Raw genomic sequence first — 144,179 nt, forward strand, 5'->3', positions numbered from 1 at the left:
ACTGGAACCAAAGCTGACACCCCCCCATCCAAGTGATCCCCCACAGCGGTCCACGCAACTGACGGAGCTGCAGGCAAAAGTGCAGCAGCCTCCCTGTCCCTGCGAGCCACCTCATCCCTAAAGCTCAAAAGCAGCGTTTGCAACGCATTGGTGAACAAAACCTCAGTGCCAGTGGCCTAAGCTGACAACTCACCAGAAGACCTAACACCAACACTACCCCCCACAGCCAGACCCCCCCCCCCAGGCAACCCAGCACCCGCGGACAGCAAAGCAGGAGAAAAGACAGGCAACAGTAGAGACACAGGATCACAAAGAGTAGGAGACTTACCTGGCTGTCCCAAAGCATCCTGCCGTACAGCTGCTGATCTGGATCCCAGATGGGTCGGGGCCCCAGCCGGCAACCTGTTCACATCAGGGGCCACCTCACCTTCCTCCGACTGTGACAGCTCCCCTTCTGATAGTTCTTCCTCCAGTCCTGCAGCCGCATCCACCGAGGAGTTAAGCAGAGAAGGGAGCAGGGGGATGACATCAGCAGCAGCAGCCACTCTTTTCACAGACACCACGAGGCTCCCTCACATGCTGGGCACTCTGCAGTCCTGATCTACCTGATGCCGGCCGTTGCTCACCCCCACGCTGAGCACTCTGCAAGGCAGATCTCCCTGCAGATGCTGTACGGGGCTCTCTCCCATGCTGGGCACTCTGCAAACTGGACCTCCCTGCAGACGCTGGACGAGGCTCTCTCCCACGCTGGGCACTCTGCAGTCCGGACCTTCCTGCAGCTGCCGAACACCAGTCCTGGATGGGTAAGTCCTCCAAACTCGCAGGGTCCTTCCCACAGCAGTAAGCCCGGCTGCTCCAGGTGACAGGCTGACACCCGCAGCTGTCACTTTCCCACGCCGGGCTGCACCAGAGTGGGGCACAGCACCCCCCTGGCCAGCCGAATGCTCCAGAGGGCTAGTAGACAGGGTGCGAGAGCGAGTGGTAGGGGCCACGCTCCTGCTCAGGTCCCGCCGAGGATGGGGATTCCTCCCAGCCCCCCCAGAAGAAGCAGAAGACTGCCGCTTCGCTGACGGAGCTGGATTGGATTCCCATGGCGGCAGCGGCAAACCCGAGGTGTCAAATCTGGGCTGAGGTGCACTGCCTAGCGCATGAGGAACTACAAGCAGGCATAACAGGCACCTGACCCCTGCAGCAGGCTAGGCAGCTAGGCCCGTAGCCATTGATGCCCATTAGCCTCCCCTGCTGCCCTGATTTGCGCTAAAAGCTGCTCAAGGTCTCCCATTTTTTCAAACAGGTGGAAAACAACTCCAGGAAACCTGAGAAGCTCCTCCAATGCTGCCCGTGCTGGGAATGGTGATATAAGGAAGACCACCTCCCACAAAACCCCTCTCCAGCCTGGTTTGACCCCTCCCCACCACACCCCATGATCCTCCAATAAGGTAAGGATGTCAATATTCAAACACGACCTCACTTAACCTTTTATCACCCACAGCCCTGCATCAGCAAACCCAGTCATGCAGGCCTTTCACTAATGCTGTGCATAAGTTACTAGCCTGATGCTTTCCGATCATTTGACCACTGTGACAGTTATATCCGTGTAGTATCTGAAATCAAAGAAAACAAATGGGGATGGAGTCTCTTTAAGATTCACAATCTCTACTTTGCTGTTTTAAAAATCTAATTCATACATTTCAAAGAAAACTAAAATGTGAAAGAAAAAAATAAATAAACTAAGCTGGCATAAATGGTTTACTTCTCAAATATCAAAATGTATTTGTTTCAGTGGGTGTTCAGCTACAAAATGGATCACTGCTTTGGTGCCTTGCATTCTCATGATCATTTTCATTTACCAAATGGGTATCATAAAAGCCCTTGAGAACACCAAACAACATCATTCCAGCACTCTATTCGAAAACGTACTGCAAACATTGATTTAATTGTTTTATATTATAATATCACCTGGACTACAGTATAAATAAAGCATTTGAGAAATATTAAATACAATTTATGTTTTTGCTAGAGAATAAAGAGAAAATAAGATCACAGCATCTACAAATGCATGCAGTCCACTTAAACTCAATGAACTTGCCTGAAAACACTGTACTTATTAATTTTTTTTCTATATCAATATTTAAGTGCTCAATAAAAAAAAAACCTTGACACTTGTTTAGCTTTGTGCACTGCCAGTATAAGCTGGGAAATGAAAGGTAAATTATTATTTCAGCAGTCAGTCTGTATGGTAGGGTTGCAAAGGGACTTCTTTACAGGCTTGATGTTGTACTAACAGCCTGCAGTTATTCTGAAATGAGAAGCTGATGATTAAGAGGTCAGTTGTTACTAACAGCAGCAGATGTTGTTGGTGTTTGCCTCAGTAAGGTGCTCACTGTCTACAAAAACAAAGTTTCTATTAAGAAAAAAAAAATCTAAGTGCATCTTCCCCCAGAGGATTATATTGCCATTTAATTTTTAGCTTGGCCTGTTGCCAGCATAATTCAAGTTCTTCAAGCAAAGTGATGCTATTTATGCATTTTTTTTGCTCTCTAGTTTCGCTTGACTTGTTTGTTTTTATTTTTCTGTGCATGTTAAAACTATTGAATTCCTAAGCCTTTTATAAAGAGTTTGAAAGGAGATTAGACCGTGATGCTTTCACAATTTAACTGAGTTTAAGTTGCCAACTGTCCATAATAAACTATAGAATTGTGTTTAGCTTGCAATAGTTAAATACAATACTTGTTGTTAATTATATATTGGGCAACCTTTAAGTCTTAAACTACTCTAAAATGGATAAATAAATATGTGACATTTTATTGCTTTGATTGGTAACTAATTTGTGACTAATAATTTTAAAACAAACGCTGACTTAGATAGCATTCAATTCAAGAGATTTGAGAGAAATGTATGAATGTATGTTGTGTTGGTTAACCTCTTCCCTTACGCCCATTGTGCACACCCGGAGCACGGTGATCGGTGTGTCGCCTGGACATAGCGGATCACATTACCGTTGTGTTAAGGTGGTCACGTGATGTTATACCATGTTACTGCTGTGACCAATCACAGCATTCACATTGTAAACAATGAAACTGAAAGCACATATTGCCTGAAGGCTGCTTGTACACTCACACACTGCAGTTTCAGCCACCTTAGTGCCCCAGTTTAATGCCCCTGTGTGCCTGATCACTGTCTCACAATATTAATAATAAATAATGCAGGGAGGCCCTAGCAACCGTCCCAGTGCACACAAAACACCCCCATACACCATACCAATGTCCTGATCACCTCCATACCAGTGTCCTGATCACCACCATACCCCAAACCATCACCCTGATCACTGCCATATGCTATACCAGTACCCTGATTACCTCCATACCCCATACCAGCATCCTGATTACCACCATACCCCATACCAACATCCTGATCACTCCATATGCCATACCGGGGTCCTGAACACCGCCATACCCCATACCAGCGTCCTGAACACCATAATACCCCATACCATCACCCTGATCACCATCATACCACATACCAGTTTTTTTTATCACTGCCATACCCTATACCAGCTTCCTGATCCCAGCCATACCCCACACCAGCATCCTGGTCACCCCCATACCCCATAACAGCATCCTGGCTACTGCCATATGCCATACCAGCGTCCCATACCTTATGCTAATGTCCTGATCTCTGCCATACCCCATACCAGCATCCTGATCACTGCCATATGCCATACCAGTATTTGGCATTTTAGGATCTCAATTGATCAATTTTCAAATATATATCCCATAGTTTGTAGACTCTATAGCTTTCACACAGATGAAATAATATAAACTGTTTTGGGTTACTTTCACCCAAAAAATTTTACAGAATATATTTTGGCCTACATTTATGAAGAAAAATTATCTATTTGCTAAATTTTATAACAAAAACTAAGCAAAAAAATATTTTTTGTCAAAGTTTTTGGTATTTTTTCATTTATATAGCAAAAATTAAAAACCCAGTGGTTATCAAATACCACCAAAAGAAAGCTCTATCTGTCTCAAAAAAGGATGTGAAATGGTTGTGGCAGGAATATAGTGTTGTGAGAATTCTAACATACACAAATCCAGACACAAAAAAAATCATGATACACAAAACCAGAACAATGTACAGAACTTCCAGTGTCGAATCACAGAACTTACAGTGTCAAGTCTTCTAACCCAGGACCACCATATAAAACATTCCACTAAAAAAAAGGCAACAGAGTGTCCCAAACCTAGAATAGTACCTATATTTCTTAATGCAGAACTCCAGGCAAAATTTTTATTTTCCCATGCAGTGGTGCTGTGCCCGCACTGCATGGGCTAATTGCTCATTTTGTTCTGGGCTCAAGGAAAAGCTATACTTACCCGATCCTTCTATCCTCCGGAAAACAGTGCTCCCCCATGTCCAGTGGTGGACTGTTCTTGCTGTCTTCATGTCCAGAGCCGGTCAATGGGCATGGCAACGTCAGGAATAGTCCATTCACAAGACCTCTAGCGTGCGAGGGGCAGGAGTGGTGGGGATCAGTCATGCACTTGGAGGATTGGCAGATTAGGTAAGTATATCTTCGCTCTGCAGTCCCCTAGACAAAAACAAGCAGTTAACCCATGCAGGTGAGACACAGCCCCATTGCATGGGAAAGTAAAAAATTTCCCACAAATATTCTGTAAGCATTTAACTTTTATTCAGCTTGTGAGAACCTGTCTTGATTTTATTCTCTTGTTGAATAAATCTCAAAAATAGTGAAAAAGAAAAACTACAAGAGGAATTTCCTTTCCTCTGGAGAGATAAAGAATTAAAATATCTAGGAATAAAACTATCAGCCTCAAATAAGAACCTATATAAAGCCAATTATATAACGCTATTAAATGAAATCAAGGAGGAGTTGAGAAGAGTGGGAAATGGAAATCCATCGTGGATAGGTCGCATAAACTTGATAAAGATGGTAATAGTCCCCAAAGTATTATATAAATTTCAAATGATCCCAATCAAACTCCCAGAGGCATATTTTAAAGAACTGAGGAAAATGATAATAAAATGCATATGGAGGAATAAAAAGCCTAGAATAGGTTATGAAACGCTGACCAGAAGCAAAGAAAGAGGAGGACTGGGGGTACCAGATTTTAGGAGATATTACAAAGCAGGGATTATTGCAAGAATTTTCGACTGGATTCATAATCCGGAGAAAACTTGGGTTAAAATTGAGAAAGCACTGAGTGGAAAAAGTTTGAGTAATAGTATCTGGGTCCCTGCACAATATAGAGAATTAGAGGAGAGCACAAGCACGTACACTCTTAATGTTTTAAAAGAATGGGATTTATTACACAGACAAAAGGGGTGGGTTTTTAATTCACAACTAATGCCACTTAGGAACACAAAATATTTCATCCCGGGAAAAGATAGTATAGCAGGGAAATGGATAATAAAACAGGAAGCGCAATTGAGAGATATAATGGTAGGAGAGGAAATGGGGTCATATAAGGATATGGAGGAAAGAAAGGGTGAAGTCTTTAATAAGATGGATAGACTAAGATATTACCAACTGAAGAATTTCTTTGAAAGCCTTCCAAAACCAATAAGAACTAGAAAAGACTGGAATCCATTTGAGAGAATCTTTGAGTCACGAGGAAATGGTAGACACGGTACGGCAAAAATACACAAGATATTAATGGAACTTGATATAGACACAAAATTAGTGCACATAGAGAAATGGGAAAGAGATATGGGAAGAAAAATAGAGGAGGAGGAGAAGAAGAAGATGTTCACATTAATTCACGAAAATATTAGTATGAGAGAAGTGGAAATAAACTATAAGTGTTTGAATAGATGGCACATTACCCCCTATCTGGAGCACAAGATGAATACAGAAATCTCACAGATGTGTTGGAGAGGCTGTGGAGAGGTGGGCACGTGGTATCATGTGTGGTGGGAGTGTTCAGAAATACAGGTGTTTTGGCGGAGGATAGTTTACTTGATAGGGGAAATCACTAAAATTAATATAGGATTAGATCCAGAAGTATGTCTCCTCCATATCTCAGAGCTCTCAGTGAAAACATATAAGAGTTCTGGGATATGGCATTACTTGACCGCAGCGAAGAGTCTGATACCCAGGTTCTGGAAGAAAAGAGAGGTGCCAAATGAGGAGGATTGGATGGCTAGAGTAAATCAGATCTCAGGGACAGAAAGATTGTATTACACGCACGAGGACAAGTTGGAGTTATATAATAAAAAATGGAAAGGCTGGGAAGAATACAGAGAAAAGGTGAAATATATGAAGTAATAATATTCCTGGAAGCTGGCTTAGAACTGAGATTTAAAAACAACAGAATAATATGGAGTTAACGAGAGCAAAAAGAATGTTGAGCGTGGGAGGGGTCGGAGGAGATGGGGGGGTGGAGGGGGGGGGAGGGCAAGGAAAGAAAGTCATATACAGGGATAATTTATGTAAGAAGAGAAATCATTTGGGATAATTATTTTAATAGAAATGTTGAAATGTTATGTATATGAATTGGAAAAATTTAATAAATATTTATAAACAAAAAAAAAAATATTCTCTTGTTGAATAAACAAATAATACCCATTTCCCCATTATTGTAGACAAATATTTTTGTGAATTTTTTATAGCCCATAAGATGTTTGCACAGCACTATGTATTGTATATATCATGTAGATATATAAGCATGCATTTAAAACTATTGCTATATTTTTGCCAAAATTGCTATCGTTCTTTGGTTTAAAAGCAAGAAAATCGCTACATCATTATAAAAATGGTGGTGACAGTAAAAATAAGGTGATACTTAAAGAAGGAGGGTCATTATAGCACATCCACGTTTACTGATATTAAACTAGGTCACATTCTGTGCAACATTCTATGTGTTTATATATATATATATATATATATATATATATATATTAAAGGAATCTTTATGTGTAGTCACTCGGAAAAACATAACAAACTATATTGGATAATATATCAAAATTATAAATTTGTTTTGCTTGGACTTATAAATATACATTTACATTGGTATGACCAGAAATAGCAGCATGATTTAAACAGCTTCCCAGTATGGCTATTTTTCACACTTACTTATAGCTAAGAGAAGCCTAGTAAATGTGAAACATCTGATAAATTAACACAGCACAACCTACAAAACATATACCTTAACCCAACATCTTCATCAATAAAACAAGTCAGCTTGCATCATCATGAGGCATCAGCAGGAGGTTGCTAGCTTAGTAACTGTAAGAAGACAACTAGGAGATGAGGAAGTATTATGTGCAGGTGGAATTGTTTCTGCTTCTACATCCTATTAGCTTGTTTTCAACAAAATTTCTTTAAACCCTTTCTCTTCACAAAAAACGGGTATGTGAAAGAGTGAAGCATTAAGAAGCAGTGGGGTTTATTTACTAAAGACAAACTACACTCTGCAAGGGCATTTGCTCGAAAGATTAGTAAATGAGGTGAAACTACTTTAGAAAGAGTACCCTATCACATGCAAGGTAAAAACAACAATTTTGATTAAATATGATTGGATGATGGAAGTCAGCAGAGCTCTGGGACAAATGTCCTTGCAGAGTGCAAATGTACTTGCAAAGTGCATAGTCTATTTGTCTTTAGTATATCAACCCTTTTGTGTGTAATGCTGTTGTTTCTTAGCATATTGATCACATGTAAAGTTTGATAAATTGATAAATAAAAGTATTGATCCATGTAAAATATGATTTTTAATGATAGGGTAATCCTAATATGCTTTGAAATGCAATCAAATTTAAATTTGTAGAAATTGCATTTGAACTTCAGGCAAATATAACAAAAACACAATACTTGTATCCTCTATACTTAATTAAAAGAAGTAGATATAGTATCTTAATCAAACAGTAAATGACATAAAGTAATTATAGATTCTGAGTTTTAAGCTCGTACCGTCAGGTGATTGGACACTGGCAAGCTTTTGCAGACACACGCCTTAAGACTTTGCCCTTAAACCCTACCCCACTCTGTGAGTCCTCAGTTTTGTGCTTGTGTCCTAAGGTGATAGACCTCTTGTCCTTCATGGTGAAATCACTCTTATCTTGACTAGTTTGTATTTTGCTATATAATTGTATCTTCAAAGTCTTATAAACTCCTCACTGCCTTCCAATGCCACAAATAGCAACAGTGCATCTGGATTGGAGCAACCCTGATAAACATTGAGAGCTGTAAATGTACCCTATGCTGTAGGGACAGCTTATAATGTTACAATGCATGTAGTCAGCCGCAGAGTGCTTCAAAGATCCAGGGCAATGGTCCATCCCTATGGAATTCAGTCCTTGAAGACCCCTTTCGGGGTATAGCTACATAGAGGAGTAAGGCCTGGACTTCATGTACAGTCCAGCTTTGTGGACAGGTAAGATAGGGTCACCCTGTATGCTTCTGACTGTGATTGTAAAATACAGAGCCAATATTTGAATTGTATTCACTACAGTGTAAACTTTTGAAATTTGGTGATGAAACTCAACCACTCAGAGCTTGGTTTTAGGTGGATGACTAGGTGTGACATCACAGCACAGGTCACACTTTTTACCACTACTTCCATCTAGTGTCCTTATATTGTACTCAGGCTCTTCCCCCCACACTTCTGCAAGGAGGATTCACTACAGGATGGTATACACCCGGGTTGCCATGCATCTTCTCATATTCCTTTTTCTTTACTTGAATCAGATTCTTATATGCCTGCCTTAGATGAGACAGAAACAGAAAGGAATGAAGAGGACATTGAGGCAGTACTGGAGGAAGCTGAGGAAGAATTTTCTTCCCTACATTGCCACTCTAATGAAGAGGAAGCTCCATGCAACATGTGTGCAAATGGGGATAAGATCACTGCTGCAAAAAACTCTTGACATTTTGCAGCTTGATTTTACTCCATCTCACCATGCCCTGTTGGGTACAAAAAGATCATCTAAAGTTCATGAAGACACACACACACAGAATGTGCAATTTTTCATGATTGGATCACTCCATAAAATGATTGTTACTGGTCACAAAACCTTTACCTAACTTCATCCAGTGGAATAAAAGTTCACAAAAAAGTATTCTATTACAGTGGTCGATCCTGCTGTCTCTGTCTGTAACATATATTTCACTTTTCCGGAAATTGTTCCATCATTCAAAAATTCTGTAGATAGAAAGTTTAAGAAGTTTTTAAAGGCTCTGTTTACTTTGACAAGCCCAACCTTGCAACCAGCTCTAGCTGCAATTTTAGTATGTTAAACTGCAGCTAACTGGGCTAGCAACAAGCAACATAACAATATTTTAGGATTGTGCTTTAACTTAGCAAACACGGTATTCATTTTTGTTATGCTGTTTTTGTGTGGATGCCCTATAAAAGTTGATTAGACAAACTTCCCTAGTGGCCCTAATCTTGAGTTTAAAATCCAAGACAACTGAATCTACCTACAAAAAGTGCCTTGCACAAGGTTTTTCGAGGCCATTTGATCAATTCATAAAAGAAGTCACAGGAGGGATGGTTTTCTATACACAATGGAAGATCCCAAACCCCCCCTCCTCAGTAGCCTCTACCTCTGCAGACTGCAGAGCACCTAAGGGTGTAGCGCTGTTCCCAAAATACTTAAGTAATGCTGACACCTCACCGAAGTATGTGTAAACCTGAAGTTCATTATGGAATGAATTCCAATCCCTAGATCGTAAAAATCATATACTACAGGACACCTTCCCCCTTTCTAAAATAATCAGATTGAGGCATGAATGGGATGAAAGGAAGGTAATCCAAGGAAGTCCTGCAGGACACTTTAGCTTGATATGAGTGGACCAGGTGTGTTGGTGGAACAAACAAAAATCAAACCCCAAAAAAATTCCACAACTAAGTGAAAGAGCAATTAGTCCTCCTAAGGATGGCGCACCCAGATGCAATGTTAGGATTACCTTCCTTTCATCCCATTCATACCTCAATCTCATTATTTTAGAAATGGGGAAGGTGTCCTGTAGTACCATATGATTCTTACAATCTAGGGATCGGGATCCATTCCATAGTGCACTGCAGGTATACACATACTTCGGCGAGGTGTCAGCATTACTTAAGTATTTTGGGAACAGCGCTACACCCTTATGTTTCATTCCATTACACATTCCAGTTGGAGAGTGATAGGTGTGGGCAGCAGTCCCCGCTGTTGCACAGTACCATTTATATACTGTTTGCAGAGCACCTAAACCTACTTTAATACCCAGGTTTCAACTTCCAAACCTAAGTTCAGCCCTTCTTTTCAGTGCAAGACGTAGGCCACAATGACCACCACGTTTTCCACAAATTCCTTTTTCCAATCAAGGGGCAAACTCACTCTTAGAAGTGGGGGGCATCTGTGGGTCACAGAAGTCCCAGACCCATGGGTTCATTTGGTGGTTTCAAGGGAGTGCAAAATAGATTTAAAAACTCTACCTCCTTACTGCTTTCTTCTCTCAATCAACCAAAGACTATTCAATGACAGTCAGATTTGCAAAATATCCTGAACCATCTCTTGTCCCAGGGATGTGCCAGTAAGCCCACAGGACAAGTTCAATGGATTTTATTCAAACCAGATCATGGTACCAGAGCCTAACAAGGTATTCTTCTTACCCTGGACTTAAAGTCCCTCAAAAATACCTACAAATTCCAAAATTTCTCATAGAACTTGCAAGGTTGGTAATTGCCTTTCTGAGACAAGAGGAATGCATGATATCTAGAGATATCCAGAATGCTTATCTGCATGTTCCCAGTTGTCCACCTTATCAGCACCTTCTGCACTTCACAATGGCAGGAAATCACTTTCAGTTTATCACACTGCCCTTTGGCCTATCTACTACTCCAACAGTAGATGAACATCTCCTGAAGGACTCATCTCCTTTCCTCCTTTCCAGCTGTCAGTAAACATCCACATAACAATTCAGATAATCCAGACTTTTAGTTGGGTGATCAATTAAAAGAAAACATATTCTCTCCATCTTTCTCCTCACCTGAAACACTTGGGTCTGGTCCTGAACAGCAAATGTTTTTCTTTTAGCAAAGAAAACTATTTCTCTCAGAGCCTACACTCATTAATTAAGGTCAATAAAGACATTCCTCCTTCGAGTCTATACCACTTGTCTAATTTCATTCAAGAACTATCCAACACAATATCTTGTCAACCTGCAAAAAGCATTATCCTTCCCAACCTACCCATGTTCATGTCCAGCTAAGAAAGAAATTCTAGTCATTCAAGCTAGGGAGCAGAATTCCAGTCCCTCGCAGTCCAGGAAATGTAGTCACCTTTGGAAGTCAAGCTCTTCATCAACATTCTTGAGCTCAGAGCAGTTTAGATGGCTCTGCAACACTGGACCCTCCTTCTGCCTGTACACTCAATCAGGGTGCAGTCAGACAATACCATGGCTGTGGCTTACATCAACCACTAAAGGGGCATCAGGAGTCCTACAGCCTTGAATGAAGCAAACCAGAAAATATGATGGATAGAAACTCACAACTGTCCAGGAACATCACCTGAATTTAGGGGAATGGGCCCCTCATCCAGACATCTTCAGTCAGATAGATCAGAGATGGGAAACTCAGGATGTAGACATCCTAGCCTCCAGAGTCAACAACAAACTATCTCTGTTTGTATCCAGGACCTAGAATCCTCAAGCGCTGGCCTCAGATGACCTGATAGTTCAATGGTCTCAGTTCAGGCTCATCTATACCCTTCTTTCAATGCAAATGCAAATTTGCAAATGCAAATCAAATGCTGCCTCCTCTGATACAAATGATAGAGCAAGAGAGGAAAATAGTGATTTTCATTTCAACAAACTGTCCCAGAACAACTTGGCACACAGACATACTCAGGGCCCTATTTTCCATCCTACTTCTAACTCTCTAGCTTTATTGGCATGACTGTTGAAGCCCAGACCTTAAAGATAGAGGAGTCTGAGTCTTTTATTCTTACTTTGCTAAAAGCAAGAAAAGCCATTCCTAGGCAGATCTACTGTCATACCTGGAAAATCTTCTTTGACTGGTGTGAACACAGACACTGTAATCCCAGAGATTACTCTGTGCCTTACATTATGACCTTTCGACAATCAGGTCTTGACCAGAACTTGGCCTTAAGCACTCTGAAAAGACAAGTCTTGGCCTTGTCCATTCCCTTTTTTAAATACCTTTGGCTTTGCTTTACTTTGTAAAATCTATTCTTCAATGGACACCTTGTATTAAACCCCCATTGTGATGCCTTGGGATCTCAACTAGGTTCTTTTTCCTTCCGACACCACTTTTGATCCCATCAGGGATATTCCTTTAGATGATCTCTTCTTCAGAGTAGTCTTTTTGGTTAATTTTACATCTGTCAGATGTTTCTCTGAGTTGGAAGTTATCTCCTATAAGGAGCTATTCCTCATACCTCACAAAGAAAGGTTGTCTTACACTCAAGACCATCCTTTCTTCCAAAGATGGTTTCAGTCTTCCACTTCAATTGCTTTGCAAAACTGGGACCTCAGAGTGGGGAAGAGTTGTAGGAGAAGCACCACTGGGAGTATCCTTAAAATCTTTCCAGTGCCAGTCACTTGAAGGTACGTGTCCATAACCCAGAGTGGCTTTGCCTGTATCCTTTCCTTACAACTAGCATAAGTGCCAAAATCTGTCTTGATATCAGTCTCCTGCCAAGTGATGCACAGCAGTACTCAGACTGAAAAAGAGAGAAGCAGCGCTAGTAGCCATTCAGGTTCTGCTACATGGTGTGTGTGCTATCAGGGAATGTACTGACAAGAGGAGAAAGCAGAGTGAGCAGAGTTGACTTATCAATGTTTTACTGCTCTTTAATGGTCCAATCAGTAGGATGTGGGTGGGAAGGTCACACCACAGTATTCCTTTTTTAATGGACAAAATTATGCCACTCTCCTGCCTGTGCTATCTAGAAGAGGTGTATAAATTACAAAGGGGGCTGCACAGGATAGCAAATCTATTGTCAGATGAGCAGTTCATACTGTATGTGGATATATGTGCATATTAGTTGTAGATACAGTAAATGCTTCACACTCTTTTTCTACATTATTATTATACCATAATTATTCAACATATTTCTTGGCATAAATATAAAACTGTTTTTCTCCTATAACCTAAAGCCCTGGGAAGATCCTATGGTCTCAAGGCTACAAGGAACATTTCAACTGTAGTGTAAAATGAAAAAGCAAACATTCCTTCTTGCTAAAGCTTTGACATTTATTGAAAAGTCACATGAATGCAATACAAAGAGAATACATCAACATGTTTGAGCTACACGGGGCCCTTTGTCAAGGTTATAACTAGCACAAAAAAATTTGGGGACAGTTGTGTGGTGATGTCAGGTGGCAGGAACCAGTGAGTGCCGCAGGGGTCCAAGAAATCAATTGTCCCAGAAGTGTTGGATTTTTGTTCATTACAATAGTATTCCGGGATGCAAGTAAGGTGTTGTACAGTGTGTGTGTGTGTGTGTATGTGGTACAGAATTAATAACACTGTGAAGTAAAGACAAACAAAATAGGATCTCTACGTGCTGTGAAAATTATTATCCTGTAGCTCCAATTCACAAAGTTTTACGAAAGGAAAGAATCCTTCTTTTAGCCATGTGGCTGCAATATTCAAATCTTATTGGACTTGGCCGAACATTGCTGTCATGTTTTTAAACTTAAAATGGAACTCCAGGAAGAAAGAGTTTTTTTGCCTGGTCAAGATAAGACATTCTGTGAATGTACAAGGAGAGAACGGATGGAGTGGAGGGTAAACAATTGGATTTTCCCTTGCTGTTTATAAAATATCTTCTGTTCTCTGAAAAGAATACAAGGTTTTTATGTATATGGTCAAATGGAGAGGAAGGGGAGAATGAGTGATTTGATCCTCTACTTTATTCTAGCCAGAACTGTCAGTCTCAGCCCCTGAAGCTATGGCTTACAGTAGTATCCTACATGAATAAAGCTAGCTTTTTAACATTCCCAGTCATGATCCAAACCTAGTTAACAAGTATTAGAGATATCCTCTCTGGACCAAATGAGAGTTCCACTTTAATATTCTTATCCTCGTGTGTTAGCTTTGTGAATTAAGCCATTTTAATATTAGTTAAAAAAAGATGTGTACATTAATTTATGAACTACTACAACATTCTTTGTCACTGTTTGCATCTTTTTGCATCTTTGAGAGTATCATTAACATTGGCAATTGTACTAGCCACTACCCACTTGCTGCCCAGATTATGTAAATAAATGTCCTGGGCAACAAGAAGTTATACCAGCTGCAGCCATGATCCTTTTACCATAGGACTGGCTTCCTGTAAAAGTGAACTAGGCAGCTGTAGAGATTTTACAGTACAGTGGATCCCTCCTTTCCTGTGCCCTCTCATTCCACTGGGCAGTCCAGGACTACAGTATATGGTTGGATCAGCTGACCACTGAGGAGAAGAGGAACATCTCTGATTCCCTCAATGATGAATGAAGCCGGAAGTGATGATGATTTTGTCACTTTCAGTTTCAGAGCTGTCAATCCCTGGCTGCTACAACCAGGGAAGCAGCTGATCAACCATGATTTGCTTGATCAGCTGCCTTGGAGGGCAGGAGAGACATCCATAAAGAGTACCTGTCACTGCCCAAAGCTGGCACAAGGGGGGGTTTTCACCTCTTTGTTATAGCAATAGAATTATGGGAAAAAGTGTAAACTATTTTAAATAAAATAAATGAAAATACTTTTAAAAGATTAAAAGCACCACCATCCCCCCATGCTCATGCTCAAATGCAAACACTCATGTTGGTCCAGCACGTATATGTAAATTTTATTTATACTACACATGTAAGGTAACTCCATTATCATTAGAGTGAGAGCAATAATTATTGGGCCTTAGCTCATGTTTAACTCCAATCTCAAAATCTGTAAAGACTTTTAACGCAGCTCCTAAGGACCATTTTAAGGTTTTTTTTTTACTTTTGGATAGAGTAGAAAAGGACTTAGGAAGGTTTTTTTTGCTGCCTGTTTCACCATTGAGGAGGTTCACATCTCTAAGAAAGTGAGACAGAACCTAAACTTTCAGAGTTCTCCCCAATACAAGAGGTAAATGGATATCTTTCAATGAGGACATTCAGGGGATAACTATCAAAAGCTCACCACACCCATTACAATTTCACTGTACAATCTTTTTTAGAACTCCTGACAATGTATTATGAGAGCCTGCCTAAATAGATACAGATTAATTGGATAGTTAAAATAGGTTTTCTTATTAAATAGTTTTGGTAAATCTAGACATAATTGTACAAAGATTGGATAGTTAGATCGTATGAGGGGCGTTCAAGTCAAACCAGGACTTTTGAGTTTATATAATAAAAGAACAAGTTTATTTTTCAACATACTCCCCTGCTACATTTATACATTTATGCCAGTGTTTAACTAATGCTTAGAAAGCATCAGCATAGAAAGATTTGTCTGTATGCCTAAACATCCTAGTGCAGCCTGCTTCACTTCATCATCATTGTGTTCACCGTTCCCACAGAAAAGTTTGTCTCTTGTGCAGTTTCACGACAGGTTATGCATCGATTATCCAGAATCAAATGTTCCTTGAATGTTCACAAGAATTACTGCTGTGGCATGGAAACCACCACGACCAGGATCCTCACTGATGTATGTAAGCCATGTTTTAAACGTTTACATTATTCATATGCCTTACTGTGGCTGAGTGTCTCATCACAATACTGCGCTTGGAGTCTTCTGTAGACATCCACAGGCTTTACGCCTTCATTCACTAGAAACTTCAGCACAACACACACTAACAGTGTTGTCTGTCATCTTAATTAACTGTCTTTGGACTAGCTCACGGCATGTACGCCACCTATCAGTAATAGGACGCACTTGCCACTTACTACTGCATGTAGTACCACCACACTTACATCTCTTTATACCTGTAAAATTAAAAGTCCCAGTTGAATGCCCCTCGTAATATGCATGGTCCACTTGAGAGAAGAATTTCCCTAAGTTCCTGTTGCATCTCAGGGACAGAAAGTGAAAGCAAATTTCCCCAATGGTAAACAGACAGCAAAAAACTAAACTGGCAGTGGTTTTAACCCTTCCCTACTCTATTTAAAGCTATAAGAAAAATTTGCCTATACATACACTTTAGGTTAGATGATTGCGGAAATACACAAAGAGGGTTGAGTCAGTATGAAATGGAAGATATAGAAATACTATGGATATGCTGGACTTTAATTAAACACTGATTATGTAGGTTTAGAAAAAAGTGTACTGAATGTTGGCAACTGAGTCAGACCAATGCAGTTATATAACTCTAAGCAGTATATCAATTAACATAGTTACCACAATCCTCGCAGTGGCCTATCTGTTTCTTTAATTTGCTAATTGCCTTTCGTTGGAGCAATCATGCTACATGAGGCAAAAATACAAGGCTGATTGTATGTAACAGTGTTGTCCTGGAATTACTCACTTATCAGCACTCTTCAGCAAATGACAATTTAAATCCCTGACCCAGGGAGCAGTTGGCTCACATAAAAACAAAGTGAATAAATACACTAGAAATATATAATGCCTTTAACCAGAATACATAGGTATTATAGCTTGTATAATGGTGTACAATGTCACTTTTTCCTTTATCTCAATTGCACATATTTCTATTTTATACCAAATCATTTCCCAGATCATACATTACCATCTCTAGGAAAGTGCAGCACACACGTCAAACATTCCTTATCATGACACATTTGTGAGAGACATATTAGTTAAAGTACTTATACAAAACAGTCAAATAGTAACCTGAAAATGATGCTTTCACATCCTGGATAAATTCTTTGGCGTATCATCAATTGTATACTGTATATGATAATGTCTACATTGGGGAAAGGAAACAATAGCTATGTAGAAGATTGGACCACCACCATATTAAAGTAAAGGAAAATCGGGGTTTTGGCTGGTAGCCAAGGAAGATGGCTCCATCACAATGGCTTATGGCAGAATCTCCCAGCATATCAACCCTCCACAGGCAGCCTACACACCTGGCATTAAGTAATGGTCAAGAGGAAGATGTGGGATGGCTCCCTCAAACTTACAGACTTCTTTTCTCCGCCAACCCGCTCTCCTTACCAAGATGGCGCCACCTCATATGCCTCTCCCTGCTCATCTGCCAGCAGCTCTCCTAGCAAGGGAAACAGCACTCAGCGAAACAGCAGCGCTCTCACAGAGTACTGGATTTGCCTGCTCCTTTACTGAGAGGTAGCCCACAGCAAATGGTACAGTGCCAGCTCCATGCATTACTGCCTTCAGATGAGCACAGCTTTGGTTCTACTTCACTAGATGACACTAGGGAGCTGGTGGATCTTATTGATTGCTACCCCACTACATGCCAGCCTATCTCCAATACTACACTTAAAGATATGCTGATCTCATTGAGAAACCTACTACATAAAGACATGATTTCTTTTATGGCTCAAGTCAAATCAGAGGTTTCTGATATTGGGGACAGGATCAGTCATGTGGAGAACAAACTGGGGGAATATGTGGTTGCCCATAATGAGCTAGTGGACGCAAACATTCCCATAGACACACTCCTAAACCATGTGGACAGCTTTCCCAGAAGAGTTGAAGCTGTTATAGCTGCAAAAGGTGGGCCAACTCAATATTGAACCCTACGGCCTAAGACTGGGATGCCATTAAAGTTAATGTGCATGTAAAGGCAGGCATCCCAATACTTTTGGCAATATAGTCCATAGCATCCTAACTTGTGATCTGACATGGTTGTTGCAGGGGACTTCAACTCTGCAATTGATCAGCATATGGATACCTCAACTTCAGGAACCTCATATTGGCAGACCTTGCAATCTCTTCTCCACCAAGAGGATATATACAACCCCTGACAATGTCTATATCCTTCAGCCAGGTATTAAAGTAACTTTTCCATACCACATGGATCATACTCCAGATTAGACATGATCCTTACAGATATTCAACTTTTGCAACAAGTCTACCAGGCTGAGATTAACAACATCACCTGGTCATACCATGCCCTGGTTACTCTCCAGATTTAGGATTAGTCTGGAGTAAATCCTTCTACTGTGTGGTGCAACAACACCTCATTGTTCACACAAACCTCTATTATTAATCAAATTTCTGCAGTTAAATTAGTTTTTTTTTAACACAGTGTAACATCTGATACTAATATTTCTAATGTATGGTGTGCAGACAAGGCCTGCGGTAGACATCTTTTTTATACAGTATGAAGCAAGGGAAAAAAGACAGAGTGCAATCTCTTAAACAACTCCTCGCAAAGATTTCTTCTTTAGAAGCTCAACATAAACAGGTCACATCACACAGTCTGTCCCTAGAACTCCAGAGGTGTAGAAATGACCTTAGAGTACTCCTCATCGCTAACTACAAAAACCATATTAAAAAGCGCAGAGCCACACATAACTCACAGGGCAACAAGGTGGGCAAGCTACTTGCCTCACAATTGAAAAGGAGACACAACTGGCCACAACCAGAATAATTTACCTGTTGCACACATAATCAGAGGAAAATCCTCCACTCCAAAGAGATAGCTAATGAGTTTATGAGATATTACCACTCTTTATACAGTATAACCTTGCAGAGGATGTCTCTCAGCCTCAATCTACTGAAGAGGTGATTAACTCATTTTAGAGTGCTCTACATCTCCCCTCAAAACCTTCCCAAGTACTAGAACATTTGAATCAGTCCATCACCAAACATGAAATCTGTAAAGCTATCTCTTCTTTGCCTAATAATAAATCCCCTGGGGTGGATTGATTTTCCTCAAAATATTACAAAACCTTTCAGGAATAATTTGATCCCCATTTACAAAGTTTGTTTAATGAAGCTTCACTCTCTGGCTCGTTTCCAAAGGAAATGTTACCAGCAGTTATCGTTACCTTCCAAAAGCCAGGGAAGGAGCCTACTGTCCAACAAAACTTTAGATCTATATCATTGTTAAATAAAGATCTTAAGATCTATGCCAAACATTTGGCAAACCAACTATTATTATTATTATTTATTATTATTATTATTATTATTACAATACAGTTCAATACAAGAGGGTTAGGAGGGCCCTGCTCCTTGGAGCTTGCAATCTAGCTGATCTTAACCATCAAAATTAGGTAGGCTTTGTCAAAGGCCGACAAGCCTCAGACGAATTCAGAAGAATGTTGAACCTCATTAGAATAGTGGAATCCATTAAAACCCCTACTGCTTTTCTGACCCTTGATGGTGAGAAACCATTTCATAGGTTACATTGGGGCTATTTACGAGCCACTTTAAGTAAATTTGGACTTAGTAGTCGCATCTTCTCTGCGATTTCAGCTCTTTACACAACCCCTCCGCTAGAGTGTTCACTTCTTCGGTTCTCTCTGACCAATTCGATATATCCAATGGTAAACATCAGGGGTGCCCCCTATCATCTTTATTATTTACTCTATTGATGGAAACACTGGCTTTGGCCATCAGATAAAATTCTCTAATCCCTGGTATCACTGTTAATGAAACCTCTCATAAAATAGGATTATTTGCTAATGATGTTATCCTTACGGTTACTAATGTGGCTCCTTCCCTGCGAGCAGTTAGACAGACATTGGATACCTTCAGTTCCATTTCCTGTTATAAAGTCAATGTAATTAAATCCTCAGTATTACCTATAGGTATTGAGAAACCATTATTACATAGATACAAAGCAGAATTTCACTATAGATGGGAGACAAATAGTGTCACTTACTTGGGTGTTCAGTTGACCTGCTCAATGCCAAAGTTATACCATGCAATGTATGATAAACTCCATATTGTTCAAAAGGATTTATTAGAACTAATAGATCTAACAGTGAAATTTCCTGGATGGGGCACCTAGCAGCGTTTGAAATGATGGTGCTGCCTAAGCTTCTATACTATTGTAGAACACTTCTCATCTCTATACCTGCTGTCTTTTTTACACAAATGAATGTAGCAATAAAAAAGTATATTTGGAATGGCCAAAATATGGTATTTACTACTTCCCCCATTGTTAAAGAGGGTACTACATGAATTTAAAACCTTCTATGAGATAGCTCCTGATTATCTAAATCTCATACCATGACCAAATGGAAAGCGGATCTTCATCAGCAATTTTCAGTCTGTGACAGGCAGACAGTCTTTAAATATTTCTATATAGTCTCACAATGTGTCACTCACTGGAAATTCTCTTTGAAAATTATCCATAGATGGTATATGACACAGCATAGGCTATCGAAAATGTACGAGTCAAAGACACTACAGTTTTGGTGCAACAGTGGTTAAGTGGGTAACCTTATGCATACCCTATGGGAATGTAAAAGTTTAACTGGCATCTGGAACTCAGTGTTCTCTCTCTCAGATTACAGGCATTATCATTAAACCAACTCCACAGTTTACTTTATTGGGTATTTTAATTCATACTTATCTATATTATCTATGCACACACTTTTTTTCTGAGAAATTGTAGAAGTTACTATTCTGTTTAGATTTTTGTTATGACTAGCCATAGAGTAGTTTACTGAAATCTCTTTACTGTATTCTGATTGGTGCTTTACGGAAACCACCTGAAATATGCACTGTTATAATTTATTACTTAAGGCCTGATCAATAATAAAGAAGTTGAATTCTGCCTCACACATCTAGGTATTTGTGTCATATTGTTCCCAAAGTACTTTGAACTGTATGTTTATTGTATCAGAGAAGAGGGCCCTAAATTGATGTTCCTGACAGGAACTACTGCAGCCAGCATATTACATTTACCATAAGTATTTAGATGCACCCCAGCATGTAAATAAAACAAAAAAATCATAAATCACAAAAATACAAGTGTGTGAATTTTTGTGATTTACAATTTTGCAGTTTATTATCTTGTAGAGCTGCAGTTATCACTGCATTTAGCAGCTATTGATATGAGATAAGGTTTGGGTGTATTAGCAGCTACTTATTTTGAAAAAACAAATTCGTTTTTGGTTATAATATGTTTTTTTTTTAACACTGGGGTGATTTAATAGATGTATAATTGTTATCTATAGAAGCACGCAAGACTATTTAATTGAAAAAAAACATGCTTTATATAAGAAAATATGAATAATAGTACATGCATACAATATACAAACAGGTATCACCATCAAAGGGCCCGACAAGAGTCTTGGTGAAATTGTAAACATATATCCATTAATAAAGATACCTCAGATGAATGTTGCAGCCAAGTTCAGTTGCAGGGGTCCCTGAGGATGATTGCGATGCAGCATTCTTCCTTGTATTGGAGAGTGGAAGACAAGATCAGCAGTGAGGGGGAGCTCCTCCAACAATTGTCTAACAAGGAATGCAGCTTCTCACAAGCAGAAACTGTGGTGTGGCGCTAGAACTCAGAGTCAGCCTATCTACTCTGCATATTAGTCTCTAGCACCTTCTAATCTGTCATGCAGCTGATCCTCTAACTATTAAGGGGCCATCATATGCCTAACCTAGCTCTAGCCTATACTGGTTATTGAGCTTCAAGTAGTTGTAGAATGACAGACCAGAAGGGACAGAGTGAGGAAGTTTACTAACCAATATCTTTAACATGTAGAAAAGAAAAAACCTCAGCGCCCAGGACTCTCTTATTACACACACAATTCCCCGTGAGATGCGGCTGCACACAGGTGCAAAAACCAAAAATTTATTGATATAAATATCTTTAACATAGTCACACAGAAACAAACAAGTGCCAACTTATGTGGAAGTCATTAAGCCTACTAGTATGTTCTTAGGTTTTAGAAGGATATCAAGCTACCAACAGAAAAAGCATGGGAGAACAAGCAAACATCATGTAGATAGTATATCTGACAGATATAAAATCCTGAACCCAAACTAAAACAAAGAGCACTAATAAATTAGCTCAGGCAAGTCAATCAGATCCATCCAAAGAACTACATGTCGCTGTGCAGAATTCAGTGATAAGGTAAAGTTATTACCTTTCAGTGAGAGAAAACCATTTATGTCTGTGGTGGAAACTGAGGCCTCAAAAGCAAGCCCTTGAAGACTCTTCACAATACTGTTATAAAAAGGTTCTCTATTAAAGTGACCCATGCATGCTCACTCCTGAGCTGCCTCTGTGCCTCCCCCACTCTCTCCTCATCAAATGAGAATAACAACAGCAGGAGCCAACTCTTCATGCTGCCATGTCTCAGCCATTTAGTAAAGAGTGGACAAGGAGAGCTTCTGCTCTCATGCCCATTGCTGGATTTGGCTCAGGTGAGCATAAGGGGGGGGGGGATGAGGGGGAGCAGCACACTGAAGGTTTTTTTAAATTCATACATAGAATGCAAGAAGGTAAAAAACCTTCAGCCTATAGAACCACTTTAAAGATACTGGGGTAAATGTAAACAAGAAGTAGGGCTACATTTCTTTGACTACACTTCACCTGTAGGTCACAGGAGTGCAGTTAGTTCTGCACTCCTGTGACCCAGATTCAGCCCACAAAGGGCTACAGCCTGCTGTTGGCTGACATCACAGGGTCAGTCCAGGCTCTGCATGGATCCTGACGATAATCTTGGGATCCACCCAGATGCCTGACCAGCGGGTTCTCAGCACACCTCTAACAGCCTGAGACAGCTGCTGCAAGCTCCTTCACAGTCCACCACTCCAGTTAGCACTGGAGAGCAGAGCAAACAGCCAGTGACTGACAGTCATCACTCTGTGCTCAGAGCGGTCTTTTGATCACTCAGTTCTCAGTGTAGTGATGATACAGGACAGCTGCAGTATCGAATCAATGATGTATCCACCCAAGTGAGTATGATTGCATATTATTATAAAACTAGAGCTGACGGAATCTGCAGCAGCTGTGCACAGCAACCAATCAGTTTAAAAAATTCATCTTGTTCAGATAAGCTTTAAAAATGAAAGCTATAAACTGATTGGTTGCAATTGTTGTTTTTTTTCCCTTCTTCTCCTCAGACATTGATTTAGATTTATATGATTGATCCATCATATTGAAACCTCGAATTGTCTCTTTGTGTAATGTTTCTTAAAAAAAACAGTAAACAATTATTGAGAATGAAATTTGTCTTCGGTCTAAGTAAATATATATATATATATATATATATATATATATATATATATATATATATATTATAAGCAATGTGCTACTGTAATTACATTTTAAAATACTGTATTTCTCTAGTGGTATTAAAGCATGGTAAATGCGAGCTTAAAGAAATAAATATGTGTAGATGGACAAATATCCTAAGGCAAAGGAAATCTCTAACATTTCTTTAGCTATTATTTTATAAAAAAGAAAAAAAACACTCACACTGAAAGGCTTTCTTATGAACTGCAAATTGACACCTCATAGCAGAACAAATAGGATAGTAATAGTACTCAAGGTCAGGCTAAAATACAATTTATTAGCTTCAATCTTTTACAAAGTAACTTACAGTTACATTGCAAGTAAATGCTGCTTTTAACTGACCAGGAAACAGGACCATTACAAATGCTATTATGTGACATACATTACTTAATCAAAGTGAAAGTCTTCTTCCCACAGTCTATGACTTTACAAAATGTTCAAGGAGCAAAACCTTTCTATAACATTATTAGCAGTTACCTCCTGGGTTGAACTGCTTATTCCAAGTTAACTCTTTGATTGGAGAAGAAAAAAGAAATACAATTTCTGCATTTGTATCGTATTTTATAAATTAGTTATTCGGGTGTTTATTTTTATACAATGAAATAAAAATAACATAACATTAATTTAAAATTATATAATTTAGTTATTTTTCTTATTACTTGCAGTCTTTTACACTGTATGCAATGACATACTTTAAAATCTATTTTGAATATTACATAATGATAATTACATAACAAATGATCAAAGCAAAGATTAAATGTTCATTATACCCATGACTGTTAATTTGGATATGCTTAAAGTGGACCTTTCAGTAACTTTTAAAATTTGCATACACTCCTGGTATATCACGATATACAGCAACTGCATGATTTTTCTAAGAAGCTCTACTTATTCATTATTACAAAGCTGCCTTAAAAGCAGCAGTAAAGTCCGCTTTGTGATTTTTACCTACAGGTAAGCTTATAATTGTTTTTATTTAAGATGATTATAAAAAGATACATCTAAAATTTGTAATAATTATATTAATCAGTGAGAAAGTAATTAAAATTAATGTCTGTAAAACATTTTTATAAATGTCAATGATGGTGTTTATATATCTTGATGTATCCATTGATAGTAATACATTATTGTTTGCACATTATTTCGTGTGTCAGTAGTATCATGTATGTTGTCATTTCATATGCCATATGATATTGCTGTTATTGTTACACTGTGTTATTAAGGAAGTAAACTATATTATTGATGTTTTATATGTTTTGCCCTGTTATAAATATATATACGGAGCCTAGTAGTTGCCAGTAACTGGCATCACTTCCTGCGAGGTGGAGGTGAATCAATTAAGCTTAATTATCAGTCTGGTGATCTAATTAGTGTCTCCTGATATAAGCAGTAAGCCACACCGCACCGTCACCCCTATGAGTAAGTCAGAATATGATGAAACGCGTCAGGCCTTGACGGTGCGGCAGGCCGGAAGTGACGTAGACCTGTAACCGGAAGTGACGTGACGATGTTCTGTCCGACAGTCTCATTAACCATTTGCACTCTCTATATTATATTTTGGGATATTGACATCTAATTTGGACTCAGGTTACATCTTCTATTTTGGAATAGGCTAGAGCCAGGTTAGGCATCCAATTGCCACTTTTAGTAGTTAGAGGTATGGTTGCATGACAGACTAGAAGCTACTAAAGACAAAGATACAAAGTAGATAGATAGTCATCACACCATGGTTTCTGCTGGTGAAAAGTTCTGTTACAGGCTGGTTGGACAATTGCTGGAGAGCCTCCCCATCACAATGGATCTTATCTTCAGGTCTCCGACACCAAGACAAATGCCTCATCATCCTCTGCAAATGAACTTTTCTACAACATTCACCTGGAGGTATCTTTATTAATACTGTACCTATATATTAGCGGGTATACTGTATGTGCACAATTCCACCAGGACTCTTGTTAGGCCTTTTGCTGATATTACCTGTTTGTATATTGGATTTTTGTACTATCATTAATCTTTTCTTGTTAAAATCTTGTATTCTTTCCATAGTGGTATGCGTCTATATACCTGCAGTAGTTCCTTTGCTCCGAATCACTCTGAATAGATTACTGGTTAATTTCCAAGTAAAGAATCTCCTCTGCTCACAGAGGTTGTGTCCTGGGTGGAGGCACTGCCAATTTTATTATCAGACCCGCTCCAACTTACTGAATGTTCTGGTTCTCCCCTCTTTGGGGAGGGACATTTGTTATAACCTCAAAAAAGAGCTACAATAAAGTACACCCAAATCAGGGACAGGTAGCAGGCAAGCTATCAGCATAGTTAGGATACTACTAGGGACCTGGGCTGTGGTTGGACATTGCCAGAGAAAAGCAGCTCTGTTCAATAGATCACTAGCATTCTTCAGAATTAACTGATCTTTATTGCAGTACAAGATCTAAAGGCTTTGGTGTACATTTTAAGCCTTCCACCTCCCTAGTACTAGGTACATCCAAAGAGTGTGCCTTTAATCACAAAATGATCCCCCTGTCTCCCCCCCCCCCCCACCAGCGGCCCCCTTCCTCCTGTGATTCCAGGGCACTCCACTCCTTTTACCAGAGCCTGGGAACACTAATGCCGGCCTGTTAGACCAAGGCATGGATTTAACATCCATGCACAGGGCAGCACAGTGGCTAAATGGTTAGCACTTCCGCCTGGCAGTACTAGGGTCGCCGGTTCAAATCCCAACCATGGCACCACCTGCCTAGAGTTTGCATGTTCTCCCTGTGCCTGCATGGGTTTCCTCCGGGTGCTCCAGTTTCCTCCCGCACTCCAAAGACATGCTGGTAAGTTAATTGGCTCCTGTCTAAATTGTCCCTAGTATGTGTATGTATGAATGTGACTTAGGGACCTTAGATTTTACACCCCTTGATGGTTAGGGACTGATGTGAATGTACAATACATATGTAAAGTGCTGCGTAAATTGACGGCGCTATATAAGTACCTGAAATAAATAAATAAACATGCAAACAGTGAAAACGTAAGTGAAACTTTCAGTTTGAGATGCTCCATTTCCTGGCCAATACAGCCAGGGGACATATCTAACCAAGCCATTCTGTGCTTGGTTAGATGGTGTGAAGGGCAGGAGTAACATTGGGGTCTATTTGACCCCCAATGTCACCATAAAGAGTACCTGTCACCTGCTGAATACTATCAAATAAGGGTTAATTAAACCCTTGTGATAGCAATCAAGTAAAAAATAAATAAAAAAATTAAAGAAAAGTTTTTAAAAATACAATTATATTAAAATATATTAACTTTTTTTAAATTGTTGTAACTCCCATTGCCCTGCACACCTGCTTAAATGCAAGCCCAGGGTGTACATGCATATGTAAACCGCAGTCACAGCAGTGTGACATATTACCACGAACGAGTGACAACAATAATTCCAGCACATGAGAACATGTAAAGGCTTTAAAAGTGTCACCTATGGTAATTTTCATGCATGTGTTTCATTACTCAACTTCCTCAGGAGTCCCTGATAATATATTATATAATACTGTACATATTAGGTTACCTTTACTGAAGATAAATCCTGTCCTAGCACTGTGCTCATCTATGGTCCCCACTAGAAGGTGCTGTTTGGAAACAGGAGGCCTTTCCTGCATTGAGTTAACTGAGGAATCCATTTCCTAGGAGCATAGTAATGTTCTCCGAGCATGGAGCCTTCAGGCAATATTGATTAAAACAGAACCTCTCTTTTATAAAGTTAACTAATTATATTGCCATTTTAGAGAGTGTTGGGACAAACACTTTAGTTTAAAAAAATGCAATTATACTTTATTTCACTAATCTATTGTGTGGATGACACCCATTTTTGGCTAGCCTGAATAAAAATTCTGTGTATGACTAGTTACCCTATTAAATTGTCTATAACTATGCAGGAATTGTGGCATTTGTGAAAAATTTTAGTTCAGCCATGTGACAATCACCCTGTGTTTGAAACACAAATGATCAACAGACTGAGAAAAAGGCTGGTATCACTAGTGTTTGGACAATTTTAAATTTTTCAGAAATCAGACAACAGACCAAAGACAGCAATTTGGTCATTACCCTACATGCATGAAATAGAAAATTTCTATATTAAATGGAGGAAAGCATTGCTTTGCTCTTAGCATGCTGTTATTATGTTTTACATTTCATTCCTAAATTACAATAGCTAGGTAATGTTTGGGGGGATGGTAGAAGCATTAGAGGACCTGAACTGTTGCCTGTATGTTTAACCTGTGACTTTTTGTTTTTAATCTCTGAAAAAAAGAAATTTATAATATTGCTGCCCCACTGGACATGTTATGTTTCATGAAGAATTCCAGAAATGTTATGAAAATTGTTGAAAGAGAAAGTCCATAAAAAAATGATTACATAACCTTAGCTCTTTACCCTTCTAGTTGTAGTTATTTTTCTATATTGAAATACGGAAGTAAGTAAATACTATGTAGGTATAAACTGAAAATATTCAATGTTGACTAATTTAACTTATTTCATACATGCATTATGATGAACTCTTGCCAAAGAAAGTACCTCAGTTATTTTATTACATCCTCTCCACCTTCAGTCTATTTGTGGGGCAGTTAAAGCCCATCACTACACTGATAAATGCATCCCTTTTCTGTAAGCAACACTTTGCAAAGTCATAGAATTCACAATACTGGCCCTGCCTCTCTTAAAATTAGGATTTGCATAAGATTATGGCAAACTGATATAAAGATATATATCAGGTACTTATATTAGCATTATTTGTTAATATAGGTAACACTTCTTTTTTAAGTAAATATATTTATATTAGAAAATGTTTCCATATTTTGAACAATCATAGCAAAATACAGTTTGCCATCAAAAACATTCTAGAACACAGAAAAAAAGAACTCCTTCAGTATTATTAAAATTTTAGCAATATACTGTTTTCATCCTCCTTAGGGAAAAAAAATCCTCAAACAAAAATGCACAATCTCAGACTAACCACAAGACAAAAAAAAAATAATTCTGAAATAATAGAGGGCGAGCATGACAACTGGGTATAATCTACTATTAGATCCAAAACTCAATGTGTTATTTATAAAAATGTAGATCCAAGGACCCCACACCCTATAAAAAAATCTAACAGGTATTATTTATTTTTGCTGTAAACTTCTCCATAAATGTAACTTTTTGACTCTGCACACACAGTTCAGGAAATGTGGATTCACATGTACACCTCCAATAAGATGTAAACAAGCATCTGGCAGCCATAATCATATGAGAAAATAACCTTCTGGCAACCTTAAAGTAGAGTTCCACCCAAAAGAGGAAGTTCCACTTTAAAGATAGGCTCCCCATTAAGGATGGGCACCTTTGGGGAGCAGGGGGGGGAATGGGTATCCGAATTTGACAGGTACCCACTCCCACTTTCTCTGCGATCGCCTAGGCGATCGGAAGCGGAGGTTGTCCTCCTACCCTCCCTCCCTGAAGTCTTGTGGAACATGTGACAGGTCCCAGAAGACGATGGGAGAGGTCCCAGAAGACGCGGCACATCCGGGTGCCCACAATGAAGATGCCGGCGCCTGGAATACAGGACGGCTGGTGAAATGGGCTGTGGGGGGGGGGGCAACGCGGGATCATGGGACAGGTGAGTGGCTGTTTTTTAAAAGTAAGCAGCTACAGTTTTTGTAGCTGCTGACTTATATTTTTTTACAGAGTGAGTGGAACTCCGCTTTAAGGACTTTCTGTGGGTGAAGACCTAGCAGGTACACAGATGGATCCAATGGAATTCTAATTTGCAACAAGCTGAAGACTAAAGTCTCCACCTTTTGCCAAAACAGCTGGATCTTTGAACAAGTCCAAAAAATATATATACAATGGACTTCTTCCTCCATTCCTTATCTGGGTATTTATATTACTCGGTTCATTGACACTTTTTTATGGAGCAAATTATGCACCGCTTCTTAAACAGTTGTGGAGAGACATAGATAGGTGGGGTACATATCTTCTCTCTTGGTTTGGAAGGATCAATTTCATGAAATTGAATTTGTTATCCAGATTACCATACTATTTCAGGACTTTACCTAAAGCCATCCTTAGACAAGCATTATTGTGATTGCAAAATAGTATTTCCAAATTTATCTGGGGAGGTAAGCATCCTAGAATAAATCCCTTTATACCCCGAAATTTTGATTGTGAATAGGGCCTATTGAATCTCCTGGCTTACTACACAAATTGTTTAAGTGGCATACACTATTGCTATGGGACCTAAACCCCAATGGGTCCTTACTGAAACCTCAGCTTGTCCCCATTGCGCATTTGAGGCTATTATGTGGGTTCCTAGCAGGTTGCAACCTCCTATTTTATGTCTTATTTTATCATATTCTTTGGCAGTTAATTATGGGCAGAGAGCTAGATGACCCCTGTCCTCCCCTCATACCCCTTAGGCTTCAATATTTGATAATCTGGAGTTTGAGCTGGGGCTACAATCCCATCAGTTTCAGTGGTGGAGAAATAAAGGTTTCCTACTGATTGGTGATTTTTTTAAATGGCGACGTACCTTATACCTTGGCTTATTTCCAAGACCAGGGGTGGACTGACCATTTGGAAATTCGGGCACTGCCCAAGGGCCCAGGGTTAGTAGGGGGCCCCATGAGATGCCCCTGGTACCTTTTTCATAGGCTTTTTTTAGTTTGAGCAAGGACACAGGGACCCCATGATCCCCTATTGCCCCGGGGGCCCCATGAGTTGTCAGTCCGCCCCTGTCCAAGACACTTTATAAATGCCTTCCTCTGAACTTTTCAGATTTAATATGTTCATGTCTTTCATACGAACTAAACTTTGCTTGTTACCTGGCTCTTGTAAATTGAGCGATTGGTCCAAGGGTCATATCTCTACTGTTTACCAAAATATATAATATAATGTTCCTAGTTGTTTGTTACACTTCCAACAATGTTCTGATACATTATGATTAAGGGTTTGTAAAAAGGCAGGGGTACAATACTAATAATAAATTATCTTATATATATTATTAACAAAGAAATGTTTTATGAGCCACTAACCAGATCACATTACACTACTTGAAAGAAAATTGTTTATTCAATATCTGTTCCCATTTAATCATACGATTATCCTTTAGTGAAAGGGCCGACTGGGGTTATCAACAGTTGGCATACAAATGACACTAACCCCTTATATGATGAACCTATAATACAAAGTCTTTCAAAATGGGTAGATGAAGACAAAATTAAGTAGACAGTCCAATGTATTTAGTAAGGCATAATATCGTGTGCAAAATAATTAATTTGAAGACAGCTGAAAAAAAAGTCTGTGAAGGTAATGCATATTGCTCTTGCAAAGTTGCAAAAGATAAAGAGTTAGTCTGTACAACAATAAGGTTACCTATATGAAAAAGAGATTTACATTTCCAGCTATCATTTTTTAATAACTATCTAATTGGATTAAAGTTAAAAGTGGTTTTAAATAGGCCTCAAAGTGGAACTCTAGTAGAAGTTTTAATACCCATCATGATATTGTTGCTTTCTGTGTACCATTGGGTAGGTTAGCCCTGCCAGTTGTCACTGGGATAAGAAATGAGGGAAAACCCCACCAATGACAAATGCCAACGGAACATAAGGTGAGGGGAACTCTCTATATAAGGATGCCTCTCCTTGTAATAACTGTGTGATTTTAGGAATTTTTGACATTTACTTTCATGTGAGGAGGAGGTGCAGGTAAACAGATAGCAACCTAACTGAAACTCTATTAATTCCCTGATCCATCAAATACATTACTATAGGTGTGCATGAAGATTAAAAGCTGTTTTGATACACCATTGCAGGTATTAATCCATTGCACACATATTCTTTCTAACAAGTTCTTTATAGTTCTCTGACCTTTTTGGAGAATTAAAAACATACATTAATGCGTATATTCAAGAAATATATGTTTTGTCACAACAGTAGTAACATCACATTCAGGTAAACCTTTTTATCATTTTTAGGCCAGTGTTTATGGTGTTTGAAAGCTTTGGTTACTTACCATAGAAGCTATTTTTAAGAATTTGATCATGAAACCTGTAGAACAGTAACATAATTGCTCATAAACAACAAATCAAGTGTTTTCTTTTATTTTTGTTGTTCTTTTATATTTAAAAGAAGTAATCTGGTTGCTATATTGCACTGTGCACCTGCTCCAGTTTTCTGCATGTTATTTCAATGTTATACTTCAGCACTCTGGTCAGTTCCTAGGGGATCTCTATAATATACAAATGCTTTCTTTTCATAATTTCCCACAGAGCACAGGTGTATGTATTATTGTGAATTAGGATACACTCTAAAAGGCATCAGAAACAAAGGCTTAAGCACTATTAAACCCAAGAGCAAATATTTATTATATTGCAGCTTACCAATTCTTACATGTGATGGCTGTATTAGTTTCCTTTTTTGGCTTTCTTTATTCTATTTTCATCTTTTGATTCAACCAGCAACTCTGCTGTTCTTCAGAAATTCAAGCTCTCCAGCAGAATGTATCAGCTAACGTGAATGAGACCATCCATTTACCATTAGCAGGGGTGATTAAAATGATTAGCATTTATTTATGTAAAGCCCTTATGGCAAAAAGAAAAAACTGTTTGCTGTAACTGATTATAAAGTGTTACCTGGAGTTTGGCTTCAACTTGTTATTGTATTCAAATATGCTAAATACATTAACACTCCCATACCACTAGACTGACAATGCTGCTGTCTGTTATGTCATGTGCTCATTCCTTCAAAGTGGTGCCTCACTAATACAGGAGGTGTGTTACTGGTCAGGTCACCAGGTGAAAACAGAGGGGGGAAAGCCAAAGAAAAGGAAACATATGCAGACATCACATCTAATGATTGGTAAGCTGCAAAATAATACATTTTTAGTTTGGGGTTTAATACTACTTTAGCTTTAAAAAAAATTCTATTGGTAGAGAAGAAGCAGGTCCATACACAACCAGGTTTATATTTAATCATTACATCATAATAAATCCAGATTAATTGAAAATGGTTATCCCCCACCCCCACCAAAACATTTCATTTTTTATTTTTTAAAACCATATATCCTACTTTCTGTCTTACAATAGGCTGGCCTGATTAAAGTGACACTAAACAATATCCATTTCCCAAAACAATCTATACACATTCACTACTATTTTCCATGAAATGTATTCTTACTGTGTTTTTCTGCCTTCTTGTAACTTCCTCCTTGAGCTCCCAAACCTCTCCTTTCCCCTTCATTTCCATTTGTTTGGAATGAGTAGTGCACTTTAGTTGCATATGCACACTACAAACCCTAGTCCCTATAGTCTATGTTGGTACCAAGCAAGAGAGAGTGTTCCTATATACAGTGGGATCTAACAGGAGATGTGTAGGAGGTTGAAAACAATAGTGTCACTTTAAACTTTATCTCCAGGCAAGTATAAAATATACAAATTAATACAGTTCTGTATCCATTAATATGTAATTAAATATATATTTTTTAATGCATGTATTAGGTTTACCAGAATTTGACTTGGTATCAGCTTATTACAGTCAGAGCTCAGACTAGGAGAGAGATAAGCAGCATAGCAGTCATTTGTACAGCAGTGCTCCTTTTTTCTTTTGCTGTCCAGTCAGCAGCCTGCAGATGGAATGAGGATGTCACTGTGCCCTTTCTACAGCCTATAATTGTAACAAAATCACGATATAATCTGCTGGCTGTGCATTTAGGGATGGATAAATCTGTATCTCCAATGGAACATTTGCCCTCTGTTCCAGTTCCAGTGAGATTATACTTAAACAAAAACAACCTGCGCCACAAGAACTATGTAAAAAATGTGAAAGTGAATGCTGCTGTGCCTTGATAAGAATCAATAAGATTGATAAAAATCAAAAAATCAGTGAAAGAATAAAACAGAGCAAAACATGTAATGAATAAAAAATAATTATACACAAATCATAATAAATTCTGTGGTTATAAAATAAATGTCCAAAACCACCAAAAATGAAATAATGATTAACTTTATGTCCAAATACAAAAAGTGCTGAAACCAAAAACAAAGAAAGTCCCCTTTAAATATGCAAATAGTGCTCCAAAAAAACAAAAATCCAAGAAAACCAGAAGTACGTCTTTCTGGCGTGTTTTGCCCCTCCTCCAGTGAAACGCGTTAGAAGACGTACTTCCGGTTTCCTATGTTGAGCATGTGATGTCATATCCGATGCTGCCAGTTTGATTTACTTTCTGGAATCCGTTTTACACTAGGAAGTCTGTTTTGGAGGATTTTGGTGACTTTTTTTAAGTTATAATGTGAGTAGATTGAGCACTATTTTATTCAATTAAAAGTCTTTGCAATATTGCACTATTGGTTCTTCTTTGTCTTCCTATATAACACATCGTTATGAGGGGAAATCCATTCTGAAGTTGGATGTAAGGAAGACAAAGAAGTCACCAGCAGTAAAAGCTGACAAATCAGATAAGAAAATTCCCTGATGTTTAATGGTGCATTTTAAAGACACACATTTAAATAAGAGAAAAAACACATTTTACTGCGATTTAGAAATCTATATGTTTGGTTAATTAATATTTCTAGTGTGTTCACATTTAGCAAATATACTAGTTCAAACTTCATGTATTCAATCAGTTTTACTGTTAACATTTCAAAAATTCTACTATGACTCTATAGGCAAATATACTGTACACGCTTCTCAGAACACTTCATTCACTAAAAAGTTCATGGAACTGTGAAACTTTTAAGACATAATCGCATCAATTGATTTTTTCTTTTGTGCCAAGTGCTCAAGCATATAAGTACTCCGGATACCGCTTTTTATTACTATTCTGTACATTCTGTACATTTTATTTAGGAGTTATGGTCATTCTTTTTGATGCCCTCTATTCATTTTGCTAGTTTAAAGTCTAAGTTTAGATAAAATTAGCAAAAAATAAAAAAATAATAATCAGCAATCATGCAAAATACCCCTTTTGCTGTTTACAGCTGTCATGGTGGAAATCCAAAGTTCTCTGTCCCACTCGCATACCTCACAGATGTAATATTCCTGTTCTTTGGGTGGTTAACACCAGCGCTGGACCCATGACAGCCACTCATGCCCTTTATGAATGGAGGATAGGCAGATGAATGAAAGGTCTGTCTCCTCTATTCATATTGCATTTTTCATTCATGGACGCTATAGTACAGCTTCTATGAATGGGGGGGGAGAAAGGATGGACATAGTCCACACTCTTGGTGTGTGGATATGACAGAGCGGAACTAGCTCTGGTATTAACCCCTGCAGTACCATAAGATTACGACGGGGGGGTAAAGGAGGGCGGGGCGGCATAGTACTTCAGATTTCCACTATGACAACCAACATCAGCACAAGGCACATCTCTTTTTTAATTTACTTAACCTTGCCTATATTATCACACACAAATATATAGGTCTGAAAAGGAAAGTGTCTATACAGATATATTTTAATATTTTTACTACATAAAAGGAATGCTATCATGAAAAACAAATGTTTTTAAGATGAGGGGTGTTGTTCTGTCTGTGTCCTTGTCTGTCCCCCAGAATGGTTAACTCTGCTCTTCTCTTCAGGATTTGGTGAAACATGGTGGTGGATTTAGGTGGTGTGAGCCTTTTTTTTCCTTCCCTTTCCACCCGAGGCTTTTTATCTCTCCACAATGTCATTTAACTCATGTATTGTAATGATAAATATATTGGTATACTGTTATATATTTTTTTTCTTTTGTAGATGTTGTATCATACTCCATATCCTTGTACACAAAGGGCATATGGATCCTGAGGAAGCACTGGATTTATGCAAAATGCATTGTTCCACTAGTTGGTCCACATTTTTACTACTTTAGTCACATGTTCTTGGATATGAATTATTATCAACAATTTCATGTGTTTTATTTTGTGAATAAAGCTATATTTGGTTTTATATACTTTTTCTGTTATGTGACACTCATTACATCCCCCTACTCCAGTCTCCTATGTTGTAAAATTAGAATTTCTTTCCTGTTCTCTGTCTATTGTACATGCACGGGGGATGGCGTTGAGTTTTTGAGGGCACAGTCCTCTTACCCACATATACAATTAAAAATTTTAACCCCCTAATGCCAATGTCTCCCAGCCCTTTAAGAGGTTTCTGACACTGGAAGGCAGGGCAGGGTTTCTGATCATGTGACCTCCATGATTGGCTTTCACAATGGTCACGGGATTGGAAACTCCCTATTGCAAGTAGAGATTGTGAGTTTTCCATTAGCCGCTAACTGTGTCGGGAGCATGCAGGGCACGCGCTCTCATCACAGCTCTTTTCACATTCTGGTACGCATATATGTGGTCTCTCTGCATTAAGGCCCACCAGCAGAAAGGCCACATATATGCGTACCGCAGACACTAAGTGGTTAATATAGTCCTATGATATTAAATTAAATTCTTCTGCATATAGGATGACATTAAGCCATATGGCATAAGAGATAAACAGCCAAAAGCTGTTCATTTTCAACTCTATCACAAAAAAGAAAGTTGGAATCTTATTAATTTCTACAGGCAAAAATACACTTTCTTTTTAGTATGCTTTTCATACATATGTTTTATCATGAACACACATTCAGTAGCCAGTAAGATGGGGTTGCACCTGGATTCCTGATCTTGTAAACCCAGAAACAATGGAACTTTCTCTACCCTCTGCAGTTATGTTCCAGCATAACTGGGATAGACATATTGGGTACTATAGGTAACACAAACAATTCCTCTTATATGATTACTAAAAATATTTGACTTATGAAAACCTCCAGCTAGAAAATATTAAGTCAACTAGGTATCTTCTGGCTATGTTTCCCAACTTTCTGACAGATGAAAAGAAAGATGTTTTAGTTAGATAGCAGAGGTAACAGTCATCATTCTACATAGGAAAGCAAGACAGAAATTATTAATGATGAAATCTAAACTTCTAAATCATCCTAGCAAGAAATCAGCAACAATGCTGATCAAACTTGTTCAGAGAGATTAATGCAAGTTTCTGTTCCTTATTATTTCAATAGGCTTTGTCATATGGTGCAAAGAGGCAACACCAGTGAAAAAAAGGATTCCTTTATTATGTGTCCTGGCAATTTGGCATATCCCCAGAGAACAAAACAAAAGCAAAAAAAAAATCTATATATCATACTTAAGGTATTTGAAGAAAAAGCCCATTAATCATAAGGCTTCCCTGACCACTTTCAAATTTGAAGTCTTTGTTCCTTCGATATATAAAAATAAGTTTTGCTGTTGACAAAAAAGTTTCCTAAAGCAAATACATTTATTGACCTTATGTACTAAAGTGGCATATCTTTTCGCAGCAGATCACTTTTCTACTCCACTTCATAGCATAGGTTATAGCACAATTCTACCATGGAATTAAAGTGACACCATTGAGCACACTTTGGGCTGAACAGATCACTTAAAGTGGAGGTATAGGACAATATAATCTTTACCTTTTCTTTTGGTGCAGCCACATGATTTCTAAGCAGCAGCTCCCCTGTATAAATGAGTGATAATTAATAGTAAAAGTGAGCGTTATCCAGACAGCAGCTGTGCACTCAAGGTAACCAACATAAGCCTTGTAAACAGAAAGAGTAAACAGTGCAGCGCTAGAAATATAATTGACAATAAATGTTCAAAAAAAATATTAAAAACAAAGTTCACTGTAAACAGTCTGTGCAATTATAAAGTGCCAGGTGACTGGTAGACTCAATTGTGGTGCTCCATGAGAAATAGCAGAATTGCGCACTCACCAGAAGTAAAATAATAATACGTGTTATATATCACATCCAGAGGTATCCTCATCAGGTATAGGTCTGGTCAGGTTAGGTAATCCTCCCTCAAGGTAGTAATCATCAAATGCCCAGAAGCCGGATTTATTTGGATCCAGGTAACCAGAGGTCCCTATTAGGGGATGGGTAGAAGGAGCTGCCTGCTTACAGGATGTCTTCCTCCTCTTGGTAAGGTAACTGGGCTCTGTGAATAAATACTCCTCTCGGGGAGTCAGAGAAGGATGCCCATAGTGTAGTATTGAAAATAGTATATTTATTGATTAAGAATATGTTTGCTTTATTGATTAAGAATATGTTTGAAAACAAGTAAACACTAAAAACATCAGGGTATAGGAGTGAGACAAACCGTTTAGTAATCAAAGATGGCCACCAGGCCTCCACGTGGCTCCGGCGGCATAGCGTCACGACATCCTGGCCCCTCCTATTACTACCTTGAGGGAGGATTACCTAACCTGACCAGACCTACTGTATACCTGATGAGGATACCTCTGGATGTGATACATAACACGTATTAATATTTTACTTCTGGTAAGTGTGCAATTCTGCTATTTCTCACGGAGCACCACCATGGAGTCTACCAGTCACCTGGGACTTTATAATTGCACAGACTGTTTACAGTGAACTTTGTTTTTAATATTTTTTTTTGAACATTTATTGTCAATTATATTTCTAGTGCTGCACTGTTTACTCTTTCTGTATAAATGAGTGGCTTGACAATAGTTTTGAATTCCTAGAGCAGTAATGTCACCTGTCACCTTCCATTACCCTTCCCCCATTGCCAGCACTCCCTCCCATCAGCTGCAGCAGCCACTCGCTCACACAGGGGAGCCAGAGCTTAGAGTTCACAGCACCACACAAATATGTGTTAAAGGAGGGACTGGATCATTTTAAAAAAGCAAAACAATAAGTTAAGAGCACAGGATAGTGTCGGTAAAACAATTTATTAACAATAATTAAAAAAAAAATTGTAGATTGGAAAGATTTGTATTGCACCAGTGGTTCTTGGGGAGCCATCCACTCACTGCAACGCATTCCTGTGTGTGGTTTGATTTTTGTTCATCTTAAAAAAAACTTACTTTGTATACATTTTATATCTATTTAACTATAAATTACTTTATTCAGTCCAACCAAAATAGTTTTTTGGTAGATAACAGTAAAACGTTGTCAGGGGTTCTGATCCTTTAACCACTTTATCCCAAGCCGAAACAAAAGTTAGGGCGAGCCATACACATTAAAATTATGTCTTGTTACAACAACTGTATTGTAACTTCTTTTCCCTGTTCACTGTGCTTATATTACTTTACTGACACCCCATAAAAACACAAAGGGGTTGATTTACTAAAACCGTAGTGTGCAAAGTCTGGTGCAGCTCTGCGGTGAAGCCAATCGGCTTCCATGTTTTCTTGTCAAAGCTTAATTGAACAAGCCGAAGATGTTAGAAGCTGATTGGCTACCATGCGCAGCTGCACCAGATTCTGGGTGCACCAGTTTCAGTAAATCAACCCCAAAGTGTTCTTAGAAGCTGATGATTGTTTGGTGCATCAAGTTGCACTTTATCAGTGGAATGGTCTTCTTCAAACAGGAATTGATGTGACTTGTTCTGTGTACTTTGTAAAGTGCTGCATAATATGTTGGTTCTATCAAAATAAACTAACAACAAATGACAAAGTAATTCATGATGCAATAGTTAAAGCAACAGTTATATCAAACACAAAGTAATCCCTTCAGGGCAATTTTAAGGCTCTCATTTGAATACCAATTATCATAAGAAAGTGTGGATGCCCAAACAAATAATAATTAATGTATGCAGAATGAAATAAGAATGATAATATGGGCACTTGTCAGTTGTTATCACAATTACTATATGCAAATATGTCACCTTTATTTAAATAACTGGATAAAAAATGTTAAATAGGCCTTTGGAAAAATGTGACCAAAACAAACAACCATCAACAAACAATATAAAAACTTGACACCATAAATCTCAACAAGATATCATTTCATCCAAAATCAGAGCCAATCAAGTGCAACTATAACATGTAATTATTTTGAAAAGTCACTGCTCGGTAAAGTTGAGGTCTTCTTTATATATTTACACACCTGGTCACAGCCACACTTATCTGTATCTGGAAGGAGTAGGTTTTTCAACCATGTTTCCTTCCAGCTGGGCATATACTCAGCTTGAACCAAAATGGGATGCATGGATCACCTATGCTACATCTATATTCACCGTCAATATTTGGGGCCTACCACATATACTACATCTATATTCCTAGGAAATATATTTCCATAGCAATTTGACAGATGAACCTTGGCCCTTACTTTGTAATATGTCATATAAATTATTTGTCATCTTTCTTCTTATCCTTATGTACTAAATGATCTGACCAAGTGTAATAGACCAATAGAGGCTCCTACATAACTGATAATGTGTATATATTTTCTGGAGACATCTTGCCATCAAGCCATGAGTTTTGTACCTAAAGGTACAAATATGGTGATAAGATGTCTAAATTCATAAAAATGTATACATTAAAGCAGCCTTTCTCAACCAGGGTGCCAAGGCACCCTGGGGTGCCTTGAGGTTTCTTCAGGGGTGCCTTGGCAAAGTGTCTAAAAGTTGCACAAAACTTATATACAAGCCAAGTGAAACAAGCCTGACTTTTAGTTACACAAAGCCACAGGTTTTCATTGTGTGCCATTACGACCCTTCTAGCCTCTGGTGTCCTGACAACCAATGACATCATCAGTTGATAAGGAGATTGTCAGTTACCTGCACAGCATATTTTTTTGACCCTCCCCTGCCCCTCTCCATAAGTGCTGGGGTCAAATTAGTGATGGATAAAAACTGAGAGAAACACAGTAATACTAGTCAGTACCAGTCTGCAAAAGTATATTTTATTTGGAAGAATAAATCACTTCTAACGTTGGGTGTCCTACATGTGTAGATGTTGCTGCGTTATATAAAACTATTAAAATCGTTTTTTACATTTTAGAACGGGGTGCCTCAAGACTCTCCATAATTTTAAAGGGTGCCTCAGGACTGTCCATAATTGTAGAGGGTGCCTTGACTGAAAAAAGGTTGAGAAACCTAGCATTAGAGTAATTGTATTTGTAAAACAACCCATTCAGTTTAAAATAGAAATGAAAGGTTTGTGTATACATTTATGTATAGATATAAAACATATTTTAAAAATATTTTTGCCCCTTTTTTCTAAGTGATCACATACCCTCTGTTCTCAGCTACACAGAGCCACAGAGGGGTGTAGAAGGAGAAATGGCAGCAAATTGAGCTTCCTAATTAGTGGCTGTAAAGGGTGGGGGGGTTGTTGGGACAAGTCTGATCATTATCATAGGGCATACTGAGTCCCCAGCATAGCTAGAGAACTAACCACAGTGTGTTCTCCTGGTAAGTGTGATGAGTTTTTAAAAGGAAAGCAAAGGGACTCGCAGGAACACCATAGATTTCACACAAAGGAAGCAATACAAAGAGAACAGGATACGTTTTTGTACAAGTACATGGTATGCAGGTACATATCAGGAATATAGAGGAGGTTGGTAAACTTTTCTAAAGCCCACCTAACCACCTAACCACCTGCCCCTTTGATCCTGTTCCCTTGCAAATATTATGGTCACCCTCTGGCTCTATCCTTCATTCTTTAACTCACATCTTCAATCTCCGCCATACTTAAAAAGGCCTCACTGGACCCCACCAATATTAGCAACATAAGACCCATCTCCTTACTCCCTTTTGCCTCCAAACGCCTTGAACATTTAGTCTACAACCGGATGACATGCCACCTTATTGAGAATAACCTTCTCGATTCCTTTCAGTATGGATTTCGGCCAAAACACTCCACAGAAGCTGCTCTCCTAAGACTCACAAACTATTTACTAACCTATAAAACCAATGGTCACTATTTCGCACTCTTACTCTTGGACATCTCCACTGCCTTTAACACAGTTGACCACCCCCTCCTCCTCAAAAAATTATATTTACTTGGTCTCCATGACTGCACTCTCCATTGGTTCGAATCTTACCTATCTCACCACACCTTCAGTGTCACTTACAACTCTACTTCCTCCTCTCCTACTCCTCTTATTGTCAGGGACCATTTCTATCCTGATGATACAAAAATCTATCTCTCTACTCCTCAGCTCACCCCATCAGTTTCTTCACGTATCACCGATTTACTAACAGACATTTCAGACTGGATGTCACACCACTTCCTAAAACACAATCTATCCAAAACTGAGCTCATAATATTTCTTCCCCCATGGGCCTCTTCCCCTGATTTCTCAGTCAGGATCAATAGCACCACTATCAACCCATCTCTGCATGCCAGGGTACTAGGGGTAACCCTGGATTCTGAACTATCCTTTCAGGCCCACATCCAATTCCTGTCCAAATTATGCCACCTCAACCTCTGCAATGTCTTTAGAATATGCCCCTTTTTAACCAATGATACCACAAAGTTCCTAATTCGTTTCTTGGTTATCTCTCACCTCAACTACTGCAATTCCCTCTTCATTGGATTACCTTTACATAGGCTATTCCCCCTCCAGTCCATCATGAAAACTGTCGCCAGGCTCATCCACCTTACCAACCATTCAGGGTCTGCTACCCCTCTCTGCCAGTCTCTCCACTGGCTTCCACTTGCCAAACAAATAAAATTCAAAATACTAACAACAACTTACAAATCCATCTACAACTCTGCCCCCAGCTACATCACCAGCCTGGTCTCAAAATATCAACCAAACCACTGTCTTCAATCCTCCCAAGACCTTCTGCTCTCTAGTTCCCATGTCACCTCCTCCAATGCTCGCCTCCAGGACTTCTCCAGCTTCTCCCATCCTATGGAATTCCCTACCTCAATCTGTCCGGCTATCTCCTAACCTATTCACCTTTAGACGATCCCTGGAAACCTTTCTCTTTAAAGAAGCCTATCCTGCTTCTACCTAGTAAACTGCTATTTATTTCCTCCATTAGCTCATCCTCCCACAGCTATTACCTTTTGTATCACTCAACCCTTCCTCCTAGATTGTAAGCTCTAATGAGCAGGGCCCTCTCTTTCCTCTTGTACCAAATTGTATTGTAACTGTAATGTCTACCTTCATTTTGCAAAGCGCTGCGCAAACTGTTGGTGCTATATAAAATCCTGTATAATAATAATATAAAATGTTGGGTTTACATATTCTTCAAGATGGGGACAGAGTGGGTGATATCAGGTGGTATGGAGAAGCGTATTTACTGTGGCCTGGGTTCTAAAAGTACAGGAGACTAAGAAGCACATCACCTTTTATCGACTTAAATCTAGAAAGCCTTTCATCTCTTCACTATTTACAATTTTCTATAGAATTCAATTGCCCTATTGTTAACTCTCTGTGATTGTTACCTTTTAAATCTTTCATTTAGTAAAGATATCTATATTTACACTTCATTTGTATAAATGCCTACATGCCTCCTTGAAGACAACTGTAGACCTAAAAACTAATATTTATGAAACAATTAATAATATGTACAAAGGATATGTAATAATTAGAGATGAGCGAATCGAAGTATCCGAAGTGGAATTCGAGTCGAATATCGGAAAAATTTCGATTCGTGCCGAATCCGAAAAACAGCCTAATTCGGACGCGCGAATCGAAATTTTTCCGAAAATGGCGGCTGACATGTGCGGCGACGGAGCGGGGATGTCGGGGAAGGCGCGCAGACAAGGCGCGCTGCCCCATAATGCATTCCTCAACGACATGTGATCGCATCAGCCAATCAGCAGCCAGCCAGCCAGCACTGTGTAATGGTCGAGGTATATATAGCGGCCATTTTGGAAATCTTCATTTGCCTGCAGTCATTGAACAGAGGCAGACCGCTCTGTACTAGGGACAGGGACAGAGTTAGGGCCACAGAAACGAGAATTGGGGACAGAGAGAAGTTACTTAGGGACAGAGAACCATTACTCAGGGACACAGACTTGTTAATGAGGGCCACAGAATCGTTATTTAGGGACAAAGAAACGCTAGTTAGGGCCACAGAATTCATACTCAGGGACAGACAGAATTGTTACTCAGTGCCAGAGAATTGTTACTTAGGGCCACAGAAACGTTATTAGGGCCACAGAATTTTTACTCAGGGACAGACAGAATTGTTACTGAGTGCCAGAGAATTGTTACTCAGGGACAGACAGAATTGTTACTGAGTGCCAGAGAATTCTTACTCAGGGCCACAGAATTCATTCTCAGGGACAGACAGAATTGTTACTCAGGGACAGACAGAATTGTTACTGAGTGCCAGAGAATTGTTACTCAGGGACAGACAGAATTGTTACTGAGTGCCAGAGAATTGTTACTCAGGGACAGACAGAATTGTTACTGAGTGCCAGAGAATTGTTACTCAGGGACAGACAGAATTGTTACTGAGTGCCAGAGAATTGTTACTCAGGGACAGACAGAATTGTTACTGAGTGCCAGAGAATTGTTACTCGCACAGACACAAAATTGTTACTTGCACAGACACAGAATTGTTACTCGCACAGACACAGAATTGTTACTCAGGGCCACAGAATTCATACTCAGGGACAGACAGAATTGTTACTGAGTGCCAGAGAATTGTTACTCAGGGACAGACAGAATTGTTACTGAGTGCCAGAGAATTGTTACTCAGGGACAGACAGAATTGTTACTGAGTGCCAGAGAATTGTTACTCAGGGACAGACAGAATTGTTACTGAGTGCCAGAGAATTGTTACTCAGGGACAGACAGAATTGTTACTGAGTGCCAGAGAATTGTTACTCGCACAGACACAAAATTGTTACTTGCACAGACACAGAATTGTTACTCGCACAGACACAGAATTGTTACTCAGGGCCACAGAATTCATACTCAGGGATAGACAGAATTGTTACTGAGTGCCAGAGAATTGTTACTCAGGGACAGACAGAATTGTTACTGAGTGCCAGAGAATTGTTACTCAGGGACAGACAGAATTGTTACTGAGTGCCAGAGAATTGTTACTCGCACAGACACAAAATTGTTACTTGCACAGACACAGAATTGTTACTCGCACAGACACAGAATTGTTACTCAGGGCCACAGAATTCATACTCAGGGACAGACAGAATTGTTACTGAGTGCCAGAGAATTGTTACTTAGGGACAGACAGAATTGTTACTGAGTGCCAGAGAATTGTTACTCAGGGACAGACAGAATTGTTACTGAGTGCCAGAGAATTGTTACTCGCACAGACACAAAATTGTTACTTGCACAGACACAGAATTGTTACTCGCACAGACACAGAATTGTTACTCAGGGCCACAGAATTCATACTCAGGGACAGACAGAATTGTTACTGAGTGCCAGAGAATTGTTACTCAGGGACAGACAGAATTGTTACTGAGTGCCAGAGAATTGTTACTCAGGGACAGACAGAATTGTTACTGAGTGCCAGAGAATTGTTACTCAGGGACAGACAGAATTGTTACTGAGTGCCAGAGAATTGTTACTCAGGGACAGACAGAATTGTTACTGAGTGCCAGAGAATTGTTACTCGCACAGACACAAAATTGTTACTTGCACAGACACAGAATTGTTACTCGCACAGACACAGAATTGTTACTCAGGGCCACAGAATTCATACTCAGGGACAGACAGAATTGTTACTGAGTGCCAGAGAATTGTTACTCAGGGACAGACAGAATTGTTACTGAGTGCCAGAGAATTGTTACTCAGGGACAGACAGAATTGTTACTGAGTGCCAGAGAATTGTTACTCAGGGACAGACAGAATTGTTACTGAGTGCCAGAGAATTGTTACTCAGGGACAGACAGAATTGTTACTGAGTGCCAGAGAATTGTTACTCGCACAGACACAAAATTGTTACTTGCACAGACACAGAATTGTTACTCGCACAGACACAGAATTGTTACTCAGGGCCACAGAATTCATACTCAGGGACAGACAGAATTGTTACTGAGTGCCAGAGAATTGTTACTCAGGGACAGACAGAATTGTTACTGAGTGCCAGAGAATTGTTACTCAGGGACAGACAGAATTGTTACTGAGTGCCAGAGAATTGTTACTCGCACAGACACAAAATTGTTACTTGCACAGACACAGAATTGTTACTCGCACAGACACAGAATTGTTACTGAGTGCCAGAGAATTGTTACTCAGGGACAGACAGAATTGTTACTGAGTGCCAGAGAATTGTTACTCAGGGACAGACAGAATTGTTACTGAGTGCCAGAGAATTGTTACTCAGGGACAGACAGAATTGTTACTGAGTGCCAGAGAATTGTTACTCGCACAGACACAAAATTGTTACTTGCACAGACACAGAATTGTTACTCGCACAGACACAGAATTGTTACTCAGGGCCACAGAATTCATACTCAGGGACAGACAGAATTGTTACTGAGTGCCAGAGAATTGTTACTCAGGGACAGACAGAATTGTTACTGAGTGCCAGAGAATTGTTACTCGCACAGACACAAAATTGTTACTTGCACAGACACAGAATTGTTACTCGCACAGACACAGAATTGTTACTCAGGGCCACAGAATTCATACTCAGGGACAGACAGAATTGTTACTGAGTGCCAGAGAATTGTTACTCAGGGACAGACAGAATTGTTACTGAGTGCCAGAGAATTGTTACTCGCACAGACACAAAATTGTTACTTGCACAGACACAGAATTGTTACTCGCACAGACACAGAATTGTTACTCAGGGCCACAGAATTCATACTCAGGGACAGACAGAATTGTTACTGAGTGCCAGAGAATTGTTACTCAGGGACAGACAGAATTGTTACTGAGTGCCAGAGAATTGTTACTCAGGGACAGACAGAATTGTTACTGAGTGCCAGAGAATTGTTACTCGCACAGACACAAAATTGTTACTTGCACAGACACAGAATTGTTACTCGCACAGACACAGAATTGTTACTCGCACAGACACAGAATTGTTACTCAGGGCCACAGAATTCATACTCAGGGACAGACAGAATTGTTACTGAGTGCCAGAGAATTGTTACTCAGGGACACCTAATCGTTGAATTAAATAGTATGTCAGACAACATGCAGAGGAGTGGCAGAGGAGGCAATGTTTTAGGAGCGAGCAGACGTGGCAGCAGAGGAAGGGGTCGAGGCAGCAGTATTCGCAGCCAGAGGCCAGTGCTCCCGGTGTCATCCAGCGGTCGTGTCTCCACCGACAACCCTGCCGTCATTGATTGGTTGGCTCGGTCGTCTTCCTCTTCCCAGGTCACCTCTGACACCTACAGCCAACGGTCGGTGGGTACGTCAGACACAACCGTTAGTTGGCATGGCCCGGGACCAAGCCCACTGAAATCACGTGTCCTCTACCTGCCCCTGTCCTTTGCTGTTCCCTCACCAAGCGAAGTATCGCATGCTGTGGGCTCAGCCCCACTGTACAGTGAGGAAGAGCTAACAGAGGGCGGTCAGGAACGGGGGGAGACATCGGCCTTTTCAGCAGCCAAGCGAACAAGTACTGGCGAGGAGAGTGGCTCGGTAGCCGGTCTAGAGACAGGTCTGTCTCCTGACCCAGACGCAGCCGAGGGGGCTAGTAGTGAGGCGGAGACCCTACTTGATGATGAGGAGGTTGATCGCACTTGGCAGCCTCGTCGTCATCAGGCAATTTCTTCCGCATCATCAGGAGAAGAGGGTGGCAGCTTGGCAGCGAGCAAAACAGTCGGTGGGTTGCCCAGGAGACAGCAGCAGGGTCGCATCAGTGTCAGTGGAGCCAAACGTCCACGGAGTAGAGCACCAGCTCCACTGCAGCCTACCACCACGGCCAGTAGTGGTGCCGGTGCGCACGGAGGAAGTAGCAGTCAGCCAGTGAAGAGTAGCGGGGGCAAAGTTTCCTACTCGGTGGTGTGGCAATTTTTCCTCAAGCCGCCCGAGGAAGTAAACGTAGCCGTATGTCGACTATGTGGCCAGAAATGCAAGCGTGGCCAGGGGGCCCATGTTGGGACTACAGCGTTGCGTCAGCATATGCAGCGTCACCATTCGGTGGCCTGGGAAAACCGTGATAAACATACGGCGGTTCTGCCTGCCCCAGCCCCCGCTCCATCACCCGCTCCGTTACTTGCTCCGTCACCCGACGTCGTCAATCGCCCTCTATCAGCCAGTCAAGGCTCCAACACCTCTGCTGAGGGGAGTTGTCGCTCATTGGCATCTTCCGCTCGTTCAGATGCTCCTTCTCCTGCTACTCCTCTTCTCGGATTCCGTCAACAGTCTTTCTTGGAATCCGTATCCAAGAGACAACAGTTTGCGAGCACGCACCCGACGGTGCAAAAGCTGAACGTCCTCCTGTCCAAGTTGCTGGTGCTGCAGTCCCTCCCTTTCCAACTGGTGGACTCAGCACCTTTCCGAGAAATGATGGCTTGTGCCGCGCCGCGGTGGAGAGTGCCAAGCCGTCATTTCTTTGCCCAAAAGGCAGTGCCAGCCCTGCATTCACATGTAGAAGAGATGGTGGGCCAGTCTTTGAGCATGTCGGTCTCTGCCAAAGTGCACGGCAGCGCCGACGTGTGGAGCTGTAACTACGGTCAGGGACAGTACATGTCATTTACGGCCCACTGGGTGAACGTGGTGCCGGCACAGCCGCACCAGCAACTTGGACAGGTCACGACGCTTTTGCCTCCACGTTTGCACGTCCTTGGTCCAGCAAGCATGTCCGCCTCTACCACCTCTTTTTCCGCCGTGTCCTCAGCCGCCACCCCCGTGCCAAGTCCCATTACCCGACCGGCATATCACATGTGCAGGGCGCAACGGTGTCACGCTGTGCTGCACCTGGTATGCCTTGGCGAACGTAGTCACACAGGGGAGGAACTGCTGAGTGTAATGAACAGAGAAATCGACAGATGGCTGTCTCCGCGCAAACTAAAAATCGGAACCATGTTGACTGACAACGGAAAGAACATGGTGTCTGCTCTGCGTCAAGGAAGGTTGTGCCATGCGCCATGCATGGCTCACGTGTTCAATCTGGTTGTCAAGCGGTTCCTAAAATCCACCATCCCACTGCAAGACATCCTTAAAATGTCACGTAAACTGTGCATGCATTTCAGCCATTCCTACACCGCAAAGAACACCCTCATTGAGCTGCAGCGGCAGAACGGAATTCCACAGCATCGCCTGATCTGCGACGTTGCAACAAGGTGGAATTCAACCCTACACATGTTAGACCGCCTTTACGAGCAGCGAAAGGCCATCACCGATTTCCTGATGTTACAAGCGGATAAAGGTACTCCCCTGTGTAACTTAGATGTCAGCCATTGGCAGCTCATGCGTGACACCTGCCGCTTGCTCAGGCCCTTTGAGGAGGCCACGCTATTCGTGAGTCGGCAGGACTATGGGATGAACGACGTCATTCCTCTGTTGCACGTCCTGGAACAAATGCTGTTAACAATGGCTGGTCAGGGTGCGGTAGACGTGGCGCACAGATCTCAACGCCACATGACCCCTGTGGGGGCAGGACAGGAAGAAGAGGAGGAGGTAGAGGAGGACATTTGTGCTCAGGAATTATTGAGTGAAATGGGTGGTTTTTCCACTCAGCGGACAGGAGTGGAGGAGCAGGAGCATCTGGTAGAGGAGGAGGAGGAGGAGACAGAGGACCCAGACGCACCGTGGCAGTATGCTGTGGAGATGGAGGCAGGGAGTCCCTCGCATTCCTTGGCACAAATGGCCCATAGCATGCTCGGTTGCTTGCGTAGCGACAGCCGAATAATAACCATCAGACAGAGGGATGACTTTTGGCTGTCCACCTTGTTGGACCCTCGCTACCGGTCCAAAATGGTGGCCTTTTTCACACCTGCTGAGAGGGAGGCCAAAATTACGTACTATAAAAACCACCTATGTAGTCAGTTGGTCTCTGCCTTTGTGCGCCAACGTCCATCCTCAGACACTGTGGGCCCTGTGCGCTCGCGTTCCGCTGGCATGGCAGCAGGGGAGGGGTGGGGTGGTAGGAGCAGTGGCAGCTCCACCAGCAGTGGCTGCCTCAGTCTGCAGTCGATGATGAGTAGCTTTCTTCACCAGCGCAGTGAGGAAACTACTAACCAGCCGCAGCAGCAGCAGCAGCATCAGGTGGACCTGGAGCAGGAGCTCAAACAACAGGCTTGGGCCTACTTGGACAGCACCCTGCCAACCGAGGTAGACAATCCCCTTGACTACTGGGCAACGAAACTTGACCTTTGGCCCCAACTAGCTGAATTTGCCCTTGAAAGGCTGTCATGCCCGGCCAGTAGCGTGGCATCGGAGCGCGTGTTTAGTGCGGCAGGAGGTATTGTAACTCCGCGGAGGACACGACTGTCCACCCAAAGTGTGGAGAGACTCACGTTTGTGAAAATGAATCAGGCGTGGATTAGTCTGGATTTCAAACCACCAGTTCCTGACACAACTGACTAAATCCGCCATGAATCATGCCTCAAACATGTGCCACTTTCAGGTCTCCTCACACTGCTGGTGTGTTTAATTTTTTGACATAGGGTGCTGGCAGATTACGGGCCTCCTATAGCTGCTGCCAGGCCCCTAATCTGCCATAGGCCCCTATATACCGCCTCCTCATGCTGCTGCTAGGTCCAGAGTCTCTCATGGGTCCCTGTACGGCCTCCCATTGCTGCTGTCTCCATCGCCACACTCTGCTGCCATGTGCCACTTTCAGGTCTCTTCACACTGCTGGTGTGTTAAATTTTTTGACATAGGGTGCAGGCAGATTACGGGCCTCACATAGCTGCTGCCAGGCCCCTAATCTGCCATGGGCCCCTATATACCGCCTCCTCATGCTGCTGCCAAGTCCAGAGTCTCTCATGGGTCCCTGTACGGCCTCCCATTGCTGCTGTCTCCATCGCCACACTCTGCTGCCATGTGCCACTTTCAGGTCTCTTCACACTGCTGGTGTGTTAAATTTTTTGACATAGGGTGCAGGCAGATTACGGGCCTCACATAGCTGCTGCCAGGCCCCTAATCTGCCATGGGCCCCTATATACCGCCTCCTCATGCTGCTGCCAAGTCTAGAGTCTGTCATGGGTCCCTGTACGGCCTCCCATTGCTGCTGTCTCCATCGCCACACTCTGCTGCCATGTGCCACTTTCAGGTCTCTTCACACTGCTGGTGTGTTAAATTTTTTGACATAGGGTGCAGGCAGATTACGGGCCTCACATAGCTGCTGCCAGGCCCCTAATCTGCCATGGGCCCCTATATACCGCCTCCTCATGCTGCTGCCAAGTCCAGAGTCTCTCATGGGTCCCTGTACGGCCTCCCATTGCTGCTGTCTCCATCGCCACACTCTGCTGCCATGTGCCACTTTCAGGTCTCTTCACACTGCTGGTGTGTTAAATTTTTTGACATAGGGTGCAGGCAGATTACGGGCCTCACATAGCTGCTGCCAGGCCCCTAATCTGCCATGGGCCCCTATATACCGCCTCCTCATGCTGCTGCCAAGTCCAGAGTCTGTCATGGGTCCCTGTACGGCCTCCCATTGCTGCTGTCTCCATCGCCACACTCTGCTGCCATGTGCCACTTTCAGGTCTCTTCACACTGCTGGTGTGTTAAATTTTTTGACATAGGGTGCAGGCAGATTACGGGCCTCACATAGCTGCTGCCAGGCCCCTAATCTGCCATGGGCCCCTATATACCGCCTCCTCATGCTGCTGCCAAGTCTAGAGTCTCTCATGGGTCCCTGTACGGCCTCCCATTGCTGCTGTCTCCATCGCCACACTCTGCCATGTGCCACTTTCAGGTCTCTTCACACTGCTGGTGTGTTTAATTTTTTGACATAGGGTGCAGGCAGATTACGGGCCTCACATAGCTGCTGCCAGGCCCCTAATCTGCCATGGGCCCCTATATACCGCCTCCTCATGCTGCTGCCAAGTCCAGAGTCTCTCATGGGTCCCTGTACGGCCTCCCATTGCTGCTGTCTCCATCGCCACACTCTGCTGCCATGTGCCACTTTCAGGTCTCTTCACACTGCTGGTGTGTTAAATTTTTTGACATAGGGTGCAGGCAGATTACGGGCCTCACATAGCTGCTGCCAGGCCCCTAATCTGCCATGGGCCCCTATATACCGCCTCCTCATGCTGCTGCCAAGTCCAGAGTCTCTCATGGGTCCCTGTACGGCCTCCCATTGCTGCTGTCTCCATCGCCACACTCTGCTGCCATGTGCCACTTTCAGGTCTCTTCACACTGCTGGTGTGTTAAATTTTTTGACATAGGGTGCAGGCAGATTACGGGCCTCACATAGCTGCTGCCAGGCCCCTAATCTGCCATGGGCCCCTATATACCGCCTCCTCATGCTGCTGCCAAGTCTAGAGTCTCTCATGGGTCCCTGTACGGCCTCCCATTGCTGCTGTCTCCATCGCCACACTCTGCCATGTGCCACTTTCAGGTCTCTTCACACTGCTGGTGTGTTTAATTTTTTGACATAGGGTGCAGGCAGATTACGGGCCTCACATAGCTGCTGCCAGGCCCCTAATCTGCCATGGGCCCCTATATACCGCCTCCTCATGCTGCTGCCAAGTCCAGAGTCTCTCATGGGTCCCTGTACGGCCTCCCATTGCTGCTGTCTCCATCGCCACACTCTGCTGCCATGTGCCACTTTCAGGTCTCTTCACACTGCTGGTGTGTTAAATTTTTTGACATAGGGTGCAGGCAGATTACGGGCCTCACATAGCTGCTGCCAGGCCCCTAATCTGCCATGGGCCCCTATATACTGCCTCCTCATGCTGCTGCCAAGTCCAGAGTCTGTCATGGGTCCCTGTACGGCCTCCCATTGCTGCTGTCTCCATCGCCACACTCTGCTGCCATGTGCCACTTTCAGGTCTCTTCACACTGCTGGTGTGTTAAATTTTTTGACATAGGGTGCAGGCAGATTACGGGCCTCACATAGCTGCTGCCAGGCCCCTAATCTGCCATGGGCCCCTATATACCGCCTCCTCATGCTGCTGCCAAGTCTAGAGTCTCTCATGGGTCCCTGTACGGCCTCCCATTGCTGCTGTCTCCATCGCCACACTCTGCCATGTGCCACTTTCAGGTCTCTTCACACTGCTGGTGTGTTTAATTTTTTGACATAGGGTGCAGGCAGATTACGGGCCTCACATAGCTGCTGCCAGGCCCCTAATCTGCCATGGGCCCCTATATACCGCCTCCTCATGCTGCTGCCAAGTCCAGAGTCTCTCATGGGTCCCTGTACGGCCTCCCATTGCTGCTGTCTCCATCGCCACACTCTGCTGCCATGTGCCACTTTCAGGTCTCTTCACACTGCTGGTGTGTTAAATTTTTTGACATAGGGTGCAGGCAGATTACGGGCCTCACATAGCTGCTGCCAGGCCCCTAATCTGCCATGGGCCCCTATATACCGCCTCCTCATGCTGCTGCCAAGTCCAGAGTCTGTCATGGGTCCCTGTACGGCCTCCCATTGCTGCTGTCTCCATCGCCACACTCTGCTGCCATGTGCCACTTTCAGGTCTCTTCACACTGCTGGTGTGTTACATTTTTTGACATAGGGTGCAGGCAGATTACGGGCCTCACATAGCTGCTGCCAGGCCCCTAATCTGCCATGGGCCCCTATATACCGCCTCCTCATGCTGCTGCCAAGTCTAGAGTCTCTCATGGGTCCCTGTACGGCCTCCCATTGCTGCTGTCTCCATCGCCACACTCTGCCATGTGCCACTTTCAGGTCTCTTCACACTGCTGGTGTGTTTAATTTTTTGACATAGGGTGCAGGCAGATTACGGGCCTCACATAGCTGCTGCCAGGCCCCTAATCTGCCATGGGCCCCTATATACCGCCTCCTCATGCTGCTGCCAAGTCCAGAGTCTCTCATGGGTCCCTGTACGGCCTCCCATTGCTGCTGTCTCCATCGCCACACTCTGCTGCCATGTGCCACTTTCAGGTCTCTTCACACTGCTGGTGTGTTAAATTTTTTGACATAGGGTGCAGGCAGATTACGGGCCTCACATAGCTGCTGCCAGGCCCCTAATCTGCCATGGGCCCCTATATACCGCCTCCTCATGCTGCTGCCAAGTCCAGAGTCTGTCATGGGTCCCTGTACGGCCTCCCATTGCTGCTGTCTCCATCGCCACACTCTGCTGCCATGTGCCACTTTCAGGTCTCTTCACACTGCTGGTGTGTTAAATTTTTTGACATAGGGTGCAGGCAGATTACGGGCCTCACATAGCTGCTGCCAGGCCCCTAATCTGCCATGGGCCCCTATATACCGCCTCCTCATGCTGCTGCCAAGTCTAGAGTCTCTCATGGGTCCCTGTACGGCCTCCCATTGCTGCTGTCTCCATCGCCACACTCTGCCATGTGCCACTTTCAGGTCTCTTCACACTGCTGGTGTGTTTAATTTTTTGACATAGGGTGCAGGCAGATTACGGGCCTCACATAGCTGCTGCCAGGCCCCTAATCTGCCATGGGCCCCTATATACCGCCTCCTCATGCTGCTGCCAAGTCTAGAGTCTGTCATGGGTCCCTGTACGGCCTCCCATTGCTGCTGTCTCCATCGCCACACTCTGCCATGTGCCACTTTCAGGTCTCTTCACACTGCTGGTGTGTTTAATTTTTTGACATAGGGTGCAGGCAGATTACGGGCCTCACATAGCTGCTGCCAGGCCCCTAATCTGCCATGGGCCCCTATATACCGCCTCCTCATGCTGCTGCCAAGTCCAGAGTCTCTCATGGGTCCCTGTACGGCCTCCCATTGCTGCTGTCTCCATCGCCACACTCTGCTGCCATGTGCCACTTTCAGGTCTCTTCACACTGCTGGTGTGTTAAATTTTTTGACATAGGGTGCAGGCAGATTACGGGCCTCACATAGCTGCTGCCAGGCCCCTAATCTGCCATGGGCCCCTATATACCGCCTCCTCATGCTGCTGCCAAGTCTAGAGTCTCTCATGGGTCCCTGTACGGCCTCCCATTGCTGCTGTCTCCATCGCCACACTCTGCCATGTGCCACTTTCAGGTCTCTTCACACTGCTGGTGTGTTTAATTTTTTGACATAGGGTGCAGGCAGATTACGGGCCTCACATAGCTGCTGCCAGGCCCCTAATCTGCCATGGGCCCCTATATACCGCCTCCTCATGCTGCTGCCAAGTCTAGAGTCTGTCATGGGTCCCTGTACGGCCTCCCATTGCTGCTGTCTCCATCGCCACACTCTGCCATGTGCCACTTTCAGGTCTCTTCACACTGCTGGTGTGTTTAATTTTTTGACATAGGGTGCAGGCAGATTACGGGCCTCACATAGCTGCTGCCAGGCCCCTAATCTGCCATGGGCCCCTATATACCGCCTCCTCATGCTGCTGCCAAGTCCAGAGTCTCTCATGGGTCCCTGTACGGCCTCCCATTGCTGCTGTCTCCATCGCCACACTCTGCTGCCATGTGCCACTTTCAGGTCTCTTCACACTGCTGGTGTGTTAAATTTTTTGACATAGGGTGCAGGCAGATTACGGGCCTCACATAGCTGCTGCCAGGCCCCTAATCTGCCATGGGCCCCTATATACCGCCTCCTCATGCTGCTGCCAAGTCTAGAGTCTCTCATGGGTCCCTGTACGGCCTCCCATTGCTGCTGTCTCCATCGCCACACTCTGCTGCCATGTGCCACTTTCAGGTCTCTTCACACTGCTGGTGTGTTTAATTTTTTGACATAGGGTGCAGGCAGATTACGGGCCTCACATAGCTGCTGCCAGGCCCCTAATCTGCCATGGGCCCCTATATACCGCCTCCTCATGCTGCTGCCAAGTCCAGAGTCTCTCATGGGTCCCTGTACGGCCTCCCATTGCTGCTGTCTCCATCGCCACACTCTGCTGCCATGTGCCACTTTCAGGTCTCTTCACACTGCTGGTGTGTTAAATTTTTTGACATAGGGTGCTGGCAGATTACGGGCCTCCCATTGCTGCTGCCAGACATGTAATCTGCCATGGGCCCCCGTACCGACTCCTCATGCTGTGACGTTGCAACAAGGTGTAATTCAACCCTACATATGTTAGACCGCCTTTACGAACAGCTAAAGGCCATCACAGATTTCCTGATGTTAAAAGCGGATAAAGGTACTCCCTGTGTAACTTAGATGTCAGCCATTGTCAGCTCATGTGTGACACCTGCGCTTGCTCAGGCCCTTTGAGGAGGCCACGCTATTCGTGAGTCGGCAGGACTATGGGATGAATGAGGTCAAATCGGCCATGGGCCCCCGTACCGCCTGTTCACGCTGATGCTGGTCCCACAGTGTGACCTGGGTCCCTGTACGGCCTCCCATTGCTTCCACTCTGCCATGTGCCACTTTGAAATCTCCTCACACTCCTGCGGTTGTCCATTTTGTCATAGGTTGCTGGCAGATTACAGGCCTTCCATAGGTGCCACCAAGCCCCATATCGGCCATGGGCCCCCGTACCGCCTGGTCACGCTGCTGCTGGGCCCACAGTGTGACCTGGGTCCCTGTACCGCCTCCCATTGCTCCCACTCTGCCATGTGCCACTTTCAGGTCTCCTCACGCTCCTGCTGGTTTCCATTTTGTCATAGGTTGCTGTATGGCCTCCCATTGCTGCTGCCTCCACCGCCACACTGTGGCTCCAAACACTGGTTTTGGCCCCGTGACTGGCCAAAGGAGTGAAGTGTGCAGTGATTCTAAGATCGACGGCACTCATCTGCATGTCATACTGACAGACAGTATTATTTCTCTTCCCCAGCAGACTCCAAGGGCATTTAAATTAAAGGTACAGTGTTCTGCACTAATATTAAGTCTCTCTGAAGCCTAGAAACACCCTTTTTTAAGTTAAATTCACAGCGAATTTATTCGACTCGAATCGAATATTGTCCACGAATTCGCCGAATCAGTCGAATCGAATTTTTCATTTCTTCGCTCATCTCTAGTAATAATGTAAAATTCATTGGATTTAGAAACACCATTATATCAAGCTCTTATGGGATGGTGTATAGAGACTGGAGATCAGCTCCAAAAGAGAAATGATTCCTTGACTACTTTCATAGCTTCCAAATTCCTTAACATATTTTTTTGCATCTTGAATGTGTGAGGGCAGTTTTACCTCCCAAATGAATCCTCTGTTGGGCTATATACATGAAGGGAATCCTGTAGAACTGTTGGATATTTATGGGTGATGTAAATCAGTTTGAAAGTGGGAATGTCATACTGTAACATTCATTTTGTGTGCAAATGCCTTCATTAATGTTTAGTAGGGTTTTGATTCAGTGCCAACCAAAGGCTCCAAATCTTAAGAGCCAGTAAGAAGAACCACATTACCTCTCATGTTGGTGGTCTTTACCATGATATCTTTTCTACATCTCAGTTCTTTAAATCTTTTATTGTTACACACAAATAGGCACCATGTTAAGTTAATTTTTTTGTATTTTTAATCCAAGGTAAGGATTTGTTTTTTAATTCCAATATAAGAAGTTTAGATGAAGGTTCTGTTGTTCTATCTGCAATATGGGTATGTAGAAAATTTTACATATGTATATTGGTAAGGGGAATACATTTTCATTGAGGGTTAAAGACCCTCCAACTGACAATTTTGATGAATACATTGATTGCGAAGTTATCTGCTTCTGAAAAAAAAAGCGATGGGCAAATCTGCCAAGGTTTAATTCAGCAAGGGTTCAGCAAATCTTGCTCGATATTCAGAAAGTCCAAACTCAGAGGCAAGTCTCATTGAAGTCCAGAGGGCCAAATTTTGTTGTGAAAATCTGGCCATTTTTACGGCCAATAGACAAACTCCTATCAAATAAGGCATTGTAAGCTGAGCACTACCATGGGGAACATTTACTACTGAGAAAAAACATAGAATGAGTAAAGGGTCTTTGAGGGCAACATTGAAAATTTACAAATCTTTTAAATAACATGCTTGGGCGTGCCTTAAAGCTGTATGTGGTGCTAAAGATAAGTGCAATTTTCACAGTTTCAGTGACTACACACACTTGAAGGCCGTGGAATTTGATCAAGTGGACATTTGATTAAGTGGAGTTAAAAAACCGGAGCTGAAAACAGGAGACTATAACAGGAGTCTTCTAACTTGTAAGTGACATCTGATATTTCCTATTAGTAATAATATTGTAACTGGGATAATGAGTGCTAGCGGGGTTGAAGGTTTTGTTCAGTGGACGATATGCAACAATGGAGCAACAGCTCCAGAATGGATACCTCTGCAACAGATGTGAGGGGGTTGCCCTTCTGGAAGCTCACGTTAGAAATTTGGAGGAGCAAGTTGCAACACTGGGCAGAACTTTACAACCTTGAAAGGGGTCCTCTGCTCTCTGAGCAGTTAGCTAATGAGATTGATGTGGAGGTGATAGTCAAGATTATCAGGTAGATTGATGGGTTACTGTAATAAGAGGGAGTGGTAGGGGCTCACAGATAAGGAAGGCCAGCCCTGGGTTTGAGCACCCAAACAGATTTTCCAAGCTTGGTGAAGATGTGGGGGTGGCAAGCTCAGGTGTGGCAGCCCTGGATGTCACTGCTATCCCTAACAGTCAGGAAGGCAGACCATCTGGGAGGGGTGGTGAGGGTAGTGCAGGAAGGCCTAAAAAGTTGGTGGTAATAGGGGGTTCTATAATCAGAAGGACTGATTAAATCATTTGTAGCCAGGATCACCTCAACCAAATGGTTTTCTGTCTCCCTAGTGCCAGGGTTCGGCATGTGGTGGACCGGGCTGATAAATTACTGGGAGGGGCTGAGCATGACCAAGCTGTCTTGGTCCATGTTGGAACCAATGACAGAATACATGGAAGGTGGAGGCTCCATAAGAATCAAATTAAAGAACTAGGCTATAAGTTGAAGGGAAGGGCCTCCAAGATGATATTCTTATTATATTACCTGTGCCATGTGCAACTCAGGAAAGACATGGGGAGATTAGAGAACTCAATGCATGGCTAAAGACCTGGTGTAAGAGGGAAGAATTTGGGTTTCTAGAGCACTGAGCTGACCTTTCATTGGGGTGCAACCTATATGCTAGAGATGGTTTGCACCTAAATGGAAGGGGGTCTGCTGTGCTGGGAGGTTTATGGGACAGCTGGAGGAGTATGTAAACTGGGATCAAGGGGGGAGGGAGAATGAGATTATAATGGGGCAGACAGATCAAACAGGGGTCAGTCCTTATTGGTAGGTGGAATGGGGAAAGATGGGGGAAGGGCTATGGCAGGTGATAAGAAGGTGCCCATGTTACAAACAACCATTGGAATTGGTACCATGTGTATGAAAATAAAAAATATGCAAAATACGTGTGCACAAGGTGTCAATGGATTAAAATGTTTGTTCACCAATGCCAGAAGTCTGCCAAGCAAAATAGGTGAGTTGGAAGCTTTGGTGCATGAAGAGAACTATGATTTAGGTGTCCGTTCATGAACCAGCGGTAATAGATCGCTGCTCAGTTCTCCGGCATTCTCGGAGAACACAATTCTCCTGTGAATGCAGTTTATGAAGCAGTTCTCCGAACGAAGGGAGAACGGTCTCCAAACGCTGGAGAACGGTCTACAAACTCTGGAAAACGGCTCATTTGACTATAATCTCGCTAGATTACAGTAAAAGATCAGTTTACTAAGCAGAGGTAAATTATCTCTGCTTAGTTTGCGGTCCCTCTGATTCTCCAGCTCTGGGCTGGAGAATCTGGAGGGAGAACACAGATCTCCAGAGAAGGGCTGACATGATCTCCTGAGTGTCATAAACTGTGAATGACCAGAGAATAGCTGAGATCTGTTGAATCGCAGCTATTCTGTGTGTCATAAACGGACACCTTAATTGGTATTGCTGAATCTTGGCTTAATTCTTCACATGACTGGGCCATTAATATTCCTGGCTATGTTCTCTTTCGGGGAGACTGGGTAAAAAGGAAAGGCAGTGCTGTCTGTCTCTAGGTGAGAAGTGATCTCAGAGCGAGTGTGAAAGAGGACCTAGTTGATGGAGAGTGTGATGAGGCTGAAACAATATGGGTGGAACTGCACATGGGAATGCGTATTACAAAGTAATTGTTTGTTTGTTATAGGCCTCCCAGTGTTAATGAGGAGGTGGAGACTCAGCTCTTTGCAAAAATCAAAAGGGCTGCAAGGGCTGGGACTGTGATAACGGGGGATTTTAACTACCCTGAAATTGAATGGAGTAATGGCACTGCAGGAACAGTTAAAGGGCAAAAATGTATAAACCTACTACAGGACAATTTTATAGTACAGTTCATAGAGGTTCCAACTAGGAATGATGCTCTGCTGGACCTAGTAATCTCAAACCATGCATAGCCTATTAATAATGTCCATATAAAAGAACATCTGGGTAGCAGTGACCATAACATGATTTCATTTATTGTTAGCTGAAAACAACAAGCACACAAGGGAAAAATAAAACCGCTCAACTTTAAGAGAGCTAATTTTTCAAGGCTGAGACTGGGAGGGAATATTGGCATTGATGAACACACCACAGAAATGGGAGTTCTTCAAAAAGACTGTATGTGAACACTCTTCAAAATATATTCCAATAGGCAACAAGTTTAAAAGGCTAAAAATCAAACCTATTTGCCTTATGGCCAAAGTTAAAAAAGCTATAAATAATAAGAAAAGAGCTTTTATTAAATATAAAATGAAGGAACGCTGTCATCATTTAAACATTACAAAGAATATAACAGAATATGTAAAAAGGAAATCACTGCCGCAAAAATTGAAAACGAACTACAGATTGCAAAAGATAGCAGGACAAACCCCTACAAATTCTTCAAATATATTAATGGTAAAAAGGTCCAGTCCAAGCATGTAGGCCCTTTACAAAATAATCTAGAGTGGGTGATTGGGGACAAAGAGAAGGCAAATATATTAAATAACTTTTTCACCTCTGTATATGCAAAGGAGCATGGGGGAGCTCTTGTCCTTAATGGGCATGGTATTGACAGATCAGCCCCAGATGATCCACATTGGCTCAGATCTGATATGATCCAGAAATATTTTGACAGAATAAAGGTGAATAAAGCACCTGGACCGGATGGCATACACCCACAGGTCCTTAAAGAATTGAGCTGTCATCTCAAAGCCATTGTTTATATTTTTTGGGACTATTTAATGAATGGCATAGTACCACTGGATTACCATAAGGCCAATCTGGTGCCTATATTTAAAAAGGGATCAAAATCTTTACCAAGTAATTATAGACCTGTTAGTTTAACTTCTAGAGTTGGGAAGCTACTGGAAAGTTTAATAAAAGACCACATAGATGAGTTCTTGCTGGAAAAAAATATGTTAAGCCACAGACAGCATGGATTCATGAAAGACAAAAGTTGTCAAACAAATCTGATTTCTATTTATGAGGTGAGCTAAGCCTTGGATAGAGGGGTGCCTGTGGACGTGGTATACTTGGATTTTACCAAAGCATTTGACACAGTTCCCCACACACAGCTAAAGTGTAAGGTAAAATCTACAAGATGTGAAAAATCGGTATGTAAATGGATAGAAAACTGGCTAAAAGATCGTATTCAGAGATCAGTGGTTAATGATTCATACTCTGAATAGTCTAGAATTGTTAGTGGTATACCCCAAGATTCAGTATTGGGACCCTTACTTTTTAATATACTTATAAACGATATAGGGTCTGGGATTAAAAATATAATTTCAGTCTTTGCAGATGACACCAAGTTTTGCAGTGGAATAATGTCCTTACAGGATGTCTCCAACTTACAAGCCGACCTCAATGCACTGTTTAATTGGGCACCTATGTGGCAAATGAGGTTTAATGTTGATAAATGTAAGGTTATGCACTTGGGGGCTAAGAATATGCATGCATCATACATACTAGGGGGGGTACAACTGGGGGAATCAATGGTGGAGAAGGATCTGGGGGTTCTGGTAGATCACAAGCTTAATAAAGGCATGCAATGCCAAGCTGCGGTTTCTAATGCGAGCAAAATCCTCTCTTGTATTAAAAGAGGTATAGACTCCAGAGAGATAGATATCATTTTACACCGGTACAAATCATTAGTAATACCTCATCTGGAATATGCAGTTCAGTTTTGGGCACCAATTCACAAAAAGAACATTGGGGAACTGGAAAAAGTACAGAGAAGGGCAACCAAACTGATAAGAGGCATGGAGGACCTCAGCTATGAGGAAAGATCAGAGAAACTGAATTTATTCTTTCTTTAGAAGAGGAGATTATGGGGGGATATGATCAACATGTATCAATACATCAGTGGTCCATATAGTGAACTCGGTGTAGAGGTATTCACCCTGAGGTCATCACAGAGGACAAGGGGGCAGTCCTTACATCTGGAGGAAAAGAGATTTAATCTCCAAATATGGAAAGGTTTCTTCACAATAAGAGCTGTGAAAATGTGGAATAGACTCCCTCAAGAGTTGGTTCTGGGCAGCTCAGTGGATTGCTTTAAAAAAGGCCTGGATTCTTTCCCTGATACACATAATATAACCAGATACTAACATTTATAGGTGATCCAGGGAATATCTGATTGCCTCTTGGGGGATTAGGAAGGAATTTTTCCTCTGCAGTAACAAATTGCATCATGCTTTGCTGTTTTTTTTCCTTCCTCTGGATCAATTGTGGGTATAGGATTATAATTTTTTTTTGTTAAACTGGATGGACTTTTGTCTTTATTCAGCCAGACGAACTATGTAACTATGTAGCTTGGCTACATACAGAGGTATCACCCCAATCTGATTCATTTAAGTTTGAAAAAAAAGCTTTTTTTTAAATAGGTTTATCAGTGACATACTTTTTCATTAAAGGGTAATAATACATTTTACTAAAATAATTGCTTTTCCATGTTGTGTGTACTGTGGGAGAATAGATATAGTGAATGCAGTGTTATGGGTTTAGTAACACTTTAAATAACAAAAATAGGATTGAAGTAAAATTAAAGTGTGATTTCACTCTCTCAGTCCATATGAACTAGTAAACAGATAGTAAAGTATATAATATGTACTTGTTTTAAACATTTTTTACATTTCTTCAATTACTTTCCGGTTTCAATGCCTAGGCAAATACATCCCAGCAGTCTTCAGGAGGGAAGGGAGGGAAGGGAGGGTTCTCAGCTCAGCCAATGAGCTAAGGGCAGATGAATTCCAGGAAGTAAATGATACATGATTCATCTGATCTTACTCAAGATAGCCACTGCCAGAAATGCTGGGGGGTGTTTTTCAAAATGATTTCTCAGCAAAATAAAGCATGGAGACATTGATGCATGGGTGAGTTTGCTTTGAATATTAAAATTTGAATTAAATAGCATTTTAGGTGTGGTTTAATTTGGTTTGTGCAGTTCCACTTTAAGTTGGTTGTTGGTGTCTTTTTATGTAGTGGTTTAAAGGATTCCTGAGGGTTATGAAAGTTTCTTTGTACTAGCCTGGTGATTTTTTTGTTTTCTGTTATTTTGAAAGTGTAAATGATGGAAATAAAATCTAACTTTTGTTGACATATTATAAGAATGTCTAATCTGTAATTTGATGCCTTTTGGAGATTTTTCCATCTTTCCTTGGCTTCTTTATGCACATTCATACAAATTTTTAGCTGGGGTGCCCAAACTTTCGATCCCCACTGTATATATATATATATATATATATATGTAAACTACATAAAATACATAAATACAGTCTCAAAAAACAAACAATCCCAAAAAGAGTAGATCTTTTTTTAAGAAAATTTAGCTGAAGAGAAGAAGTTCAGTAAGTGAAATTCAGAGTTTCTGCTAAATCACTTTTGCCGAAATCACTCCACTCATGTCTAGTCTTTAGTTGGTAACATTGATCTTGTTATGACGAGTGAATCAGCTGCATATCCTGACATTTGGTATCAATGGCCTTCAGTTGGGTTTTGAGGGCAACTAAGCATCACTAGACATTAAGCTTTAAGATAAAGAACAGCTAAAGTTGAAGATAGTTTCTAGAACAGCTATCGTATCTAGACCAGAGCTTACTGTAATTACAATGCCATTCCTTACTTTCCAGTACCAAAGTAAAATTCACAGCTTGTTGCTGCTTATCTCAGGAGTGTAAATAGTTTAGTACATTTTGCTTTCAAAAGCTAGAAAAAGCAACTGCAGGCACAAAATGTTGTCTTACTGGGACTGCACTGCAAAAAAAAAAAAAAAATTTTACAGGTATACAGTGGATTTTAAACCTACAGAAAGAAGTTTATCTTTCTTGGTTGAAGTTCTTTTGCACACATGATACTTTCTCCATATTCAGTATTTAATTATATTATTATCTGTTAAAATTATAACACTTTCTTCTCATTTGTATACTCTTGTGTTTACAGACTTTTTAAAAATGTAGAGGGAATACCTTTTCTATTTTTTTGTACACTAAAAAAATAAAATATTTATAGATTTTTATGTCAAGTACATGACAAAATAGCCTGAAAAGGCTTGATGTTTACATAGCCCAATAGCTCATCTAAAACTGGACAAAGTAAAAAAATTCACTGAAAGGTCCTAATCTTTGTCTGCTTTGTCTGAATGGTGCATACAGCGCTCAGCATAAATGAGTACACCCCTTTTGAAAAGTAAGATTTGAATCAATATCTCAATGAACACAAGAACAATTTCCAAAATCTTGACAAAACTGAGTTCTATAGAACATTTGTTTAGCTCATTACATGAAAGTAAGGTTAATAATATAACTTAGATTACAAAATCTTCAGTTTTACTCAAATTAGTTGATGCAAAAATGAATACACCCCACAACAAAAACTACTCCATCTAGTATTTTGTATGAGCTCCATGATTTGTAAGGACAACACCATGTCTTCTAGACATGGAATGAACAAGTTGGTGACATATTGCAACATCTATTTTTTCCATTCTTCAAGAATGACCTCTTTTAGAGCCTGGATGCTGGATGTTCAACTTGTCTCTTCAGAATTCTCCATAGGTGTTTGATTGGGTTCTGATTAGGACACATACTTGGCCACTGAATCACTTTCAGTCTGTTCTTGCAACAGTGGCTTTAGATGAGTTTTTTGGATCATTGTCATGTTGGAAAAGTGCAGGACAACCAAGGGCACAGAGTGAGGATAGCATCTTCTCTTTCAATATAGAGCAGTGCACCTGTGAATTCATGATACCATCAATGAAATACAGCTCCCTGACACCAGCAGCACTCATGCAGCCCCACAGAAGGGCACTACCACCACCATGTTTCACTGTAGGCTCCTTGCATTTTTCTTTGTAATCCTCACATTTGTGACACTATTCAGTTTTGAAGCCATCAGTTCCAAAAAAAATGTATCTTGGTCTCATCACTCCAGAGTACAGAGTCCCAGTAGTCTTCTTCTTTTTCAGCATGGGCCTTGGCAGATTCTAGGTGGGCTTTTTTGTGCATGGGCTTTAGAAGAGGCTTCCTTCGTGGATGACACCTATGCATGCCCTTCCTCTGCAGTGAATGCCATATTGTGTCACGAGAAACAATCACCCCAGTTTGGCTTTCTACTTCTTTAGCTAACTGCAGTGAACTTGTATGGCAATTTTCTTTAAACCTTCTCATGAGAAGACGCTCCTGTCGAGGTGTTAACTTCTGTGGACAGCCTGGATGTCTCTGTGAGATGGTTGCAGTTCCATCTTTGGTAATTGTTTGTATCACTTTTGCTACAGTATTCTGACTGATAAGTAAAACTTTGCTGATTTTCTTGTAACCTTCAACTTTCTTGTGTAAAGAAATAATTTTTTTTTCCATAAAGTCTTTTATTGAAGACAGATGGTATCAACAAGAATAGCATTGCAGAATCATTTTTAAGAACATTACATCAGAAAGAAAAAATGTGTAGAACATACAGAGGAATAGGAGCATGCAAGCCATATTCTGTTGGAAGGTTAGTTCTATCAACCTACTGGGTATACAGAACAATCAATAATAGAATTCCATCCTCAGCTGTAGTACAAAAAAAACCAGTGGCGAATTACAAACAATTGGTCCTCCTCTCGCGCAAGCACATGACCTATCACCTCAGAAATTCCAAAATTCCAACAATTCCAAAGCCCCCCCAATGACAATGTGTGGGGGGGGGGGAACTGAAGAGGGGCAACTCTAAATGCCCAAAGGAAGGTCATCCAGTAAGATTATTCAAACACTTCAGATAGTCCGCAGTGAACTTAAAGTGACTCCAGTCAGACCAAACTGTGTGAAATTTCTGTATATTTTCATGTGAAACATAAATAAGTTCTTCCATTTCCTCAGTTTTATTAATTCTCATAATTACTCTCTAATTGTTGGGACAGTCTGTGACCGCCAGTGGAACAGTATACACATTCTAGCTGCATTCACCATGTGCATGGCTAGGGACTTGAAATATGCCCTTCGAGAGAGGGTAGAATGATGCAATAGATATTGAAATGGAGTGAAATTCAAGAATAACACAGTAATTTGACAAATAAATTTATGTACAGCAGACCAAAAGGATGTCAGAAGGTCACAACTCCACCATATATGAAGCATAGATCCCTCCTGTCTGCCACATCTCCAACACAGGTTATATACTAAGGGGTAGCATTTATGCAAGAGCACCAAAGTCCTATACCATTGTGTTCTAACTTTGTAGGCATTTTCCTGAACTGCTACATTAAAGGAACCTTTGTGCACAGACTCAGTAAGCTTTTCCCAGGCATCATCCGGAAAAGACAGTTGGAGCTCCTTTTCCCAAGCCTCTCTCACCTTATCCGGTACATCCAAAAAGTAAGACAGCAACATGGAGTATATTTTCGAGATCAAATGGGATTGGGGTCTCTTTCGAGTACAAAGGGATTCAAAGGGCATTAGGGATCTAGACCACGGTTGTATAGCGGTGGTAGGTTGTAGGAAATGCTTAATTTGTCTATAGGTCCAGGACAAGAAGGTCTTAGTAGATGAGATGGACTCAAGATACATAAGCAAGACAAATTTCCCCCCAAGAAAAAAATGACAGCTCAAAACATCTCTGTGGGGCCACTCTAAATTTAGGAACGTGCCTGAGAGCCCAGGGGGAAAATCTGTATTATCTTGGGGGGATGTTAAAGGACCAGAACTAGATGAAAAAAGTGGGGATTTACATGCCTCTTGAAAATGTTTACATGACAAGCCTATAAGAGGGTGCTGTAGCATGTCTTTCGGCCAATGTTATGAGGAGGTCCAGGGCAGAAACAGCAAATGTCGATGACACAAGTCCTTCTCCAGATCCACCCATGCTTTCCCCGAAGCATGGATACACCTGTCTAGAACACAAACTAATTGACTGTCCAAATAATATCTGTGGAATTCCGGGAGGCCGATACCCCCTTGCAGTTTTTGGAGAGTGAGCTGGAAATATTTAATACGGGGTGTCGAGTTCTTCTTCCATATATATTGTAAGCATGCCATCTTATACATTTTAAAAAAGAACTTTGGGAGAGCGATAGCAATGGTTTGCATCAGATATAGCAGTCTAGGAAGTATGTTCATTTTAACGTAAAGAGATTATTTTATTTTTTAGGCCTTGTGACATTTCTCTTCCATGTGGTGCCATAAAATGGGAAGGGGTTTTCTTTGTTAAGTTTACTTGTTTAATGAATAATTAGACTCACCTGTAGTTGAATTCTTGTTAATTAGGATTTTGTTGTCTAAAATTGAACTTTGCTCCTAAGACTTTCATTGGGGTGTATTCATTTTTGAAACATGGTTTTGAATGAATTTGTTAGGAAAAATACTTTTTTGTGTGTGCAAATTAAGAAATCTTGTTTGCAATCATTGGCTGCATTTGTGGGAGTATTTTGTAGTATAGTGTCCCATAGCAAATGTTAATTCTGAAAGGAAAGGTTTTCTGACAAATCTGTTAGGGTGTACTCATTTATGCTGAGCACTGTAGAGAGTTTCCGTTAGAGTTAGAAAGTGTCTGTTTTTCTCTCTTCTGCAAACCCCTAAAGCACTTTGATACAGGTATTCACTGTAGAATTTTTTTTTTAAATGTGCTCAGCCAAAATATTAAATAAAAAAGTTTGAATGGTTTTGTTAACATATTATATAAACTTATAATGGTTTGGGGTCAGTCATATGTAATTATGTTGTTTGCTTTTAAATATTTCATATTTTGTATGTTTACTTTATTCATTCAATCTTTGCTTTAAAACCCCTTATTAATATATAAAGTATAACTTTCAACAACAATGTTAAACGGACATGCTCTGATACCTGCATGTACCTTAAATCCTTGCACAAGAAAAAGAACATAACAAATAAATGCTTACCTCAAGTAACCAACTAGAATTTAGCACTAGAATGTAGAAGAAAGATAATCAAAAGCTGCAACCCATCATATCAGATGATTCAATGTTGAAAGAAACCAACAACCCCCAATGCTGGCCTTTAGACATCATCCCAATCTGAGATGTAAATGATCAGGAGGAAACTTTATCATGACTACAGGGACACAACAAGGGAACAAAACCTTGCAATAATAAATGCTGCAAACTGTGCAGCCACATTCACCACTTACCCCCCGGGTGGACATCATATGACATTATCAGATTGAAGTGGTTATACTGAGTTTGATGCCTGCAGCTAAAGGCATCATCCTGGTATCAAAATGTTCATAAGCTGATGATTTCATGTGCAAGGGATTCCAATGGCTATACAGCCACTCAATCTCTTCTACAGGTGGCAGAGGGGGTGCTACCCACCCACCACCACCATTGCCTTTCCCAGGCACTCCCATTCGATCACTTCATAGCATTTTGCCAAGTCTTTGTGTTTCACTACTGTTTGGACCAAGAAAAAGGCTGTAGACCCCGAAAGCTCATCCTCAAATTGTCACTGTTAGCACAATTTAAAAAGTATCACAGAGGAGTTGATTTACTCAAATTGGGGAGTGCAAAATGTGGCGCAGCTCTGCACAGAAACCAATCAGCTTCCAGGTTCACAGAGATCAGACTTTGTTGGGTTTTTTTTACCTCAGTGTAGAGCTATAGGTCAAGTCAGACTGATAAAAACAATAAATATTCTAGGGGCTCAATTTACCACAGACTGATAAGAGAATTCATGTGTGAAACACATTGTTAATGTGGGCAAAAACCAGCAATGTATTAATACAATCTGTACTACACTTTTTATATATATATATATATATATATATATATATATATATATATATGTCCTTGGAATCAGAGCTGCTAGCGAACATGTAGCCCAGATAGGATTAAAACAAATCAAAATATCCAGAAGTGCTCTGATCACACAAGGGTTGATTTACTAACACTGGAGAATGCAAAATCTGGTGCAGATCTGCATATAAACCAATCAGCTTCCATGGTTTTTTGGTCAAAGCTTAATTGAACAAACTGTAGTTAGAAGCTGATTGGCTGCCATGCACAGCTGCACCAGATTCTGCACTCTCCAGTTTTAGTAAATCAACCCCAGAGAGTACTCAGCTGTGTTGTTGTGCACTAATACAGCTATAATCACCTTCAGCTGCAAGGATCTTGCAATTCCAACTTGAATGCCCCAGGAATGGCAAAACCTTTAGGGCTCTGTTAACCACTTATACCCCCTTATTTACCAGGCCAATTTTCAGCTTTCAGCGGTGCCGCACTTTGATTGACAATTGCGCGGTCATGCAACATTGTACCCATATGAAATTTTGATCATTTTTTTCTCACAAATAGAGCTTTCTTTTGGTGGTATTTAGTCGCCACTGGGCGCTTTACTTTTTGCGCTATAAATAAAAAATTGCCGAAAATTTGAAAAAAAAAAAGTTTCTTTGTTTCTATTATAAAATTTTTCAAACAGGTAATTTTTCTCCTTCACTGATGTGCGTTGATGAGGCAGCACTGATGGGCACTGATAGGCGGCACTGATGGGCACTGATAGGCAGCACTAAAGGGCACTGATAGGCAGTACTAATGAGGTGGCACGGATAGGCGGCACTGATAGACAGCACTAATGAGGTGTCACAGATAGGCGGCACTAATATGCAGCACTGATAGGCGGCACTGATAGGTGACACTGATGATGGGTACTGATAGATGGCACTGACAGGCATCACTGCTGGGCACTGACTGGCAGCACTGCTGGGCTGCACTGGTGGGTGGCACTGGTGGGCAGCACTGGTGGGTGGGCACAGGTGGGTGGCACTGCTGGGCACAGGTAGGTGGCACTTCTGGGCACAGGTGTGTGAAATTGCAGAGTGGCACAGGTGGGTGCACTGCTGGGCACAGGTGGGTGACCTGCTGGGCACAGGTGGGCGGAGCTAGTGGGCGCACTGCAGGGCACAGGTGGGCGGAACTTGCGGGTGGCACTGCTGGGCACCGATCATCAGGGCACTGATCATCAGTGCCCTGATGATCGGTGCCGATCCCCGCTCTGACAACTGTCGGTTCTCGGCAGTACTTTCCTCACGATCTGACAGCGTGAGGAAAGTGCAGCCGAGAACCGGCACTTGCATTTCCCTCTGATCAGCCTGTCATTGGACACCGCTGATCAGGTGGTAAAAGGCCGCTGTGATTGGCCTTTTACCACATCACGTGATCAGCTTTGTCCGTAGGACACAGCGATCACGGAGATCGCCGGGTGCGCGCCCCCTGGGGCGCGCAGGAGAGCGCGTTCTGGGGGGACGTCATATGACGTCCACTCAGAACTGGCCGGCCGCAGTGCAACCGTCATTCGGCTATCTGCGGTCGGCAACAAGTTAATCTTAAAATCAACTTACAGCAGGAAAATTGATGGAACCTCCACTCATTTCCCCTACTTCATTATTAATTACTGAAGCTGCTCATCATATTTAAGAATTAATAATGAGGTAATAGAAATGAGAGGAAGCAAGACAACCATTGACAACCATTCTTCTCTAAGCCTATATTTGCTCTGGCTTTTGCAGGTCTAAGGGTACTCCAGAAGGTATTGTCATGATATCAGAAAATATGTTAAGCATACTTACAAAATATGTCATAAATCTATTAAGGTGTTACTAAACCCACAACAGTAAAATCAGTCTGTATATGCAGTAAAGCATGCTTGTTATACTCACTGTGGAGCCTAAGGAGTTAATCCTCTGTATTGTGTAAACATGCTGTTTGAGCCTGACTTCTCTTATCCTTCCCTTCTTCCAGTGTTCCTTTCTTATCTCCTGGTAAAACATATCGTGTGGAGACACTCTGCATATACTCAGTTTGAGTTTCTAGAACTGAACTGAAAGAAAACTCCTACTGCAAGCTTTAACCAGTGCTCTGCTGAACACTGATAGAAGTCACAAGACTGCTGTAACTGCTGATGAGAAAAGGTATTTAGCAGTTTATATTTACTAAAATAATTGCACTTCCATTATCTGTGTACTGTGGGAGACCAGATACAGTGAATGCAGGGTCATGGGTTTAGTAACACTTTAATATAAATCAGTCATTTTAATAGAGCTAAGGTATTCTGAAGCACATAGAACTTTCTCCTGAAGAAGCTTACCAACTGTAGTACCTACTGTAGTTATAAATACACAGATGATCACATGCAAAAAAGGTAGAACAGTTACTGTTGCCAGAAACTTATGAGAACTTTTCCTTATGAGACTAATCATGCCTAGTTTAGGCACAAGTTAATGTATCAGGGTATATGTACGTTGGCTGACTTAAAATTATTGACATAAAATGTGTCCAGTAGATGAAAGAATTATACTGTATTAATTTATGTCCCAGTGAATTATTTCAGAGGGAGGACCATGTGGCTGGTATAGTGCTGCAATGTGATCAATTCTACTGGCCAATACATTCTAAATTTAAAATCTGTTAAAAAGAATCATGGTGGCCAATTGATATGGTGACATTTCAGGTAATATACTTTTTCAAATATAAGTTTTATTTTCTCTATTTGGGACAGACAGTAGTTTCAAACAAGATGTTTTACACATCCCTGTAGTTTTACTTTAAAGTGTACTGTTTCTATAACTGTAAATGCTCTAAATAACACAATAGCTTCCAATGCAAAATACATACAAGCTGTAATTAATATCACTGCAAATGTTTCAATCACGTAGATTTGTTTTCTAAATGCAGCACTTTGTGCATAGTCAAGGCCAGATATGTCCCCAATGGTTAAAAGCTTATGAATTATGGTAATATGGTTTTTTTTGAATATCTGCTCCCTGACATTTCATCTTACTCCTCCCCCACATATTTAAGAAACTTTAAGCTTTTCAAATGACTTCTGCAGATGAAAAAGCTTTGTGCTTTCAAACTGACCCGTGCATTCACAAACACGCTTTCTGCTATTGTTGATTTTTCTTTTGTAGTGTGAAGGACTCTTAAATTGCTTATGTGTGATAGCTGTCAACAATGTAAAAGGAAATATTGTGCTACATTTTACAGAAATGAAAGCTATATTTTAGAGTCATTTATAAGATGTGTTTTTCAAGATAGATTAGACCTTTATTGATCTTATCCTATTAGTTGTATTAACAGTCAGAATACCAAAAATAACCTGAATTTAAAAAGCAAATATGTGAGTGCATGGCACTTCCTGAATCTTAATTTAATTGTTTTATTAATTTATGTAGAAGGAAAATATAATTACCTTGACAGGTTATAGACATAAGGAATATTTATTTTTGCTATATTGTTTCCTGAAATTTTAATTGACAGGAAGATCAAAAGGTGTATAGTCGTGGTATGTGTTTCTAGTGTGTAGAAGAACACACAAAATATTGTTGCCAAATGCAATATGAAATATTCTGCTTGACAAATAAGTGGCAGCATGCACATGATCGAAATAAGGGATTAAAACATACATGTTCAAACAATTACAAAATGACTTAATTTACCTCTGTGGGCTACAGTAGGGGCCCCCACCCCTGGGCCGTGAACCGGTATCAGTCTGTAGCCTGTTGACAAGCAGGCCTACATCACATAGCAGGAGGTGTAAGTCCTGTCACGGATTTAGCAGCATGTGTCTATTCTCCCAGGCCTCCCACCCAGCCACCAATTTTATTCTATCAGCAGGGCAGGGGGCAGGAGGAGCTGCAGATTGGGACAGAGAGTGGGAGACTTTTGATATTAACAAGCAGGTAATCAACTGAATCAACTGTGGCTATTGGACTATAACTTTTTTTTTTTTTCTCAATGGTTGAACTGGATGGACTTTTGTCTTTTTTCAGCCAGATTAACTTTGGAATCACCTGCATGTTAATATGATAAGTTTGACAGCTCCCATCCCCTGCCCTGCTGATAGGATGACATCAATAGCCGGGTGCAAGACCTGGTAAAATAGATATAGGCTGATAACTGCCTCTGCCTTGCCAAAGGTAAGACTGTGCAGGGGAGGCAGAAATTGGAAGATGCACTGTGTTGTTAAATTGGAAAGGGGGGGTCATGACTGCAAGGAAGACTGTGATGGAGGGGCAATGACTGCAAGGGGCACTGTGATGGGGGCAGGGGCAGACTGACAACTCATGGGGCCCCCAGGCAATAGGGGATCATGGGGCCCCTATGTCCTTGCCCAAACTCAAAAAAGCCTATGAAAAAGGTACCAGGGGCATCTCATGGGGCCCCCTACTGACCCCGGGCCCTCGGGCAGTGCCCGAGTTTCCAAATGGTCAGTCCGCCCCTGATGGGGGGGCATAACTGCAAGAGGCATTGTGATGGGGAGCATGACTGCAAGGGAAACTGTGATGAGGGGCTATGACTACAAGGGGCACTGTGATGGAGGGCCCATGACTGCAAGGGGCACTGTGATGGGGGGAGTTGTGATTGCTAGGGGCACTGTGATTTAAAGGGTACTGCACTGTAATCATTACAGTGCATTCCCCTTTATATCACAGTGCCCCTTTACAGCGCAGTCCACTTGGAGCTCTGGGACTGCTTTAAAGGGGGAATTGTGATGTAAAGAGGGACTGTGGACACTGATATAAAGGGGGGTTGTGAGACTTTATGAACCATGAACACCAACACACACCCCTGAATCTTGGAAAAATTGGCTAGACCAAAAGCAGTCCCTGGTGCCAAAAATGTTTCAGACCACTGGGCTACAGGATGAGCCCTCTTCTCATTACCTTGCAGTGAGAGACCAGTGCTGCATGTGGTTTGTTCCTGTAACAACGCTACAACAATAGCAGAAGCTCAAATCAATTTAAAATGCACAAAAAACTGCACATGGACATGGCAATACACAAAGCAATCCAAAAATTCCTCAGCATACTCTTCAGCTAGCCAGCACAAAAAATGCAAAGCTTCATCGTCACATCTTAACATATTTGTAAATCTATGCAGCCAAAACCTTTTCTTTTGCCCTGAGGTGTTGAAACAATATAGATTTTTTTGTGCTGACTAACCAAAGATAGTACAATCCAAAGTTTACCCAGAACCATGATGCAGCCATTGAAGTCTGTCCTACATCCTCCTTTTAGAGCTGCAACTTAGTAAAACCAAGATCATTATAACTGCCCATAACCTGCATTTTTAAAACATTAGCTGTGATAGCCTCCATATACCTCCATATACCTTAAAGGTCTATACCTGTTGTTTATCAGTACAGTTGTAGAAAACATCATTTTAAGTTAGTTATTAACATATTTCTGAAATATAACAATTTAACAGAATCTTTAGCATCTACCTAAGGCATCTAAACCATCAAAGGCACCAGTCGAAGAGGGAGAACAGCTATTAGATGTTTGGACACATTAGCCACAGCTGAGGAGTGTAGGCCAATTTGGAGTATTATGCAGGTCATAGACGGGTCGAAAATCGGCTGATTTTTCTTTAAAAAAAAAAAAATCGGTCGTTCAAGTGGCCGACGTTACCAGCAACGGTAAAAAAAATCGGCCGATTTTCATCCCGTCTACAGCAGGCAAAAAGTGTCCCTGCAGAGAGCTCCGCTATTTCTTTGACAGTTCCTTGACATTTATAGTGGTTGCAACAATGTATTTGTATCCATTTAGGATACAGATATTTTTATTCGGAAACAAATAGATACATTGTTGCAACCGCTATAAATGTCAAGGAACTGTCAAAGAAATAACAGAGCTCTCTGCAGGGACACTTTTTGCTGGACTGGAATTCCTTTTCTTCATCCTCTTCTTCTTCTTCATCCTCTTCTTCATCTTCTTCATCCTCTTCTTCCTCTTCTTCATCCTCTTCTTCTTCTTCATCCTCTTCTTCATCTTCTTCATCCTCTTCTTCCTCTTCTTCATTCTCTTCTTCTTCTTCTTCATCCTCTTCTTCTTCTTCCTCTTCTTCATCCTCTTCTTCTTCATCCTCTTCTTCTTCATCCTCTTCTTCTATTTCCTCTCTTTCTTCCACTTCTCCATCCTCTTCTTCATCCTCTTCTTCTTCATCCTCTTCTTCTTCCTCTTCTTCCTCTTCTTCATCTTCTTCATCCTCTTCTTCTTCTTCTTCATCCTCTTCTTCTTCATCCTCTTCTTCATCCTCTTCTTCTTCATCCTCTTCTTCATCCTCTTCTTCTTCCTCTTCTTCTTCTTCCTCTTCTTCTGCTTATTCTTCTTCATCTTCTTCATCCTCTTCTTCTTCTTCCTCTTCTTCCTCTTCATCCTCTTCCTCCTCTTCTTCATCCTCTTCTTCTTCCTCTTCTTCATCCTCTTCTGCATCCTCTTCTTCTTCTTCTTCTTCTTCCTTCTCTTCCTCTTCTTCCTCTTCTTCTTCTTCCTCTTCTTCTGCTTCCTCTTCTTCATCTTCTTCATCCTCTTCTTCTTCTTCATCCTCTTCATCCTCTTCTTCTTCATCCTCTTCTTCTTCATCCTCTTCTTCTTCATCCCCTTCTTCATCCTCTTCTTCTTCTTCTTCCTCTTCTTCCTCTTCCTCTTCTTCTTCATCCTCTTCTTCATCCTCTTCTTCCTCTTCTTCTTCCTCTACTTCTTCCTCTTCTTCATCCTCTTCTTCTCCATCCTCTTCTTCTTCTTCATCCTCTTCTTCTCTTCCCCTTCTCCTTCTTCCTCTTCTTCTTCATCCTCTTCTTCATCCTCTTCCTCTTCTTCTTCTTCATCCTCTTCTTCATCCTCTTCCTCTTCTTCTTCTTCATCCTTTTCTTCTTTTTTCTTCTTCTTTTTGTCTTCCTCTTGCAGGTCACTGCTCATGCACAGATTTTATTATCGGTAAAAGATCGGCCGATTTGCCCATCATTGCCGCGAAAACCGGCCGATCGGCAAAATCGGCTGATTTTTTTCCAGCTTTACCGATAAAAAAAATCTGCCAAAATACCGAAAAACGGCCAAACATTTAGCCCACTAACGATACGAAAATCGGATGCTTTTATTTTTGGCCGAAAAATCGGCCGATTTTCGACCCATCTATGGCCTGCATTACCTTTACATGTAGAGGGATGTATAAATGAAAAACCCATCAGGGTGAGTCAATAAAACACTTTTCTGGAGGTCATATTACAAAGTCCTATGTAAAATTAATTTTAGCCTTGGGACAGATATATTGCTGTTTCTAACACATGTGACAAATTCTGGGAGTTTTTAATTGCAATATGTTAACATTGTGTCACTATTGCTTTGAAAAATTAACAAAAAAAAGCCATATTGTTAATAAGGAAAGAGGCGCCAAACATGAACTATTTCATTTTCTAATAGGTTGAAAAGGTTCAACAGTTCTGTCAGAGTTGCAACAGATTCATATGCACTTTATCAACAAGAATCTGTCACAAGTTGCAACATTTGTCACACAGGCAGGAGACAGATTTCCTATGAATTTCCTGGTATGTGTATTATTTCCCCCCATCAATTGCATACATGTGCTTTGCTACAAAAACATGTGCATCTGATTCTGTGTCTACAGCACAATGCTTCATTGCTACCTAGTTTGCCTTATGTCTCTATGAATGACAAATTCATATCTCCTCTATACGTTGCATATGTGTCACATTGACACATGGCCTGTTCTGTACTAATCAGTCTGTGGTGACTCTCATGTTATCGTTTTTCTTATAGATGGAGTCACCCCTGTATCTGTACTGTATGTTCTTCTCCCTCAGCTGTGACCTTTTGCACGCCTTGAAATAGCAATTAATCTGGATCAAACTGGTGAAGAAGGAGAGGGTAGTTCACATTTTCTATGTCAGATACTTACAGCTTGCTTATTCTTTGTTATGTTATATCTAACTCTCCATGCAAGAATAGTTTGGGATAACAATGCTGTCTAATTATAGTAAAAGAACAACTTAAAATAAATATGTAGTTATTGTGAAGTCTAAAAAATATTTATGTAACTAGAACAAACCTAATACAAATCATATGAATATGTATTTGTTGCTCATCACATATAGAGTATATACTGTATTTTTGGTTTATTCGTACATCACAGAGATTGGACTTTGTTGGTATTTTTTCAGTGTAGATCTATGGCCAAGTCAGACTGATGAAAACAATATAGATTTTATGAGCCCTATATACTACAGACTGATACGAGAAATCATGCATGTAACACATTGTCAATGTCAGCAAAAACAAGCAATGTACAGTATTAATAAAATCTGCCTTACACTTTATACATATGTCTTTGGAATTAGAGCTGCTAGCAAGTATGAAGCCCAGATAAAATTACAACAAACCAAAATATCCAGAAGTGTTCTGATCACATGAAGACATAACACCATAATGCATCTTCACAAGTGGTGCAATCCTTCAGCTATCCACAGGAAAGCCACTCACTGCAGTAGCTGATTCCTGTATATAAGAGCTGGGCAACAATTCATCTATTGTCCAGAGGCCGACAGCAACAGCCCAGGTTTAATCATCCCAGCTGGTGTTTTGGAGTAGAGAATGAAATTGCACATTTATGTTTTATCATGAACAGAGTGCTCCTGAAATTTTGGTTTACCCTTAAAAATTAGTAATTCCCCCCTCCCATAATTCTGCCCAAGTACAAAGCATTAGTAAGAACTAATCTGGAATAGTTAGATCTAACCTGGTACATGCCTTAGTAATACCTCGCCTGGAATACGCAGTTCAGTTTTGGGCACCAGTTCACAAACAAGATATTGGGGAACTGGAGTGCAATGAAGGACAAACAAGAGGCATGGGAAACTTCAGTTATGAGGAAAGATTAGCTGAGATGAATTTATTCTTCTTAAGCATTACTGATTAATGGTGATATCATCAAGCATAAATACATAAGTGGTCCATATAGGGAACTTAGAGTTACTTCATTTAACCACTTGCCCTCCAGAGGATTTACCCCCCTTCCTGACCAGGCCATTTTTCTTGCGATACGGCGCTGCATTACTTTAACTGACAATTGTGCGGTCATGCAATGCTGCACCCAAATGAAATTTATGTCCTTTTTTCCCACAAATAGAGCTTTCTTTTGGTGGTGTTTCACCTCTGTATGTAAGGAAATATATCTTTAAACTGACATCCATTTTATATAATGCCTCCATCTTGAATATGTAACAGCTTTAGTTTCATTTCTCAGGAATTGTTTTCATTTCTCTGGAAACGGATTCACCTAATATGGTGTCCCTCTGCTATTGCAGTTTCTGCTTCTCATGTAACTATACTGATAAGAGTGTAATGTTTCATTGGTTATCCTGATTTGGCAGTGCCTTTTGAGTTTATGTGTATCATCCCTTGCTTTGTATTAAACTTTAGAAATACTGCGTTTACACTTCTGTGTGGAGAGCTTTATTTCTCCCAGAGCTGGTGGTAAGAGATGAGAGAGGACATGTAGGGCTAGAGACAGACAGAAATTGATTCTATCACTGCATTTATTTTTTGAGCTATAAACAAAAAAAGACTGACAATTTTGAAAAAACAATCAATATTTTTTACTTTTTGCTATAAAACATATCCAGTAAAAAAATGTAAAAATAAAATTTCTTCATAAATTTAGGCCAAACATGTCTTTGCTAAAACAAAATCCCAATACGTGTAAATTAATTGGTCAGTGGGAGGAATCGTGCCCCATCATTGGTGTCAGGGGGAGGAATCGTGCCCCATCATTGGTGTCAGGGGGAGGAAGTACCCCATCATTAGTGTCAATGGGAGGAATCGTGCCCCATCATTGGTGTCAGGGGGAGGAATAGTGCTCCATCATTGGTATCAGTGGGAGGAATAGTGCCCCATCATTGGTGTCAGTGGGAGGAATAGTGCCCCATCATTGGTGTCAGTGGAGGACTAGTGCCACATCATTGATATCAATGGGAGGAATAGTGCCCCATCATTGGTATCAGTGGGAGGAAGTGCCCCATCATTAGTGTCAGTGGGATGAATAGTGCCCCATCATTGGTATCAGTGGGAGGAATAGTGCCCCATCATTGGTATCAGTGGGAGGAATAGTGCCCTATCATTGGTATCAGTGGGAGGAATAGTGCCCCATCATTGGTATCAGTGGGAGGAATAGTGCCCCATCATTGGTATCAGTGGGAGGAATAGTACCCCATCATTAGTGTCAGTAGGAGGTATAGTGCCCCATCATTGGTGTCAGTGGGGTGAATAGTGCCCCATCATTAGTGTCAGTGGGAGGAATAGTGCCCCATTATTGGTATCAGTGGGAGAAATAGTGCCCCATCTTTGGTGTCAGTGGGAGGAAGTGCCCCATCATCGGTATCAGAGGCAGGAATAGTGTCCCATCATTGGTGTATCGGTGCAGTGGGACAGGAGGAGCGCAAAGGGACAGGTGAGGGGCAGTGGGACAGGAGGAGCGCAGAGGGATAGGTGAGGGGCAGCGTGACGGGGGAGGCATGGGACAGGATCGGGGCAGCGGGACAGGAGAAGCGCAGAAGGATAGGTGAGGGGCAGTAGGACAGGAGGAGTGCAGAGGGACAGGTGGGGGGCAGCGTGACAGGTGGCATGGCACAGGATCGGGGCAGTTGGGCAGAAGGAGTGCAAAGGGACAGGATCTGGGCAGTGGGACAGGAGAAGCGCAAAGGGACAGGATCGGGGCAGTGGGACAGGAGGAGTGCAAATGGACAGGTGAGGGGCAGTGGGACAGGAGGAGCACAGAGGGACAGGTGATGGGCAGTGGGACAGGAGAAGCATAGAGGGACAGATGTGGGGGCAGCATGATGGGGGGCATGGGACAGGAGAAGCGCAGTGGGACAGGAGAAGCGCAGTGGGACAGGAGGAGCGCAGTGGGACAGGAGAAGCGCAATGGGACAGGTGAGGGGCAGTGGGACAGGTGGAGCGCAGTGGGACAGGAGGAGCGCAGTGGGACAGGTGAGGGGCAGTGGGACAGGAGGAGCACAGTGGGACAGGTGAGGGGCAGTGGGACAGGAGGAGCGCAGTGGGACAGGTGAGCGGCAGTGGGACAGGAGGAGCGCAGAGGGATAGGTGGGGGGCAGCGTGACAGGGGGCATGGGACAGGATTGGGGCAGCTGGACAGGAGGAGTGCAGAGGGACAGCTGAGGGGCAGCTGGACAGGAGGAGTGCCCCGCCCCTCACACGCTCCGAGTGCTCAACGCTGATCCGCCCACCACTCCGCTCTCCTCTGCAGCCAGTCCCTTGGCCTGGGTGACCCTCCTTGCTGTACCCTCATCCTTTGCCGCCCTGCCCCTGTCCCTTTCCTACGGAAGTCTCACTTCCGTGGCAAAGGGGGGGATGGCACTGCCACTGTGCCGCCCCCCTGAATAGTGCCGTCCTAGGCAAATGCCTTGTTTGCCTCGCGGCAAATACGCCCCTGCCCTGCCATCACAGTCTTCCAGGATGTCAGGGGTTAATACAACTAACAGGCTATCACAGTCTCTAAATAAGACAGCCTGACTATGCCAGTCCCACAGCAGTTAAATTCATAGAAACATTCTATGAATGAAACAAGATTTATGACTAGTAGTATGCAGCTGGATGGAAAGGGTTGGCATAGTCAAGCTCTCTTGATGATAGTCTGTGACAGCCTGTTAGTTGTATTAGCCCCCCTGTGTTTAGAGAGCATGGACTGAGGATGATTTCTAATAACAGAAGAGTAATCAGCACAAGGGACACTTCCTACTGACTTCAAGGTAAGTCCCTTGTGTTGATTTTCTGTTTTTCTATTTTAGTCACACAAAGCATTTGGACAGCTCATTTAAACGCCTTCCTTCCTGGCAGCAGCTTTTTGGCAGAGAAAAACAATTGACGCATGTAAAAGCATTTAGACATGTTTATGTGCATAAAGCACTTGGGTGTTAATTCATTTCATTGGTCAGAATACAAATTTATTTTGTCCATTGAAATGAAAGCTCAAGCGCTTCATTGACGCCCATTTAGAAGTGTTTACACACGACCAGCATTTTTTTCTGCCAAAACACTGCTGCTCCTTGATGTACTGGCAGTGGGTTTTTACTGCCTCTAAAAGTCTTTGTGTGCGTAGACACATATGCTATCATGGAGGGGTATTTAGATGCAGAAAAAAACTCCATATACCTTTAAAAGCAGCGATTTTAACTTTCGGTGTGCCCTAACATGGAGGGACATTTAGATGCAGAACAATGGGTCACTTTTTATGTCTGGAGGAAAAAGCATTTTGTAGCTTGTAGCTCAAAAATGCTCAACTACCAAAAATCCATTTTATTCAATAGCCCTTGCTCACATTTGAGCATCCTGTTGCTTGTAGCTGTTGCTCCAAAAAGTACATGAGTTACTTCTAAGGCAGAATTGAGCATTTTGGGCCCTACAGACTTCAATGGGAACACCTGAAAACACTTGATTTGAGCAATTGTTCAGGTGTTTTTAGCCTATAATAACTGAGCTTCTCCCTCTAGTGATTTCCATTGGCTAAAACAAAAAGCCTGAAGCTTGAATACACAGGTAAAATGCCTATAATACTCTTCTAAAAATATCTGTATACATTTGCAAAAAAGTTCAAAAAAGTACATATAAAAATGTGTGAAAATTGTTCTTCTAAGGTGTGAGTGCAGCCTTAATCTCCACATATGGAAAGGCTTCTCCACAGTAAGAGCTGAATGTATTCATAAATGCACAAAATATAACTGAATATTAATATTTATAGGAAATAACACCAGAGGCTGTTGATCCAGGGAATACCTGATTGCTAAATTCAGGAAAGAATTTATTTTTCCCCTGCTGGGGCAAATTGAACCATGCTATATAGGGTTTTTTTTGCCTTCCTCTGGATCAATTTGAGGAAAGGATTCTGTATATGAAGGTTTTCTGTTTTCTATTTATTTATTCAAATATTTTTTCTATTGTTTAAACTAGATTGACCTGTGTCTTTTTTTCAACCTGACTATATAACTATCAGCTACATGAGAATTTAATTCTTAAAAATGTGAATGATTAAATGAGACATTTGTGTGCATAGGGGTCTTCACAAAGAGGATTTGTCATGTGACCCTGGTTCATAGTTTGCCTTGTTGCCTAGAAACTCTGCTATGCCCCTACTGACAACATTAAATGTTCAACAAGTGATTACGGAAAAATAATGTTGACAATTCTTCATCCTTTATCCCAGAAATATGTTTTAGCGCTGATTTCAAGGGGCTTGAATAACTGAATGTACATTGTCTTTGTGTTCTAAAAATAAGAGTACACTGGTCAGAATATAAATGGTAAACATGAGATAAAAATATTTTTTCAGCTTAATTTTATGTTACTTTTAATGTATGAGCACTGCATGTGGAAAAGACAGTATGAGAACACTATACTTGCACCTGTAGTGCTAAGTGCTGTAGGAAAATGTAAGTGACTAAGACTAATAAGCATTATGCTTAGCAAATGCTTGACTGTAAATAGAGAATTCTTTTTCATAAAATACCTTCCTCTCTGTGGATCTGTCTACAAGCTGGTAGCAGGTGCTACTTAATCCTGAGAGCTGGGTCCACAGTACCAAAACAGATGGTGAAATGCAATATTATGTGAGGTGAGGTTGTTACTGAGGAAAGCTGTAAATTAAAATACATTATGGACCGATTACCTAAAACAAAACATCAAAAAGTCAAGATAAAGGTGGGATACATGATGCTCAACCTCTGATGTTATATAAATTGCATTTATTTTTAAACAAACAAATTCATGTTATTTGATATATCCTGGAGTGCAGACATAGGAATAAAAGATTGCACAAAATCTGACAGCCTATTCAGAAGGAGGCAGGTAAAGGATGTTAGTTGGAAAGGGCCAGACCTTACCAAAAATGTGAAGTGGATCTGTTGTGGAGTACATATCTGTATTTATTGGTAGCAGTTTGCTTCAGGTTTAATGCAGAATGTGACACATTGCACTTACAGCAGTGCACTCTGCTCAAAGGGCACTTATAGCCAGGAAGAGCGCAGTGGGGCAGCTGGTACTGCTGCAAGCACAATACACCATATACTGTATAGATTGGTAGCGCTATTTGCCATTAACAAAGACATTTACTACATGAGACATCTATTTCATAAGCAAGAATAAATGTATTATTTTTATGGCTTAAAGTGGAGTTCCACTCACCTGTTGTGAGATGGGGAAACAGCTGTCATTGTGAATTAAATGTTTTGAAATGTTTTACTGACATTCTGCGATTTTGCCACAAGATGTCACTGTTTTTCTAACACAGCCTCAGACTGCATAGATATTTCTATATTCAGGAAGGGGTGGGGTTTTACACATGGGAGCTCAGTGAACAGGAAGAGAGACTGCAGCCATGTTTTGATGATGGTGAAGGAAAAGAGCCATGTGAGCAGAGAATCCGTTGGCATCCAGGTGTGAGAACTGCAGCTAGTTAAGCTGATGGTGTTCGAGACGCTGATCCTGTTCAGAGAAAGGAAGATCGCTGCCAGGAAGGCTGATGAGATTGCATGCTTGTTGGAGAGACATTTGTTCTGTTCTGAGTCACCAGCGGATGCAAGGCAGACCCGGGTTGGTAAGATCGTGCACGCACCTCATTTCAGTGTTGGCGCCTCCAGAGACTGAGACAGGCCTATAGTTAGTTAGTTAGGGTCTCTGTTTGTGTCAGGCCACAAGTGTTGTTACTGATCATTGGAAGGACTCCACAACTTAAAGTGACATTTCACATTGGAGAGCTGATAAAATCCCACAAACTCAAGCCAGACTGGCCTTTTGCTCAGAAGGAATACTCAGGCACGTGCTACAGGACCAGTTATGAGAGGGGGAAAACTGTAGATTTGTGTAAGATTGTAAGCTGTTGTGCTGCACCGCAGGCTAGCCCATACCATACGCCCATACACTGATTCCTGCTCTTTTAGGGTAATAACAGATAAGGTGTGGCAGCTTAGTTGTACCCGCCAGTAGGTAAATTACTTCACTTTCTACCTTCATCTATCAGAAGGCGCCGTGCTGTGCAGCACAAGGGTCTCAGCCTTTGGGCTGGGTGTATGTAAATTTATTGTATGTTTCCAGCATTTGTGGTTGTGTTTATTTGCCACATCTAAGTAAAATTCTGTTGTGGCAAAACCTGGTGTTGGGGTTGCCTTCCTCGTTCGTGACTTCACTGTATCCTGGGGCTTACACTTGGATCATGTCAACTTCTATGCATGGAAACTGCCACTATCCAGTCTTCAGCCAGATATCTCTGCTTGCTGTGCTGACAGGCTGTCAGGCGGTAACTCTGCACTTCTCAGGATCCTGAGAAAGCCACGTGTCCTATCATGGTGTAACGCGTAGAGAGCATGTGCGGTGACACATTTCCGGTTTCAGCGGTGATGCACTTCCGGTTTTGACGCCATCTTGGTACACCCGAGTCCCCTAGTACACCCATAGCACATGGTAAACTGCTGTACTAATAGGATTTTAATGTGAGTGTCCATTTATTTGGTGGTTTTTTTCATCAATAAAGCGGTATTACACTATGGAGGTCTTTCTCTTTACCCCTGTCATGCCTGCCTGAGCCTATTGTGTGAAAGGGATACTTGATGCGCTGAGCTATAATCGGAGCCCGATTGGAGTCAGTGGAGTCGGTGGAGCCATAGTGTGGGAAGCCGTCTGGTTTGAGGATTACTCAAGGTGTTGTGGCCCTTAAGGGTCGATGTTAGGAGGTGAGGAGGCACTTTAGCCACTCTGGGATAAGTCACAAAGAGTGTCACTGAGAGCACTTATAGTGTGCATTGAAGGTTGAAGCACTTTTTGTTGGACTGGTCACTATTGATGTTTACACTGAACGATTTTATTCACTTGTCGTTCATTTATTTTTTTCTATTTGTGTTGTTGCACCTATCACTTGATATATTAATAATGGATATCTGATTTTTGGTATATATTTCACTTTACCTGGTGTGTATACATATGGTTTAGCAGACCAGGCATTTTTTACACAGTGTGTTGCTGTTTTTAAGCACGGGTCACTTTGTATTATTTCAAGGATTGGAGTCTCACGTTAATATTATTTATGTATATATATCTATTTTGGGTATATATTTAATCTAATCTGTGTTTATATTTTTATTGGCAGACCAGGCACTTGTTTTTGCACAGTGTGTTGCTGTTTTAAGCACGTCACTCTATATTATTTAAAAGATTGGAGTCTCACGTTTTAATTATTGCTTATTAATGTATATTTATTCACCTATATTTGTGTGTATATACACTGATTTGCTGCATTTGCATAGCACTTCACCATTTTTTGTTATAAAATGCGCATGAGTGCCCCTATAGCAAGCAGCTTGCTATGGGAGCACTCAGCAAGGGGGAAGGACTGGTGCGGAACCTGAAAAGAGATGGATCGGGGATGCTATTTGCAAAAGTCTTGCACACCGTAGCAAATATGACATGTTTGTTAATTTTTAAAAATAAAAATTGTGCATTTACAATCATTTGAAATTTGGCTGTTTAAACATTCAGATGAATACCTGAACATCTACCTATTCAACAGGAGAGGTATGTCAGGTCTAATAGTGGTATTACTACTGCTGCCATACACAACAGCTTCCCACTGTCAATGGTTGTTAAGCATGCTGGCACTGCTGAGTTTTTAACAAATGGTAATGTAACCAGCCCTTTTCATTTACCCAAGCTAAGGAGCCAGGGATAGTTGAAAAATGCATGAGGGTTCCCCCATAATTTGGTATTAATTTTAATATACCCCAAAAAATCCATACAAGACCTTTATCCTAGCATGTAGAAGGTGAGGGGAGGTGAGGGGAGGAGTGTTGCCAGCCCTTTCTGAACCATACCAGGCCATATGCCCTCAATATGGGTGGGTACTCTGCCAGGGGGATCCTCATGGCAAAGCACCTTATCCCCATGTTGAAGACTAAGGAATATGTACTACCCCTACTCATTAAAAAAAAAAAAAGTTAATAGAAAAAAACCTCAAACACAATTTTGACAAAGCCTTTATTTATAAAAACAATGTCCCGCGATGTAATTCTACCATCAAACATGTTGTCCAGCAATGTAGATCCACATCATTCACCATTCTCAATGCCCAAAAGAAGGATAAATTCTGCCTGCTAATACACATCTAGTCACATCACTTCACACGGAGGGGGCTGGTGTAAAAGTTGGGGGGGACCTCGACTTTTTATTGTTGCTTTCTTTTTGTGGGATTCCCCTTAAAAGTTATACCAGATCTAAAGGTCCTGGTATGAATTGGAGGAGAAACCCATGCCATTTTTTGTGTCCCCATTAACATCTACACCAGACTTAAAGCTAAGATAAGGGTCTGGTATAGATGAATGGAATCCCTGGCTGCTTTGTATACAAACAGAATGAAACGTCTGGAAGCTGTTATTTTGCTGACAATTTAAACATACTTTTTTTTCTAAATCACTCAATTGAGCTATTTCAGACAGTGCCAGGGCATTCTTCAAACATATTAATTAACAGAGTTTTGCACTGTTAATGTTTCACATTAAGAATTACTACAATCAATGATCCCCAGAAAACAATTGCCATTTTTTTGACAATTTGTTACCTATTAGCCTAGAATATGGCCAGAACCGTTTCTTAACATTTGGTTCCCATTGACTTCCACTTCAATAATTCTGCTCTCAGCAGCAGTAGTGTGCTCTCTAATCTTTTGTAGGTCTTTTCTGATCAAGCCCAATTCTTCCTTCAACCCCCCCAAAGTATTAATTGAAGCAGTACACTTGTGGACAGCTCTAAGTACCTCTGCCAGTGTGGGTTGCTTACCCTCCTCATCACCCTCCTCTGTATCTGAGAGTGGATTATCATCTTGGGCGGTGATGGTGGGTAGGCCCTGTTCATGTTCATACCCCTGCTGCTTGGCATGAAAAATATCTGGGGAAGCTGACAGATCCTCCTCAAGTACCCAGTAGAGCCCAAAAACTTTTAGGCATAAAACAGCATACAGCATATTCCGTGGGGGGGAGGGGAGAATATTTCCCAGAGGTTTTGGGAACCTTAGGTTGTTTAATCACTGTATCCATCTGTTTCTCAGCTCCAAATGGAGTATACTGACTAAGGGACACTGTGGCTCCATGTTGAGACTCAGACTGTGCGCCATCCTCCTTGTTCTTGTGAGACATCATGGTGAATGATCCGGGCATCAAACATGTGAGGTAGGTCAGTAAGTGATGCAAAAAGGATCAGGAGCCAAAGTGAAAAGTCCACACCGCTGGGAGCAGGATCTGTACAGGATCAGTGTTGGGAGCTCTGTGAGAAACATCCGCTCAAATGCTGCTCTTGGCTTGACTTCAATGGGGTTCAGACTCGGTACCTGAACTTTAGTCATAAAATCCGAACCCTGCTTGAAACAAACCCAGGTGAGTTTGGCTCATCACCACCCAAATCCTATTTATTTCAGTAGTTTCCCAGTTGAAAAAAAAAAATGTATTGATAATTCGGGGGGGGGGGGGGGGGGCTTTGATCGGTATAATTTTAGATTGTCAGAAAAATAACAATTTGATAGAATAATTTTTACTGAAGTATGACTTCTCTAACTGCTACAATTACATGCCAGTTAAAATGATGATATTTTATTCAGCAAAACTGAGTAATGTGTGCCTAAAAAAAGTGTCCTGTAATGCTTATAGCTGGAATAGTCCCACTCTCTGCCTCCTACTAATAAGGATACGACTTTTTGAGGTGAATCAGTATAATTGTTATATTCTGTCTCTGCAAAAATACAGTTTAGTTTCATATTTATTGATTAAATCTGCAAGATCTCTTTCTCAGAAATAGAGACCTATTGAAACTGCTTTAAAAGCGGGGGATGCAATTCTGTAAAATTAGTTTGTCGAAAATTTTAAAGAAAAAGAAATTATGTTTAAATCCTATCTGGCTGCTTAATCCCTCAGAAATTATGGACTATCCAAAAAGGCTTAATCTGCACTGTGAATCCAAAAATTATTCCCTAATCTGTCTGGGAAAAAATAACCCAATTGGTATTTGAAGACACAATCAGCTTGCTCTCTGGCTCACATATAACAGCCTGCACAGCGAGACTTAAAAGATGTGGTGAAAATCTGTTAAAATTAAAACTCTTCATTCAGTCTTGAAAAAAAACTGTGGTGTTTAAGGCTTCAAAGGTGTGGTTCAAATATGTACAATGTTTATCTTTTGAATAAAAAAAACAAAAACAACCTAATGTTTTATTTCGAAGTTCAATATGCCCACACAAATACTCTAAAAGCCCACCCTGTCTTTACAGGCTTTATGGCCATGGTGCAAAATTTTAACACATTTTTGCATTCAGTATCCAAAGCAAGACACTTTTTTTTATATTTCCAGATTTTTTTATATTTCCAGATTCAATGTGCCCACTTAATTGCTCAGAAATTGTGTCATGTCCAAAAATCTCAGTAGCTGTAGTGTGTGAAATATTTATGTTTCCGGTGTCAAACAAAAACATTTGTTTTTCCAGTTAATAAATGTAATACATGTGTTGCACATATCAATAATGTGCATTTTAACATGTATTAAACATGAAAATGTCACGTAGATCATAGATCATATCTATTCAGACCTTATTTTGTATGTTCATATGTGTGAAGGACCAGACCAGACTTCCACAATATTTAAAAGGCACAGTTTTTCACAATAAAGTAGATAATGCTGTCTGTGCACTAATTTAAAAAAGAATAACTAAACAAACGCACCCTTTACAGTTCCTAGAAGTCCTTTAAAATGTCAACATGAGTTACAATGTAATTACTGTAGTTATGGAACTTGCAAGAAAATATGCTGCATGTGTCCCATACTCAGAAAAAGTAATCAGGAGATTTCAACTTCTTCAATCAAATGACAAGAACTTTCTTGTGTCTTCAAATCTTACATGCAGAATGCTGGAGACATCTTCTTTTTATATATACAATGGGTGATATATAAACATTTCTTTTGTAACCAATTAATATTAAATATAAAGCAAACCTTGATCACATTGATGATATTGCTGTTACTTTTATATGGTAATACCTGATTTGTAAATGCATTTTGTGCACACAAAGTGTGCCTGAAGTTTAGCTTGAAGTCTATAGCTTGGTACAGAACAATAAAAATAGATAAAACAAATCCAGATTGCCATTTTGTATCTTAACTTCTTACAGTATTTGTTAAGTATCATAACATTTTATTTATTTTGTTGTTACCTAGTTCTTTTGGCAATTGAGAGGTATTGTCAGAGGTATGACTAATATTGTCTAGTACTAATGTACTTCGTGTGCAAAATACACAGAAAGGCCACTGTACAACAACCTTTAAAAATTTTTATTCATCCCCTTGTCTGATAATTTAAAATATAGTTTGTGTAATTCCTTCTAGTACATCTAAAGGCTCAACTTTACAGAGAAAAAGAAAATAGATGTGAAACAGCTATTTTATTCTTTACAAAATGTGGCGTTTATTGGTAAACCCAGCTGGTAACCAAAGGCGTGGAGCAGCTATTTTGGGTCTACTTAAAGCCATAGGCCATAAGTATTTACCCTCTAATCGAGAATGGTTTACTAGGATCAACAAAATTGAGGAAATGGAGGAACTGATTTCTGTGGCGCAGGAACACCCCGAGAGATTTAGGAAAACATGGGGCTGTTGGAGTCACTTCAAAACCACCACTACCTACCACACAGTACTACATGACCAACCTAGACCCCCTGACTGAAAGGTTATACATAATGAAGTCTTAGAGAATGCCCGGTTCATTAAAAAGGTTTTTGATTTACAATTGGATGGGTTAAACATTTTTCAGCATAATGGTTGTCGGAGTTTTTGACCCACATTTTGCCCTATTGACTGACCAAATGCATATTATATGCTAAGCTAAATGAAGGCTCCTACATAAGGATATGATCCATTTATCCGCACTTATCTATTCTCCCCTTGCCTCTTCCCCCTTCCTCCCAAATTTATATTAAATTTTTTTCCCCTCCCCCTCTCCAATTACACCACTTCACACTCCTTTCTCTAACTGTTCCATTCTTTCTGACTTATCTTTATTCTTCTTTTAGCAACTACTCTCATCATTCACATTGCCCCAACAGAATATAGCAGTTACTTTCTTACAGATGCAAATACTTCTATGAAACACACATTTTCTTAATCCAGACACACAACACAGAACATACAATCCCTTCAAGGCTACCCTTACCCAACACTTTGTACCCCTTCATCATAAGAGCTCATTATTACATGGGTCAGTTTCTACTATTATTTACATTACCTCGTCTAGTATACTCTTCATATCTGCAGATATGTAATATGCACCTGTCCTATTGCATTGTTATGCTCTGATTGCACTGTAGTCTACATGTCTGACCTGTCTGCGATACGGGACGCCGTTTACTTTGTTTATACTCGGACTGCGATCCATCGTTGTATTTGCCTTGCTATGCCCTTTTTCTTTTAATAAAATATTTTTGGAAGAAAAAGTATTTACCCTCTAGAACACTGCCAGAATTTGAACTCTATTTCCAAAGACAGGCCATATACATGCACTAACATACAGTAGATCAAACATAGTGCACTATGGCTAGAGATGATCAAATACATAGATGAATCATATGTGTACCATTCAACTTCTAAGAACAAACATTAACAGATCAGTTTCCTCACCTCCAGCTATAACTCATTGTGCGCTGCTTTCCCTACCATTGTTGTGGTTAAAATGATGTCTTATAATTATTAAACTGTGTTTTAACATAATTTTTTAAAGCACAGTTAATGATATACAGAGGGAAGTGCGAAATCTATTGGGTACACAATTACAACCATATGTTCTGAATGAAATAAAGGGTAGCACTAATTACAACTTGTGATATCTAAAGCATATGTAGACCCTAAACCTATTGTTTTATATCTTGGCATCATGCCCCACTGTATGCAGTTTTCATAAGAAAATTTGTGCTCTCTACTATGTTGCCTATTTATAAATAACTGTAATCAGGAATTCAGGAAAAGGAGAGAGACCCTAACTAAATATAGTGGGGCAATGTGGAACCTCCCTCAAGGTACTAAGAGACATAAAAAGTCACTGATGATTTTATCCGTCATTTTCATTGACCATTTTAATGAATTGTATGCATTTAAACATTTATTTCTGCCACTGAAATGTATACAAATGTATATGCAAAGATGTAAAGATCTGTACACCCTATAATGACATTTCAGTTTTTGGCAGATGCCGTAATGTCCAATTACAGAACCTATTTCTTATGTCCCTCAATGATAACACTAGACTGGTCTACACAGCTGCTTGATATGAAGATGTCCTACACTGCCTTTTTTAATTTATTTTATGTTTAAAAACCATTTCAGTCCCACAGCCATTTTTGAATTTTTTGCTCTTATTGTTTAAAAAAATATAAATAAAAAATAATATATACTGTATATATATATATATATATATATATATATACAGTCAGGTCCATAAATATTGGGACATCGACACAATTCTAACATTTTTGGCTCTATACACCACCACAATGGATTTGAAATGAAACAAACAAGATGTGCTTTAACTGCAGACTGTCAGCTTTAATTTGAGGGTATTTACATCCAAATCAGGTGAACAGTGTAGGAATTACAACAGTTTGCATATGTGCCTCCCACTTCTTAAGGGACCAAAAGTAATGGGACAGAATAATAATCATAAATCAAACTTTCCCTTTTTAATTCTTGGTTGCAAATCCTTTGCAGTCAATTACAGCCTGAAGTCTGGAACGCATAGACATCACCAGACGCTGGGTTTCATCTCTGGTGATGCTCTGCCAGGCCTCTACTGCAACTGTCTTCAGATCCTGCTTGTTCTTGGGGCATTTTCCCTTCAGTTTTGTCTTCAGCAAGTGAAATGCATGCTCAATCAGATTCAGGTCAGGTGATTGACTTGGCCATTGCATAACATTCCACTTCTTTCCCTTAAAAAACTATTTAGTTGCTTTTGCAGTATGCTTTGGGTCATTGTCCATCTGCACTGTGAAGCGGCGTCCAATGAGTTCTGAAGCATTTGGCTGAATATGAGCAGATAATATTGCCCGAAACACTTCAGAATTCATCCTGCTGCTTTTGTCAGCAGTCACATCATCAAAAAATACAAGAGAACCAGTTCCATTGGCAGCCATACATGCCCACGCCATGACACTACCACCACCATGCTTCACTGATGAGGTGGTATGCTTAGGATCATGTGCAGTTCCTTTCCTTCTCCATACTCTTCTCTTCCATCACTCTGGTACAAGTTGATCTTGGTCTCATCTGTCCATAGGATGTTGTTCCAGAACTGTGAAGGCTTTTTTAGATGTCATTTGGCAAACTCTAATCTGGCCTTCCTGTTTTTGAGGCTCACCAATGGTTTCCATCTTGTGGTGAACCCTCTGCATTCACTCTGGTGAAGTCTTCTCTTGATTGTTGACTTTGACACATATACACCTACCTCCTGGAGAGTGTTCCTGATCTGACCAACTGTTGTGAAGGGTGTTTTCTTCACCAGGGAAAGAATTCTTCAGTCATACACCACAGGTGTTTTCCGTGGTCTTCCGGGTCTTTTGGTGTTGCTGAGCTCACTGTTGCATTCCTTCTTTTTAAGAATGTTCAAAACAGTTATTTTGGCCACGCCTAATGTTTTTTCTATCTCTCTGATGGGTTTCTTTTGTTTTTTCAGCCTAATGATGGCTTGCTTCACTGATAGTGACAGCTCTTTGGATCTCATCTTGAGAGTTGATAGCAACAGATTCCAAATGCAAATAGCACACTTGAAATGAACTCTGGACCTTTTATCTGCTCATTGTAATTGGGATAATGAGGGAATAACACACACCTGGACATAGAACAGCTGAGAAGCCAATTGTCCCATTACTTTTGGTCCCTTAAGAAGTGGGAGGCACATATGCAAACTGTTGTAATTCCTACACCGTTCACCTGATTTGGATGTAGATACCCTCAAATTAAAGCTGACAGTCTGCAGTTAAAGCACATCTTGTTTGTTTCATTTCAAATCCATTGTGGTGGTGTATAGAGCCAAAAATGTTAGAATTGTGTCCATGTCCCAATATTTATGGACCTCACTGTATATATATTTTTTATTTTTATTTTTTTTTTCCTGAAAACCAATATTCTAGAAGAGCAAATAGTGTCAATTTAAATTTTTTATGTCACACAATATTTGATAAACAGTTTATGAAATGCCGAATTTCAGTAAAAATAAATCAAAGTTACTTTTAGGACACATAAATACAATATATTACCCATTTGTTTGCTAAATATAAAAGATGAGGTCACACTGAGTAAATATATACTCAACCTTATATTTTCCATAGACTACACTTTAAAAGCCCCTACAATTCACTGGTTTAACTATGAATAATGGGTCTAGAATTACTGCTCGCCCTCTGGCATGCACGGCAATACTTAATGTGGCGTGCATTCAACACTTTTGTGCTTAGGTGCCCCTGATGCATGAATTTATGTTTATACATGTGTTCATGTGGAGGTAGGGGGGGCTCAAATTGGGGGGGGGGGGGATTTTAAGTGCTTGGGTGTAACTTTATTTTTTTACACTTTTTTTCTTTTTTTACTAAACTTTTTTTAATCACAGAGATGACAAAAAGTTCCCTATATAATTTTTTTTGGTGACAGTTTCTCTTTAATGAGACATCACACCTCACCATCATGTCTCACCTGAAATTAATGGAATGTGGATCATGTTCCATTAGCTTCTTCCTCAGCCATACTGGCTGGGGAAAGTGACATGGGGACACGGAAATGACATTTTGCACGTAATTTCTGGGTCAGTAACAGGAAGAGTATATCTCCAAATGTACATTCCCTGATCTCCCTCCCCTCTATCTGGTAGCACCCACATTTCTGTTCCAAGGACCTCTGATGGGTACATGGAGCCCAGGATACATGGAGAGGGCATGCATGGGGACGGCCGTGTTTTGTGAAAAGCCAACAGTTAACAAACAAGCTCTTTACTCCCAGCCACTATAAACTGTAGCATTGGGACCCTGTTTAAAAGCACCTGATCCCAGTGCTGCTTTGAGGCTGAAGTGGCTTAGAGATTGCCACAACTGAAGTCAAGAAGCATAGCAGGGAACTATCACACACTTTGCACATATAAGAAGCCTTGTGGTGATTTCGACTATAATTACCTATAACCTAATATACCTATAAATTCAATTGATTTTGAGTGCACGTGCCTTCAAACCTCACAGGAAAAAAAAGTGAAATGTTTTGTTTAACTGACTTTTCTAGTTTATAAGCATTTCCAAAGCACAAAGAGATAACAAAGAGTCAAACAATATGGCATAATATTCATTGTATATTTGCAGTCAGTACATCATAGTGTGATAACTCTCAAGAGTAGTTCAAGAATTTGGAAAAGATTATGCAGACAGCAGATTAACATTAAGGCTGTACAAGGGTGTTTATCTTGAAGAATGAAAGTTGTGTTCCAGTACAAAAGTAGTTGGCATGGGTAATATTAGTATTTTGTGTTCAATCTTGTTCTTCACACATAAAGCTAAGAAATGCTAATAGGTGTAGATGTAAGGATGTAGACGCTTGAGGTAGTCGAACAAGCAGAGTAAGAACGTAAGTAAAGTTCATGGGGAAGAAAAGGAAAGTTAGAGAAGGATGATGCCAGTGCACTTCAGCCACTCCAATTATCTAGTCCTACAGCTTTAAGATTGAATATAGATAGCAGGTAAAGGTGGATTGGATAACCTAGTCAAATCATATTTTACATGAGGTACCACAACTCCCAGACCTTATTATATTTATCCAATGTATTATGAAGGCAGGTTTTAAAGTTTTTCATTACTTTAACATCCTATATCCTTGTATGTAGTTCTACAAGAGATGTGGATTAATTGCATTTTTATTTGAGGGCTACTAAACATTTTGCCACCATGAATGTGTATGTAAGTAGTTTATGGCTTGTTTAGCCAAAAAATTAGGTTTTGAAAGAAAACGGGATCACATTTTGGATCATGGTGTGAATCACATCTCAAAAGAGTTTAAAGAGGGGTATAACAAATGTATACAGTATGCTGGATAGAGCCAAAAGCTTTCTATCAACACCAGCATAGCATAGTAACCGTAGGGTTTATGTTATGTAGGAGTTCTGGGGTTTGGTACCAATGAAAAGTATTTTGTATTGCTTTTCTTTGTATAACCTACAGTACATATTGAGCTCTTAAAAGCCTGAGACCATTGGCACAATTTCCAAAGGCAACTCCTCTATCAGAATTTTCTCTCATTTCGTCATGTAGTAATGTTTAAATGGGCAATGTAAGGTGAGTTCATTCAGTAGTTGATAAATATCAGAAATCAAATGTTTGTAGGAGGAGCCCACCCAGCATCTTTCTTCAAATGGGGTTAATTTGGAGAATTGTAGGGTTCTACAGGTAATTATCCCTAAAATGTTCATTTCGGTAGATCAGATTTATTATGAAGCTCTGTGAAAGAACACAATCTTTTAGTTCTGTGATCTGTCAGATGCCTAAAGTGAAATAGGTCATCCAGCATTGAGACATTTATGAGGTCAGACTGTCCAGAATAGAGGGGTTAAATAGAAATATATTTTGAAGGAATTCCATAATGCATAGTAGTTTGGCGATTCTGTACTGTATGAGCTTCTTTCTGGCACCTCGACCAAACAGCTAATTTTGTTCAAGTGTAACCTTATTGTACTCCTTAAAAACAACCACACCATCTTTTTCCAGAGCAGCCTGTATTTCTTTTGAGGTTGCCTGTGGGTTTTTATTTGAATCCCGGACAATTCTTCAATCAGTTATGGCTGCAATCTTTCTTGGTCTACCTGACCTTAGCTTGGTATCAAGAGATCCCCGAACTTTCCACTTCTTAATAGGTGATTTAACAGTACTGATTGGCATAGTCAAGGCTTTGGACATCTTTTTATGTCCTTTTCCATCTTTATAAAGTTCCATTACCTTGTTACGCAGGACTTTTGACTGATCCCCATGGCTTCATATCTAGCATCTAGCCTAGTCAGTGCTTCCACATAAGAGCTAACAAACTCATTGACTAGTTATACACTGACAGTAATTGCAATTTAAAAAGCCACAGATGTGGGACATTAACCTCTAATTGGCATTATAACCTGTGTGTGTCACTTTGTGTGTCTGTACCAAGGCCAAACATTCCAGGGTATGTAAACTTTTGATCGTGGCCATTTGGGTGATTTCTGTTACCTGCTCTATGGGCTGCACTACCGGGACTTACCAGCGAGTGTCTTTCAGCAGCCAGGATCTCACCTCCTGCAATCAAGCCATCACCTGAGGTGATTGCAGGAGGTGTACTTAACTGCCTCCCGCCCACCATACAATGTAATGACGGGCGCAAGGTGGTTCTCTCGTTCTGGGAGGAAGTCATATGACTTCATCCCATTCTAACCGCGCATGTGCGGCTCCGGGAGCGCGCAGCGTGGTGATCGGTGGTGCGCTGTGTCCCTCAGACACAGCAGATCACCGATTAATGGAAAGAGCCGAAGATGTCTGCTCTGTCATGTGATCCGCTGTGTCCAATCAGAGCTGATTGCATGTAAATAGGGAAATGCCGGTTATCGGCATTTCTCTCCTCACGAGCTGTCACGCTGACCGCTGACAGCTCGAGAGGAGAGTAGAGCCAGTAATCATCATCCCTGATGATGAGTGTGCCCTGATGATCTCTGTAGCCACAGCAGTGCCACCTGTCAGTGTCCATCAGTGCCAGTTGTCAGTGCTTATCCATGCCACCTGCTGGTGCCCATCAGTGCCACATCAATTCCACATATCAGTGCCTACCAGTGCACATCAATGCCACATATCAGTGCCCATCTGAGCTGCCTTTCAGTGTCACCTATCAGTGTACATCAGTGCCGCCTATCAGTGCCCATCAGTGCTGCCTATCAGTGCCACCTGACAGTGCCAGTCAGTGCCGCCTATCAGTGCTGCCTATCAGTGCCATATATGAGTGCTGCCTTTCAGTGCCCACTAGTGATGCCTGTCAATGCCCATCAGTGCCACCTACCAGCGCCTCCTCATCAGTGCTCATCAGTGCCACATATCAGTGTCCATCAGTGAAGCCTATCAGTGCCCATCACTGCAGCCTCATTAGCGCACATCAGTGAAGGAGAAAAATCACTTATTTTCAAAATATTATAACAAAAACTAAGAAAAAACATTTTTTTTCAAACATTTCAGTGGTTTTTGGTTTGTTTAAGAAAAAATAAAAAACCTAGAGGTGATTAAATACCACCAAAATAAAGCTCTATCTGTCACAAAAAAAGATAAAAATTTCATATGGGTACAGTGTTGCATGACCGCGCAATTGTCATTCAAAGTGTGAAAGCGCTGAAAGCTGGCCTCGGCAGGAAGGCGGTGTAAGTGCACTGTAAGCTAGTGGTTAAACAGCAATTAGGCCTGTAACCAGTGCCTTGGTGTTTGTTCCCTTGAGCCTGTGATATCCTGTTATCCTGTTTTCCTAAAACTGCTCCCTGTTACCTGCTCCCTGTTACCTGCTCCCTGTTACCTATTCCTGTGTCCTGTCTGCCTCTTTGTGCCCCATGCTTGATCAACTGTTTATGACCCCATCTAGCCCTGACTACTCTTTTGTTCCGCACATGTATATATTGGGTGAAGGTGTTTGTTATTTGGTTGTTGCTTGCACTGTGCTTTTGTATACTGGTGCGTCTCACAAATAAATTATATTTACATTGCTCCTGAAGCCTGATATTCCCTGTGTCAGTCCACACATCTCTGGTCATATCCGGATTACTGATATATATATATATAAATATATATATATATCAGTATTGATATGAAAAAACACAACAAGGCGCACTCTACTTGTGCATTACCATGGAATCAAATGCTTTATTATGACAAAACTTACAAGTGCATACTCACAAAAGGATCACGAAAACAGACATGTAGCCAAGTGAATCAGTCCTAGGTAGCAGGGGCCCTGTAGAACAGGTTACCAGTTATAATAGTTGACGCATTTTGGGAGCCGCACTCTCTTCCTCAGAGCCAAGGCAACCAGAAAAGCCCTGTTGTGTTTTTTCTTGTCAGTGCTAAGATTTCCCTGTCTTCATAGGGCTGCACCTCCACTACTGACAGAAGAGATTCTGCAGAGCATGAAGATTTTAGCACTGGTGGTCTTTTGACTTTGAATCAGTTATGGTATGTATATCAGTTTATCAGGATACCCTCCTCCAGGGGCGGACTGACAACTTATGGGGCCCCCGGGCAATAGGGGATCATGGGGCCCCTGTGTCCTTGCCCACACTCAAAGCACACCGAAAAAAGCCCATAAAAGGTACCAGGGGCATTTCATGGGGCCTCCTACTGACCCCGGGCCCTCGGGCAGTGCCTGAGTGCTCGAATGGTCAGTCTGCCCCTGCCCTCCCCCCTTGTGGAATCCATGTGGGGAAATGGCAAACCATCCCAGTTTGCAGCAAAGGAGATGAGGCGTGTGTTGAGCTCTTCAGCTAGTGCAGTAGTATACATTAGTGTCAGTCCATATTCATTCCATTTATTTATGGGCAAGTGTAGTAATTGAACACAAAGTGTCATGGACTAGGGTTAATCCAGGTCTGAGTCAGGGTATGCAGCTGAGCTGGCAATGTTGTATACATAGTCAAATCACTCAGAGAGAGTTAGAACCTGAAAAACAGATAGCCCTGAGCTAAGATAGAGTCTAGAGATATACAACAGGATATGAGTGGCCCAATGAAGAGAAGGGTGCTTACCTGGGTTAGAAGATGGAGCAAAGTGCTCATGAAGAAAGACTTTGATCTGTGACCATTGGTGTGAGGTAAATTTAAAATATTCATTTTCTTATGTACAATTAATTTATTTTTATTTTTTTATGTACACCTAATTTATTTTATCAAAATATCATGGCTGCTAATTATGTCTTAAATTGAAGGCTATTTATGTGTGAACTGATACAATGCAATGATTTAGTTGGAGGGCTTTTTTTTCCCCTTGTTTCCATAACCTATATGGTTATATTATTTAGTATGGTATAATAAACAGTAAATACATTGCATTAAAGTGTAAACAACTACTTACTTATAAAAGTAGTAGTTTGGCACCTTGGAAGGAAGATGAATGGTCTTTTCTCTTTCTAGATCACAATATATCACTTTTCCATGTTGATTATTACTTCAAGCTTTGACTGTGGTTATTTCTGTAAATATTATGCAGGTTGTCACTGTGCTAACATGCATGCTGCATTACAGGAATAATTTCTAGGACACTGTAATTTTCAAATATTTCCATCTATCTAGAGCCACACTTGAGAGTCCTGGGTTATTCCCAGTACTTTATAGCGCTGAACTTAACTAGTCCATGACATAAAATAAAGCAATATCCTATACCAAACCTTTTAAAAGCCATTCATATTAAAAAGACAGGGTAACACATTTATTTTATTGCCTATAAAGAAAAATATATGCTTTTGTCTTGATTAAGAAAAAATGTTTAGACTAAGCACAACATCTTGTTTGCATCAATTTAGGATTAATAAATTGATGACTACATATCCCTCCATATGTAGCAAACAACGGATACTGAAATGTGTAAAGCAATCCTAAAACAATTTTGGCACAAGAGATTCTTATTGGTGTCCTTTTTGCATTCTTACCTGTTCTGTGCAGTAATAAAGCATAGAACAACTCCTGCACCTTTCCTCTGTACAGAGTTTTGCTGCTGCTCTCTATCCTTGTGCAGAGTGACTGATCTTGTACCTGTCCCTTTGTAGCAAGGATGCTACTATTACAAAATAATTTTTGGGTTAACAAATGCATTTGGTGCATACTTCATATTTGTTGTGACATTTATATAAATGCTGTTGTGAATTCAGCTTTAAAATATGTCCTTGTATTTACTGTAAGTATTGATGATAAACAATATACTTGTTGACTGGTGACGTCACTTTTCATATTAATAAACAAAGGTATTTCATGACTCATTTTGTAAGTGTGCTCTGATTAAATTCATGCAAAAAAATACAAGCAATGAAGAAGCATATCAAAGTTTGCTGCTTAACCACTTCAATACCGGGCACTTGTACCCCCCTTTCTAGCCAGGCCAATTTTCATGCAACACTGTACCCATATGAAATGTTTTAAATTTTTATACACAAATAGAGTTGTCATTTGATGGTATTTAATCACCATAGTTTTTTTTTAAATAAGCAAAACAAAGCCAAACATTTTGAAAAGAAATGTGCTTTTCCTTGTTTCCATTATAAAATTTTGCAAATAAGTTCCGGTAACCTTTCTTCATAAATTTAGGTCTAAATATATTCTGCTAAATTTCTTTGGTGAAAATAATACAAATTATTGTATATTATTTAGTCTGTAGGAAAGTCTACAAGCTACGGTATATATCTGAAAATTGATCAGTCTTGATGTACTGACAGCCAATCTAATTTCTTGAGGCCTGAAAACGCCAGGACAGAACAAATATCCTCCAAATACTTTAGAAAGTAGCTAGTCCATGGTATTTAGTAAGAGGCATGGTGAGTTTTTTGAAGTTGTAATTTTTTGTCACAATTTTTTTCTTTTTACATATTGTCACCAGTGCAGTATAGTGTTATCATATTGCTGGTATGGCAATGATCAGGACTGGTGACAGTATCTTTTAAAAAAAAGAAAAAAAACACATTTTAATTTAATTTTTTTTTTTTTATTAATTTTTTTTCTTTTATTTTTAACTTTTTTTTATGATACCATAAAAACACTGTACTACTCTGGGAAGTGATCCAGATTTATTTTTTTACACATTATGATTGCTTTTACCAATGAATTTCATTAGTAAAAGCAACCATTTTACTGAATGAAACTGATTCATTGAGTGTCTTTTGTTGTGATTAGCTGTGATTGGCTAAAGCTAACCACATGGTACAGATGGGCTGTGATTGGCCCTGTCTGTATCATGTAATCACTGTGAAAAATCACAGCTAGCAACACAATTGTATACAATGGATGGCATGAAAGGAAGTCATCCATTGTTTACAATTGTCATGTGATCTGCTGTGATTGGTCACTGATCACAGCGATCACGTGACACAGGTAGTGGGCCAGTGTAGTGATCACTCATCGGCTGTGCCCGCCATATGACGTCCATAAACAGCCTGAGCCGGAGAGCATTCTTGTATTGTCTAGTAGGAGATGTTTCCAGCCTGAAAGGCTGCTGCCCTTCTGGGCAGCCCAGCTATAGTTTACATATGTTCATCGAGGCCCCAACTAAGTCAGAACTGTGGGGGCCTATTTTTTTCTGAAATTCTTTGGAACTAATCAAGAGATTTCACTAGGAGTAAAGAGAAAATAAGGTGTTACAACCAAATAAGATGAGGAGATCTTGCAGAGCTGCCAGGTGCGAAAGGGCAGTGACACAGCTGCAATTACAATCAACCAATCAGCTACAATATTTTTTATTATTATTTTCCTTGCATATGATTGTGTATTTTTTGCAAAGTGCAATTTCACCACATTCGATAAGCTCCTCCTTGCAAAGCACAACTGAGCCTGAGACGGAGAGCATTCTTGTATTGTCTAGTAGGAGATGTTTCCAACCTGAAAGGCTGCTTCCCTTCTAGGCAGCCCAGCTGAAGTTTACATACGTTCATCGAGGCCCCAACTAAGTCAGAACTGTGGGGGCCTATTTTTTCTGAGAATCTTTGGAACTAATCAAAAGATTTCACTAGGAGTAAAGAGAAAATAAGGTGCTACAACCCAATAAGATGAGGAGATCTTGCAGAGCTGCCAGGTGCGAAAGGGCAATGACACAGATGCAATTACAATAATGAAGAAAGATGATCCGCAACTCCTTGCTTGATCTTAAAAATCTTCATAATTTATTGATCCTCCATAAAAGACACAATATCTAGTCAGCAGATATTAATGTGTTTCAGCCTTGTGGGCTTTGTTCATAACAAATGCCATGTACAGAAATGTCACAATAAATAGCGTATAAACCCCTCCTGGCAATAAATACTAAAAAGACCCCCCTAGACAGATTTCTGAGCCAGACATAATGAACTGTTGCTGTGTGCCTGGCTGCCTCTGCACTAATCTTGGAGAAGAACCTGTGGCAATCAGCAGCTCCTGTGGGGGAAGGGGAGCACACATCTAAGGGAGGTCTTTTTTCACTATGAACTGCTTGGTCTGGTAAGTGAAATTCATGGATGTGGGAAAGCTGTACTTGGGGTGGGGATCTTTACTAGGATCCCAGCATCATTCAACCCATTCCATGTGAGGCCAAGGCTCAGAAGCTGTGGGCACAGGAATAGAGGGCAAAGATTTGTGACATAATTGGACACTTGGAAAAAAGGAAGCATATAGATTTGTTTAAATGCTGTGGTGAATGCTGTAATTGGGGAGCCTGCGAAACCTTGAGTTTGGCTTTAATGTTGTCTGCAATCAGCATTGCAGGGGCCACACCACACTTGCCATAGGGATACTAGCCAGTGTGTTGAGCTTGTACACTATTCTTTTAACTGCCATGCCCTTTTTTTTACTTAAAAAAAAAAAAAAAAAAAGATTCCAATAGGACAAGAGGCATAGACTAGACAACCTGGTGTTAGCAAATAAACTCTTCTCTTTTCAGGGGAAGTTTGCAAAGGGTATTTGCCCCAGAACTTAGTGAATGAGGTATAGCCCTGCTGACTCTATCAACCAATCAGCTACAATATTTTTTATTATTATTTTCCTTGCATATGATTGGGTATTTTTTGCAAAGTGCAATTTCACCACATTCGATAAGCTCCTCCTTGCAAAGCACAACTTCCCTTGAAATGTTAACAGCATATTTGCCTTCAGGGAAAACATTCCGTTGTTTTGCTAGATAATTTAAATCAGTTATTAATTCTGAGTGGGCAAATGTTGAATTTTTGGTAAGATTCTTTACTCTATATAAGTTAATAAGTCATGTTGTATGAGTGGCATGGCTTTTAGCAATACATTTCATGCTGTCTTTTTACTGCAACACTATACCTTTATGATGTTTGCTGCTATGGCATATGAAGTAGTACAATATATATATATATTTATAATAAAATATAAGTTGCTATAAAGTGGCATTATATTAAACAATATATTATCCAAATACAAGTAGCTGCATTTTAGTATTTTTTAGACAAACATACAGCAGTTTATGTTTCTTGAAAAAGTACTTATTCCAGGTGTCAAATACAAAATGACTTGTGTCAGTTCCCCTGATTTAGAGTAACGATTTTTAGGAATCTGTATTTCACAAGAATTTTCACCTCAGTAGGGGCATTGGGAATGTTAAAGAGGAAATTGGTGCACATTACAAGTTAAATTGCTTTTGAGGGGGAAAAAAAAGTTTCTCTTTTGCTTATCCTTGAAATTGTTTTTTCTCTGTACACGGCCTTACTATTTCTCTGTACATTGCAATTCTACAAGTATTTATACTTATGCATAAAATCACTACTACATTTAGAAATTTTTATTTTAAGACTTTGGGAAAAAAGCATAGCTATGAAAATAAATGGCAGACTTATGTATCTAAAACATTTAAAGGGAGAATACCTGGGTTGGGGGGGAGGTGGAAACCATCATGTAGTAATTTCTATTTAAAGGCTCTCTATGTTCATATTGTAATTACTTGTCTTCATAAAACTCACAACTGCTAATACCGCAGGCTGAACTTCAGGCAGTCAGCTAAATATAAAGATGAAATACATATATATGGGAGCTGTTTTACTTGCCAAATGATTTGTATTTCAGCTCATTCAGTTCTAAGATTTATACAGCCTCGCTAGACAGCACAATCATTCTGATTATCTGATTTTTCTTTATTGCAGTTCAGTTAATTCCCTGCCCCAATGTCCCAATTCAGCATATTTACATGCAGGACATATGATAGGCTCTAAGATCTGCCCTTCCCTCTCCCAGTCCCAGTGCTGTTGTACAGAGGATCACAAGATGCTAAAATAAAAACAAATTCAAGTATTTATACTAGTTTGATTTTAAAATACATTTCATATTTTTTATAAATACATACTGTAACTGCATTCATTATTTTTTTGTATATTGTTATATAGAATTGTATTGTGTCACATAGGCAATGTTTGAAAGGCAGTGGAAATCAAATAATATACTTTGCTCATGTAAGCAAATCATTTCAGAGGTCTTCATATGTAGTACCAATCCTTTCAAGTGAATGGCACCCAGGTTGAACACATGTCAAGCATAGAAAAGCTTGTTATGGCCAGTGACAGCAATTAGATGACAAACTAAAAATGATACAGGTCAGTTGATCTCTTATAATAAGTCAGCTGGGAAAAAGGTAAAGCAATTCTATAGCTCCTTCTTCTGGATTATAGAGCAATAATTGAATAATAGAAGCTCTAGCTACTGATTAGGTGCACAGACCTAGCCAAAATATGTTTGTTGTATCACCTTAATACAAGTTTCTTTCTTTTTAATGATAGGTATTGTATAAGGACAGTAACTGGTTTTGTAGAAGTGTAGGTATTTTATAATAGAAAGTAACTGGAAGGGAAGGGTAAAACAGACAGGAGTGGACAAAGGGTGTCCCAGTTTAGATTTACACAACTCTGTTAGAAACAGCATCATGCAGCCTTGAGCCTCTGTCTCATGGTGATGTAGATCTAATCTGTGATTATTCATGTAATGTAATGCAATTTTGCTTTATTAATATTATTATTATTATACAGTGTTTATATAGCGCCAAAAAGTTTGCTCAGCGCTATACAATATAGTGGGGGACAGTACATGAGGCAACACAGTAACAAAACAATATACAAGAGGTTTGAGGGCCCTGCTCTTTCGAGCTTACAATCTAGGAGGGAGGGGATAGTGGTACAGGAGGAAGTGGCTGTGGGGGATGGAGTGGTGGGAGGAGTGGAGGAGACCAACTGTTAGGTGAGGGTGGGGTAGACTTCCCTGAAGAGATGGGTTTTCAGGGTGAGCCTAAAGGTGAGGAGGGTAGGCGACAGTCTGATGGATTGGGGTAGTGAGTTCCAGAGGATGGGGGAAGTCCTGGAGAAGTCCTGCAGTCCTCTTATGAGGATCGAAGAGTACGTGTTGGCTGGTATTTGGGTATCAGGTCGGTAAGGTAGTTATGGGCAGTGTTGTGAATGGCTTTGTACGTCAATGTTAGTAGTTTGAATTTAATGCGTTGGGCAATCGGAAGCCAATGGAGGGAATGACAGAGGGGGGTGGCAGATGCGGAGCGGTTGGTAAGGTGGATGAGTCTGGCCGCTGAGTTCAGGATAGACTGAAGCAGGGATAGTCTGTGATGAGGTAGGCCAGTGAGGAGGGAGTTGCAGTAGTCGAGTCGTGAGATAATAAGGGAGTGAATGAGTTGTTTAGTAGTGTCTGGGGTTAGGAACGTACGTATTTTGGAGATGTTGCGGAGGTGGAGCCTGCATGAGTTTGCCAGCGATTGGACATGGGGTTGGAAGGACAGATTTGAGTCTAGAGTGACACCTAGGACTTTGGCTTGCGGGGTGGGACTGATGGTGGCGTTGTTGGTCGTGAAGGAGAATGTGGGGGCGCGCGCTGGGGGGAAAATTAGGAGATCGGTTTTGGAAAGGTTTAATTTGAGGAAGTGGAGTGACATCCAGTCTGATATGTTGTTCAGTAGGCAGGTGATGCGGGCGGAGACTGAAGGGGTGAGGCGAGGGGTAGAGAGGTAGATTTGCGAGTCATCGGCGTAGAGGTGGTAGTTGAAGCCATGGGAGTGTATCAGTTGGCCAAGGGAGGAGGTGTAGATGGAGAAGAGGAGGGGGCCGAGGACAGAGCCTTGGGTCACCCCAACAGAGAGGGGGAGAGAGGGGGAGGTGGCAGAGTTATAGGTATCGCTGAAGGAGCGTTGGAATAAATAGGAGGAGAGCCAGGAGAGAGCGGAGTTTCTGATGCCAAGGGAGTATAGTTTATTAAAGAGGGGGTGGTCAACTGTGTCGAAGGCCGTGGAGAGGTCGAGGAGTAGGAGGACTGAGTAGTGGCCATTAGCTTTGGCGGTTAGCAGGTCATTAGGGATTTTGAGTAGGGTGGTTTCGGTGGAGTGTAGGGGACGGAAGCCAGCCTGTAGTGGATCGAGGAGATTGTTGTCATTGAGGTGGGAGCTTAGGCGATTGTAGACTAAGCGCTCGAGGAGTTTGGATGAAAATGGCAGCAGGGAGATGGGTCTAAGTTTGCTCAGGTCGGTGGGGTCCAGGGAGGGTTTTTTGAGTATGGGAGTTATGTGCGCATGCTTTAAGGGGGAGTGGAATGCGCCAGTAGAAAGGGAGAGATTGAAGATGTGGGTGAGGGAGCGTAGGATGGAGGAGGAGGGAGACCGGAGGAGTTGTGTGGGGACAGGGTCAAGGGGGCAAGTGGTGAGGCGGGCTTCTGAGAAGACCTTAGTGACCTCTTCAGTGGTAGCAAGGCTGAAGGAGTGGAGTGTTGGGGAGGTTTTAGTGTGCGGGATGTTAGGTGTGGTGGGGGTCAGGGCGGTTGCGGGGTCAGAGGAGGGGAGAGTTGAGGGGGTTATCGTGGGAGGGAGGCTAGGTGGGGAGGTAGATTGAGCATTGGCGATGTCTTTACAGATTGCGTTGATCTTGTTTTGGAAGTGGTTGGCAATCTCGTGGGCGGTGAGTGAGGTACTGGGTGGAGGTGGGGGGGGGGAGAGACCAAGGAGTTGAAAGTGGAGAAGAGCCGGCGAGGACAGGTGGAGAGGGTATTGATGAGGGTTACGAAGTAGGCTTGTTTGGCGGCGTGGAGGGAGGAGGTGTAGGTGAGGAAGGCGGATTTGTAAAGGGTGAACGCTTGAGGGGATCTGGTTTTGCGCCATAATCGCTCCAGCATGCGACTGCGTCATTTGAGATTTTTGGTGTGGTCGTTCTGCCAGGGTTGAAGCGGTCGGGATCTAATGCTGCATGTGGTTAGGGGTGCTAAGGAGTCTAAGGCAGCTGACAGCGAGTTGTTATACGCAGTAGTGGCCAGGTCAGGGCAGGACAGTGGAAGGATACTGTCGTAAAGATGGTCAGCTGCAGAGTGGAGAGGGGCCGGGTTCAGGTTGCGGAGGTTACGGCTGGTGATGGTTTGACGTTTGGGGGGGGGGTGTTTGAGGACGGGGAGACGGAGAATGTAATGAGGTTGTGGTCAGAGAGAGGGAAAGGGGTGTTTGTGAGGTTGTGGGGGTGCAGAGATGAGAGAAAACGAGGTCCAGGACTGTGTGCACTGTGTGAGTGCAAAAGAAGAGGTTAAGTGGAGGAGTTGGGATGTAGCCGGGTTGTTGACGTTGATAGGGATATTGAAGTCACCAAGGATGATGGTGGGTAGCTCAGAGGAGAGGAAGAAGGGTAGCCAGGTGGAAAAATCGTTAAGGAAGCGGGATACGGGTCCAGGAGGCCGATAGATTACTGCAATCCTCAGAGGGGTGGGAGAGAAGAGCCGGATGCAGTGGGCCTCGAAGGAGAAGGATAGAGAGGGGAGGGTTTGGGAGGACCTGGAAGGTGCTCAGCGGTGACAAGAGCATGCTGACCCCACCACCTCTACAACCGCTCAGTCTGGGTGAATGGGTCTAGACGAAACCTCCATAGGAGAGTGCCGCAAGGGAGGTGGAGTCAGTGGCTTGGATCCAGGTTATGGTGACCGCTAGGAGGTTGAGGGAGTGGGAGATAAAGAGGTCATGGATGGTGGTGAGCTTGTTGCAAACCGATCGGGCGTTCAGGAGTGCAACCAAGAATGGAGGGGTGGATATGGGGAGGAGGGGGACAGGTATTAGGTTGAGGAGGTTGCAGCAGTTTGTGGGAGTAGGAGGGTGCCTAGTGGGTGAATGAGGTTGTGAGGGACCAGGGTTCGGGGAGATGTCCCCAGCGGTTAGGAGAAGGAGAAGGGTGAGAAAGGTGGTATGGGAGCGGGATGTGCAAGAGCGTGTGGGTCTGTTAGTGGTGGCGTGTGGGTCAGTGGGAGAGTGGAGTATTAGGAGGTGTTGGGTGCCATAGTGGGGAAGGGAAGTAGTGAGGGTGCGATGTACAGTTGTTTTGGGGTAGTAGGGGGGTAGAGGGAGGAGATTTTGGGAATGGAGGAGAGAAGTATGAGGAGGAGGAGTACAGGTGGCATATTACGAGGGTGAGTGGGGGTCAAGTGAGAGAGGTGAAAGGTTTCACCTCAGGGTGTATTGATGCGGAAAGTCTGTCGTGCAGTGGCGGATCCCGTTGAAGTAGCTTCTTGTAGCAGGAGTACTAGTGTGTAGGATCTGGGTGGATGAAGATCAGTTCGGTAATTTGCAGGTAGCAAGTTCCAGTCTGCGTGAGTCCCAGGTTGGAGGGTTATGAGGGGGTCATCAGGTGGGCTGCAGGTCAGGATAGGGTTGATCATCCAGAGGACACAGGGGGTCCGGGATGGTAGGCCTCACTGAGGCAGGGCTGTTCTCCAGGGGTAGGGCCGCTCGCCAAGTCTACTGCGGGGGTAGATGGCAGGGCCTCGGGTCAGGGTTGGGCCGCGTCTTGGTAGGCTGTGGCAGGTCTCACTACTCACGGGGATAGGCAGGAGGGCCTCAGGGCCGGGTCAGTAATCAATAATGTTTTAGCACTTCATCACTGGAGTAACCTATGTATCAATGTGCTATATTTTATGGGGTATATGTGCAATTATTCTTGATAAGAGTGACACGTTTTATATGATACCACTGAGTCACTTTATATTGTTATCTGATGTTTATGGTTTTATGATCATATTGGTTCTTTCATTTTATTATATTTATCTTTATAATTTTATATGGTTATTTTTAGCGCTACACCCTGCTATATATTGTCTTCCTCTTCTATGTCTACTCTCATAGCAAGAGCTTGCTATGGGGGTAGAAGTGCAGACTCAATCCATAGACACACACAGCATGGTTAAGCCCCGCCCCATTCTCTCCTTATAGAATTGCTATAATGGCTCCCACTGCAGCCTCTGTGTCCTGTGAGGAAAGAAAGAGCAGCAATGCCACAGATGGGCACAGCTCTGAATCAGGATGGGGCTCAGGTAAGTATATAGGGAGTGGGCTGGGGTTGCTGATTCTGGAAGGTTTGTTTACATTAATGCAGAGAATGCATTATGGTAAAAAAAACCTCATTCCTTCAGAACCACTTTAAGATAGAGAAAACATATCAAGCTATGGACCTTTTCATTGTAGGGTCTTAAATGGTTTTAATTTCTTTTATCCTAACAAAATACTGCATGAAGAAGTTCTGTTCTGCTGTGTTTCTTCTATGGCAACACAGGATTTTGGAGGCTACCAGTACCAGAAACACAGCATAATAGCACAGGAGCTTGGTGAACCAGTGATCTTGCTTGGTAAACCAGCGAAAATGGAGGAGAAGATGTTTTTCACCATAAGGCTGATAATGCAATGAGTGCTCAAATGAGTTAACACCAACCTAAATTTGGTGGGACCCCTCAGGTGAGTTGCAATTGACATAGGGGTGATGCGGATCATTAATAACAAAAAAAACCACTGGTAGAGGTTATGTTTGGAATTTCCAGCCATAAGTGTGTTATCCACTGCAAGGTAAGGAAATAGATTCAAGTTTGTCCCAAGGCTGCTATCTACCCATGAGTAATTGAAGATACTGGGTCCCCTGTATATCTGTAGTATTATTTGCAACCTAGCAGAAAAATAGAATGGTTAAATACAATTCAATATTTTCTTGGAATTGGAAAGAAAGACTGTGTATTCCCTTGAAAAATGGTAATTGAATGAGGTAATGTGAGAGTGCATGCTGTACATTGACACAAAACATGGAATGTCTGACCAACAGCTGTGTGCACAATAGGGAGTACTTTCTATACTCTGATGTAAACATTACCAGAAAATTAGCCTTAAAGATTTTACATGTTTGGCATTTTTATTCAACTGTTTGACACCTGTTTTCTATCACATTTATCAAGCAAAGAGCAGGTAACAGGCGAAGTGGAAAAATGGTAAACTGTTCTTTTTTCGTTTGGAAGCAAAACTAGATTATTTTTAGAGATAATAGAAAACTCAACTGCCAATATGCTTACCTGGGAAACTTAAACAAGTTTCATAGACAGAATGCGTTGTCTTAAAAATATGTAGGCTTCCAGAGGTGGCTGCATATATCAGTAGCAGCCTCCAAAACTGTCTTGTTATGACTCAACTGAGGGCTATTTTGACATAAAAAGCTCCAACACCTCCTTATGCTGCCAAAGATTGTCAGTGTCTTACTGCATCCTGCACATTCCTACAAGCCAATGAGGCTGACCATTAAATGATGGGCTATTAGAAATGTGGGGGTGGGGCCTAGTGGGTCACTATGACATCACTCAAAAGTGTCAGGACTTGACAGGACTGTTAGAACAAACTGGCATTCAGCTATGAATGAAGGGTTTGGCTACTGCAAATATCCTTTATACTTAGTACTAAGTATTTTTTCCTTTAGATGACTGAGTCTCTTGAGTGTTAAACAGAGGAAGAGAGGGAAATATTTTCATGCAAATCTAACCATGCAAACATTTTATGTGCAATGCCCATTGTCATACCTTATAATTATTAAACAGTATTCACTGACAGCTCTGTAGGGCCCTTTCACGTTTATGCACATACAAAAAACATGCATATTTTACCTACAATATTTTTGTGGATTTCAATTTTTGCCATCTATTATGAAATTTGAATATTTTTAAAACAGATTTTCCACAGTGAAGGTGTTGAAAATGCAAAAGCTGTAACATTTCAATAGGCCTGCTTTATGTATATGAATTCACACAAACACAGAATGACTTATATTTTATATTGGTAGTGACATCACATGCAGGAAATGATCTGGCAGTGGCTGCACTCCAAGGGGGGCATACTCTATATCAGGGACAGCCTTTCTATTCAGGATGTCAGCAGCAGTGTCTGTATGTTGGTTTAGGAGGTTACCTTTTTGTCTTGGTTCATAGACAGTGGTAAGATTTACTTCCTCTAATAATTTTCTTTGGAGTTTTCATTTGGGTCTTTTTTCTTTCTTTATAACAAGAAGGTTTATACTTGTATACATTTTGTTAGTCATGGAAATCTTGTCTGCCTACTCAAATCAGTATCCGACAAGGATCCAATAGTTGTTATCTTCTTTTGTTGGTTTTGACGCATGAATAATGTCTCCCCACTGCTTTGGATGAGCACTTGACAGATCAATGGCTTTTTTTCCCTTTTTTATTCCCCCTTTAACATAAGTGGGTACTTTTTGTGCATTATACTTTGGTAGATGGACACTAATATTAACATGCAAAATATTTTTGTGTATACAATATATTTTCTTCTCTGGCTAACAAATCTTATAGTAGTTCAGTGCCACTTTTGAATGTTGTTTGGATAATTTTGTAGGTATTTTTCCTGAGGCCTAATGGGAGTCCTGATGTGTGCCCCCCGCATCTACACGTGGAGGATACCTTCGTCCCGTGGTTCTGAATGACCTTTTGAGCCTTTTCCACCTTGTCTGATTCAATGTTTACCACATGTGAGCACTTTAGAGCCATACCTATCTTCATACAACTTGGTTGCATGTACCAGGTTCTGTTGCATACTGTAACCTTGCTTATGTATACTTTTTATTATATTTCATATGTTTTGTATATATTGATGTTTGCTTGTTTTTTCCATATCTGCTTTGTCTTCAGTAGCAGCTATTATCCTCCTGAGGAAGCAGGCATAGTTCCATGCGAAACATATTAAGGAATCACAGTCAACATTTAAGTGGACTTTACATTCTGCCAAGAGCTAATTCTCCAATAATATTGTGATATTGGGTTAAATGACATTATGGTGGTATTTGCCGCTAAGAAATTTAATTTGATTTTTGTACTATTTTACATTTTTTTTGTATAACTTGAGATGTATTCTCCCTTGTTATTTTAACTATAAATGTTTTGTGTGTTATTCTTTGGGGCACCTAAAAGTCCATGTATTGAGCTTTTTTTGGAATGTTTAAAAATTATCTTATCTGCAGCACACAGATTTGAATTAACAAATATGAATAGACCTTAAAGGAAAATTGTCATGAGAAATATATGGGGGCTGCTATACTTCACCTATGTTTAATGAATTAAACTCTGGGAGCCATTCGTCTGGGAGCCAGTCCGGTATGCATAGGCCAAAAATCATCCAGTTCAGTAGGAACTGGTTGACTTTCGGTCAGTGTGTATAGCTGTTTGCTCTACAGAACCTGGTCTAACGTCTGGATACTGTCAAGCAGCCATGCTGGAGAACAGGCATTTGCCATTGCCTGCGAAAGCTGATCAGTGTATTCTGGTGCGGGTGAATTCCTGCTGTCAGAATACAGTGTCTCAGTGGGAGAGATTACTGCATCAACATCCTGCTGGCTGAACGAAAGAAAAAAAAAATGAAAGTGTGTAGCTTAGTGAATAATTGACTTGGAACAAAGATGCAGATTCAAGTCTCCTGACATCTGTCAGGTTCACCAATATTTTTCTGGCTGTAGCTCTGTCTGGGTTAGTGACTCAATAAATAGTCATGCAAGAATGAGGTTGACTTCCCCATTATTGCACCTTACAAAATCTATTTAGCAATGGTGACTGTCATATTTCTATCCACAGTGTGTGTCCTGAAACCAAATATATACCGTGTTCCAAATTATTATGCAAATTATATTTTTCTCATTTACCTAAATAATTGATGTAAATAACAGTCAGCATAATTCTCATGTTATCAACTATTAAGAGTACAATTCAAATTTTATTGAACAAACCTCCTAATGATAACAGTATTTTTTTTTAACATAAAAAACTTACAATGCACTGTTCCAAATTATTACGCACAGTAAGTTTCAAAACACTTTATAGGTTGTAAAGAACTGAAAATTGTCATTTGTTGTGTTTGCATATTTACTGAAATCAAAAGCTATTTCAATCAAACTTTTAACAACATTTTAACTTGTTAACCATTTTAACAGGTCACGTTACATTTTAACATAGGACCCCTTATTTGATAGCAGCTTCACAAGTCTTGCATCCATTGAACATGTGAGTTTTTGGACAGTTTCTGCTTGAATTTGTTTGCAAGATGTCAGAATAGCCTCCCAGAGCTGCTGTTTGGATGTAAACGTCCTCCCACCCTCATAGATCCTTTGCTTGAGGATGCTCCAAATGTTCTCAATAGGATTGAGGTCAGGGGAGGATGGAGGCCACACCATGACTTTCTCTCCTTTTATCCCCATAGCAGCCATTGATGCAGAGGTATTCTTTGCAGCATGAGATGGTGCATTGTCATGTATGAAGATGATTTTATTACAGAAAGCATAGTTCTTCCTTCTGTACCAGGGAAGAAAGTGGTCATTCATAAACTCCACATACTTTGCAGAGGTCATCTTTACACCTTCGGGGACCCTAAAGGGGCCGACCAGCTCTGTTCCCATGATTCCGACCCAAAACATGACTCCACCACCGCCTTGCTGATGTCGCAGCATTGTTGGAACAGGGTGGCTGTCCACCAAGCAACCACTACTCTGTCCATCTGGACCATCCAGGGTTGCACGACACTCATCAGTGAACAGGACTGTTTGAAAATTAGTCTTCATGTATTTTTCTGCCCAATGCAGTCGTTTCTGCTTGTGAGCATTGGTTATTGGTGGCCGAATAGAAGGTTTATGCACAGTTGCAAAACTCTGGAGGACCCTACACCTTGATGTCCGTGGGACTCCAGAGGCACCAGCAGCTTCAAATATCTGTTTGCTGCTATGTAATGGTATTTTAGCAGCTGCTCTCTTGATCCGATGCATGGATCTGCCAGAAATCTTCCTCAATGTGCTCTTATCTGCACAAACCCGTCTGTGCTCTGAATCAGCCACAAATCTCTTAATAGTGCGATGATCACGCTTAAGTTTTTGTGAAATATCTAATATTTTCATACCTCGTCGAAGGCATTGAACTATTTCACTCTTTTCGGCAGCAGAGAAATCCTTTTTCTTCCCCATATTGCTTGAAAATGGTGCTCTGCTTAATAATGTGGAACACCGTCCTTTAGTAGTTTTTCCTTAAATTGGGCTCACCAGCCAATCTAATTATCACAGGTGTCCGAGATTGTTTTCAGTAATCAAAAGAGCCCTGACACACAAAGCCATCCATGAGTTAAACTGAAAAACTAAATATTTCATCTTTATGATACTTAAATAGAATTTGCATAATAATTTGCCTGTGTTCTTCTTGGTACAGCAATGTGAATAATTTACACAGGTCACTCAGAACACTATAAATGGCAGCTGCTTTGCTCTGCTGTGCACAACTACTTTTTAGCCTATAGCCAACAGGTCATTCCAACCCATAAAGAAATAGGAGCTCATCTTACTATTCATGCTTCTTATTGTCAAAAAGTTTTTTGCTAGAAGGTAAGAAAGACTACTGACGTAGTATTTTACTTATGCATTTAAAAAAATGGAAAAAAATGATAAATATGTGCTAGTAAAGCTGATCGACAACCCTTTAAATTTACCCATAGGTGTGTTTTTGCTATTGCTGGGTCATTGCCAATATCCTCAGTAAATATATTCAATCTACTCAGGAATGTGTCCGTTATAAATAGTAAAAAAAGGTAGATGCAAGAAAAGATTAGTGCTCATACCCAAAGGTGTTTTACATGTACACAGAAACATTTTCTGCAAACTGTATCTTGTACTCCAGGAGCACAACTAGGATATGGAGCATTGTTGAAAAGGAAACATAGGGGTTGATTTACTAAAATGGGAGAGTGCACCAGATTTTGCACTCTCCAGCTTTAGTAAATCAACCCCATAGTGTTGCAAAGCTTTGACTGATTTTTTTTGCAGATAAAGAGGCATCATGTCCATTTTTTTCATCCCTGCCTTTCTAATCCTCCAGCATGTGTAGGTGAGTTTCTTCAGTAAATATCTATTTCCATGCAAGGAATAGTGTCAGGATGTTTATATGGTCAACAGATTGAATATGTCTGCTTAAAGTTCTTATTGATCACTGACTATCTCAGAGGGGGAAGCTGCTAAAATTATACTAAACGGAATACATGAGAGCAGGGGCGGACTGGCAACTCATGGGGCCCCCAGGCAATAGGGGTTCATGGGCCCCCCGTGTCCTCGTCCACACCCAAAAAAGCCTATGAAAAAGCCAATGAAAGGTACCAGGGGCATCTCATGGGGCCCTCTACTGACCCTCGGCCCTCGGCCAGTGCCCGAGTGCTTGAATGGTTAGTCCGCCCCTGCATGAGAGGGTTCCTGAGATAGGATAAAAGTAGTGTGATTATATTGACACATTCCTTATTTAGGCTACAAAAATAAGAATCCCATCAATGTCACAATGTTGGAATCGAATTTAAAGCATTGTTTCACCCACATGATTTGCACATATGATCCATAATTGTTCTAGTACATTATTTTTTGGAAGTGCAGTAGAATTCAATATGTTTTATATATGGTGGACATATTCCCAATTGACCAGTTTCTGGTGTAGGATACTTGTCCTTTACATTCACAATTTCAGAAAATATTTCACAAGGACTCCGGGGTTGCTTTACTAGAGGAGATGCTAGGGTAAAGTAAAAGATAAACTCAAAATGTGTTTTCTTAGTAAAGCACACCATAATAAGAGTAAAGTGTGCTAGCAATGAATAGGGTGGATGGTTTTATGATCAGTATGCTAAACAATGCTGACTTCATATTCCAAAAAAAATTGGAATTCTTAATTAAAATGAAGGAAATGAGCAATAAAAACATGTTTTACTTGGGTGTTTATTGCTGCCTGTGATATTTACCCTCTCTATTTGTCCTGGTAACCATTGCCCTCAGGACAAAAAGTAGAGGGCGGTTAGGATTGAGTAGAGGGATTTTACCATGTGGACTGCTTGGACTAAATTTGCATATATTCCAACAAAGCCATATGATCACTGTGACAATAGAGATGTCAGATTCCAGTCACTGCCACCAATATGCAACAAACAGGTCAGGTTGCATTGTGCTGCCACCAATACATGACAATTTTTCTCTTAGCTTCACCCAGCAGAAATATTTTTCAATCTGCCAAGTGCCAGCAGACGGATTGACACTGGGGTTGGATAATTATGCTGTTACCCCATTATACATCCAAACAACTGCCAACTTGCATTTTTAATAGAAACATGAACTATTCACAATATCTACAGTATATTACCAAACATATTGGGACACCTCTCCAAATCTCCTCCATGGCCACAGGTGTATAAAATCAAGCACCTAGGCATGCAGACTGCTACTACAACCATTTGTGAAGAATGGGTGGCTGTCAGGAGCTCAGTGAATTCAAGTGTTGTACCATGATAGGTTGCCACCTGTGCAATAGGTCCATCTGTGAAATTTCCTTGTTACTAAATGTTCCTCGGTCAACTGTTAGTGGTATTATAACAAAGTGGAAGCAAATGGGAACAAGAGCAACTCAACCATGAAGTGGTAGGCCACGTAAAATGACAGAACGGGATCAGTGTGCAGAAGTCACCAAATGTCTGCAGAGTCAAAAGCTAAAGACCTCCAAACTTCGTGTGGCCTTCAGATTAGCACAACAACAGTGCATAGAGAGCTTCATGGAATGGGTTTCCATAGCCGAGCAGCTGCATCCAAGCCTTACATCAACAAATGCAATGCAAAGCATTGGATGCAGTGGTGTAAAGCACGCCGCCACTGGACTCTAGAGCAGTGGAGACGTGTTCTCTGGAGTGACAAATCACGCTTCTCTCTCTGGAAATCTGATGGACGTGCCTGGGTTTGGTGATTGCCAGGAGAACGGTACTTGGCTGACTGCATTGTGCCATGTGTAAAGTTTAGGGGAGGGGGGATTATGGTGTGGGGTTCTTTTTCAGGGGTTGGGCTTGGTAACTCTTAAGGCGTCAGCATACCAAGACATTTTGGACAATTTCATGCTCCCAACTTTGTAGGAACAGTTTGGGGATGGCCCCTTCCTGTTCCAACATGACTGCTCATGTTGACAGTCATCTCTCTGTGCTCAGAGCAGACCCAAGAACTGATCAATCAAAAGTCATTTGTTTGTTCAGTTCTTGGTCTTCGAGCTTGCGGGAGACAGCTTACAGCAATGGATCGATGCTGCAGCAGGTAGTTAAGTATGTATGTTTTTTTGCTTGGGGTGTTTTTCACATAGCATTTTCTTTTGTCCACAGTCCCCCTTTACATCATAGGCCCTTTTCACATTACAGTCCCACTCCCCTTTACATCACAGTCCCCCCTTTAAAGCAATCCCACAGTGTCCTCAGTTCCCCTTCACATCACAGTGCCCCTTTACATTGCAGTCTCCTTAAAATCACAGTGCCCTCTTTACATTGCCGCACTTGTTTACATCACAGAACCCCTTTACGCTACAGTGCTTTTTACATTGCAGTCCCCTTCACATCACAATTCCCCTTTACATCACAGTGCTCCTTTACACATCATAATGCCCCTTTACATTGCAATCCCCTTCACATCTTAGTGCCCCTTCATGTCACAGTCCCCCATTACACACCACAGTGCCCCTACACGTCACAGAGCCCCTTTACAATGCAGTACCCTTCACATCACAGTGGCCCTTTACACATCACAGTGCCCCTTTACATTGCAGTCCCCTTTACATCATAGTGCCCCTTTAATCACAGGGCATCTTTACATTGCAGCATCATTGTGTCTCTTCACATCACAGTGCCCCTTCACGTTACAGTGCCCCTTTACATCACAGAGCCCAGAGGCATACCTACAGGGGTTGGAGGAGTCGCAATTGCACGTGGAGGAGTGGCAGGGGTATCTACAGTCAGGTCCATAAATATTGGGACATCAACACAATTCCAACATTTTTGGCTCTATACACCACCACAATGGATTTGAAATGAAACAAACAAGATGTGCTTTAGCTGCAGACTGACAGCTTTAATTTGAGGGTATTTACATCCAAATCAGGTGAACGGTGTAGGAATTACAACAGTTTGCATATGTGCCTCTCACTTGTTAAGGAACCAAAAGTAATGGGATAGAATAATAATCTTAAATCAAACTTTCACTTTTTAATACTTGGATGCAAATCCTTTGCAGTCAATTACAGCCTGAAGTGTGGATCGCATAGACATCACCAGACGCTGGGTTTCATCCCTGGTGATGCTCTGCCAGGCCTCTACTGCAACTGTCTTCAGTTCCTGCTTGTTCTTGGGGCATTTTCCCTTCAGTTTTGTCTTCAGCAAGTGAAATGCATGCTCAATCGGATTCAGGTCAGGTGATTGACTTGGCCATTGCATAACATTCCACTTCTTTCCCTTAAAAAACTCTTTGTTTGCTTTTGCAGTATGCTTTGGGTCATTGTCCATCTGCACTGTGAAGCGGCGTCCAATGAGTTCTGAAGCATTTGGCTGAATATGAGCAGATAATATTACCCGAAACACTTCAGAATTCATCCTGCTGCTTTTGTCAGCAGTCACATCATCAATAAATACAAGAGAACCAGTTCCATTGGCAGCCATACATGCCCACACCATGACACTACCACCACCATGCTTCACTGATTAGGTGGTATGCTTAGAATCATGAGCAGTTCCTTTCCTTCTCCATACTCTTCTCTTCCCATCCCTCTGGTACAAGTTGATCTTGGTCTCATCTGTCCATAGGATGTTGTTCCAGAACTGTGAAGGCTTTTTAGATGTCGATTGGCAAACTCTAATCTGGCCTTCCTGTTTTTGAGGTTCACCAAAGGTTTACATCTTGTGGTGAACCTTCTGTATTCACTCTGGTGAAGTCTTCTCTTGATTGTTGACTTTGACACACATACACCTACCTCCTGGAGAGTGTTCTTGATCTGGCCAACTGTTGTGAAGGGTGTTTTCTTCACCAGGGAAAGAATTCTTCAGTCATCCACCACAGTTGTTTTCCGTGGTCTTCCGGGTCTTTTGGTGTTGCTGAGCTCAGCGGTGCGTTCCTTCTTTTTAAGAATGTTCCAAACAGTTGTTTTGGCCACTTCTAATGTTTTTGCTATCTCTCTGATGGGTTTGTTTGTTTTTTTTCAGCCTAATGATGGCTTGCTTCATTGATAGTGACAGCTCTTTGGATCTCATCTTGAGAGTTGACAGCAACAGATTCCAAATGCAAATAGCACACTTGAAATTAACTCTGGACCTTTTATCTGCCCATTGTAATTAGGATAATGAAGGAATAACACACACCTGGCCATGGAACAGCTGAGAAGCCAACTGTCCCATTACTTTTGGCCCCTTAACAAGTGGGAGGCACATATGCAAACTATTGTAATTCCTACACCGTTCACCTGATTTGGATGTAAATACCCTCAAATTAAAGCTGACAGTCTGCAGTTAAAGCACATCTTGTTTGTTTCATTTCAAATCCATTGTGGTGGTGTATAGAGCCAAAAATGTTAGAATTGTGTCGATGTCCCAATATTTATGGACCTGACTGTACATATAAATGAACTGATCTCTCCATGTCTCTCCTGCAGACTGCTGAATGCCTGCAGGAGAGAAAGGAGGAGAAGCCTTCATTCAGCAGCTGCAGGAGGAACATGGAGAGATCAGTTCCTCTATATGCAGCCACCCCCGCCGCTCCTTCTATCCAGCTTTGTTCTGCTACCCCCCATGCACTCTTCAGCCCTCCTGAGCTCTTTTCTGGCCCTTGTGCTTTTTTCTGCCCCCCTTCATCCCCTGCAGCTCTGTCAGGTCCCCCCTCCCCTCTCCTGCCAGCTGCTGCAAGGAATCTGTCAGGATAAACAGCAGGGATCACTGGCTATGTCCATTTATAACTGAAACATAATAAACTGTGAGGCTGCAGAGATGGAGATTGAGTGTCTTCAATCTAATTTCTCTGTCTCAAAGGTAAAACATTAGAGGTCTGTTTAGACCTCTGATATCTGGCCAAAGCCCTTCAATGGAGCTTGTAAAAAAATTGTAAAAAAAAATGTTAAAATATTGTAAAAAAAAATTAAAAAATTGGTAAAAATAAATAAATAAGTAAATAAATAAATAAACTACTGACACCAGTGGTGGAACTACCAGGGTCATAAAGGTCACACTTGCGACCGGGCTCTGGCGTTCTGCCACTGGGCTTAGAGGGAAGGGCCTCAGCCGGGGGTCAGGGGGGCCCTTCGTGGTTTCTTGCACCGGGACCCTGAAGGTTCTAGTTATGCCACTGACACTGCCCCTTTACACAATGTGGGTTTCAGTGTGATTATCTAAATGTTGATACTTAGTAGATTTACTGCTACCAGACATGATGACATTACAATGCTAATCAACTACTAAAAGACTGCAATTCTGTCCCAAATATCCTGTTAAAACATTAAATTAGTTATCTAAAGACGTATCTATTGACAGCAGTAAAGGTTCTGCAAAGTAAGATTCATGGTCCTCCTTCGCTGTTTGGAATTTATAATACTGCTTATGGAAACAATGGTGGGGGTTGTACATGAAAGACTGACTTCTGCATGCTTGCAACTCACTTTTGTGGGAGACTGGTGAATTTAAATGCTTTGTTTTTGACCAAATTTTGGGGGTGTCTAGTACTCATTACTCCCACAATCACCATGTCTGCAATGACACGGTGATCATTTGCTTTGCTGAGAAGTATAAACATATGCAAAGCCATATCAGTAACAGCTGCTACTGTATTTTTTCTAGATGCATTAGCTGTTCCTGTCATATGGAAGATAAAATCTACACCTAACACTAACCCCAAAGCTAAATATGTTCTTTATCAATACTTGTTCATGCAGCTCATCTGATTGGCCTCTATAATTACCCTTCCTCTCCCTAGAGTTCTGCTCTATAGGGCTTGACAAGAGGACTCTTTTAAGTGGAAAAGAGAGACTGATTTGATGGTATCAGTACTACAGAATTATCACAGCTTCCCAAGTCTTAGGCTCCATGTACACGGGACGTTTGGAAAACACTTCTGAACGATGAAAACTGACTGCTGGAAAACTAAGGTTAAAAAACGTCTGCTTAGCCGTGTTATGCACGTTTATGTGCGTTTGCGTTTAGACATGATAACATCAGGAGACCTTCTAAATTCCCAGAATGCACTGAAAAACAGTAAAACATTAACTATTTCAGACATTTTGAGAGAAATATAGAGAGCAGAAGCAGAGAGAGCAGTATGTGTTGAGATTACCTATCTTTTCTGGTTGTATTCACTATGGATCCCATCATGAGCATAATACAGCACGTTCTACCAATTTTTCCTTCAGGCAAAACCTGGAACTGACTGCGCTGGTGTACCGGATCCATTTGAATACATGGAAAACGCTTTGCATGCATTGCTGATGATGAAAAAGGGCTCTGGACAGCATTTGGATATGGAAGAGTTAAGCAATGCTTCTAAATGCAAACGCTTATAACTGCGGTTAGACGCGTTTACACGTGTTTACAAGCGTTTGGCATTTGAAACGCTGCTAAAATCTACTCCTGAATGCAAGTTTGGTGCATTAAAAAAAACGACAGTACACTTAACTGCCTGGAAATGACTGCAAATGACTATGTGTACATGGACACATAGAAAAACATTAGGTAGAGTTCAGGGGCTGCTGAAAAGCTCCTGAACGTGAGTTTATTAGCTACAGTGTACATGAACCCTTAAGATCTCTCAGGAATCCAAGAAAATTTAAGTAATCTGTTTGTAAGCAACTGTTGTTTCCATTAATTTTTCGTGAATCTTCATTGATAAATTCTACCTACAGTTATTATGCTTTTCTACTTTTTTGTTATATGTTATTATTTCTTTCATCCACACTGTTTTTATATTTTATAAGGATGAAACAGAATTGCTAAATGTCTAATTCTGGCTTCTTCCATAACAAGAGAGGTTGAAGAGGCTGAAATCAACACTGTCGCCTGTGTTTGAAATCTCTAACTTTATGCACTTTTCCAAGTAATACTGGCAATGATCCCACTGCCGCACAATAGAAAATTTGCACTTGATTAAAGTGAAGTGCATGTTTTAAAGGGATAATGATATTCTTATTTTCTAAACAATTTCACCCTCCACAATAGCCAGGGAAACTTTAAACCAGCAACTGATCCCTGTTACATGTATGTCAGGTGCATCTTGATTTGCTTGAAGGAAAAGGTGGCATTTTCTTTAGGAAACAGATACCTTTATGATTATTTGCAGGCTGAACAGTGTGCCTTTTAGTGTTTCCTGTCACACAACAAACTGTATTTGTTTCAAGATATCCGTTCCTTTTGGACACCTTTATGCAGAATAGAATAGTGATAGTTATGAGAACCTTTCTTCGGGCAATCACGGAGTTGTTACATTTCTGCAGTAAAATAATCATAGTTACACAGAACATGGGTAATCTGTTTTACACACTTTGACTGCTTGTGGGCTATGAAATGTATGTTTTACAGTAGAGTTATTCAACGATACTATTTGTTTCACACACATACACATACTGATTAGAGATGAGCGAATTATTCAAAAATTCGGTTCGGCTGATTCGCCGAATTCGCCGAATAAATTCGCTTCGAGCCGAATATATTCGCTGCGAATTTAACTTATAAAAAGGGTGTTTCTAGGCTTCAGAGAGCCTTTATATTAGTGCAGAACACTGTACCTTTAATTTAAATGCCCTTGGAGTCTGCTGGGGAAGAGAAATAATACTGTCAGTCAGTATGACATGCAGATGAGTGCCGTCGATCTTAGAATCACCGCACACTTCACTCATTTGGGCAGTCACGGGGCCAAAACCAGAGTGTGGAGCCACAGTGTGGCGGTGGAGGCAGCAGCAATGGGAGGCCATAGAGCACCCTATGACAAAATGGAACCCACCAGCAATGTGAGGAGACCTGAAAGTGGCACATGGCAGAGTGTGGCGATGGAGACAGCAGCAATGGGAGGCCGTACAGGGACCCATGACACACTCTGGACCTGGCAGCAGCATGAGGAGGCGGTACAGGGGCCCATGACAGATTACGGGCCTGGCAGCAGCATGAGGAGTCGGTACGGGGGCCCATGGCAGATTACGGGCCTGGCAGCAGCATGAGGAGGCGGTACAGGGGCCCATGGCAGAGTGGCGGAGCGTAAGCAGCTAAAATTGAAGGCCATACAGAGGCCTATGTTAAAAAGTCCCCCCAGCAGCAGCGTGGGGAGACGACTATCAAGAGTCCAATGGCAGAGTGGCGGAGCAGAAGCAGCTTCAATTGAAGGCCATACACAGGCCTAGGTTTAAAAGTCCCTCACAGTTAATTCCAATAACGAACTCTACTCCTCAGTGCAATCTACTTACGAGACCCTGGGCAGGTCTGGGTCCAATTTGTGGTAGAGACTGGTTTTGTTCAGCCATGCTTGAGCGAGTAATAACAGGTCTGTGCTGCCCTTTGGTGTCTGGCTTAATGCGCACAACACTGAACGTCCCAGCGTTTGTCAACGATTTGCCGTTAAGTGATGCAAACCCGCTGAACCACGTTCATGAGGAGCCGGTACAGGGGGCCATGAATCAGTATGGACCTGGCAGCAGCGTGAGCAGACGACAGAGGCACATGGCGCAGGGTGGCGGTGTAGGCAGCATTATTCTGAAGCCATACACAGGCCTAGGTTAAAAAGCGGAAGCCGTCAGCAGCGTGAGCAGACGACAGAGACACATGGCGCAGGGTGGCGGTGGATGCAGCAGTATTCGGAAGCCAAACACAGGCCTCGGTTAAAAAGCGGAAGCCGTCAGCAGTGTGAGCAGACGACAGAGACACATGGCGCAGGGTGGCGGTGGATGCAGCAGTATTCGGAAGCCAAACACAGGCCTCGGTTAAAAAGCGGAAGCCGTCAGCAGCGTGAGCAGACGACAGAGGCACATGGCGCAGGGTGGCGGTGGAGGCAGCATGGAAGGCCATACAGCACCCTATCACAAAATGGAACCCACCAACAGTGTAAGGAGACCTGAAAGTGGCACATGGCAGAGTCTGGCGATGAAGTCAGCAGCAATGGGAGGCCGTACAGGGACCCATGACATACTCTGGACCTGGCAGCAGCAAGAGGAGGCGGTACAGGGGCCCATGGCAGAGTGGCGAAGCGTAAGCAGCTTAAATTGAAGGCCATACAGAGGCCTATGTTAAAAAGTCCCCCCAGCAGATTCTGTGGCCCTAAAGTCTCTGTGGCCCTAACTCTGTCCCTTAATACACACAGGTCTGTCTCTCTTGAATGACCGGAGGCTAATGGAGAATTCTAAGATGGCCCCATCTTCTCTGTCCATTTTCTCCGTCGCCACACATGTCGCCGCCATTTTTGGGAAAATTCGATTCGTGCATCCGAAGTTTGCTAATCTTCGGATTCGTCGCAAATAGAATTTTTCCAAATCTTCGGAACGAATTCCACTTCGTCATGTTCGATTCGCTCATCTCTAATACTGATAAAAACAGACAGCATACGTTTCTGTAACTACTAGTTTCTATATAATAGTGGATAAAATATCCAACTCCAAGAGTCATTTGCTATTCTTTACAAAAAAGGTCTTATTGTCAAGTATTACATGTTCTGTGCTCTCTAGGACTGCATCATCAATAATTATTTACGTGTTTGAGGAAAAAAAAGCAGTTTGCTGTTTTTTCTTTTCCAGTGCATTCCTTCTTTTACTTTAGGTGTACTAATACAGACTAAGTCATTCTGTCTTAACAAGCTTCTTATTTTAAAAGGAATATATATTATTATTATTATCATACAGGATTTATATAGCGCCAACAGTTTGTTCGGCGCTTTACAATATAACGGAAAATAATACAGCAACAATACAGTTTAATACAAGAGGGATAGGAGGGCCTGCTCCTTAGAGATTACAATCTAGGAGGGAGGGGCTAGTGGTACAAAAGGTAGTAACTGTGGGGGATGGACTGGTTGGAAGAGTAGAAGATTCCAGTATTTGCTGAGGGCAGGATAGGCTTCCCTGAAGAGATAGGTTTTCAGAGATCACCTAAAAGTGAGCAAATTAGGTGATATTCTGATAAATTGGGGTAGAGAGTTCCAGAGGATGGGGGAAGCTCTGGAGAAGTCCTGGAGACAAGCATGGGAGGAGGAGACAAGGGAGCTAGAGAGTAGGAGATCTTGCGAGAAGCAGAGAGTATGGTTTGGGTGATATTTGGAGACAAGATCGGTGATGTAATTTGGGGCAGAGTTATAAATGGCTTTATACGTTATTGTTAGTGTTTTGAATTTTATCCGTTGGGCAACGGGAAGCCAGTGGAGGGATTGGCAGAGAGGGGTGGCAGATACAGAACGGTTAGTAAGGTGGATGAGTCTGGCAGCAGCATTCATGATAGACTGAAGAGGGGATAGCCTGCGATGAGGTAGGCCAATGAGGAGGGAGTTACAATAGTCAAGGCGAGAGATAACAAGGGAGTGAATAAGTTGCTTAGTGGTTTCCGAGGTTAGGAACGGGCGTATATTGGAGATGTTGAGGAGGTGAAGTCTACAAGATTTGGACAATGATTAGATTTGGGGCTGAAAGGACAGATGGGAGTCTAGGATTACACCTAGTACCCTGGCATGAGGGGAGGGACTAATGATTGTGATATTGATCTTGATGGAGAAGTCAGGGGAGCAGGCAGGGGCTGGAGGGAATATTAAGAGCTCAGTTTTGGAAAGATTGAGTTTGAGGAAGTGGAGTGACATCCATGCCGATATGTCACTTAGTAGGTTAGTAATCAGAGTGGAGGATAGATTTGTGTGTCATCAGCATAGAGATGGTACTTAAAGCCATGGGAGTTTATCAAGTGACCAAGGGAGGAGGTATAGATGGAGAAGGGAAGGGGTCCAAGGACAGAACCTTGAGGGACCCATACAGAAAGAGGGAGTGAAGAGGAGGAGGCAGCGTTATAGGTAACACTGAAGGAGCGTTGCAATAGGTAGGAGGAGAACCAGGAGAGAACAGAGTCTCTGTGGCCAAGAGAGTGGAGTTTTTTTGAGGAGGAGAGGATGGTCAAAAGCCGCAGAGAGGTCAAGTAGTAAGAGTACGGAGTAGTGGCAATTTGTTTTAGCAGTTAGTAGAGCATTAGTGAGTTTTAGTACGGCAGATTCAGTGGAGTGTAGTGAGCAAAAGCCAGACTGTAAAGGGTCAAGAAGGTTGTTGTCGGTGAGGTGGGAGCTCAGGCGATTGTAGACTAAGCGTTCTAGGAGTTTAGAGGTAAATGGCAGCAGGGAGATGGGTCTTAAGTTGTTCAGGTTGGTGGGGTCCAGGGAAGGCTATTTAAGCATGGGAGTGATGTGTGCATGCTTTAGAGGGGAGGGGAAGGCACCAGTAGAGAGGGAAAGATTGAAGATGTGAGTGAGGGAGCATAGGATGGAAGAAGAGGGTGACCGTAGTAGTTGTGAGGGGACAGGATCCAGGGGGCAGGTAGTGATACGGGCTTCTGAGAAAACCTTAGTGACCTCTTCGGTAGTAGCAAGGTCAAAAGAGGAAAGTGTTGAGGGAGGTTTAGTATAAGGTATGCTAAGTGGGATGGATGTCTGTGCAGTGGCGATGCCCCTACGAATTGCGTCAATCTTGTTTTTGAAATTGATTTGCAATCTCATGAGCAGTGAGTGAGGTACTGGGTGGAGGTGGAGAAAGTAGAGAGTTAAATGTAGAGCAGAGACAGCGAGGACTGGATGACAAGGTATTAATAAGAGTGACAAGGTAGGCTTATTTGGCAGCATGAAGGGAGGAATTGTATGTTAAGAAAGCAGATTTATATAGGGTGAATGCTTGTTGAGATTTGGTTTTACGCCACAATCGCTCCAGCGCACGGCTATGTCGTTTAAGATTTCTGGTGTCGTCAATCTGACAAGGTTGTAACAGTTGTGGCCTGATGCTTCGTGTTGTTAGAGGAGCAAGCAAGTCTAATGCGGATGAAAGCGAACTGTTATAGACAGCAGTGGCCAGGTCAGGGCAGGACAGGGGAGAGATTCTGTCATAGAGTTGGTCAGTTGTAGAGTGGAAAGGAGCAGGGTTCAAGTTGTGAAGGTTTCTGTTGGTAATTGCCTCTTGGAGGGATAGGTGTTTGAAGACGAGGAGACTGTGAAGGTGATGAGATTGTGATCAGAGAGAGGAAAGGGGGTGTTTGTGAGGTTGTAGGGAGTGCAAAGACAGGAGAAAACAAGGTCTAATGGATTCCCATCAGAGTGAGTGGAGGACTGTATACATTGTGCTAATGCAAAAGATGAGGTTAGGTTGAAGAGTTGGGATCTAGCCGGGTTGTTAACATTAATGGGAATGTTAAAATCTCCGAGAATGATAGTGGGTAGTTCAGAGGAGAGAAAGTAGGGTAGCCAGGTGGAGAAATCATCAAGAAAGCGGGACACCGAGAAAACAGCCGAATGCAGTGAGTCTCAAAAGAAGAGAAGGATAGAGAGGGAGGGTTAGGGAGGACTTGAAAGGTGCTCAGTGGGGATAGAAGCAGACCAACCCCACTACCTTTCCAACCACTGGATCTGGGTGAGTGGGTCCAGATGAGGCCTCCATAGGAAAGTGCTGCAGGAGAAGCAAAATCTTCTGCTTGGAGCCAGGTTTCTGTAATTGCTAGTGGGTTAAGGGAGTAGGTGACAAAAAGGTCATGGACAGAGGTGAGCTTATTACAGACAGAGCGGGCATTCCAGAGCGCACTTGAAAAAGAGAGGGTGGATTTGGGAGCACGGGGACCGATATTAAATTGAGGGGATTGCGGCTATTCCCAGAAGAAAGAGGATGCCTGGTGTGGGGGTGAGATAGTGGAGGACCAGGGTTTGGGGAGATATCCCCAGAGGTTAGGAGAAGAAGGGTGAGGAAAGTGACATGGGAGCAGGATGTACACGAGTGCACATGCCTTCCAGTCCTGGTGTTTGGGTCAGCAAGAGAGTGAAGTATCAGCAGGAGGTGATGAGAGCAGTAGTAGGGAGATGGAAGCAGTGAGGGTGAGATGTACAAGTTTTGGGGTGGAGCAGAGGGATAAAGAAGTGAGATTTTGGGAACGCAGGAAAGTAATATGAAAAGGAGGAGTAGAGGGAACATATTAAAAGGCACACGGAGTTGGGCACAGACTTGTAAGAGATGTTTCCCAGGGTGCTTGCTTGCAGTCTGTCCAGCGTGCAGTAGAGTTTCTTGCTGTTGTTGTATCTTCCTGCTGCTTGAATTATCCTGCTTTAGTTCAACTGCTGTGTTTAACTGCTTCTTAGCACTCCATCAACACAGCACTCACGCAAAAGCAGCACCCCATCAGTGACTGTGCCCCGACCATCAGCGATCTCCCCCCATGAGCTGTTCTAAATTTATAGGGAGATGGTCAAATGAGCACTCATCTCCACCCCAATTAGAAACTGATAAGGATCACATGAATAGGGGAGGATGTTTCTCAAACAGACCAGACTACAGTCATAAAACGAGTGCAACTAGAGGTGAGAGCTAGTCAACATATACAAAAATATATATACACTATTTGTTCTGAAATTAACAGGAGTCAATGCGTTGTTCTAGTTAAGAGTGGCGATAGGAGATAGGAGCATTTACCCAGTGAAAGCAGCAGGAGTTAATGCGTTGTTCTTGTTAAGAGTGGAGATAGGAGCATTTACCTGTGAAAAGCAGAGAAGGCATGATTAAATTGCTATGTTTAACTGCGTCTTAGCACTCTATCAACACAGCACTCAAGCAAAAACAGCACCCCATCAGTGACTGTGCCCCCCCCCCCCCCCATCAGTGCAGTGGTATAGTGGTTTAAACATATTTTCTTTTTTTACAGTTAGGACTAAAAGCAACATTTTACAAATATTTATGACATTTTTGGTGGCTGGTCCTGGAGGCCTGGAGCAGCCTGTCTGTGCCTCTTGTACAAGCCTGCACATAGAGCGGATTCTCCTGTGACTGTAGTCCTAGTCATGAACACCTAAGGATGGCTATGCTGGGGCTCCAGAGAGACCACAAAAGGCATCATAACCACTCCATAGAAGAAGTGTACTTGGCAAAATCTCAAAGTTGATCATCTCAAGCATAGACAGAGCTGGGAAGAATATTACTGAGCATATCTGTAAGCAAGTGTGGGGATCTGCATCTAACAGAGTTAGTAGATTATAGACAGGTACTTCCTGCCCTAATAACTGTGTCAGGAACCTCAATTGGAGGCCTGTGATGGTAGATACAGGGGAGTTTCCAGGAAGTAGACACAGAGATGTGAGCCACATGATCTTATACAAATAGATACTGCTGTATTTTCACCCAGTCCAGGAGCAGAGACTATTAAGCAAGTGTTTCTATGTTCCAATATCTTAACTGCAGCTGCTCATAGCTACTTGAGTATGTATCTAAATCCTTGTGACAAACGTTTCTCTGTCCTATCGTTATGATCTTGCATGCACAGTGCCAAAATGCTACGTCTGTGCTACAGTATGTATGTAGTGGTCAGCTTCCAGTATTTTGGTAGATTAACCTGTTTATTGCAATAGAGTTTACCTATATGCAGCTCTTGTTATTTTGGTTAACCATGTCCTTTCCGGTCTGGGATTCTATAGCTAGTGTTTGGTCAGGGCTCAATATTTAGCATAGGCTAGAGCTAGGTTGGACATAAGATGGTCATTTCTTGTAGTTAGAGGTCCAGCATGCATGGCAGATTAGAAACTACTAGGGACTAAGATTGAGAGTATATAGGCTGACTCTGAGTTCCAGTGCCCAGCGACGTTATCTGCTGCTGAGAATCTGCATTCCAGGCTGGTTGAACAATAGTTGGAGGATCTCGCCATCACTGCTGACCTTGTCTTCAGGTTTTCAGACTGCCTCACTATCATCCTCATAGAATAACAGGTGGCTTCAGTACCACAGCAGTTGTGTAAATGAGCTCTTAGGGCTCGTTCACATATGAGGTCAGTAAAATACCATGGTTGAGCTGTGCTTTTACTGACTCCCAGCTGCTACCCCCTTTAGCTGTAGAGACAGTGTCTGGGGTTTACACATGCATCGGTCATGATGCCTTGCTTCTCAGCTGGTGCAGGAATTATACCCCTTGTCGAATGCAACCCATTCAAGCGAATGGTGCTGCTCTGCAAGCGCCCTGCACCAACCTGCAATGCACACAGTTGTGACATGCTAGTGAGTAATGACGGGCCAAACACCCCCCTGTTCGATTCACAGTCGAACATTCAAACCTACCGAAAGTTCAGCCACAAATTTCACATTTTACTTAGCGGTATCTTACCGCATCTGAGTATGCGGTAAAGTACCGCTCAGCTACTAAAATACTGCATGAGTTATATTATTAAGTATTTTAGTAGTGAAACATTCATTCCTGTTTCATCTGTCAGCAGGCTTTCCCACTGACAGCTAAATGTCAAAAGAATTGTCTGCATAGCCCAACAATAAAAAAATGTTTTAAAAAATGGTGTGGGGTCCCCCCCAACCTATACCAATCCCTTTGGGTCTGGTATGGATTTAGAGGGGAACCCCCTCACCAATTTTTTTTTTTTTCTAAATGGCGTGGGGTCCCCCCCAAAATCCATACCAGACCCTTATCTGAGCATGCAGCCGGCAGGTCAGGAAAGGGGGGGAGACAAGCCTTCAACCCTTGATGCTTGCTCCCACCCTTGATGCTTGCTCCCACCATCTGACAGCTGAGCCGCAATGACAGTTCTTAAATAGGGTGATGACGCCACAAGGGGGGATCACCCCTGCCCCTTTGTAACGTCATCATGCCTGATTGGCCAAAGCAATGCACCTGACCTGTGGTGAAGTGCAAATCTTTGGCCAATCATAATGCACTGTCAGGTGGGTCACAGCGGGCAAACAGCCCACTGAACTCCCGTACCGTTCGTGTGTACCCTTTTTTGGGTCCACACTAGAATCGTATCGCATGGGTATTCACACCTATGCAATCCGATTCTGCAAATCACACCGCTTTTTGCGGACCGCTTTCAGGGTGTTTTTAACTTAACATTCACACCCGCAGTGATTGACATGAATGGGGTACGATTCTGATGCAGTGCGGAATTCGCACAGAAAACCCTGCAAATTCCGCACCACATCGGTGTGAACCAAGGTTTAAAGTGGTACTAAAACCTAAACCAAAATGGAGTATATTGCTGCTTACCAATCATTAGATGTGGTGGCTGCATTAATTAAAATTTTTTAGGCTTTTTTTTCTTAGTGTTTAAACCTGGTGATCTGACCAGTAATACATCTTTATTAAAGTGCCTACACTCTGGATGAAAGCAACACAGACAACTTTGGACAGTAGCACTGTCTGTCTAGGGGGAGGACAGCATTAGATATGCTAGCAGATTTAGATACACTAACACATTTGAGCCAAAGTCCAGCTAACACTTTTTAAGCAGTTACAGCAACAGATTTATTTCTTTTGGGATAAAGGTTTCACATAAATAAATTAAACAAGAATTGTAAGTACCCCTGTCAGTGGTAAATGGTTTGTCTCAACCTTCTAAATGCTACATCTGTAGGGCAGCTTTTTTCTGTTCAAAAACAATATGCTTACTGGTAGGATCACAAGGTGAAAATGCAAAAAAAAGCCTAAAAAAGAAAACTAATGCAACTACCACATCTAAGACTTGGTAAGCTGCAATATAATAACTGTTTGCTTTTGGGTTGAATATTGCTTTAAACTGGAGGTTCAGTTGGGTTTTAAAAATTAAGTAGCAATTATTAACGAATATACTTACAAATTATTTATCTTCCACTTGTTCACATTTATATGGTAATAAAGTTAAGCTCAGAGGAAGCTCTGAGGAAGAGGGTTTCACCCTCGAAATGCATCAGCTTGTTTGCTTGCTATTGAGTGAGGTCCAGGTCCAAAAGGAGCACTGGTACCTTGTATCCATTGCCAGCTTTGGGGTCTGTGTATCTCTTGAGGTCTATAATCTTATGGCATTTGTGAGTATGTTTTTGGCATATTTATATTTTAAAAATCATTTTTAAAGGCAATGCACAAGGTTTTGCACCTTATTTTTTGTTATTTGTGATTTACTATAGAGATGTTCCCAGTTGGAAGAGGACTGTATACTTGAAGCTTACATGCTATGACCACTACTACAACTTTGGTCCTATGATGGGGTACTTTTCCTATGACACCTTAGCAATAATGTGACTTTTTCTTCGGTTTTTCGCATAAAATGATAAAGTCAAAATGCATCAATGCAAATAATAATAATCAGCATCTGAATAATATTAAAGAGCAACCTGGGACAATGAGTAAAGTGAATCAATGAACTACTGAAACTATCCAGTATGCATTGCCACTATTCTAATGCCATTCATTTTACCTTTAATAATACTATATTTTTATAAACCCAGAAAGTAGATTAAGCAGAACTTTCACACTGTATTTGAATAGGATTGCAATATCTTGTCACACAATTACAAGTATGTGCTATAAATCTTATCTCCTATGATTAGATAAGGTGGGTGCTACAACCAGGCCGTACAATGTCAGGTATCTTCTCATCTTCCCAAAACCAAGACCATCACAAACATTTAGCTTGTAGGCTATCCAGGAGCAGAACATGAAAACCGGGATTAAAATAAAAGCCACTGGGTGGGTTCATATTTTGGCTGGAGCTTTGCTTTGATTTTATATTCCTAGACATCACCTTTTTGAGTGCAGTAATACCTGCTCCAGTAAACATAACAAAAAAAAAGCAGTAGAAGTGCTGATGGTGTGATACTGTGTTTATTCAACACATCTTCAGATTTCAACACTGCAGGATCACGGCTTGTAATTTGGTTTATGTCTTCAACTTTTGAGTGGTAAGCAAACACACTATGTAAATGAACCAACCTACCTCTTTAAGTATGCATGTGCTATTCAGTTAGCTAAACATATTTTATCACCTACCTGGGGCATTATGACAGACTGATAGGTTGCTTTACAGTAAACATATACCATGTAGCACATAGTAATAAATACCAAACAGAAAGTTTTATGAGCCAGTACATTACAAACTGTGTCAGTAAAGAGATAAAAATGATAAAACTACAAAACACTATGAAGCCTAGAACCACAGAATCCCATATTGGACAACACTGGTTAGATAGTTTGGTCCTTTTTATTAGGTTCTTCAAAGCTACCTGTACATTAAGATGAACATAAAATATCAATTCCTAACACCCACCATAAACAGTTAGCTGTCTACTCTTAAATGAGGTTATATTGTAATCTGTAATGGCAATTGCTGTCCACAAAGCATACAAAGACATTTTTATATTACTGGTGGGTGTTTGGGGCTGATCTGATGAGTCATTGGCTTTTAGAACCTGGAGATAGGCCCTTGTATTTTTCAGCACTGAGCTCCCAGGCAGAATTATGCTGTCACAAGTTAGCCTGCAGTTCCCTGTTTGTGTATTCATTCCTCCTTGCTGCAGTGCTGTTCCTGATCCCTTACACATGTGTGTTTGTCTGTGCTCACCTATGGGTGTCGTCCGCTGTTCTCTGGGTTTTATTTCCTTCCCTTTCATCACTTCCTGGCCCACTTCCTTGTTTGCCTGTCTATATCAGATATGCTCAGCTCAGACTAGGACACTTTGCCTGAACAACTTCCTAGTTGTCTGAGCTCCTGTGTGTTACTATCTCCTGTATCCTGTATTGACTACTCGTGTACCGACCCCGGGTTCGTTCTCTGACTGTGCTTGTTTTCCGCCTGTCCTGACCTCGGCTAGTCTATCGGATTTCTGTTTGTCTCCTCCCATTGTACTCTGCTCCCGTGAGCAGTCTCCTCATCCTCAGCTGGGCGTACCCGGGGACCGTGACCTGGTCCCAGCTTGCTGCAAGTCCATCCCCACCATCAGGGGCTCTGGAGAAGAAGCAGGCTGGGGCTTAGACTCCTCTCCACATTAACTCTCCATGCATGCCGTACACTAACCCTAACCAGTTTGTTCTTATAACCCTTATACTTAACCTTCCTGCAATCCTAACAGTAGCCCTACCCGTAATTCTAATGCTAATCTTCCCTGTAAAATTAACAGTTGTTCTCACACTAGCCTTCCCTGTCACCCTCCCATCAATCCTCACACTAACCCAGTAACCCTAATACTATCCCTCAGACTAACACTAACCTTCACTAACACAAGCCAGGCCTTTTGGCTAGGTGGACCATGTGGAAACCTTTGTCCCTGTCAGGAGCCTTGCGCCCCAGGGGATCAGGTTAGTGGTCCTACCCCTTCGGGGGTAGACTAAAACACACCCCTAAGTGCACTTTTTTGTGTTTGTGTTTTGCAATTGCACATTTTTTGTTCACTTACAGGCTTTTGTTTTTTTGCACCTCCACGGACTTTATAAAAAAAAAACTTATAATCCCAACATCAACCCACCTGTAACCCTAACACTAACCCTCACACTCACCATCCCTGTTACTCTAATACCAATCCTCACATTATTCCTCCCTTTAACCCCAAAATCAACCTCAACATTGACTTTCCCTGTAACACTAACAATTAGAGTGTACAGTCTTCCCTGTAAAGCTGACTGCGGGGCTGAAAGAGCTGACTTCCTCATGTACTCTACTTATGAGTTCCCTCATGTACTCTAAACAGGAAGGATGGACAAATCTGTGGGTGCTGGCTGTCAGAATGCCTTAACAGTGCCTGCATTTGATTGGATGCAGGCTCTCATGGGCCGAGAAAATTCTGCCCAGTTCCTTCAACAAAAGTCGATGGAAAAGCAATTTTTGTCAAACCAGGTGGTACTGACAGGGCCATTCGTGAATATAATTTCAGTTAATTCAACAGGAATCAGACAAAATACAATATGTGTATGGCCAGCATAAGCCTAACCCTAAACTTCACATCAGTCCTCCCTGCCAGTTGAACATTTAAGTGATCTCTTCTAGTTCAGTGTTAGATTAATAGAGAATGTAAATATCAATATTAGAGTGGGTGCTATGAAACAATAGCATCTCTCCAGAGAAGTGTAGAGGGGGTAATATTAAAGAAAAGCTTTACACCAGAGAAGCTTTTTGGATATTTAATTTGGATACAAGACAGCTGGCTGGTCTTAACCTAAAAAGGGACATTAACTTATTTACTGATCTTGCAATTTTTTGAATGTTTTTGACCTTATATTATGTGTTTCTAAATATATAAATCTTACCCACATTGATGATTTTGGATCATTGCTCTTTATATAAATTTGATGTTATTTTTCAGTATATGGAGTGGCCTCAGCACAGCACCAGCCACACTCTCTGATATGTTTCACCCCACCCATCGGGGGCTTGGTTACAGACGTGAGCCCAAGCCCCGATGGGCAGGGCGAAACATGTCAGCTGACGTGGCTAGTGCAGTGCGGAGGCCACTCCATATACTCAACACACTTGTCTCCAGGGCCTGGTTCCAAGCGGCGTCTGTTCCCCCTCACCTCATTCAAGGTACTGGAATGGACTCAGGACACTGCTCCCTTCCTTCCCTTGACAGTGGGGGGACTCTTCTTCTTGAATCTGGCCTCAGAGTGGTGCCACCAAGCTTTACACATGGTCTAAACAGTAAAACATGCTTGTTATACTCACTGTGGAACCTAAGGGGTTAATCCTCTGCATTGTGTTAAAAAAAATGTTTGATCCTGCCTTCTCTGATCCTCCCCTTCTTCTACTGTCTCCAATCCATCTGCTGATAGAACAGAGCCTTGGGGGCAAGCTACACATGCTCAGTTTGGTTTGTATTGCTAGAGAGTTTTTATTTTCTTGGGAGAGTGCATGTGGTCAGCACAGGGCACATCAACACTGTCCAGACAGAGGGCCAGTGATTATGCAGCCTCATTGAATCAGGAGAGAATGAAAACTCCTACTACAAGCTTTAACAGTGTTCTGCTGGACACTGATAGAAGTCACAAAACTGCTTTAACTACTGATGAGAAAAGGTATTTAGCAGTTTATATTTACTAAAAGAATTGCACTTCCATGTTCTGTGTACTGTGAGAGACCAGATATAGTGGATGCAGGGTTCTGGGTTTAGTAACACTTTAACTTTAACATAAAGCTTGCCATACACTTTATAATCTGATTGTTCAATCTCCTGTGGATAAGAGACATGCACAACAAAACAATTTGTTTAGTTTTGTTTCAGATTCATTTGTTAAGTTAATAATTTCATTTCGTCATGTGTGTTTTATTAGAATAATTCATTTTTGGAACTTGTTTCGTATATTCGGATTTGTTTTGTTTATTTGTTGTCCCAAATCAATTCATATTTTTGTAAGTTATTTCAGAAAATTCAGATTAATTTATTATGTCCTTATGTTATTTTGACAACGTGCTTGCGACTTGCGAATTTGATGTGACTTGATTGCAACTTTGATGTTTTGCGACTTTGGCCAATCATAACAATAGAGAGTGTAACTCATATTATTGAACTTATAAAACTCTCTAAACTCACAAAAGGATGAAACAAATGAATAGGAATGAATTTGTTGCTTATCATTTATTTTGGATTCGTTAAAATGCGTTACTGTTGTGATTCGGAGATTTGGTTATACAGCCGTGGACAAAAGTTTTGAGAATCACACAAATATGAATTTTCACAAAGTCTGCTGCCTCACTTTTTGTGATGGCAATTTGCATATATTCCAGAATGTTATGAAGAGTGATCAGATGAATTTCAATTAATTGCAAAGTCCCTCTTTGCCATAGAAATAAACGTAATCCCAAAAAAACATTTCCACTGCATTTCAGTCCTGCCACAAAATGACAAGCTGACAATATATCAGTGATTATTTTGTTAACACAGGTGTCAGTGTTGACAAGGACAAGGCTGGAGATCCATCTGTCATGCTGATTGAGTTAGAATAACAGGCTGGAAGTTTTAAAAGGAGGGTGGTGCTTGAAATCATTGTTCTTCCTCTGTTAACCATGGTTACCTGCAAGGAAAAACCTGCAGTCATTCACAGACAAGGATATTGCTGCTACTAAGATTGCACCTAATCAACCATTTATCAGATCACCAAAAACTTCAAGGAAAGAGGTTCAATTGTTGTGAAGAAGGCTTCAGGGTGCCCAAGAAAGTCCAGCAAGCGTCAGGACTCCTAAAGTTGATTCAGCTACAGGATTGGGACACCACCAGTGCAGAACTTGCTCAGGAATGGCAGAAGGCAGGTGTGAGTGCATCTGCACACATAGTGAGGCGAATACTTTTAGAAGATGGCCTGTTGTTTAGAAGGACAGCAAAGAAGCTTAAGAAAACATCAGGGATGACTGATATTCTCAAAAGATGCAGAGATTGGACTGCTGCGGACTGGGGTAAAGTCATTTTCTATGATGAATCCCCTTTCTGATTGTTTGGAGCATCCGGAAAAAAACCTTGTCCGAAGAAAAGGTGAGTGCTACCATCAGTCCTGTGTCATGCCAACAGTAAAGCATTCTGAGACTATTCATGGGTGGGGATGCTTCTCAGCCAAGGGAATGGGCTCACTCACAATTTTGCCTAAAAACTCAGCTATGAATAAAGAATGGTACACAAACATCCTCCGAGAGCAACTTCTTCCAACCAACCAAGAACAGTTTGGTTATGAACAATGCCTTTTCAAGCAGGATGGAGCACATAAGGCAAAAGTGATAACTAAGTGGCTTGGGGAACAAAACATGAAAATTTTGGGTCCATAACCAGGAAAGTCACCAGATCTTAATCCCATCGAGAATTTATGGTCAATCCTCAAGAAGCCCCCACAAATTCTGACAAACTCCAAACATTGACTATGCAAGAATAGGTTGCTGTCAATCAGGATGTGGCCCAGAAGTTGATTGGCAGCATGCCAGGGCGAATTGCAGAGGTCTTGAAAAAGAAGGATCAACACTGCAAATATGGACTCTGTATAAATGTAATGTAATTTTTATTAAAAGCCTTTGACACTTATGAAATGCTTGTAATTATACTTCAGTATACCATAGTAACATTCGACAAAAAGATCTAAAAACACTGAAGCAGCAGACTTTGTGAAAATTAATATTTGTGTCATTCTCAAAACTTTTGGCCATGGCTGTATTTGAATCTCTGAATAACAGAAATGTTGTTAAAATTTTGATTCACAACGAAACAAATCACACTTCTGCTCTGGATATTCCAACAGTATGTAGTACAAGGGTCTGCTTGAATGTATATAAATTAGATAGTTATATACATTCAAGTTGTAAGTATTAAGGAGAATTGTATTACCATATTGTAAGGTGTGTGGACTGCTTTATATATATTAACCAACAGCTAGCATCCCAGCCTGCCAGATTCAACTTAGAACTGATTTACCACTTTTGGATGAACCTATCCCTTTTAAAAAATCAACTACTTTTTCCATGAAGGAATAAAAGGTTAAAATGGGTATATTCAGAAAATTGAATGAGCCAATTGATTTCTTGCTTTAAATGAGAGTTTTGCTGAATTTTGGCAGCGTGAGGATTCCAGATAGGAAAACATGCCAGTACTATAGTCCAATGCATTATCACACAGATCCCCACTGCATTGCCATGTCTCATAATATGCCACAACATTGGCAAGCACAGCTCAGAGCTCTTTAAGAATGAGAGGAGGCTCATGAATAATGGTTGAATCAGGGAAGTGATAATTAAATAAGACAACTGAATGCCAATAGACTCCCCAGTGGAAAATACTTTTCTGTACGGATCCTCTCTACCTTTCATTTCATTCAACATTAGTAATGCCTCACAGTTCATTACTGAACATATCTTCTAAGGAAGCAGTTTTTACAGAAATATTGTAAGCCTCAAAATACCCTTGATGGCATTTTCAAAGAATACATTTTAATGTATTTCTGCTTTGAATTTTTCCATGGAAAGAAAATAACTTATTCTGAACATATATTTTGTTTCATTTTAATTTTAAAATGTTCAACTCGGTACTAAGTTGGTAATTTGAAAGCTTTGCGAGGCTTGTAATATCTCAGGCAAAAGCCAGGTTTCTGGAGTACCTTGTAACCCAGCTGGGACCTCAAATTCAATGTGGTTTTCAGCTGCAACTAACACACATTATTTCTACAATTGTGTCCCTAATTAGAACTATTAGTGAGCCATCTATTACTAACAATGATGTGACTTGCCTATTCAAAAAAACATTGCTTTTATTTGAAAGGAGTTTGTCATGAGAACATTTCTCCCTCCCTCCTACAAAACATTGGTTATACAGCATTCAGCCCTCTGCTCTCTTTGCTTAATGAGTTACTGACCTAGAAAGTGCATATAGGTTGGAAGTTCTGACTTCACTGGCAGCATGCTTACAACAAGCCATTGATTTGTTAAGTAGTGCAGTAGGAGGAACATCATTACAGCCAGGTAAACATGTATTTGAAGAAGAGATTTGCATACAAGGCTTTTCTCTCTAAGGCCAAGTTGAAATATTGTGTTATTCATGCATTTTATACTAGTTTTAATGCATTTGTCTTGCAGCAATGTCATTGATTTCCATTTGCTTAGCACTCAAAGTGCACTATGAAAAGTGCACCTTTTCTAGCCACATACTGTATATGTAAAAGGCACAAGCAGGGGTGGACTGACCATTTGGAAACTCGGGCACTGCCCGAGGACCCGGGGTCAGTAGGGGGCCCCATGAGATGCCCCTGGTACCTTTTTCATAGGCTTTTTTGAGTTTGGGCAAGGACACAGGGGCCCCATGATCCCCTATTGCCCGGGGACCCCATGAGTTGTCAGTCCGCCCTTGGGCACAAGTCAATAGAATGATATTTTTCGCATATCTGAGTTTTTATGTTGTGCATTGCTAAACTGAAGTAATCTTTTAGGCTAGGTTCACACTGCTACGATCAGATTTTGATCCGACTTTCAGTGTGATTAAGTGATGCAACTTGGATGTGGTTTGCATATTATGTGGGGCCTGAATCATGTTAGAATCACACCAAAGTAGCACAGGACCCTTTTCCAAAGTCATGTTGCACTGCATTGATTTGAAAAGTCACCATTGGAAACAATGTGATTTTGATTGACATGCAATTCTGTGCGACTCAACAAGGGAAAATGTCACCAGCACACCGAGGATCACCAATATGGGTCCAAACGTTTTAATGAACGATCACATAGTTACAGCAAGGCAACATTTCGGAGTCTCACAGAACACCTTCATCAGGCATGCCTGATGAAGGGGTCCTGCTAGACTCCAAAACGTTGCACTGAAACGAAACAAAACTACTGAAAATACACAAATCATTGCCTTGCTGTAACTATGTGATTGTTCATTAAAACTTTTGAACTCATATTGGTGATCCTCGGTGTGCTGGTGACATTCTCCCTTGCTGATTCTGTTCGGTTCCAGCTGACGGTCGCTGCAGCACCCACTTATACACACAGCCATTTTTAACGCAGGAACGTGTGCATTTAGATTGTACACTTGCATTCTGTGAGACTCAAGTCGCATCTGAAACTGCACTAGTTTGAGCCAGGCCTTAGGAATAACGCTAAATATAAATTTTTATTATTTTCAATTTTGTTGATTTTATTTAAACTAAATAATACTGTAAATAGATAATGGTAACAATACCAATGCTGAAAAATTAAAATAAAGCTTAAATCCAGGCTAATAGGTAAATACACCAACGTAATACATATTTACCTGCCACCTGTTTTAATGGAGCTGTTTAACAAACATTACTGCATTTAGGTTAACCTTACAGGTGACTGGTCAGTAAAAGGAGAGGCAGTAAACCTCCTGAATCCTTCTACTGTTTCTCCCTCTACTAGCCTCAGCTTTGCTGCATAGGGACTGCAAGCGGTTGATACCAAGTCAAATTCCAGAACTTGCTGCTTCCATTTACAAAAATAAATGTAATGGTATTAACTATATTGGTGAGTGAACTGGGCTTGAATATGGCTTACAGGAGGTTTGTCAAACCCATTTGGAGATCTGCAAACTGCACTCTTTTTTTCTTGGCCTTTTTTTGAGGCCAAATTTTAAGTTACTGTTAAAAAGGGGCATGCTTAGCTGGCCGCTGCTATGGAAGACATGTACAAAACTCAAAATTTTATTTTTAATTCTTTTTAGCAGGGAAAGGGTCTTTTAATGCTGGTTAACAACTTGCCCTCCAGAGGATTTACCCCCCTTCCTGACCAGGCCATTTATTGTGATACTGCGCTGCAATACTTTAACTGACAATTGCACAGTCATGCAATGCTGCACCCAAATGAAATTTACTTCCTTTTTTTCCCCACAAATAGAGCTTTCTTTCGGTGGTATTTGATCACCTCTGCATGTTCTATTTTTTCTGCTATAAACACAAAAAGACCGTCAATTTTGAACAAAAAAACGATATCTTTTTGCTATTAACCACTTCCCGTCCGGCCGTTGTATATAAACGGCCGGACGGTGGCACTGCAGGGTCGGGTGGCCGTCTATAAACGGCCTCCCCACACCCTGCTTGTGCGCGCTCCATGGGAGCGCGCAGCACCGCGATCTGGTGCCCGCTGTGTCCTCCGGACACAGTGAAACACCGATCGTCGGACGGGACCTCTGTACGAGGTCCCGATCATGTGATCACTGATTGGCCAATCAGTGATCACATGCAAAGTAGTAAGCAAGATGTCACTTGTGACATCATTGCTTACTACGTGTGAAATCTGTGAATGATCACAGAGGTCACATGGTACAAGGCTATTCACAAAAGCCTTGTACCATGTGACAAGCTGTGACCAATCACAGCTCACTCTGTATTTCTCAATGAGTGCAAGAATGCACACAGAGAGAAAGAGAAATGATTGCTTTTACATCCTATATGGGTGTAAAAGCAATCAGTGTAAAAAAAAAAAAAAAAATCTTCATCACCCCCCACAAGTAGTGCAGTGTCACCATGGTGACACTGTACTGCTAGGGTGACCGTATGTAAAAAAAAAATAAATAAATAAAAAATAATAATATAAAAAAATAAAATAAAAATGTAAAAAAAAATGTTTAAAAATTATAATTTTTGCTTATAAACTAATTTGGATTTTTTTTTTTTTTACTAAAAAGATAACGGAATAAATTTTGGCTAAGATTTATGATGAAATATTATTTATTTGCAAAATTTTATAAAAAAAACACTTTTTTTCAAAATTTTTGGACATTTCATTTACATAGCAAAAAAAATACAAATCCCAGTGGTGAATAAATACCACCAAAATAAAGCTTTATCTGTCTCAAAAAAATGGTAAAAAATTCATTTGGGTACAGTGTTGCATGACCGCGCAATTGTCATTCAAATTGTGATAGCGTTAAAAGCTGAAAATTGCCCTGGTCAGGAAGGGGGTAAAAGTGTCCGGACAGGAAGTGGTTAAACATGTCCAGTAAAAAAAATAAAATTTTTTTTTATAAATTTAGGCCAAAATGTATTCTGCTACATGTCTGCTAAAAAAAAAAATCCTGATACATGTAAATTTATTGGTTTACGTGAAAGTCATAGCTTTTACAAAAGGCGTTATATATACTGGATTTTAATTTTTTTTACTAGTAATGGCGGTGAATGGGACTGTGGTGGGCATTCTGACACTGGGGGGAACTGACTTGGTGTCACTGACATCCCCAGTGAAACCAATACAGTGATCAGTGCTAATAAAAAGCACTGACACTGTACTTATGGCATTGGGAAGGAAAGGGTTAACATGTGGGGCGATCAAAGGGTTAACTGTATGCTTGTTTCACTGTGTGCTGTGTGTTTTACACTGTAATCACAATGCTTTGTATGCTATGCAGAACCATACAAAGCAGCGTGCATGAGCTGACAGTGGAGAGATCTGTGTTGTTTATACACAGGTCTTTCTTCTGTCAGTAATAATCGGAAATTGCCAGGTGCTGGTGGGGAATCACCAGCTGGGACCCAGTGATTGACAGCAGAGGCTGGGCAGGGCATGTGGGCAATGCACGCAGGCCCCCTACCTGAAACTGCAAAATCATGTATAAATACATGATTTTGCACACCTGTGCCACCCTGTACCAGTATTTCTGCTATAGGGCGACGAGGAAGTGGTTAGAGCAAATCTGAAAATACACAAACCCTTGCTTGGAGATGCCTTAAAGTGTTAGTAAACCCAGGACTGGTGATGGGCCGAACACCCCCATGTTCGGTTTGTGGTTGAGCGTTCGAACCTAATAAATGTTTGACCGCGAACTTCGAACTCACTGCAAGTCAATGGGACTTGAACTTGTAAATTCAAAAGTGCCCATTTTGAAGGCTTATAGGCAAGTTATTGGCCATAAAAGGGGTATGGAGACTCGGGTACTGCCCTGAGGGACATGAACCAGTAAAAAAATTTATAATCCCTAAATATAATAAAGTGCTGTATAACACACTGACACTACTATACTGCTCTTCACAACACCGCACCACGCTCCACTCCTAACACTCCACTAAACTCCAGCAATGTAAGCAGGCTTATATAGTGTAAGGCATGGACTTAGTCACTGTGACTTTAGCCAATCATGGCTCTCACAGTGCATTGTGCTGTGATTGGCCTGTAGTCAGGTGCATTGCTTTGGCCAATCACAAACAAAGTGACATATTATAGTCCATATATGTGCCGGTGATACTGCAAATCACAAAACAGCCACGTATCCAGCTCCAATACTGTGTTAAGGGATCCACACGGAGCCCAGAATAGCATATATATTGTAGTAGTTATTTAAAATAGAGATAAAAACTTTCCATGTGGAAGTAAATGTGTAAATACACATACCAAAATGGCCACCGCTTTAGATCACGGACACGGCGGTGTGACGTCAGCACGTAGGCTCCACCCAACGCATTTCATGTGAATGCACATCCTCAGGGGTACGCCCATATATGTGTATATATAAAGGGAATACCCCTGAGGATATCCATGAGCACAAAACGCATTAGGTGGAGCCTATGTGCTGATGTCACACCGCCGTTTCTGTGATCTGAAGCAGCAGCCATTTTGGTATATGTATTTACACATTTACTTTGCTTCCACGTGGAAAGTTTTTATATCTATTTTAAATAACTACTACACTATATATGCTATTCTGGGCTCCGTGTGGTGAGCTTTCTTTCTAGGAGGATCTCCAGCCCAGGATTGTGAATATGTACATCGGTCACTATTACTATACCAGTAGCATTTTGGTGAGTGCATAGTAGTGGTGGAGTGTTCACTGGATCCCTTAACACAGTATTGGAGCTGGATACATTGCTGTTTTGCGATTTGCAGTATCACCGGCACATATACAGTTGCAAGAAAAAGTATGTGAACCCCTTGGGATTACATGGAGTTTTGCATAAATTGGGCATAAAATGTGCTCTGAACGTCATCTAAGTCACAACAATAGAAGAACACAGTCTGCTGAACATAATACTACACAAACATTAGATGTTGCCATGGTTTAATTGCACATAACATGTAAACATTCACAGTGCAGGGAGGAAAAAGTATGTGAGGCCCTAGCTTAATGACTTCTCCCAGAGCTAATTGGAGCCAGGAGTGAGCCAACCTTGACTCCAATCAGTATATTGGATGTGTTGCTGACAGCTGTCCTGCCCTTAAAAAACACACACCTGTTTTGGGTTTACCGGTTTCAAGAAGCACTGTCTGATGTGAACCATGCCTCGCAGAAAAGAGCTCTCTGAAGACCTACGATCAAGAATTGTTGACTTGCATGAAGCTGGAAAGGGTTACAAAAGTATCTCCAAAAGCCTTGATGTTCATGTGTCCACGGTAAGACAGACTGTCTACAAATGGAGAAAGTTTAGCACTGTTGCTACTCTCCCTAGGCATGGTCGTCCTGTAAAAATGACTGCAAGAGCACAGCGCAGAATGCTGCATGAGGTAAAGAAGAATCCCAGAGTGTCAGCTAAAGACCTACAGAAATCTCTGGCACATGCTAACATTTTTGTTGACACATCTACAATAAGGAAAACATTAAACAAGAATGGAGTACATGGGAGGACACCACGGAGGAAGCCATTGCTGTCCAAAAAGAATATTGCAGCACGTTTGAAGTTTGCAAAAGAGCACCTGGATGTTCCACAGCACTACTGGCAAAATATACTGTGGACAGATGAAACCAAGATTGAGTTGTTTGGGAAGAACACACAACACTATGTGTGGAGAAAAAAAGGCACAGCCCACCAACATCAAAACCTCATCCCCA

This window comes from Staurois parvus, unplaced genomic scaffold (assembly GCF_062004578.1).
Source record: "Staurois parvus isolate SC_StPar_1 unplaced genomic scaffold, SC_StPar_1.0 ptg000549l, whole genome shotgun sequence".
Lineage (NCBI taxonomy): Eukaryota > Metazoa > Chordata > Amphibia > Anura > Ranidae > Staurois > Staurois parvus.